Raw genomic sequence first — 140,062 nt, forward strand, 5'->3', positions numbered from 1 at the left:
CTACAAATTTTTTCAAGACTACAGGAGGACCTGAGCCCTAGGACCCTGCCTCGGGAATACCTGGCCTGATGACTCCTGGCTGTCCCCAGTCCACCTGGTCGTGCCACTGCTCCAGTTTCAACTGTTCTGCCTGCGGCTATGGAAACCTGACCTGTTCACTGGACATGCTAGCTTGTCCTGGACCTGTTGTTTTGGACTCTCTCTCTATTTGCTGCACTTGCTGTTTCGACCTCTGAATGCTTGGCTATGAAAACCCAACTGACATTTACCCTGAGGTACTGTTGCACCCTCTACAACCACTGTGATTACATTTGAACATCTTGAAGAACAATCTGACCTTAATGGCCATGTACTCTTATAATCTCCACCTGGCACAGCCAGAACAGGACTGGCCACCCCTCAGAGCCTGGTTCCTCACTAGGTTTCTCCCTTTCAAGGAGTTTTTCCTAACCACCGTGCTTCTGCCTTGCTTGCTGTTTGGGGTTTTAGGCTGGTTTGAGTGACATCTGCTGATGTAAAATGGACTTTATAAATACATTTGATTTGACTCATGCCATGTGTAACATATACCCCGGGAGTCAGAAAGCAGGTCAGAAAGCAGGTGAAGAAGGTGAGTTTAATACTGGACAGATACAAAACAACAAACATGGGGACGTGTACTGAACGTGAGAGAAGCAATAACACCTAAGGACTGATGACAACAGAGGGCTAAATAAAGGGGGAGTAATCAGGGTGGTGATGAAGTCCAGGTGTGTCTAATAATGGGGCGCAGGTGTGCTTAATGATGCTAGAAGTGTGTAATGATGGGTTGCCAGGACCAGTGGTTAGTAAACCGGCCACATCGAGTGACGGAGCGGTGGAGTCTCTTTGTGTTTCATGTGTACTATGACAGCTAAAAGCTGAATTACATTAGCACATACATTAATAAGATGAGATACAAGAAATTGAGCAAAATCAAAACATTTGAGAGTTGAGGCAAAAATGGAGGTAGAACGGTCTGAGCGGTGGAGGGAGAAACATCTTGACTACAGAGGCTAGAGCAATACTGCCCTACAAAGGCAAAGAGAAGTAAGTCTACACAAACAGTAAATCTGAGAAAAATAGCTTTAAAGTTTTTTTTGCTTTTCAGACAAATATTTTGAAGGTATATGAGTGATTATGCAATAATGTTTACTCTTATGAAGTCATTTTTATGCATATCAACCATGACCACTGATCCAATCTATGACCCCTAAAATGTTCACCTTTATTTATTTTTATTTTATCTCACCTTTATTTAACCAGGTAGGCTAGTTGAGAACAAGTTCTCATTTACAACTGCGACCTGGCCAAGATAAAGCATAGCAGTGTGAACAGACAACACAGAGTTACACATGGAGTAAACAATAACACAATAGAAAAAAAAGAGAGTCTATATACATTGTGTGCAAAAGGCATGAGGAGGTAGGGGAATAATTACAATTATGCAGATTAACACTGGACTGATAAATGATCAGATGGTCAAGTACAGGTAGAGATATTGGTGTGCAAAAGAGCAGAAAAGTAAATAAATATAAACAGTATGGGGATGAGGTAGGTAAATTGGGTGGACTATTTACCGATGGATCGGTTAGCTGCTCAGATAGCAGATGTTTGAAGTTGGTAAGCGAGATAAAAGTCTCCAACTTCAGCGATTTTTGCAATTCGTTCCAGTCGCAGGCAGCAGAGAACTGGAACGAAAGGAGGCCAAATGAGGTGTTGGCTTTAGGGATGATCAGTGAGATACACCTGCTGGAGCGCGTGCTACGGGTGGGTGTTGCCATCTTGACCAGTGAACTGAGATAAGGTGGAGCTTTACCTAGCATGGACTTGTAGATGACCTTAAACAACTATATGGCAATGCAAAAGCAAAGTGGACTGTTTAAAATCTAAATGTGTTTATCCAAATGTATTGTTGTTTTTCTGTTTGATGAAAACAGTTAGAACTCTCAAACTACACTCCAACTGTTTTTAAAGCTGCAATATGTAACTTTTTCAGCGACCCGACCAAATTCACATAGACATGTATGTTACAGATCTGTCATTCTCGTTGAACACAAGTCTAGGAAACAGTAGATCTGTTCTATGTCCACTATTTTCTAATTTTTGCGTATTTTACCTTTGCTGTTGTACACCAGCTTCAAACAGCTGAAAATATATATTTTTTCGTTAATTGAACAGATATTTCACAACGCTTTAGATGGTACAATGATTCTATACACTATACTTGCTTGTTTTGTCACATAAACTGAAATTAGGCAAACTATTCGAATTTAAGCAACCAGGAAATGGCGGAGCGAATTCTGCATAATGCATCTTTTAATGTTTTTGTGGTTATGTTTTCATGTTTTGAATGTTGTATCGTAATGTAACATTTGACTTTGTATAAATATCATTATAACCCTGTCATTTGTTATCTATCTTACCATTATCCGTGGTTCAATGCAATTTCAACTGTAATTTTTCCTGTGGGATTGTGCAGTGTTTATTTCTGTGATAACTGGATCACTTTCTCATGGTGTGTGAGGGTGTGTTTCATGATCAGGATGGCCTGAACTCAGAGCCTGATAGAATACAAAGGAAAACCTCAGTAACTGCAGTGGAACAAAGCCAAATGTGTAGTTACTGTTTGCAAATGTAATTAAGAATAGCCTATAAAGCAATAGCCTCATGGTGTTTTAAGTCATGTATACATACAGCCCCACATGTGTACACAATAAACTCAATACTCAAGTGAAAATACAATACATTTTATGACAAACACCAAAGTAATCAGAATAAAGCCCTTATTGTGCCCAATGGTCATAATGTTGCAGCAATGAAAGGAAATGGTCAACTCCCAGATTATAGATTACTGGTCATGAGAAATGTGTTAATGTTTCACTTTGGATATACAACTGGAGACAACAAGCACAGTCCGATGATGGCCGCAGACCATGACAGACCGTCCACCTCCAAATAAATCCCGCTCCAGAGTATAGGCCTCGGTGTAACGCACATTTTTTCGACGATAAACGCAAATTCGACCATCACCCCTGGTGAGACAAAACCACGACTTGTCAGTGAAGAGCACTTTTTGCTAGTACTGTGAGATGCATGCCAGCAAAGCCACTACACAACACAACAATACACGAATTGCACTATAACGGTGACAAACGGTGCCCACAAACTGTTAGGGCCTACATAAAGCTGTCCCAACAGCAGTCCCAACATATTACCACTGCTACAGCTGCCTATCAGGAGAGCCTTGTCTGGCAGGGAAACAGTTCATTCAGTCTCATTTACTGACTTTAAAAAACAGCTGCTATTGCTGACTTGCATAAACAAATGTGGTTTGTAATGACGATTGAGATGCACAAACTATGGCATAAGGGGACGACAGGTGAATATGAGGCCATCCCTAATTTTGATCAAGCCATTAATGAGCGAGCTCGGACGTACGTAGTCAATATAACAATTTGTTTAGCACTTTTGAAATGGACAGTGACAGAATTCAGAACATGGGCAGTTCTTAGTGTTCTCCCTGTACACCATGTCAGAACCGCTTCTTTGTCTGGGTAACCATTGGTTACCTGTTCAGGAGTCTTATGGCTTGGGGGTAAAAACTATTGAGAAGCCTTTCTGTCCTAGACTTGGCACTCCGGTACCGCTTGCCATGCAGTAGTATAGAGAACAGTCTATGACTGGGGTGGCTGGGGTCTTTGACAATTTTTAGGGCCTTCCTCTGACACCGTCTGGTGTAGAGGTCCTGGATGGCAGGCAACTTTGCCCTAGTGATGTACTGGGCTGTACGCACTACGGAGAGCGTGATCACACAGTCGTCCGGAAAAACTGATGCTCTCATGCACGCCTCAGTGTTGCTTGCCTCGAAGCGAGAATAGAAGTGATTTGTCTCGTCTTGTAGGCTTGTGTCACTGGGAAGCTCGCGGCTGTGCTTCCCTTTGTAGTCTGTAATAGTTTGCAAGCCCTGCCACATCCGACGAGTGTCGGAGCCGGTGTAGTATGATTTGTTTGTCTGGAAGCAAGACGTCGGTGTCCATGACGTGACTGGTTTTACTTTTGTAGTCCGTGATTGTTTGTAGACCCTGCCGCATACGTCTCATGTTTGAGCCGTTGAATTGCAACTCCACTTTGTCTCTATACTCACATTTTGCCTATTTGATTGCCTTGCAGAGGGAGTAACTACACTGTTTGTATTCGGCTATATTCCCAATCGCCTTTCCATGGTTAAATGCTGTGGTTTGAGCTTTCAGTTTTGTGTAAAAGCCACCATTCATCCACGGTTTCTGGTTAGGGTAGGTTTTAATAGTCACAGTGGGTACAACCACTCCTATACACTTCCTTATAAACTCACTCACCGAGTCAGCGTATACGTCAATATTATTCTCTGAGGCTACCGGGAACATATCCCAGTCCGCGTGATTAAAACAATCTTGAAGCGTGGATTCCGATTGGTCAGACCAGCGTTGAATATTACGTAGTACGGGTCCATTCTGTTTGAGTTTCTGCCTATAGGAAGGGAGGAGCAAAATGGAGTCGTTGTTAGATTTGCCGAAAGGAGGGCGGGGGAGAGCCTTGTCTGCTTCGCGGAAGTTAGATTAACAGTGATCCAGCGTCTTACCAGCACGTGTGCTACAGACAATATGCTGATAAAATGTAGGTAGCCTTGTTCTCAAATGAGCTTTGTTAAAGTCCCCAGCTACAATAAATGCAGCCTGAGGATATATGGTTTCTAGTTTGCATAAAGTCCAGTGAAGTTCCTTGAGGGCCGTCGTGGTATCTGGTAGAGGGGGGATTTACACGGCTGTGACAATAACGGAACATAATTCTCTTGGGAGATAATATGGTCAGCATTTGATTGTGAGGAATTCTAGGTCAGGTGAACAAAAGGACTTGAATTCCTGTATGTTGTTACAATTACACCATGAGTCGTTAATCATGAAACATACACCACCGCTCTTCTTCTTCCCGGAGAGATGTTTATTCCTGTCGGCGCATTGCGCCAAGAATCCAGATGGCTTTATCAACTCCGACAGCATATCCCCAAAGAGCCATGTTTCCGTGAAACAGAGTATGTTACAATCCCTGATGTCTCTCTGGAAAGCAACCCTTGCCCTTATTTCGTCAACCTGGTTATCTAGGGACCGGACATTAGCGAGTAATATACTCAGAAGAGGTGGGTGGTGTTTGCGACTCTGAAGTCTCACCAGAAGACAGCTGTCTTCCTCTTCTCCAGCGGCATTGTTTTGTGTCAGCCTCTGGGATCAATTCAGATGCCCTGGGTGGAGCGGACAAAGGATCCGCTTCGGGAAAGTCCTATTCCTGGTCGTAGACCTGGTATGTTGACGTCGCTCTGATATCCAATAGTTCTTCCCGGCTATATGTAATAACACTTAAGATTTTCTGGGCTAACAATGTAAGAAATAATACATTAAAAAAACAAAATACTGCACAGTTTCATAAGGACTAGAAGCGAGGCAGCCCTCTCTATCGGCACCATCTTAATTGATGTAAATATTGTAGATCACTAATGTTTGCTGCATCGTACAGGCCACCATTTTTTTTTTCTTCAATCACATGTCATTTAGGGGCCTACATTCCACTGCCATCATCTTCACCTTACATAGTAGCCCTGGAGAAAATCTTTGGACAACAGTCATCCAAGTTCATGATTGTCCTACTTTTCACTCGTTGTGATGACCATGATGGTGAAACAATACAATACTGCCGACAATTACAAAATGTGTAAATCATGGAAAGGTGATAGTCAGTTATGGTTCGGCCAATAGTGTAAGGCCAATAGTATTCATAACCAACCATAAAATGTCTATTTAAATATTCCCACGCTTTACTTCAGAAAATCAAGAAAGGTGAAGTTGTAACCTGATTTCTCTTCCCTTTCACCAGGAATGTTTTCCTGATTCATTTTCCTCTGAATCTCTCTATCTACCTCTTCCTATTTCCTCATTGTATGTTTCTCCTCCATTTCCAGCGACTACGTCATCAATCTTCTCGATCAGCTCAACACCTTGACTTTTATTCTTCTCTCTGTTGTTGAATGCATGGAATCTGTCACCACAGCGTTGAATCAGTTCACAAATCATCAGATGACTGCTGAGTACATTGTCTTGTATTGTTTCACCATCATGGTCATCACAACGAGTGAACAGCAGTACGGACATGAACTTGGAGGACTGTTGTCCAAAGATTTTCTTCAGGGCTACTATGTAAGGTGAAGATGAAGGTAGATGTCACCTGTACTCACTCTCCAGCCTCGAGGTCAGCTCGTTATGGCGCACACCTGTCACCGTTGTTAAGCCCATCAGCGCATTATGACACTCACCTGGACTCCATCACCTCCTTGATTACCTGCTCTATATATGTCACTCCCTTCGGTTCCTTCCCCAGGTGTCATTGTTTCTGTTCCAGTGTCATGTCTGTGCGTTGTTTGGGTTTCATGTATTATTTTGTGTTTATTTACACTCCCTCCCTGAACTTGCTTCCCAACTCTCTGCTCACATCGTTACAGAATGACACCTCACCAAAGGAAAGTATCAGCAAGTGTTTTTTTGTTTTGGAGGAATGTCGGGTCCTGGTGTCAGAACCAGAGCTACCTGGGAGGCCTCAGCCGGTTTGTCGGATTCCCATGCCTCGGCAGGATTGATGGGTTTCCATACTTCAGTTGGTTCGACAGGCTGCCATCGATAGACTCCCGTATGCTCTTTCTCCGGCGCTCTCGGTCGCCATGCTCCCTCGCCTCAGCTGGATCAACAGGTTCCCCCCCCCCTTAGCAGAGGTGACCGGTCTGCTCCTGTCTCCCAGGATCGTCATCTTGGTCGGCGTCATGCGACTGGAGCCGTGCGTCGGGGAGGGGGTACTGTCACGTGTGTTCCCTCTCCGGCGTCTAGGTCACCAGGCTGCTCGTTATGGTGCACACCTGTCACCATTGTTACACGCATCAGCACATTATGACACTCACCTGGACTCCATCACCTCCCTGATTACCTGCCCTATATGTGAATGACCTTTGGTTCCTTCCCCAGGTGTCATTGTTTCTGTTCCAGTGTCATGTCTGCAATGTTTGTTTCCTGTGTATGTATTATGTTGTGTTTATTTATTAAGACACTCACTCCCTGAACTAGCTTCCCAACTCTTTGCGCACATTGTTACAGTAAGCCCCTAAATGGCATGTGATTGAATAAAAATAAAAATCATGGCCTGCACGATGCAGAAAACTTTAGTGATCTACAATATTTACATAAATTACCTTGTCTATAGAAATGTATACAGTCAAAAGTTTGGACACTCATTCAAGGGTTTTTCTTTATTTGTATTATTTTATTGTAGAATAATAGTGAAGATATCAAAAGACGAAATAACACATATGGAATCATGTAGTAACCAAAAAGTGGTAAACAAATCAAAATATATTTAAAAGTAGCCACCCTTTGCTTTGATAACAGCTTTGCACACTCTTGGCATTCTCTCAACCAGCTTCATGAGGAATGCTTTTCCAACGATCTTGAAGGAGTTCCCACATATAATGAGCAATCGTTGGCTGCTTTTCCTTCACTCTGCGGTCCAACTCACCCCAAACCATCTCGATTGGGTTGAGGTTGGGTGATTGTGGAGGCCAGGTCATCTGATGCAGCACCATCACTCTCCTTCTTGGTCAAATGGCCCTTACAAATCCTGGAGGTGTGTTTGGGTCATTGTCTTGTTGAAAAACAAATGATAGTCCCACTAAGCGCAAACTAGATGGGATGGCGTATCGCTGCAGAATGCTGTAGTAGCCATGCTGGTTCTGTGTGCCTTGAATTCTAAATATTCTAAATATTGTCAACAGCAAAGCTCCCCCACAACATCACACCTCCTCCTCCATGCTTCACGGTGGGAACCACACAGGCGGAGATCATCCGTTCACGTACTCTGCGTCTCACAAAGACACGGAGGTTGGAATCAAAAATGTCAAATTAGACTCGTCAGATCAAAGGACATGTTTCCACCGGTTTACTGTTCATTGGTCCTGTTTCTTGGCCCAAACAAGTCTCTTCTTATTATTGATGTCCTTTAGTAGTGGTTTGTTTGCAGCAATTCCACCATGAAGGGCTGATTCACGCAGTTTGAACAGTTGATGTTGAGATGTGTTGTAAAGGCTTTCCTCCTCTTCGTCTGAAGAGGAGAGGCGAGAAGGATCGGAGGACCAATATGTGGCGTGGTAAGTGTCCATGGTTCTTTTAATAAGAAATACTTAACATGAACACAACTGAATACAAAAACAATAAACGTGAAAACTAACAAAAACCAAAACAGTACCGTGTGGTGAAAAACACAGACACGGAAACAAACACCCACAAACACACAGTGAAACCCAGGCTACCTAAGTATGATTCTCAATCAGAGATAACTGATGACACCTGCCTCTGATTGAGAACCATACTAGGCCGAAACATAGAAATCCCCAAATCATAGAAAAACAAACAGACTGCCCACCCCAACTCACGCCCTGACCATACTAAATAACAACAAAACAAAGGAAATAAAGGTCAGAACGTGACATGTGTCTGTTACTTGAACTCTGTGAAGCAGTTATTTGGGCTGCAATCTGAGGCTGGTAACTCTAATGAGCTTATTCTCTGCAACAGAAGTAACTCTGGGTCTTCCTCTCCTGAGGTGGTCCTCATGAGAGCCAGTTTCATCATAGTGGTTGATGTTTTTTTGCGACTGCACTTGAAGAAACTTTCAATGTTCTTGACATTTTCCAGTTTGACTGACCTTCATGTCTTAAATTAATGATGGGCTGTCATTTCTCTTTGCTTATTTGAACTATTCTTGCCATAATATGGACTCTGTCTTTTTCCAAATAGGGCTGTCTTCTGTATACAACCCTTACCTTGTCACAACACAACTGATTGTCTCAAACGCAATAAGAAGGAAAGAAATTCCACAAATAACATTTTAACAAGGCACGCCTGTTAATTGAAATGCATTCCAGGTGACTACCTCATGAAGCTAGTTGAGAGAATGCCAAGAGTGTGCAAAGCTGTCATCAAGGCAAAGGGTGGCTACTTTGAAGAATCTCAATTATAAAATATATTTTGATTTGTTTAACACTTTTTTGGTCACTACATGATTCCGTATGTGTTACTTCATAGTTTTGATGTAGTCATTATTATTCTGCAATGTAGAAAATAGTAAAGGTAGTGATTTCAAACAACAGAAGGGGATGTCGAGACAGTAAGACATGGCCCTTTTGATTTCCTACATCCTCAGGGGTAGCAGCTTGGGGGGTGTCCGATGTAAATTTATAGACCGGGGTGGCGGGACCTTTAGCATATGCGCTGATTAGAAATAACATTGTTTAACCCTAGGGGGCTGTCTCGCCATATTGTATTATTTCTGGGGTGTTTGACTTCTTAGCCCCCACATCCTCTGGGGGGTGATGAGATAAATTTGAATTTGAAAGACATGTGTGTTAATGAATCGAAAGTGCCCATTTTAAGAGACGCCATCACACTTTTTGGTGGGTGGTAGGCAGATATCTGTACATACCGTGTATGATAGTGCAAACCTTGGTTTCAAACGACCCCTGCAGAGAGAGAGAGAAGGCCTTGAGTGCAGATGCCTGGGCATTGTTGAACACACACCCCCTACCCTTTTTGTTTTTGAAACACACACACACACACGCACGCACATGGCTTTTCCGTAAAAAGACCGGGGTGAGAGAGAAAACGAGAGCTTACAATTTTAAAACCATTTAATTTAATTCAAAATATTAAGTACATACAGTTTAAAGCATGTCATAATGAATTACACCTTTTTACTATTCCTTTCTTACAGATAAAGGTTCTGGTTAGCCCTGACCATTATCCGTATCCAATTCACCATCGCCATGCCGGGCTCTCATGCACACTCCATCAAAGCTCCGTAAGTTTTTACTCCATGGGTAGATAATCCATCGGGCATGTAGGTCCTGGGTATGTCTTAAGGATAGACGTGGCCAGCGCCGTAATTGTTCACGATTTTGGAAAAGACTGTCCAGCTTATTCATCAGGGTTATGAATATGGGATAAGCACTCCATTTAAAGCTAAACAATGACATAAAAAAGTTGACATCCATGCATGCCTTGGAAGATACATGAGAACTGACAGACTTTGTCGCATCTCCACTATATCTGTCATGTTACTGTGGTCTTTTTAAAAGTCAATAAACGTGTGTAGATTGTACACTTTTGTTTTCCAGTAGATTTGTTTAAGCCCACCAAGAAACACCTGATTTATCCCACAGCATTAATTAATAAGATGTGTAAAAAATGAATCTGTTTAAGTCATAAGTAAAGGCCTTTCATAAAGAGGCTGTCATGATTGACTTTGGCACATATTTAACACGTATTGCTTGTTACAGAAGACTACTGTTGTACATTGAATATCCATTCATCCCTGTTACACCTTTATGTTTTGGCTCTCTATGTCTGTACATAGTGTGAAATGTGGTTTCACTACAGTTATTACACCCTAAACCTGAATCTGAAATTACCTTTAGGATCTTTCTTACCCTCTATTACTTTGGGCTTCTAATCTCCCTCTTTCAAAATACCCCTGGTGCACATGCACCGAACATCCAGAGGCTGGAGCCACCTGGAAGCTCAGTGCATGTACATATAAAGATAACTAAATAGGAAACTCCACATTGTGTTAGGACAAGAAACATTATTTAGATGGTTGTTTTATTGTTGCTGAAAGCTTGAAATGTACATAATGCGAAGGGACCTTGTTTCTAACACCCAATGCAGAGACATACACCCACACACACACCCACACACCCACACACACACACACACACACACACACACACACACACACACACACACACACACACATACACACACTCCCCCTCCCAGACATTCCTGCATCATAGACAACAACCCTAAGGGCAATAAAATAGGGGGTGTGGGGCTGTTCTCTTTCAAATGTTCAAACACAGACCCCCCCCCCCCAGTTCAATCAGGTACCTACCCATCAATCATCATGACAACTTCAAAGGCCTAGATGCAATATATGCATAAATTAGCACACCCTCTAACGCGTGAGAACAGGAACAGGATGCCCATATATGGGCATAAGCAAGTGATCAGTTCCCGCCAGGATGTCCTGACCGGATGCCCAAATATGGGCATGCACACGTCATCCTGACGTAGGGTCATAAATCATACGTTTGACGTGTGCCGTCTACTTTATTCTCTCTCCCAGTACATCACTGGGGCCAAGCTTCCTGCTATCCAGGACCTCTATACCAGGCATGGTCAGAGGAAGGCCCTAAAAATGGTCAAAGACTCCAGCCACCTTAGTCATAGACTGTTCTCTCTGCTACCACACGGCAAGTGGTACCGGAGCACCAAGTCTAGGTCCAAGAGGCTTCTAAACAGCTTCTACTTCCAAGCCATAAGACTCCTGAACATCTAATCAAATGGCTACACAGACTATTTGCATTGTCCCTGCCCCCTTTTTACACCACTGCTGTTGTTATAATCTATGCATAGTCATTTTAATAACTCCGCCTACATGTACATAATACCTCAACTAACCGGTGTCCCCCGAACATTGACTCTGTACCGGTACCCCCTGTATATAGTCTTGCTATTGTTATTTTACTGCTGCTCTTTAATTACATATTACTTTTATATCTTATTCTTATTCATATTTCTTTAACTATATTATTGGTTAGGGGCTCGTAAGTAAGCATTTCACTGTAAGGTACACCTTAGTGCAGGAAAGAAGAAGGGTAAAACTAACCTGTCTCACGACGGTCTAAACCAACCCGCGTTCCCTATTAGTTGTATTCGGCGTATGTAACTAATAACATTTGATTTGATTTGGAATAGGGACTGTATGTGTTTGGTTTTGGATGTTCTTATAGATCTCAGATACTGGTAAATAGAGCAGGCATATCCTTAGGCTAGTTGTTATTCACTAGTTGATGTGACCTCTGAATCACTGTCAGAGACATGCAAGGCCAATTGCAACCACTGTTGGCCACCATTTTATCTGCAAGTAATCTCTAGTTAAACCATAAATAAAATCACCTGCACAGCTGATCTCAATTGCTTCCAAAATGTCCTGCTTCCTAAAAGCCGAGGTACGTATGAGGTTGGTGTTAACTTAGTCCTTCTTCGTCCAAAAATGTTTCCAAGACCTGTATAATATTCGGTAGAAACAAAACCTGGAAATTGAACAGACTATTAAGGTTATTACATTTTTGACAATCAATCGGTACAATTGAAATAAAGTAATTTCTCCTCTTATGTACCAGTACATCCTTTTAGGGATAGGGGGCAGCATTTTCACTTTGGATGAATTGCGTGCCCATAGTGAACCTACCCTGCCCCAAATGCTAATATATGTATATTATTATTACTATTGGATAGTAAACACTCTGAAGTTTCTAAAACTGTTTGAATTATGTCTGTGAGTATAACAGAACTCATAGGGCAGGCAAATTTCCAAACAGGAAGTGGAAATTCTGGGGCTGGTTGATTTTCAACTCATCGCCTATTCACATCCCAATAAGATATGGATCTGTTCGCACTTCCTACACCTTCCACTAGATGTCAACAGTCAGTAGAACGTGGAATGAAGCCTCTAGTGTGATGTGGGGCCGGATGGGAGGGGAATGAGTCAGTGGTCTGGCAGAATGCCAGTTCCTGGTTATGCGCAGTACTCATTATATTGTGTTGTGCCTTGTGTTCCATTACTCTGTAGACAAAAACGAATGCTCCGGTTGGAACGTTATTGGATATATATGATAATAACATCCTGAAGATTGATTCTCTACTTAGTTTGACCAGTTTATTCGACCTGGAATATAACTTTTTGAAGTTTTCGTCCGAGTTTGCCTGGACCAGCGCCAGTTTTTGGACATGTGAACTAAACGTGCTAGCAAAAGTAGCTAATTGGACACTAGTAATGGACATTATGGAGCAAAACAACGATTTATTGCGGAACTATGACTCCTTGCTGTCACGTTCTGACCATCGTTTGTGTGTGTTTTCCTTGTTTTAGTGTTGGTCAGGACGTGAACTGGGTGGGCATTCTATGTTGGATGTCTTGTTTGTCTATTTCTATGTCTGGCCTGATATGGTTCTCAATCAGAGGCAGGTGTTAGTCATTGTCTCTGATTGGGAACCATATTTAGGTAGCCTGGGTTTCACTGTGTGTTTGTGGGTGATTGTCCTTAGTGTTAGTTTGCACCAGTTTAGGCTGTTTCGGTTTTCATTACGTTTATTATTTTGCACTGTTTGTATTTAGATTCGTGTTGCTATAGTCACAATAAACATGGATCGTAATCTACACGCCGCATTTTGGTCCGACTCTCCTTCTCATAAAGAAAACCGTTACAGAATCACCCACCACAAAAGGACCAAGCAGCGTGTCAACAGGCAGGAGCAGCGCGAGGAGACGCGCAATAAGGATTTCTGGACATGGGAGGAAATCCTCGACGGGAGAGGACCCTGGGCTAAACCAGGGGAGTGTAGCCGCACTAAGGTGCAGCGGGAGAAGAAACAACAGGAACAGCCCAAGGAGGAGTACAGTATGGAGTATACTACTTGGGAGGAGATCGACAGGTGGGCGGCCGACCCAGGGAGAGTGCCGGAGCCCGCCTGGGATTCGCTGGAGCAGTGCAAGGAAGGTTACCGTAGAATGGAGGCGGTGAAAGCAGAGAGGCGCTGGTATGAGAAGGCAGCACGGCGACGCGGATGGAAGCCTGAGAGGCAGCCCCAAAAATTTCTTGGGGGGGGGCTAACAGGGAGTATGGCTATGCCAGGTAGGAGACCTGGGCAGACTCCCTGTGCTTACCGGGGGGCTAGAGAGACCGGACAGGCACCGTGTTATGCAGTGGTGCGCACGGTGTCTCCAGTGCAGGTGCATAGCCCGGTGCGGTATATTCCAGCTCCGCGTGTCTGCCGGGCTAGATTGAGCGTCGAGCCTAATGCCATGAAGCCGGCTCTACGCAGCTGGTCCCCAGTGCGTCTCCTTGGGCCGGTTTACATGGCACCAGCCTTGCGCTCGGTGTCTCCGGTTCGCCTGCATAGTCCACACTGGCAGGGCGACCGTGAGCATTCAACCAGGTAAGGTTGGGCAGGCTCGGTGCTCAAGAGCTCCAGTGCGCCTGCACGGTCCGGTTTTTCCAGTACCACCTCCACACCCCAGCCCTCCGGTAGCAGCTCCCTGCACCAGGCTTCCTGTGCGTGTCCTCGGCCCAGTACCACCAGTGCCAGCACCACGCATCAGGCCTACAGTGCGCCTCGCCTGTCCAGCGCTGCCAGAGCCTCCCTCCTCTTCAGCGCTGTCGGAGTCTCCCGCCTGTTTAGCGCTGTCAGAGCTTTCCGCCTCTACAGCGCTGCCGGAGTCTCCCGCCTGTTCGGAACTGCCAGTTTGCAAGGAGCTGCCAGTTTGCAAGGAGCTGCCAGTTTGCAAGGAGCTGCCAGTCTGTATGGAGCTGCCAGTCTGTATGGAGCTGCCAGTCTGTATGGAGCTGCCAGTCTGCATGGAGCTGCCAGTCTGCAAGGAGCTGCCAGTCTGCAAGGAGCTGCCAGTCTGCAAGGAGCCGCCAGAGCTGCCTTTCTGCAGGATGCCGCCAAAGCTGCCAGTCTGCAAGGAGCCGCCAGAGCTGCCAGTCTGCAAGGAGCCGCCAGAGCTGCCAGTCTGCAAGGAGCCGCCAGAGCTGCCAGTTAGCATGGAGCAGCCAGAGCCGCCAGTCAGCATGGAGCAGCCAGGGCCGCCAGTCAGCATGGAGCAGCCAGGGCCGCCAGTCAGCATGGAGCAGCCAGGGCCGCCAGTCAGCATGGAGCAGTCAGTCAGCATGGAGCAGCCGGAGCAGCCAGTCAGCATGGAGCAGCCAGAGCAGCCAGTCAGCATGGAGCAGCCAGAGCTGCCAGTCAGCATGGAGCAGCCAGTCAGCATGGAGCAGCCAGAGCTGCCAGTCAGCATGGAGCAGCCAGTCAGCACGGAGCAGCCAGAGCTGTCAGTCGACCAGACTCTTCCAGATCTGCCAGTCGACCAGACTCTTCCAGATCTGCCAGTCGACCAGACTCTTCCAGATCTGCCAGTCGTCCAGACTCTTCCAGATCTGCCAGTCGACCAGACTCTTCCAGATCTGCCAGTCGACCAGACTCTTCCAGATCTGCCAGTCGACCAGACTCTTCCAGATCTGCCAGTCGACCAGACTCTTCCAGATCTGCCAGTCGACCAGACTCTCCCAGATCCGCCAGTCGACCAGACTCTCCCAGATCCGCCAGTCGACCAGACTCTCCCAGATCCGCCAGTCGACCAGACTCTTCCGGATCCGCCAGTCGACCAGACTCTTCCGGATCCGCCAGTCGACCAGACTCTTCCGGATCCGCCAGTCGACCAGACTCTTCCGGATCCGCCAGCCGACCAGACTCTTCCGGAACCGCCAGCCGACCAGACTCTTCCGGAACCGCCAGCCGACCAGACTCTTCCGGAACCGCCAGCCAGCCAGGATCTGCCGGATCCAACCACCTGCCTGAGCTTCCTCTCAGTGCTGAGCTTCCTCTCAGTGCTGAGCTTCCTCTCAGTGCTGAGCTACCCATCAGTCCCGAGCTACCTCTGTCCCGAGCTGCCCCTCTGTCCCGAGCGGTCTTTAAGGAGGGTAACCTATCTAGGGACGCTAAGGAGGTGGACTAAAACTGTTATGGAGTGGGGTCCACGTCCAGCGCCAGAGCCGCCACCGCGGACAGATGCCCACCCACACCCTCCCCCATAGGTTTAAGTTGTGCGTCCGGAGTCCGAACCTTGGAGGGGGGGTACTGTCACGTTCTGACCATCGTTTGTGTGTGTTTTCCTTGTTTTAGTGTTGGTCAGGACGTGAACTGGGTGGGCATTCTATGTTGGATGTCTTGTTTGTCTATTTCTATGTCTGGCCTGATATGGTTCTCAATCAGAGGCAGGTGTTAGTCATTGTCTCTGATTGGGAACCATATTTAGGTAGCCTGGGTTTCACTGTGTGTTTGTGGGTGATTGTCCTTAGTGTTAGTTTGCACCAGTTTAGGCTGTTTCGGTTTTCATTACGTTTATTATTTTGCACTGTTTGTATTTAGATTCGTGTTGCTATAGTCACAATAAACATGGATCGTAATCTACACGCCGCATATTGGTCCGACTCTCCTTCTCATAAAGAAAACCGTTACACTTGCATTGCATTTGGATGAATGATCATCAAAGGTAAGGGAATATTTATGATGTAATTTCGTATTTCTGTTGACTCCAACATGGTGAAAAAATATATTTATGTCTGAGCACCGTCTCAGATTATTGCATGGTATGCTTTTTTCATAATGTAAAAAAAAAATCTGACACAGTGGTTGCATTAAGAACCAGTGTATCTTTAATTATATGTAAAACATGTATCTTTCGTCAAAGTTTATGATAAGTATTTCTGTTATATGACGTGGCTCTCTGTAATTACTCAGGATATTTTGGAGGCATTTCTGAACATGGCGCCAATGTAAACCGAGATTTGTGGATATAAATATGCATATTATCGAATAAAACATACATGTATTTTGTAACATGATGTCATATGAGTGTCATCTGATGAAGATTATCAAAGGTTAGTGATAAATTGTATCTCTAATTCTGCTTTTGTGACTATCTTTGGCTGGGGAAAATGTCTGTGTGTTTTTTTCTAACATAAATATATGTTGGGTTTTCGCTGTGAAAATCGGACATGATGGGTAGATTAACAAGATGTTTATCTTTCATTTGTTGTATTGGACTTGTTAATGTGTGAAAGTTAAATATTTCAAAAAAATATTTTTGAATTTCCTGAGCTGCCTTTTCAGCGGAATGTTGGGGGGGAGGTTTCGCTAGCGTGTCCCAGACAGGTTAACATTTATTTAGACAAACATTGACAGTTGAAGGACCTAACTGAAGTGACTTTCAATGTGGCATCATCATAGGATGCCACATTTCCAAGTCAATTTGTCAAATTTCTGTCATGCTAGAGCTGCCCCGGTTAACTGTAAGTGCTGTTATTGTGAAGTGACAACGTCTAGGAGCAACAACGGCTCAGCCGCGAAGTGGTAAGCCACACAAGCTCACAGAAAAGGACCACAGAGTGCTGAAGAGTGTAGTGCGTAAAAAACGTCTGTCTTCGGTTGTACTAAACCTGCTCCTGCAGTACAAGGTTAACTAGCCCTGCTATTGCAGTAGAAGGTATACTAGCCCTGCTCCTGCAGTACAAGGTTAACTAGCCCTGCACCTGTAGTAGAAGGTGTACTAGCCCTGCTCCTGCAGTAGAAAGTGTACTTGCCCTGCTCCTGTAGAAGAAGGTGTACTAGCCCTGCTCCTGTAGTAGAAAGTGTACTAGACCTGCTTCTGCAGTACAAGGTTAACTAGCCCTCCTCCTGTAGTAGAAGGTGCACTAGCCCTGCTCCTGCAGTAGAAAGTGTACTTGCCCTGCTCCTGTAGAAGAAGGTGTACTAGTCCTGCTCCTGAACTAAGGTGTACTAGCCCTGTAGAAAGGGTCATAGCCCTGCTCCTGCAGTGGAAGGTATACTAGCCCTGCTCCTGCAGTAGAAGGTGTACTAGTCCTGTAAAAGGTGAACTAGCCCTGCTCCTACAGTAGAAGGTGTTCTAGCCCTGCTCTTGCAGTGGAAGATATACTAGCCTTGCTCCTGCAGTAGGTGTACTAGCCCTGTAGAAGGTGTACTAGCCCTGCTCCTGTAGTAGAAGGTATACTAACCCTACTCCGGCAGTAGGTGTACTAAACCTGTAGAATATGTATTAGCCCTGCTCCTGTAGTAGATGTACTAGCCCTGCTCCTGTAGAAGAAGGTATACTAGCCCTGCTCCTGTAGTAGAAAGTGTACTAGCCCTGCTCCTGTAGTAGAAGGTGTACTAGCCCTGCTCCTGTAGTAGAAGGTGTACTAGCCCTGCTCCTGTAGTAGAAGGTGTACTAGCCCTGCTCCTGCAGTAGAAAGTGTACTTGCCCTGCTCCTGTAGAAGAAGGTGTACTAGTCCTGCTCCTACACTAAGGTGTACTAGCCCTGCTCCCGTAGAAGAAGGTGTACTAGTCCTGCTCCTGCACTAAGGTGTACTAGCCCTGTAGAAAGGGTCCTAGCCCTGCTCCTGCACTGGAAGGTATACTAGACCTGCTCCTGCAGTAGAAGGTGTAATAGACCTGCTCCTGCAGTAGAAGGTGTAATAGACCTGCTCCTGCAGTAGAAGGTGTAATAGACCTGCTCCTGTAGAAGAAGGTATACTAGCCCTGCTCCTGTAGAAGAAGGTATACTAGCCCTGCTCCTGCAGTAGAAGGTATACTAGACCTGCTCCTGCAGTAGAAGGTATACTAGTCCTGCTCCTGAACTAAGGTGTACTAGCCCTGCTCCTGCAGTAGAAAGTGTACTTGCCCTGCTCCTGTAGAAGAAGGTGTACTAGTCCTGCTCCTGCAGTAGAAAGTGTACTTGCCCTGCTCCTGTAGAAGAAGGTGTACTAGTCCTGCTCCTGAACTAAGGTGTACTAGCCCTGTAGAAAGGGTCCTAGCCCTGCTCCTGCAGTGGAAGGTATACTAGCCCTGCTCCTGCAGTAGAAGGTATACTAGTCCTGCTCCTGCAGTAGAAGGTGTAATAGACCTGCTCCTGCAGTAGAAGGTATACTAGCCCTGCTCCTGCAGTAGAAGGTATACTAGCCCTGCTCCTGCAGTAGAAGGTGTAATAGACCTGCTCCTGCAGTAGGTGTAATAGACCTGCTCCTGCAGTAGAAGGTATACTAGCCCTGCTCCTGCAGTAGAAGGTGTAATAGACCTGCTCCTGCAGTAGAAGGTGTACTAGCCCTGCTCCTGCAGTAGAAGGTGTAATAGACCTGCTCCTGCAGTAGAAGGTGTACTAGTCCTGTAGAAAGGGTCCTAGCCCTGCTCCTGCAGTAGAAGGTATACTAGCCCTGCTCCTGCAGTGGAAGGTGTAATAGACCTGCTCCTGCAGTAGAAGGTGTAATAGACCTGCTCCTGCAGTAGAAGGTGTAATAGACCTGCTCCTGCAGTAGAAGGTATACTAGCCCTGCTCCTGCAGTAGAAGGTATACTAGCCCTGCTCCTGCAGTAGAAGGTATACTAGCCCTGCTCCTGCAGTAGAAGGTGTAATAGACCTGCTCCTGCAGTAGAAGGTGTAATAGACCTGCTCCTGCAGTAGAAGGTATACTAGCCCTGCTCCTGCAGTAGAAGGTGTACTAGCCCTGCTCCCGTAGAAGAAGGTATACTAGTCCTGCTCCTGAACTAAGGTGTACTAGCCCTGTAGAAAGGGTCCTAGCCCTGCTCCTGCAGTGGAAGGTTTACTAGCCCTGCTCCTGCAGTAGAAGGTATACTAGCCCTGCTCCTGCAGTAGAAGGTGTAATAGACCTGCTCCTGCAGTAGAAGGTATACTAGCCCTGCTCCTGCAGTAGAAGGTATACTAGCCCTGCTCCTGCAGTAGAAGGTGTAATAGACCTGCTCCTGCAGTAGAAGGTATACTAATCATGCTCCTGCAGTAGAAGGTGTACTAGCCCTGTAGATGGTGTACAAACCCTGCTCCTGCAGTAGAAGGTGTACTAGCCCTGTAGATGGTGTACAAACCCTGCTCCTGCAGTAGAAGTTTTACTAGTCCTGCTCCTGCAGTAGAAGGTTTACTAGCCCTGTAGATGGTGTACAAACCCTGCTCCTGCAGTAGAAGGTGTACTAGCCCTGTAGATGGTGTACAAACCCTGCTCCTGCAGTAGAAGTTTTACTAGTCCTGCTCCTGCAGTAGAAGGTTTACTAGCCCTGTAGATGGTGTACAAACCCTGCTCCTGCAGTAGAAGGTGTACTAGCCCTGTAGATGGTGTACAAACCCTGCTCCTGCAGTAGAAGTTTTACTAGTCCTGCTCCTGCAGTAGAAGGTTTACTAGCCCTGTAGAATGTGTACAAGCCCTGCTCCTGCAATAGAAGGTGTACTAGCCCGCTCCTGCAGCAGATGTTGTACTAGCCCTGTAGAAGGTGTACTAGCCCTGCTCCTGCAGTAGAAGGAATACTAGTCCTGCTCCTGAAGTAGGTGCACTAGCCTTGTAAAAGGTGTACTAGCCCTGCTCCTTTAGTAGAATGTATACTAGCCCTGCTCCTTTAGTAGAATGTATACTAGCCCTGCTCCTTTAGTAGAATGTATACTAGCCCTGCTCCTGCTCTAGAATGTGTACTAGCCCTTCTCTTGCACTAGAATGTTTACTAGCCCTGCATTGTTCTCCTAGACTTGGCACTTCCTATACCACATGCTGTGTGGTAGCAGAGAGAACAGTCTATGACTAGGGTGGCTGGAGTCTTTGACAGTAGAAGCTTTATTAGCCCTGCTCCTGTAGTACCTGTACCAGCCCTGTTCCTACAGTAAAAGGTGTACTCAAATAAAATCTAATCAATGTTTATTTGTCACGTGCGCCGAATACAACAGACCTTACAGTGAAATGCTTACTTACAGGCTATAACCAATAGTGCAAAAAAGGTGTTAGGTCAACAATAGGTAAATAAAGAAATAAAACAACAGTAAAAAGACACTGAAAAATAACAGTAGCGAGGGTATATACAGTAGAGGCTATATACAGTAGAGAGGCTATATACAGTAGAGAGGCTATATACAGTAGAGGCTATATACAGTATAGAGGCTATATACAGTAGTGAGGCTATATACAGTAGCGAGGCTACATACAGGCACCGGTTAGTCAGGCTGATTGAGGTAGTATGTACATGTAGATATGGTTAAAGTGACTATGCATATATGATATTCAGAGAGTAGCAGTAGCGTAAAAGAGGGTTTGGCGGGTGGTGGGTGGCGGGTGGCGGGACACAATGAAGATATCCCGGTTAGCCAATGTGCGGGGCACTGTTTGGCCGGGCCAATTGAGGTAGTATGTCCATGAATGTAATGTTAAAGTGACTATGCATATATGAAAAACAGAGAGTAGCAGCAGCGTAAAAGAGGGGGGTTGGGGGGGGCACAGAATGCAAAAAGTCCGGGTAGCCATTTGATTACATGTTCTGGAGTCTTATGGCTTGGGGGTAAAAACTGTTGAGATGCATTTTTCTCCTAGACTTGGTGCTTCCGGTACCACTTGCTGTGTGGTGGTAGAGAGAACAGTCTATGACTAGGGTGGCTGGAGTCTTTGACTATTTTTAGGGCCTTCCTCTGACATTGCCTGGTATACAGGTCCTGGATGGCAGGAAGCTTGGTCCCAGTGATGTACTGGCCCGTACGCACTATCCTCTGTAGTGATTTGCGTTCTGAGGCCGAGCAGTTGAGGGGCTCCTGTGTTGAGGATCAGCGTGGCGGATGTGTTGTTACCTACCTGTTAAGAGATTTTATCAAAGTTTAACATGAATGATTAAATAATTATACTCAGAAACTTAACCATTAGGGATTAGAGGTTATGTAGCATGAACAAGGAGTAATGAAACATAATAAACACGATTCCAACTATAGGTTGGAGAGGAAGGCATGTGTGTGTGTCTAAAGTAATCAAAGAGAATCCTTAACTTATGTTTGAACCGCCCCGGCTATAACTCTGTGCCGATCAAATAAGACAGCGAGAGCCTCTCCAGGTTTTTCGTATCTGGAACTGTCTGCTAAGTGGTAATAAACTATGGTGAGACTTCAGGAGTTAATCCAGATATATTGTGTGTCATGTATGTGCGCTAGTAAGTTGGAATGAACTTTGGAACCTGCTTTGTCCTGGTCGAGAGGAGGAGATACATTTTATAACCTATGACGTCATATGTGATATATAAGCTGTTGTACATGGTTCTATGGGCAGCGCGCTCCGAGAAGAAACACTATTGGCTAATTTTGATAGACTGGTCTCTGTCTATTTCATGCAAATAAGGATCTTACAAATTCTTAGAAACAGACAGAAGGATTTTAATTGAATTGGTTAATGAACACATATAGGAATTGTTAAATTCCTTTGACAATTTGGTCCTTCGAGCGGATTTCCAAAAATCTCTCCCTGTAGTCCAAAAACCATGCACGGGCGGGTCATTGACCCGTAAATTAAAGACCTGGCCCCTGAATTGGGGTTCAAAGATATATATAATATCTAAGGCCGACAGATACGGTGACGGAATCTCACGAACATTGCTTTTCCCAGTCTACAAGACGACGGTAAATGGTCTTTATTCTCGAATTTGGGGGGAATGTTTTAAGATATCTTTGATTTGGTGTTCTAAAAATGTTTAGAATTGATCAATAATAGGAGCTTCATTATTCCAAACAGATAAACAGGGTTTTGTATGACCAATATACACAGTTGTAACAGGTCCGCGATGACCTGAGGTAAGGTGCGCTACCATAAATAAAACTAAACTTAATAACAGATGCATGTTCGCCCGAGATTAAGCCGGGATACTAAATGAGTGTTGTTAGGTAGGACGGAGGTAATGGAAAAAGGAACTAACAAGATAATTTAACCTACTCAACACTTGGATAGTGTCCAAAAAGGAGGAGAGGGAAGCCTAAAGTAGTGAAGGGAGATACGAGATATTGGTGTACTTTACAAATCCTCAGACACAACCTGAAATAAGAGGTTAACTAGGGATTTACGACCCCTGGGTAATGGTTTATAGTTCTATAGGTAAGACCTAATATCCGATCGACCATCAACGCTATAGATAAAGTTTCCAGAAAGGAGAAAACACAAATAGAAATCTATACACATAGATTGTAAACATTAAAGAGACACACACATAGTCAGGCAGGCAGGAGAACAACCATAATGACTAGGTAATGGTAAACAGCACATACATAGATCATAGAAATATATACACCTAGATTGTGAGAACATACTGTAGAATATAACTATAGTAATTGGATAGCGGTAGAAAAGAACACACACATAGAAGGTAAAAATCACATATACATAGAAGAAGATGAGACAGAAAAAGGATTGAGCGGCTGTAAAAGGTAAAGGGGAACACCAGGACAGGGGGCAGCGGTGGTTTTACAGTGGGCTGTAGATAGAGAGAGAGAGTAAGGAGAATCCTCGCTGGGGAAATGCTTGAACCTTTGAATTGAGCTATTTTTGGGGAATTGTCTCGGTGCATCCCTATGGTCAATACGGATGCATAGGAACACAGAGGTTTCAAAATAAGTGTCACTTCCTGATTGGATTTTTCTCAGGCTTTCGCCTGCAATATCAGTTCTGTTATACTCACAGACAATATTTTTACAGTTTTGGAAACTTTTGAGTTTTTTCTATCCTAAGCTGTCAATTATATTCATATTCTAGCATCTGGTCCTGAGAAATAGGCCGTTTACTTTGCGAACGTTATTTTTCCAAAAATAAAAATAGTGCCCCCTAGCTTCAAGAAGTTAAATTGAGAGAGTAATTAATTCAAAATAATAGCGAAGTGAATTTTGATGCAAGATGGTGTCTGTTGCCTAAATGATCTGCTTGAATAACGTATTGGGAATGGAGTCGTATTTAACAATGCTGAATCATAGAAGAGACAGTTACCTAAATCTAATGAATTCCAAATAACAACGAAGAGACAATTACGGTAGAGTTGCGCCCATCAAAATTCTTATAAATTTAGCGAAGTACATTGTACGTTTAAATTTTGGAGTAGGGAAAGTTTGATTTTACTTTTACAATAGAATTAAAGCAAAACTCAATCCAAATAGGGGATATATCTTTGCCTAGAGGTTGAATTGTTTTGTGATAACGTAAAACTGCTTCATTACGTTGAATACAATAATGTTACTCAAATTGATTTGACCGTTGTTCAGGTACACTCTTTTCTGTACTTCTGGCAGTACAGTTTGATTGAGAGATGTTGATTGATGTTGTAAGTTCTATTCAAGATCCAACATTTGGGATAAATTGGGTTTGGTTTATCGAACCCGCACTACTGCTTCTGCAGTTAACCAACAATGATATGCAATTCGTTGAAAGTTGCTGCGGCCTGGGCACGGGCCGAGCGCCTGTTGCTGACATCACTCACAATGCACTTTTGCAGCCAGGCAATGAGGTTGTGACTGAGGGTGACAGAGAAAATGGTTTGTGTCATTTAGAGGGAAAATGCGTGCGTTATAGCTTTGAGTCACTTTTCAAAAGTTGCTAAAAGTTCCAAATACATTTTTAAAAGTAGCTGAATATCGTCAGGGTAGTCTGAAAAGATGCTAAAGCTAGCAACAAAATTGCTAAGTGGCCATCACTGATTGGGGGCGTTCACTGAGCTATATTTGGCTATAAGAGATGTAGGTCTGAATAGTATCGTAAACGTTTTTTAATAGTTTCCGGTTATTGATTTTGGTTTGATTGTTCAGATAACACCAGTAAATTTAAACAGGAGGTTAAGGTATACTAACATTATAATCTGTTTCCATTATGGGGAACAATGAAAGGTCCGCAAAGTGGATTGCAGGCTGAGTTTATTTTATGTTAAAGGGACAGTGTATGTTTATCACAGTTGTGTGTGTCTAAGGGCAGGGTATTCCTATCAAGCATTTTGGGGAGACTATTTGGAGAAAGACTGAATGAGTTACAAGAAACATTGAGGAAATTTAAAACAAATGATTTGAGTGAGTACAATAGTATTATCATAATTATTAGGTTTTGTTTGTAGTAAATGTTTGGGTTTAAGGGGATTTCCATGTTTCCCAGAGACAATATATCTTAAAGGGGTACACTCACATATGGAATATTAGGAGTTCCATTTTCTGAGTTCTAATGAAAACATGTGAATTCTTTAGATAAAGGGTTCTTTATTATGTCGAATATAGTATGGAACATGACTGTAAAAGGGTGGTATAACCTTTGACCTCTATCATGGCTTTCCCTTGGGGTCTGATCAACCCCTGCTTTTAAGGTTAACCCATGTTATTGTTAGATACAATACAGTGGACCCCTGAAGGAGAGCGCTCATTAGTACAGAAAGGATATGAGATGGTTAGCATTCGTTTTGGCTTTATTTGACCATTAGAAGATTTGTATTTAAATAGTATTAAAGTTGACAGGGATATATGACATCTGTGGTGATTCAGGATTATTGATAGGATTGAGATAGGTTGATTAAGGTTATGTAAGGACTTTAGAGATTGCCACCATAGACATGTTTTTTCTAAAATCCATGATTTAGATAAAGCCAAACAGTGAGACACTTAGTTAGTATTTGGAAACAACACATGGTTGTTACTGACTGTTATGAGAAAAAAAATCTACAGACAGATAGGGGAAAAGGCAGACAGAGGAGCCCTCCCCGCACTGCTGAAACCTTGAAGGTTTAAGAGCAGAGAGGAGAAGGGGAGCCAGGAAATGAGCAAGATAGGGTTTAAATAGATAAACATATATATATTTAAGAACATATAAAGCAGCATAGATAACTTTTAAAGTAGATGAGACACTTGACAGATAATTGATACAGGATATACATGAATGGACACCCAAGGGAGAATTGGACATGTGGAGAATGAAAGGGGTGCTCCTACATGATAATGTCAGAACATAAGGATAATTTACTAATCTTACCTAAGTCATTATTTAGAGTAGGCAAGGTTGTTACCTGGGCAGAGCCAGGTATCAAAGGGGGGATGGGTAAGTTGTGGTCTAGGATAGGATGTGGCCTATTGGATAATAAACTAATACAATAAAAAAAAATCTAGCTAACAAGTAGGCATAGAAGTTAAAGATATAATCAGATAGAACAAATGAGAAACTGTTTGTTAACCAAACCTGTATGTCCAAGATTTTATGCACTACAGGTGAATTACAGGAGAAGGTGATTCACTCAATCCAGACCCTGAGGAGAATAGACGGGAAGCAGCCACGGTGGGAGGGGCCACACCAAGTACTCCTGGTGACAGCCTTCGAAGTGAGGATAGCTGAAAGAGCTACCTGGGTGCATATCACAAATTGTAGGAGGGAAAGACACACTGACACTGTCAAACAATCACAGAGGTAGGAGCAGAACCGTAACCAACAGGGTTCGGGGGTTAACTCTCTGAAGATTCCCTTATACCCGACCTTTCCCCGCTGTGAGCGTTCATAGAAGTGAAAGTGTGACTTAGCCTCTGGCTGATGATATGTTCTCTGGGAGAGGGTGGGGCTTCACAGGTGTGCTGGCCATCCTGAGCTGTCTGATCGTGGGAGCCATATTCCTGATACACCATGAACCCCAAGAATGCCAAAGAGGGTAACTTGACTCATATGCTAGACGAGGGGAATTATGATATTACCATAGCATCTCAAAAGGTCACTAGAACTGAATAGTAAGGAAGGGAGAGTGAGATTGGGAAGGATGTCTCAGTGGAGTTCTATGTAGATCAAATGGGGTCTCTGACTCCTTGGCAGTCTAGGACTATGAGCCATTTTGGAAGATATCTGTGCAAGTCCCTGTGTAGTTCATGGAAACAGGTTATAGCTCACACCGAGAGAGAGAGCAACATAAATCCACTTACCCAGTATGGAAGAAGATGGAGTGTAGTGAAAGTAAGGGTTTCAGTTCATAAACTAATGCCATTCCGGGTAGAAGAAGTTAGAGCAGATGATAGCTCTATAGTCAGCCAGAGTACAAGCAGATACCCTGACAAAGCAGATACTGACCGTGGAGTTGTCCAGAGTCAAGGGCCGGTGTGGATAGTTCAGATGAAAGATCTTAAGGAAGTGATTGAGGTGGAAACGGGTTATGGGGATTCTAACCTATGGTTAGAATGGATTCAGTATAAAGCTAGATCAGTAGCGAAAGAAGAATGTTATGCCTGCGCCACAGAAAAACCTCAGTTGAGAACCATTCCCTTTCCATTTGATGGAATTGATTTACCCAGGGGAATGGCCTGTATGGTAAAGCTGATCATGAAGGCAGGGAAACCAGACAATGGCAGTTGCATTATCTGTATCCCCATGTGCTCATCACATTCAGATTTCCCCCTTTCACAGTTACAGGAGGACAATATTATTGTATGGCTCGCTACACCACACACGGATGGGACGTAGGGGAAGTAAGGACATGCAATAGGACAGAGAATGTTACAACTGACAAGACAGTGAAGGACTCAACAGGCAGATGAAAAGGCCTGGAGTGGATGTCTGATGATTTGTGTGGGAGTGTGAGACTGTGACCTAACCTGCCCACCAATTGGACTGGTAGTTGTGCACTAGTGCAGCTAGGCATGCTCTTTACCCTTACCCAGAGCCAGGTAGAAGAGAGAGAAGGAGTGCTCATTCAGGATCTTTTTTGATAATAGAGTTTACATTGATAGCATTGGTGTTCCACGGGGGGGTGCCAGACGAGTTCAAAACAAGAAATCAGATCCTGGCAGGATAAGAGTCAAGTATTTTCTCAATACGAATGTGGACTGGATCAATTATATTTATTATAATCTACAGCGCTTCATCAATTATATCAGAGATGCAATAAAAGGATTAGCAGAGCAGACTAAAGCGACCAGCCTGATGGCTTTAGCAGAATAGAATAGCCTTGGACATGTTAATGGATGAAAAGGGTGGGCGGTGTATGAGATTCAGAGCAGAATGTTGTCATTTCATCCCCGATGACACAGCTCCAGACAGATCAGTGACCAAGGCCCTGGCAGAGAACTCTGTGGTTGATAATGCTCTAATGAATGTTTGATAGTGTGTTTGAGAAATTAATAAACGTCATGATCACTGTGTTTTGGGCAACCTTCACATGTGTGACTGTGTTAGTTTTGTATGGATGTTGTGAGAAAAGTTCTCATTTCTAGGACTCTGGAGAAATCGATGACACAACAGATGGTGAAATACGGACTGATTCCAAGCTCTGACCGTGGAATGATGAATACATGGCTCCAGACCTAGTAGATGAATCTGGATCCTTCACATATGAGGAGCCTATGTTAGATGTCTATTTTTGATGTTTAGGGAATTTAGGTTGTTTCTTGTTTTGATGTTTGGACTGTTTCTCTGATGAAGATTGTAATGAAAATCCTGATGAGAAGAGTTATGATTCTGATGAAAGCCGTCCACCATCAGCACCATCCTGTATACTAAATGCCCTAAGTTCTCTCCTGGCCCCTTACACCAAATCTGAATTTGTCCTGTTAGGTGACCTAAACTGGGACATGCTTAAACCACCAAGTCCTAAAGCAACGGGATTCCCTAAATCTTTCTCAGATTATTACCAATCCCACAAGGTATACTTCCAAACACCCAGAAAAGGCTACTCTCCTTGATGTTATCCTCACAAATAATCCTGAGAAGTATGAGTCTGGTGTTTTCTGTAATGACCTTAGTGATCACTGTTTTACAGCCTGGGTTCGTAATGGCTGCTCAGTGAAACAACCTGTCCTGATTTGTCATAGACACTTGCTAAAAAACTGTAATGAGCAAGCCTTCCTTCATGACCTGGCCTCTGTAAATTGGTATAGAATCAGCTTGATCCCCTCTGTCGAAGATGCTTGGACCTTCTTTTTTAAATAATTTTTGCAGTATTGCTAACAAACACACCCCCATTACAGGAAATGAGAATTAATCTGGCTGTGATCTGGCAGAGTTACTCCACCTCAAGAATTGCATTTGGCGAAAGGCTTGGCACACGCATACTCAGGCTGACTGGCTCTCATTCAGGCAAATGAGAAATAAGTGCACTCAGGCTATCCAGAAGGCCAAAGTTAGTTACTTTAAGGAGCAGTTCTCTCTCTGTGGGTCTAATGCCAAGAAGTTCTGGAAAAGGTTAAAGACCTGGAGAATAAACCCTCCTCCTCACAGCTGCCCATGTCCCTTAATGTTGATGATGTGGTTGTTACTGACAAGAAGCACATGGCTGAGGTCTTTAATCACCACTTCATTAAGTCAGGATTCCTATTTGACTCAGCCATGCCTCCTTGCCCATCCAACATCTCCCATCGCCCTCTCTTTTTTCCTCTGCCCAGCTACAAATTTCTCCCTCCGGGCAGTCACTGAGTCTGAGGTGTCAAAGAAGCTCCTTAAAGTTGACCCCAATAAACCATCTGGGTCAGATGGTTTAGACCCTTTCTTCTTTAAGGTTGCTCCCCCTATCATCGCCAAGCCTATTTCTGACCTTTTTAACCTCTCTCCTCTCTGGGGAGGTTCCCTTTGCTTTGAAGGCAGCCACGATGCAATCTTTATTTAAAGGGAGTTCAAGCTGACACTAACTGTTATAGGCCAATTTCTATTTTGCCCTGTTTATCAAAAGTGTTAGAGAAACTTGTCAATAATCAACTGACTGGCTTTCTTGATGTCTATAGTATTCTCTCTGGTATGCAATCTGGTTTTCGCTCAGGTTATGGATGTGTCACTGCAACTTTAAAGGTCCTAAATGATGTCACCATTGCCCTTGATTCTACGCAATGTTGTGCTGCTATTTTTATTGACTTAGCCAAAGCTTTTGATACGGTAGACCATTACATTCTTGTGGGCTGGCTAAGGAGTATTGGTGTCTTTGGCCTGGTTTGCTAACTACGTCTCTCAAAGAGTGCAGTGTATAAAGTCAAAACATCTGTTGTCCCAGTGCCTGTCACCAAGGGAGTACCCCAAGGCTCAATCCTAGGCCCCATGCTCTTCTCAATTTACTTCAACAACATAGCTCAGGCAGTAGGAAGCTCTCTCATCCATTTATATGCAGTTGATACAGTCTTATACTCAGCTGGCCCCTCCCCAGGTTTTGTGCTAAATGCTCTTCAACAACGCTTTCTTAGTGTCCAACAAGCTTTCTCTACCCTTAACCTTGTTCTGAACACCTCCAAAACAATAGTCGTGTGGTTTGGTAAGAAGAATCCTCCTCTCCCCACCGGTGTGATTACTACCTCTGAGAGTTTAGAGCTTGAGGTAGTCACCGGATAGAAGTACTTGGGAGTATGGCTAGACGGTTACACTGTCCTCCTCTTAGCACATATAAAAGCTGCAGGCTTAGGTTAAATCTAGACTTGGTTTCCTCTATCGTAATCGCTCCTCTTTTACCCCAGCTGCCAAACTAACCCTGATTCAGATGACCATCCTACCCATGCTAGATTATGGAAACGTAATTTATAGATCGGCAGGTCAGGGTGCTCTCGAGCGGTTAGATGTTCTTTGCCATTTTGCCATCAGATTTGCCACCAATGCTTCTTATAGGACACATCACTGCACTCTATACTCCTCTGTAAACTGGTCATCTTTGTATCCCTGTCGCAAGACCCACTGGTTGATGCTTATTGATAAAACCCTCTTAGGCCGCACTCCCCCCTGTCTGAGAAACCTACTGCAGCCCTCATCCTCCACATACAACACCCGTTCTGCCAGTCACATACTGTTTAAGGTCCCCAAAGCATCCATAGGTCGCTCCTCTTTTCAGTTTGCTGCAGCTAGAGACTGGTACGAGCTGCAAAAAACACTCAAACTGGACAGTTTTATCTCCATCTCTTCATGCAAAGACTCAATCATGGACACTCTTACTGACAGTTGTGGGTGCTTCACGTGATGTATTGTTGTCTCTACTTTCCTGCCCTTTATGCTGTTGTCTGTGCCCAATAATGTTTGTACCATGTTTTGTGCTGCTACCATGATGTGCTGCTGCCATGTTGTGTTGCTGCCATGTTATGTGGTTGTCTTAGGTCTCTCTTTATGTAGTTCTATCGTGTTGTGTGTTTTGTTCTATATTTTATTATTTATGTATTTTTAATCCCATGCCCCCGTTCCTGCAGGAGGCCTTTTGCCTTTTGGTAGGCCGTCATTATAAATAAGAATTGGTCTTAACTAACCTGCACAGTTAAATAAAGGTTAAATTAAATAAAAAGTGGAGAGAGGTTAAAGAAGGATTTGTAAGCCTCGATACAATTGAGACATGGATTGTGTATGTGTGCAACTCAGTGGGTGAATGACCAAGACAAAATATTGAAGTGCCTTTGAACAGGGTATGGTGGTAGACGCCAGGAGAACCGGTTTGTGTCGAGAACTGCAACGCTGCTGGGTTTTTCATGCTCAACAGTTCCCTGTGTGCATCCAGAATGGTCCACCACCCAAAGGACATCCAGCCAACTTGACACAACTGCGGAAAGCATGTAGGTCTAGGGTTGTCAACATCACACCCCAGCCTTCCTTGTTCCTCTAAAGGTCATCACCCTCTCTCAACCCCAGCCCCCATTTATCTTCTCTGCCTCAGTGGCCAGCTGCCTGTCTCTGGCTCTCTGCCTTACACAACGTCATCCAGCCCTGACCTGCTGCACCGCATTGATGCTCCTATTTACAGTGCACTTACTAGATTTCTCCCACCCTGTGCCACCACTGTCAATCGACAATAATAGTAATAGCCTAATACGGACACCTGGTGGAGCTATAATGTCAGAATTCATCGTCATCATCATTACGAGGGGATTCAAAAATAAAATATAAATTGTATGAAGGATGTAATAATGACAATTTCCATTTACATTACATATAAACATGCACACTTGTCCTACTACATATGGGCTTTGCATGAGCTATTCTTACACTTTTTCATCAACTTTTAAATGAATTGTCTAATAAATATAATGTAGCGGTAGTATGAACACGCCCATTAAAATACAGAACAAAGGCATAGCAGTAGGTAGTCGTTTGAGATGTAATAAGTGATTAGGAAAGCCCTATCTGAGTTTTATTTAGAAAAACAAGAAAACCCGGAAACTGATGGAAACAACTTCCGTTTCTCACTGCCTGAATGGTATGTGGAGAGAACGGCAACTCTAGACCGGGAAGTGGGGCATCTAAATCAAATCTAGCTAGCTAACTTTTTTCAAGTATACCTTAGCTTCCTGTTGACTATTGTATGAGGCCGAGATGCAAAGTCAGGATCCATGCGAAAATTGTAAGTTAACGATAGAAATTGTTAACAAATTTGATAACGTAGCTAACGTTAGCTAGGTTTGGTGTGCGTTCGATGTTCAACATGGCGTATGCCGTATCTTGCCCTATGATCCCGCCCTGCCTGAAATGTAGTCCAGGCTTGCTGAAATGGTGGCACTGGCAAGTCCACGTATCTGCAATATCGATATGTCTAGACCGTTTCGAAATCGTCCATGACTTTATTTCACGCTATATCGTCAAATCAGCAGTTGCTTCATCCATTGTTGTACTTATTAATGATATGTACCCATTGTTTCTTGAAAAATACAACTTGTATGCCTCATTAGCTAAGTTCTACTGTCGTACACGATGATGTATATAAACCATTGGTCGTACCCCACTATAACCCACAATATAAGCTTGTTTTATTACAATGTTTGTCAACAATGTAATTGTAAACAAACACCACATAGCCTCAAAACATGACTAAAACTATAATTTTGATATCATGGATAGCTATTTCTATTTGAGTGGTTACATTTCTCCAGCCCCGTCCCTTAACTTTCTACCTTAACATGGGTGGAGAGTCGGGACTCCGCTTTGTCATGGTTTCTACTGCTGGTGGCGGCGTTAAATATCCCTTTAACATAACATAACATGTATTTTTACTAACGTTAATCTAAAGTGTATTCACTTTTTAGCTAGAGCTTGCTAACAAGCTAACTAGCTTGCTAACTAACCTATGAATGCACGCGCCTTGTCAAAATTGCGTGCGCCTAGTCAGGGTAACCATGTGTCGGCTAACAACTTATTTTCCGATTTTTAGGTCCCCCTCTTCTTCTTCCCTCTCTGCGTCTTTTCATTCCACCACTGCGGCTTGTCTCTGCAGCCATGTGGCAAGTGGTTCAACGAGGAGATGTTCAAGATTATGGGATGCTGGAGGAGTTTGTCACCATGGTTACAGAGATTGTGCCAGAGCTTTTGAGTTGCAGTCAGAGGGCCCAACTCATTCTGGGGCTTAGAGCAAGGGTAAGAGATTGGGTGCAGAATGGGGAAAATAAACATGCAACAAGATGATGATGGTAGTTAGCCCAAACATACACCTAGAACTCCTACATAGACCTAGACCTCCTATGTAGACCTAGACCTCCTACATAGACCTAGAACTCCTACATAGACCTAGACCTCCTACATAGCCCTAGACCTCCTACATAGACCTACATAGACCTAGAACTCCTACATAGACCTAGAATTCCTACATAGACCTAGTATTCCTACATAGACCTAGAACTCCTACATAGACCTAGTATTCCTACATAGATCTAGAACTCCTACATAGACCTAGAACTCCTACATAGATCTAGAACTCCTAGCTATCTATTTGAGGTCTGAGCAGAACTTCTTCCATGAACAGTATGAATTTATATGCCTATCTATAATCAGAAGGCAGTTATTTTGCATCCTTTAGATCACTGAGCAGTCTACAAGAGCATGTTTCCTCCACCTTTAGATGCAGGTATTTACAGTTATCATAGTAAACACCACAACGCACACCCTGGGGCTACCCTAGCCTTTAGCTCTGACAAAACAGTGTAGACAGTTGACTCTGGCCTTAGACAACGGAATGGTAATGGCAATTGACTGAGATGAAGACCCTGAAGCTGATTATCTCAATTGAATACTGACATTGGGCCTTATCTAGGCTATCTTTAATTTTCTCAAAATGTGTCCCAATGAGAACAGAGCAGTGCCTAAGAAGTTGACCTTTGACCGACTACTGACTGGCCATTTGTCATTTCAGCTGGTTCTGGAGTTGTGTCGCACTGAGCAGACATTAGACCTCATGAATATTCAAAAACACCTGGACAGGATCCGATCCCTCACATCCACTGAGGAAGCAGAGGTGAGTATCTTTCAAAGAGGGATTGGAGGTGAAGAATTACATGCCTATGTCAGTGGGCACACTCACTGATGGGTAAATCCATTTTAATTCAATCACTTTTTGACAGAACTCCTTTTCATTTGAATAAAACCTTCCATACATATTTGTCCATTGTAGAAGTGCTCAGAAAGGGACTTTTTGGACCTGAATGCCAAAACATTCAAGAGATAAAGGTGCTTAAAGTTGACCTATTTTACATACTCGACCATACCATCATGTCTTCATCACTAAAAAAGATAACCAGTTGAGATTGATATAATTGAAAAACTTGCAAACAGGTTATTACTATTTTATAGTTTCTTTAAAAAAATGTTTTTTTAATAATCATTGGCATTTTTTAACCATAAATGTAAATGATCTCAAAACACTTAAACTCAGATTCTTTTCATATTCGCATATGTTGTAGGTCAGACCCTATCTTACATCAACTGAAGTGTTTGTGTTAAACCCGCAATTGGTTGAGACATAACGTACTCTTAAATACAGGGTGCCATGTTGTGGCTGATAAATCAAATGTAATCAAATTGAAATATCTACTTTCAAATGGTACCACAAAAATTGTTGGAGGTCCACACATCAGAGAATGTTGACTGGAATGGAATATCTGTTGTTTTAAATGATGCTATCAATCCTCCATAGGAAACCTATTGCAATCATAGAAATATGGAAAATAGACATGACCATTTTAAGTTGACATTTGACGGTGGGTGGACCGGCGGTCATCTTTGTGGTAGAAAATTAGAAGTAAACATTTCCATTCAATTAAAATAATGGTGTACCAGCTAACTACATTCTATTTCTATGATTGAAATGACACACACAAGAGCATGTTGTGTCTCAACCGATGGCGGGCTTAACACAAAAACCTCAGATGATGTCGTGACGGCAGGTAGCCTAGTGGTTAGAGGGTTGGGCCAGTAACTGAAAGGTTGCTAGACCGAATACCCGAGCTGACAAGGTAAAAATCTGTCGTTCTGCCCCTGAACAAGCAACCTAAGCCGTCATTGTAAATAAGAATTTGTTCTCAACTGACTTGCCATGTTAAATAAAAAATGTAAAGGTTTAAGCTACAACATAATTTATTTATATATATATATATATATATATATATATATATATATATATATATATATATATATATATATATATATATATAACAATGTTTTATTTATTAATATATATATTAATATATATATTAATTTTAAAAAATGTAAATACATTTTTTTTTTTATTGACAACCCTTCTTGTAAGCTTTTAAATTATATCAAACTCAACCGTTTATCTTTTCCAGTGATGAAGACATGGATGGGGTATGCAAAATGGGTCAACTTTAAGCACCTTTACCTCCTGAATGTTTTGGCATTCAGGTACAAAAAGTAACTTTCTGACCACTTCTTCCATTGGTTAATATGTATGGAATTGTTTTATTTAAATCAAAACAGATGCTGTCAAAAAGTAATTGAATTCAAAAGGATTTAACCTGATGGCTGACTGGCTGGAGAGTCATTTTTAGGACCAATGAAAAATGATCTATAATGTGCTAACTCCACCCACCCGTGTCACCAGGCGATACCAAACCAATAGGCCCAACCAGACAGTATTGTGTGATTGAGTTGTCAGCTTCAATGATGTAGTAGTTGTGCATGTTTTGTTGCAGTCAAGTGATGCATTTTTCATTGGTCCTCCATGCAGGTGGAATTATCTGAATCAAAGTTTGTGGAGCTGGTTAAATCTCTGCTGAAAGACCCAAGTGAAAGGGAGAACTTCTACCAGGTTTGTTTCTCCATTTACAGTTGAAGTCGGAAGTTTACAAACACTTACATTGGAGTCATTAAAACACATTTTTCAACCACTCCACACATTTCTAGTTAAGAAAATATAGTTTTGGCAAGTCGGTTAGGACATCTACTTTGTGCACGACACAACTAATATTTCCAACAATTGCTTACATAAAGATTATTTCACTCAGAATTCACTGTATCACAATTCCAGTGGGTCAGAAGTTACACTAAATTGACTGTGCCTTTAAACAACTTGGAAAATTCCAGAAAATTGTATCATGGCTTTAGAAGCTTCTGATAGGCTAATTGACATAATTTGAGTCAATTGGAGGTGTACCTTAGGCCTTGAAATACATCCAATCTTCAAACTCAGTGCATCTTTGCTTGACATAGTGGTAAAATCTAAATAAATCAGCCAAGACCTCAGGTTCATCCTTGGGAGCAATTTCCAAACGCCTGAAGGTACCACGTTCATCTGTACAAACAATAGTATGCAAGTATAAACACCATGGGACCATGCAGCTGTCATATCGCTCAGGAAGGAGATGCATTCTGTCTCCTAGTGATGAATGTACTTTGGTGTGAAAAGTGCAAATCAATCCCAGAACAACAGCAAAAGACCTTGTGAAGATGCTGGAGGAAACAGGTACAAAAGTATCTATATCTACAGTAAATCGAGTCTTATATCTACATAACCTGAAAGGCCGCTCAGCAAGGAAGTAGCCACTGCTCCAAAACCGCCAAATAAAAGCCAGACTACGGTTTGCAACTGCAAATTTGCGACCAAGTTAAAGCTTGGTCGCAAATGGGTCTTCCAAATGGACAATGACCCCAAGCATACTTTCAAAGTTGTTGCAAAATGGCTTAAGGACAACAAAGTCAAGATATTGGAGTAGCCATCACAAAGCCTTGACCTCAATCCCATAGAAAATGTGTGGACAGAACTGAAAAAGCATGCGCGAGAAAGGAGGCCTACAAACCTGACTCCGTTACACCAGCTCTGTCAGGAGCAATGGGCCAAAATTCACCCAACTTATTGTGGGAAGCTTGTGGAAGGCTACCCAAAATGTTTGACCCAGGTTCAACTATTTAAAGGCAATGCTACCAGATACTAATTGAGTGTATGTCAACTTCTGACCCACTGGGAATTGGATGAAATATATAAAAGCTTAAATAAATAATTCTCTCTACTATTATTCTGACTTTTCACATTCTTCAAATAAAGTGGTGATCCTAACTGACCTAAGACAGGGATTTTTTTACTAGGATTAAATGTCAGGAATTGTGAAAAACTGAGTTTAAATGTATTTGGCTACCGTGTATGTAAACTTCCGACTTCAATTGTAGTCTTCGCTCCATTTAGTCTTCACTACAGTTAGAACGTAGCCTGGTAGCAGATCTGCTTGTGATTTTACCTACTCCATTGTCAATGTTTGGCCTCACAATTCCATAAGGAGTTGGCAAGAAAGCAGAAACAGACTGGCACCCAGGCTAGTTAGAACTCTGAGGGGCTGAGTTTTTATATTCTAAATGTTACATCCATGTACAGGACTGCATCTCCAATAAATGAAAGTACAATATTTATATGTTCGAGTCCTTCTCATTCATACATGCTGTATCTCCACCTCCAGGTGTTTGGTTTAGTTATGATTTCTTTGTAGATCAAACAAAAGGCTAAAACTTTCTGCTTTAGGATGTTGATGTGGCTGTATGATGATCTAAGACCAAAGGTAATATCAGTACACATTTTAGCCTAATTATTGACATTAATTATTACATTAATTTATTCTCTCCTAGAACGTGTTCCCTGTGGAATTTGGGCCCAAGTATGACACTGCAATACAGATGCTGATGTTAGAATTCCTTTCCAGACTTGAGAAGTTACTTCCCATACCAGACCTTGAACAGGTAATAAGAATGAATAACACCTTTATCTATTTAGCTTGGGGAATTAGAAGTCAAGAATACCAATCAACAATCAATCATATTTTCATGTTTAAAAAACTGTGTTGGACATGAGCATGTAGTTGTTAATTCTTTTAAACCATGCTCCTCTCTCTCAAGACTGCCACCTTGTTAAGTGCTGTCCCCTCTGCCCTGGAGAAATGTGTACAGTTTGTACCTGACCCCATACAATTGAGGACCCTGCTCCAGTACCACAGAAAACTTGGACATTTGGACTCCATCCGTAAGTATCATACAGATTTATAGAGGATCCATGGCTTGGATTGGTTCTGCAAAAATGTCAAATGATGAGTGTCAGGTAGAGTAATTATGTATAGAAAATATATTATTGGTTATGTTTGTCTGGTAACAGTTTATATTTGAGGCATTGATATAATTATCATATATGCTGTTCAATTTAACCTTCATTTTTTCATTGTCTCCCTCTTTTGCATAAAAAGGAACTCCATCATCCTTTGGTGACTTCATCCTCTCCTCTCTGTCTCTTCCTCCATACGTGCGAGTGGTGACTGCCCCACATGTAGACTCAGATACACAATCAGAAAGCATGAATTTGGAGGGAATGAAAGCAAGAGAGTTGTTGGAGAATCGGACAAAGGAAATCGATGTACTAGTCCCAGCAGATGAAGTTAGAAGATACATAATTACTGAGCCAGATTACGGTATGGACATGGAGTCTGCCGTTGGGGAAAATGACAATCAAGCTGTCACTGGCTTGAATTTACTCAGACCATCACAATTAAAACGAAGCAAAAGGCTGCAGATTAAGAACATGTTTCCAAAACGACGGAAACCTCGAAAGACCGATTCTTCCGGGCGTGCAAACAAACAGCCATCATCCTCCAAGGGTCGGCCTTCCCCAAAGAAGTCATGCAAAAAAGGCCCATTCAGTAAGACATGTGAAGTGTGTGGGAAGACATTCACTCGAGTCACAGCCATGAAAAGGCATCAGCTAACCCACACTGGAGATCTCAAGTTTAAGTGCCTCATGTGTGAAAAAAGCTTCAGGGATGGTCATAATCTGAAGAGACACCAGAGGCGAGTTTGTGAAAAGGAGATAAACATGTTGGATGAAGATGAAAATGAGGAAGAGATCCCACAACCCTCAACTAGCAAATCTCAGATCCCATCACTCCTCAAGACTCCCTGTCCACCAGGGCCATCTCATCAAGGAACTCTGGACACTATCACAGCCACTAACACATGCTCTGTGTGTGGGCGGTATTTTGCTCGTACTTCCAGCTTGGTAAGGCACATGAGCTCCCACTCAAAAGAGCGTCCATTTGGGTGTGTCAATTGTGATAAGAGATTCAAGTATTCGTACGATTTGAAAAAACACCAGAGAGAATTGTGTCAGAAAATGACCCAGGGAGATTTGTGTCAGGATGTTGGTCAGAACATGGCACAACAAAAGAGTGGCCTGGAACCAGAGAAGGTCTTTCTTGCCACTGCAGAGAATCGAACCCAGGTAGATTCCAAAACCTGTTATGTCTGTGGTAAGATTTTGACTTGTACCTCACAGATGGAAAGGCACTTGAAATCTCACTCAAAGGCACGTCCCTTTAATTGTGCTATTTGTGAGAGAAGTTTTAAGTACAAAGATACCTTGAAGAAACATCAGGAAATCCTTGGCCACGAGGGCATCCTAGAAGACTTGGGTCAAAGTGTGGACCAGCAAGAAGTGGAAGTTAACACAGAGAGTTGCATCAGCCCTCTCACTACCAAGGAAAACGACACTGAGCCCCTTATCACGGCTGCTACTTCAGTGCCGACTCTCAAAGAACCCAAACCATGCACTGTGTGTGGGAAGATTTTTAACCGTGCTTCAGTTATGGCTATTCATATGAGATCCCATTCAGATGAGCGTCCTTATCAATGTGGCAATTGTGAACAGCGCTTCAAGTACATGCACAATCTGAATCAACACCAGAGATATATCTGTAAGGTGAACCGAGAAGAGTCCTCTCAGATGGTAGACCAGCACCAAGAGGAGGAGTCTTGTGAACTGGTGGCTGTTAAGGCTGATACCCCAGAGACATCTACCAGTCGACTACAACTGGTTCACTGGTGTAAAAAATGTGGAAAGTGTTTCGATGACATCTGTAATTTGAAGCAACACCAGGAAAGTTCATGCAAAGAGGAAAAAATAAAGGTGGTCTTCCAATGTGAAAAAAGAAAGGTGGTCTTCAAATGTGATGATTGTGGGAAGGACTTCAAAGGTTCATCATCCCTAAGGACACACAAGCGAATTCACAACCCATTCTATTGCTCTGATTGTGGAAGGGTCCTCCCAAACTCCATTGCCTTTGACAGACACAAGCTGATGCAGCACAAGGAAATCCAGTGTACCATGTGTGAGAAGACCTTTACCCTGTTGGGGCGTCTGAGAGATCACTATCTGCATCAACATAAATTCACAGGACCATACCCCTGCTCTCAATGTGAGAAAACTTTTACCCAGTTAAGATACCTTGTTGAACATGAGAGGGTTCATTCAGGAGAGTACCCTTACCAGTGCTCTGTTTGTCAAGCAAAGTTCAATAAAGCAAATTCTCTAACAATACACAGTAGGAAGCACACAGGAGAAAAGCCGTTCCTGTGCTGGCAATGTGGAAAGAGTTACAAGGATCGTGGAAACCTGTCAATGCATATGGGGACCCACTCAGAGGAGAGACCATTTTCTTGTTCGCAGTGTGACATGACTTATCGGACAAAGATTCAGCTGAATACACACATTGAACAAGTTCATGAGGGGGTGAGATACACCTGTGCAGTCTGTGGAAAGCAGTTTTTGAAAGCTGTGTCATTGATAAGACATGAACTCACTCACACAGGAGAAAGACCATGGCCATGCTCCTATTGCACAAAAACCTTCATCACTGCCAATGAAAGGAGATTGCATGAAAGATACCATACTGGTGAGAGACCATACAAATGCCAAGACTGTGGAAAGTCCTTCGTACAGTTATGTTTTCTGAAAGCACACCAACGACTTCACACAGGAGAGAAGCCATTTGCATGCAGTGTTTGTGACAAACGTTTCAGATTAAATTACCATAGGCAAAGACACGAGCAAACCCATACAGGAAAACAGAAGCCACATGTTTGTGCGGAATGTGGGTTAGCTTTTGCTCAAAGAAAGCGCCTGACTGAACACCAATGCACTCACTCCTTGAATTAATTATTATATTTTTTTTAAGTCTAATGTTCCTTTGCATTGTTATTCATTTTAAGACAGTACAGTGGGGAAAGTAGTGAGGGAGACAAATTAGGGGCACAGACAGAAAGAAGGGCAGAGAAGGGTCTTTTGAACCCTCGTCACCAAGTACCACTCTGTTAGACTCAGGCATTTGAGTTCTTGTTGTGTACTAAAAATAAAAACACAGGTTTACACCTCAGGTTTGAATTAATATTCTATTTTTCAGCTTTGTTTCATAATTCTGTGGATAATTTCCATTGCTAATTTGTAGTATGTATAGTAAAGGAGAACGTGTAAACTGTTATTCTCAAATAACCACAACATTGCATTTTGTGATCATGGCAATAATAAAGGAGGACATGAAAATATCCATGTGTGTTTTCACATTTGTAACTTTGGAAAAGATACACTTCACAGAGAAGTCAACCAATGCTTGCAAAAATATCTGTTTTATCAGGATCCTTCAGGATCATTACAGGTTAAACAGGAACAAAATGATTCATTACGTTTGATTTTACTACAAGGTAGGCTAATCCATGGAAAGGTCCTTTGCATGAAGGGTATTCGGCAAAGGCTATTGACATTTTTATTTGACAGTTTCATGATATTTACCCGGTGGATTTTCTTAATTGTAATAATTATCAAAGGTTATGGCTAACCAATAGTAAGAGTTCCAATATGGCAAACCAAGTCAGTAACTGAATTTGCTGGCAAATATGTCTTTCTAATAATGTACAACTTCACGGGGATTTGTTATTCAGAAATTTGTGGGCGGTAAACGCAACCGGAAATTGAACGGACTAAATTCACTGTCACACTGCTACTGAAGATAACGTTTAAAACTTGCAAGCCTTTAAACATAGGAAATCATAGCTCTCACACTTAGCAACATTTTATGTTTTTTGGGTGAATATGGTATGAGGACGAGATGGACGAGAATCCTGACGAAAATGGTATTGTGGATTTTGTTAACTAGGCTTGGTGTGCTTGATGTTCAACATGGCGTATCCTTGCTAGATTTGCATTTGTTGTTCTTTTAGCATGTTAGGAATGTGAGGACTAGAATTTCAGAATCATCCACTGTTATGTTTTGTAAGGGATAGCCTGTTTAATAATAATTGATTTGATATATGTAGTTATTCAGCACGCGTTGCATTGTAGGAGGACATAGAGACCTAACGTTACCTTGACAAGAATGCATTGTTTTTACCCCAAATAAATCATCTGTATTTTTAAACATATTCGAAACTAATCGGGTGCGCGTTGTTGGCTTGTGCATGTAGTTCGAACGTTTGGGGCATCACCATAAGTTTCATTGTTATTTGAAATCTGCTACATTTTTAGTAAATATTTTAAATATGTATTTGAAGCAGCACTGTTTTATGTTAAATTCAACTTTGAATCTGTTCAGAATTCAATCAGGGTTGCGGCTCATATTAATTTCTTTAGCCCCGCACTGTATGTAGATGCCGAGATTGGGCTCCTTGGGACGTCCTTACCCTTACTTTTTATTACGTTTCAATTTAAATGGGGTGACGTCAGAGTTGGACGTCCAAAGGGTCCCTTTCATACTGAACAAAACTTTTAACGCAACATGTAACGTTATAGTGTTGGTTTCATGAGCTGAAATAAAGGATCCCAGAAATGTCCCTTATGCACAAAAAGCTTACTTCTCAAAAATGTTGTGCACATATTTGTTTGCATACCTGTTAATGAGCATTTCTTCTTTGCCAAGATAATCTGTCCCCATTACAGGTGAGGCATATCAAGAAGCTGATTAAACAGCATGATCATTACACAGGTGCCCCTTGTGCTGGGGACAATAAAAGGCCACTCCAAAATGTTCAGTTTTGTCACACAACACAATGCCACAGGTGTCTCAAGTTGAGAGGGAGCGTGCAATTGACATGCGGACTCCAGGAATGTCCACCAGAGCTGTTGCCAGACAATTGAATGTTCATATCTCTACCATAAGCCGCCGCCAAAGACATCTGATGATGGCGCCGGAGGGGATGGCTGCTGTCTTATCAGGTCTTAACCAATCATGCAAAAACATTTTTTTCGCATTCTTTATAACTTGTTTTGTACATAATATTGCTGCTACTGTCTCTTATGACCGAAAAGAGCTTCTGGACATCAGAACTGCGATTACTCACCTCAGATTAGATAGAGTTTTTTAAAATGAGTCAGATAAGAGGGATATACTACAGACACCAGACCCAGATCCCCGCCATTCTCTGGAAACAGAGATTTTTGCGGAAAAATATCAGGGTGCATTGTGAGGATCAGGCGACAAGTGGCTAATTTGCCTTTACCTTCTGTCCTGCTAGCTAACGTTCAATTGCTGGAAAATAAATGAGAAGAACTGAAAGCGCGTATATCCTACCAACGGGACATTAAAAACGAATATCTTATGTTTCACTGAGTCGTGGCTGAATGACGACATTAAGAACATACAGCTGGTGGGTAATGCACTCTATCGGCAGGTTAGAACAGCAGCCTCTGGTAAGACACGGGGCGGGGGCCAATGCATATATGTAAACAGCTGATGCATGATATCTGACCTGCTCACCTGAGGTAGAGTATCTCATGATAAGCTGTAGACCACACTATCTACCTAGAGAGTTTTCATCTGTATTTTTTGTAGCTGTCTACGTACCACCATAGACGCTGGCACTAACAGCACACTCAATGAGCTGTATACCGCCATAAGCAAAAAGGAAAATGCTCATCCAGATGCGGCGCTCCTATTGGCCGGGGGCTTTAATGCAGGGAAAGAAATGAGGTAAAACTGATTTGTTTCCCATCAGCACGTTAAATGTGCAACCGGGGGGGGGGGGTTGGGGATCTAGACCACCTTTACTTCACACACAGAGATTCGTACAAACCTCTCCCTCGCCCTACATTTGACAAATCTGACCATAATTCTATTCTCCTGATTCCTGATTACAAGCAAAAATTAAAGCAGGAAGCACCAGTGACTTGGTCTATAAAACAGTGGCCAGGTGAAGCAGATGCCAAGCTACAGGACTGTTTTGCTAACACAGACTGGAATATGTTCTGGTATTCTTCCGATGACATTGAGGAGTACACCACATCCATCACTGGCTTTATCAATAAGTGAATCGAGGACGTCGTACCCACAGTGATTGCACGTACATACCCCAACCAGAAGCCATGGATTACAGGCAACATACGGCACTGAGCTAAAGGGTAGATCTGCCTCTTTCAAGGAGCGAGACTCTAACCCGGAAGCTTATGAGAAATCCCGCTATGCCCTCCGAACCATCAAACAGGCAAAGCTTCAATACAGGACTAAGATCAAATCGTACTACACCAGCTCCGACGCTCGTCGGATGTGTCAGGGCTTGCCAACTATTACAGACTACAAAGGGAAGCGCAGCCGAGAGCAGCCAGATGAGCTAAATAACTTCTATGCTCGCTTCGAGGCAAGTAACACTGAATCATGCATGAGCGCATCAGCTGTTCTGGATGACTGTGTGATCACGCTCTCCGCAGCCGATGTAATACCTTTAAACAGGTAAACATTCACAAGGCCACAGGGCCAGACGGATTATCAGGACGTGTACTCCAAGCATGCGCTGACCAACTGGCAAGTGTCTTCACTGACATTTTTCAACCTCTCCCTGACTGAGTCTGTAATACCAACATGTTTCAAGCAGTCCCTGTGCCCAAGATCACTAAGGTAAACTGCCTAAATGACTACCGACCTGTAGCACTCATGTCTGTAGCCATGAAATGCTTTGAAAGGCTGGTCATGGCTCAATTCAAAACCATAATCCAAGAAATCCTAGACCCACTCCAATTTGCATACCGCACCAATAGATCCACAGATGATGCAATCTCTATTGCACGCCAGCTGCCCGTTCACACCTAGACAAAAGGAACACCTATGTGAGAGTGCTATTCATTGACTACAGCTCAGCGTTCAACACCATAGTGCCTTCCAAGGTCATCACTAAACTAGGGACCCTGGGACTAAACACCTCCCTCTGCAACTGGATCCTGGACTTCCTTACGGGCTGCCCCCAAGTGGTATGGGTAGGTAACAACACATCCGCCACGCTGATCCTCAACACGGGGGCCCCTCAGGGGTGCATGCTCAGTCCCCTCCTGTACTCCCTGTTCACTCATGACTGCACGGCTAGGCACGACTCCAACGCCGTCATTATGATTGCTGATGACACAATAGTGGTAGGCCTGATTACCGACAAAGATCAGACAGCCTATGGAGAGGAGGTCAGAGACCTGACCGTATGGCGCAAGGACAACAACCTCTCCCTCAACATGATCAAGACAAAAGAGATGATTGTGGACTACAGGAAAAGGAGGACCAAGCACGCCTCCATTCTCAGCGACAGGGTTGTAGTGGAGCAGGTTAGGCGCTTCAAGTTTCTTGGCATCCACGTCACCAACACACTAACATGGTCCAAGCACATCAAGACAGTCGTGAAGAGGGCACGACAAAACCTATTCCCCCTCAGGAGACTGAAAAGATTTGGCATGGGTCCTCACATCCTCAATGTTTTACAGCGGCACCACCGAGAGCATCTTGATGGGTTGAATCACTGCCTGATATGGCAACTATTCGGCCTCCAACCGCAAGGCACTACAGAGGGTAGTGCGTACGGCCCAGTACATCACCGTGGGCAAAGCTTCCTGCCATCTAGGACCTCTATACGAGGCGTTGTCAGAGGAAGGCCCTAAAAATTGTCAGACTCCAGCCACCCTAGTCATAAACTTTTTTTCTCTGCTACTGCACGGCTTCTTCATCTGCGGGATCATCTGAGACCAGCCACCCAGACAGCTGATGAAACAGAAGTTTTTATGTCTGTAATAAAGCCCTTTTGTGGAGAGAAACTAATTCTGATTGGCTGGAAATTGCTTCCAATTGGGTGGGCCTATGCCCACCCATGGCTGCGACCCTGCCCAGTCATGTGAAATCCATAAATTAGAACCTAATGAATTTATTTAAATCGACTAATTTTCTTAAATGAATTATAACTCAGTGAAATCGTTGAAATTGTATGTTTTTATATTTTTGTTTAGTATAGCATTTAGACCTCCCCTTCTAACTATACCTAGGATCTATGAATGTATACATCTGGTCAAGGTGACTGTACAGTGCAATGGGATAACTTCTTAGCTAGCAAGACATCTGGGTGGCTTTATTTACAAATTATTTTCCTATTTTTTTTTAGGTCCCCCTCTTCTTCTTCCCTCTCTGCGTCTCTTCATTCCACCACTGCGGCTTGTCTCTGCAGCCATGTGGCAAGTGGTTCAGCGAGGAGACGTTCAAGATTATGGGATGCTGGAGGAGTTTGTCACCACGTTGACCGACATTGTGCCAGAGCTTTTGAGTTGCAGTCAGAGGGCCCAACTCATTCTGGGGCTTCGAGCAAGGGTAAGAGATTGGGTTCAGAATGGGGAAAATAAACATGCAACACAATCATTGAGGTTAGTCTCCGACAACAATATTGTTGACTCTAGCATAAACCACCCAGCTGTTAAACATTGGCTGAGATGAAGACCCTGACACTGGTTTCTCAAATACTGCCATTGGCCCTTAGCTAGGCTAGCTATCATGTCCCAATGAGAACAGAGCAATGCCTACGAAGCGCGTGGTTGACCTTTGCTCTACTCCTGACTGGTCATCTGTAATTTTAGATGGTTCTGGAGTTGTGTCGCACTGAGCAGACAGCAGACCAAGACATTCAGCAACACCTGGACAGGATCCGAAGCCTCATATCCACTGGGGAAGCAGAGGTGAGTATCTTTCTGGGAGGGAGCAGAGGCCTATGTCACTCTAAATGTTGTGTCATTGAGTTGTTAAATGTGATTATTTAATTGTTGTGTGTGTTTTGTTGCAGTCAAGTGATGCAGAGGTGGAATTATCTGAATCAAACTTTGTAGAGCTGGTTGAATCTCTGCTGAAAGACCCAAGTGAAAGGGAGAACTTTTACCAGGTTTGTTTTGCTCTTATATGGTGGGAAAGTATAAAAGCTTTGCTGGTCTAGGTTTTAGTGGCCTAGTTTTATATTGTTTCAAACCAATATAAATATAGGTATTATTGGCATTTTAGGTTCATTTATTCTCTCCTAGGACGTGTTCCCTGTGGAATTTGGGCCCAAGTATGACACTGCAATACAGATGCTGATGTTAGAATTCCTTTCCAGACTTGAGAAGTTACTTCCCATACCAGACCTTGAACAGGTAATAAGAATGAATAACACCTTTATCTAATTAGCTTGGGGAATTAGATGTCAAGAATACCAATCAGTAATATTTTTCACTTTTAAACAAAGAAACTCAGTGTGACATGAGTTTGTCGTGGGTTAATGATTTTAAACCATGCTCCTCTCTCTCAAGACTGCCTCCTTGTTAAGTGCTGTCCCCTCTGCCCTGGAGAAATGTGTACAGTTTGTACCTGACCCCATACAATTGAGGACCCTGCTCCAGTACCACAGAAAACTTGGACATTTGGACTCCATCCGTAAGTATCATACAGTGTTCTAGATTGGTTGTGCCAAAATTGCAATTATAAATGGGGTAGTTTGGGCCTTGGATGCTGATTGGTTGATACCGAATTTCAGCCATGTGTATATCAAACAATTTGCCACAGGTATGATGTATAAATACTTGTTTACTGCTCTAATTACGTTGGTAACCAGTTTATATTAGCAATAAGGCACCTTTTTTGGGGTGTATGGCCAATATACTACTGCTAAGGGCTGTATACAGGCACTCCACATTGCGTCGTGCTTAGCGACAGCCCTTAGCCGTGGTATATTGGCCATATACCACACCCCCTCTGCCTTATGCTTAAATGTACCACACGCCCTCGGCCTTATTACTTGAATGATGTGTCAAGTAGAACAAATGTGACTTTTATCGGTAAAAGTTTATATTTGAGGCGTTTACATAATTTGCATGTATGATGTTAGTCAACTACTGTTGCAAAAAAAGTGAATTCACAGTGGAACTTTTTTTGTCATTGTCTCCCTCTTTTGCATCAAAAGGAACTCCATCGTCCTTTGGTGACTTCATCCTCTCCTCTCTGTCTCTTCCTCCATACGTGCGAGTGGTGACTGCCCCAGATGTAGACTCAGATACACAATCAGAAGGCATGAATTTGGAGGGAATGAAAGCAAGAGAGTTGTTGGAGAATCGGACAAAGGAAATCGATGTACTAGTCCCAGCAGATGAAGTTAGAAGATTCATAATTACTGAGCCAGATTACGGTATGGACATGGAGTCTGCCGTTGGGGAAAATGACAATCAAGCTGTCACTGGCTTGAATTTACTCAGACCATCACAATTAAAACGAAGCAAAAGGCTGCAGATTAAGGAAATGTGTTCAAAAGGTAGAAAACCTAAAAAAACTGGGCTTGCAAACAGACAGCCATCATCCTCCAAGGTGTGTCCTTCCCCAAAGAATTCATGCAGAAGAGGCCCATTCAATAAGGCATGTGAAGTGTGTGGAAAGACATTCACTCGGGTTGCAGCCATGAAAAGGCATCAGCTAACCCACACTGAAAATCTCAAGTTTAAGTGCCACCAATGTGAAAAATTATTCTCGGATGGTCAAAGTCTGAAGAGACACCAGAAGCGAGTTTGTGAAAAGGAGCTAAACATGTTGCATGAAGATAAAAATGAGGAAGAGATCCCACAACCCTCAACTAGCAAACCTCAGATCCCATCACTCCTCAAGACTCCCTGTCCACCAGGGCCATCTCATCAAGGAACTCTGGACACTATCACAGCCACTAACACATGCTCTGTGTGTGGGAGGTTTTTTACTCGTACATCAAGCTTGGTGAGGCACATGAGCTCCCACTCAAAAGAGCGTCCATTTAGGTGTGACAATTGTGGTAAGAGATTCAAGTATTCATACGATTTTAGAAAACATCAGGGAGAATTGTGTCAGAAAGTGACCCAGGGAGATTTGTGTCAGGATGTTGGTCAGAACATGGCACAACAAAAGAGTGGCCTGCAACCAGAGAAGGTTTTTCTTGCCACTGCAGAGAATCGCACCCAGGTAGATTCCAAAACCTGTTGTGTGTGTGGTAAGATTTTGACTTGTACCTCACAGATGGAAAGGCACTTGAAATCTCACTCAAAGGCACGTCCCTTTCATTGTGCTATTTGTGAGAGAAGCTTTAAGTACAAAGACTCTTTGAAGAAACATCAGGAAATCCTTGGACACGAGGGCATCCTAGAAGACTTTGATCTGAGTGTGGACCATCAAGTGAAAGTTAACACAGAGAGTTGCATCAGCCCTCTCACTACCAAGGAAAACGACACTGAGCTCCTTATCAAGGCTTTTACTCCAGCGCCAACTGCCAAAGAACACCCATGCACTGTGTGTGGGAAGATTTTGGACTGTGCTTCTCATTTAGCTACTCATATGAGATCCCATTCCGAAGAGCGTCCTTACCAATGTGTCAACTGTGAGCAGCGTTTTAAGTACAAGCAAAGTTTGAATCAACACCAGAGATATATCTGTAAGGTGAACCGAGAAGAGTCCTCTCAGATGGTAGACCAGCACCAAGAGGAGGAGTCTTGTGAACTGGTGGCTGTTAAGGCTGATACCCCAGAGACATCTACCAGTCGACTACAACTGGTTCACTGGTGTAAAAAATGTGGAAAGTGTTTCGATGACATCTGTAATTTGAAGCAACACCAGGAAAGTTCATGCAAAGAGGAAAAAAGAAAGGTGGTCTTCCAATGTGAAAAAAGAAAGGTGGTCTTCAAATGTGATGATTGTGGGAAGGACTTCAAAGGTTCATCATCCCTAAGGACACATAAGCGAATTCACAACCCATTCTATTGCTCTGATTGTGGAAGGGTCCTCCCAAACTCCATTGCCTTTGACAGACACAAGCTGATGCAGCACAAGGAAATCCAGTGTACCATGTGTGAGAAGACCTTTACCCTGTTGGGGCGTCTGAGAGAACACTATCTGCATCAACATAAATTCACAGGCCCATACCCCTGCTCTCAATGTGAGAAAACCTTCACTCAGTTATCGTACCTTGTCATCCATGAGAGGGTTCATTCAGGAGAGTACCTGTACCAGTGCTCTGTTTGTCAAGCAAAGTTTAATTCAGCAAATTCTCTAACAATACACAGTAGGAAGCACACAGGAGAAAAGCCGTTCCTGTGCTGGCAATGTGGAAAGAGCTTCAAGGCTGCTGGAGAACTGTCGGTGCATATGGGGACCCACTCAGAGGAGAGACCATTTTCCTGTTCGCAGTGTGACATGTCCTACAGAACAAAACTTCAGCTGAATTCACACATTGAACAAGTTCATGAGGGGGTGAGATACCCTTGTACTATCTGTGGAAAGCAGTTTTACAAAGCAGTGTCATTAAAAAGACACGAACTCACTCACACAGGAGAAAGACCATTTCCATGCTCCTATTGCACAAAAACCTTCATCACTGCCAATGAAAAAAGGCTGCATGAAAGATACCATACTGGTGAGAGACCATACAAATGTCAAGACTGTGGAAAGTCTTTCATTCAGTCAGGTTATCTGAAATCTCACCGACGTCTTCACACAGGAGAGAAGCCATTTGCATGTAGCTTTTGTGATAAAAGTTTCAGATTGTCTTATCATAGGTTAAAACACGAGCGAACCCATACAAGAAAAAATAAGCCACATGTGTGTGGAGAATGTGGGTTAGCTTTCGCTCAAAAAAAGCGCCTGACTGAACACCTATGCACTCACCCTGGGAATTAAAATAGACGTTTTTTTTTTCGGAACTCTGATGTTCCTTTTTATTTTTTCTTAATTTTAAGACGGTACAGCAGGGAAAGTAGTGAGGTAGAAGGAAAGTAGGGGCACAGACAGAAGGGCAGAGAAGGAGTTTGAACCCTCGTCACCAGGTATATGTGGACCGGAGTCAAAAGCATTACCACTCTGGCATTTGAGTTCTTGTTGTGTACTGTAATATAAATATATATATATATATATATATATTAAAAAACACTGGTTTAACACCTTTTGCTTGTAATAGATTTTTTGTTTGTTGTTCATTTAATCTTTTATTCATAATTCCCTATATAATTTCAATAGATAAATTGTAATGTAAACTGTTATTCTCAAATAACTACAACATTGCATTTTCTGACAATAGTAATAATAAAGGAGGACTTGAAAATATCTGATTTAAAAACGTGTGTATTCACATTCATATCTTGCACAGATTCACTTCATACATTTCTGCAAGCGTTGGTTGAATTTTGTATCAGTCATATTTGTATCATTCAGGTCAGCATCGCTGGTCCTCAAATGTCCCAGTGACACTGGAACAAACGTATTAATGACTTGATTTAACTGGAAGGCTAATCCATAGAAAGGTCCTTTGGGAGGAAGGGTATTTTTTCGGGCATATTGGCTATTTTATATTTTTATCCAAAAGCTTCATGGAGAAATAATTCATCCAAGTTTGGAATATTTGTGACCTGTTAGCCTTACTCAGGCCTTCTTTAAACCACTAAAACGGTCTCCGCATGGCAATTATTTTGGGCACGTGAGTCAGCAACATGACAGCATACACGAACAGCACAAATTACATACTCATAACCAAATGCAACACCATGGATGTTCCGAGTGGATCACGTTTGTTAAATCAGTGACCAACCTTTCAAACTTGCATTGTGGGGATAAACATGTTCCGTGGACTGCATGAACTTTACAACAACATGTGATCAAAAGTCACGAAGTTTTGACTGCAGTCGACTTCCAATTTTCTGCAGTTGCTCCTCACCAGCTCCTCATCGCCTGCGTTGTGGGAGGCACTGATTTCCTTAAAAAATGTACTATCAGTTTTTTTTCCAACCAGTACGTACCATGGTTTTTGGTTTTTGTACTAGTAGCATGTTGTAAAACAAAAGCATGGTAGTTGTTTACAGTGAATTATGATGGTCTGTGCCCCACCGTTTTCCGGGTAATATGACCAAAATCGAAGTAATTTATGATACTCGCATAATGCAACATTTACTACTATAGTAGCTCTGAAATGGCTAAGCGTAAACCTAGTACCCTCTTAAACCCCTTTAGCTCATAGTGAAAAACCACAACACACATGGTCTAGTAGTGTACCCTCTTAAACCTTGGGAGCTGGATAGAGTATGGTGAGAAGAATGACAGGAGTCGGAAACCGTAAACTAACTTATCTCTTCAATACATTTTTCAGTTTGCTCTCATTCAACTGAATTGGCTACTCTTATACTATTCTAAATAGCCAACATACTAAAAAAACATGTTTTTAAAAGGTATTAATTATCATATTATTTAATAGATTCTCACCATATCCCTAAAACAGCCATTTACAATGTTTGATTTTGTTACTCTGCAAGAACGTTCGTTGATCCTGTCGCCATGACTACGACAGGCTAGCTGGACTGGAGCGAACTTTAGCCGATTTCTATGTTAACGGGATTTTATAAATGTATTAAACTATCAAAACATAAAATAACAGTTATATCACTACAATCCGTTTAACTTGTGGTTTCCTATCCTATGGTTTACAACTTGCTCACCGTGATGATAACGTTAAAAATATTTCGTTTATCTGGTGCCTCATCAGTTTTAACTAGTCAATCTAGCGCGAGAGCCTCTGTGGGAGAGCGCGTGAAGCAACCAGTAGAGCGAGCGGCTCCCTCTGCGGGCTGAAACAAGCACAACGCCCCTTGACTATAAATACTAAATTATTACAAAATGCCAAAGATCAGGCTACCATATATCTCACTTTCTCCCACATTTCAGGTTGGCAACACAGGGAACCCAAACATGAGCAAAATACGGTACTATTAATACATAAAGTATTACAGCTTTTTCCACAGCAACTACTTTCCTTTTTCTTTGATGTTTCAGAAAACTAGGACCAACAAGTAGCCTGTCTCTGACTTCATAAGAAACGTGCCCATACTGGTATATCAATTTAAAGGCCAACCAACCTCTTTTCACATTGGGGGGTTTATTTATTTAATGCATTATATAGCCATTATACCATGGTAACGCACACTTAATAAAGATAGTACCATATATCATTTTTTGGTACCATTCATCATAATTGTGCATTACCATGGTAGAATGTATAATGCGGTTTAACACCAGGGTATTTCCATGAGCCACATCTATACCATGGTATAAATGAGGCAATACCATGGTAATGTTTAGGTACAATAGCAGTACCATGGTAGTAACATCATACTTCAAGGCTAAAACCATGGTACATTTCCATAATTCAGACAATATCATGGTGTAAGTGAAAGTACCATAGTAGTACCATGATATGAATGAAAGTACCATAGTACTAGCACGGATCATTTTTGTAAGGGAATTGTCAACCGATCATTAGAGTGTTTTTGTTTGACGAATGCGAACGGAACCAAAGACCATCAGGTAGCATTTTAGCCGCGTGGATATAATTATAATTATTTTACATTTTTTATTGCAACAATAATGGCAATATTACACATCAATACTGGGACATTCCTGTGTATACAATAAAATGTTCAAAAATTCAACACCAAGACATCTTTAGATGTGACAAGGCATTAAGCGACATGTTAATGAGTTCTAATATATTTTCCAACTTTTTAAGTTTAACAGGTTTGAGGAATATTTGGCCAAGAGAATAATAATGTTAATAAAATAGTTATCGGAATTACAAAGATAAGCATAATGCCATTTAACATCATCAAAGGCAAACATATACAGTGGATATGTACAAATTAATGTGATATTTGAGGCTCTCTCCTCAAAAAAAAAATGTAATCCTTTATTTAACTAGGCAAGTCAGTTAAGAAAAAATGTGTATTTACAATGAGGGCCTACAACTTGATAGCACAATGTACACACATATTTTCAGTGTGTGATATGGGGGTTGGAGACATGTTTATTTCGACATCACAAATAATTACTTTTATAAACAATGACAACACTGCCATGTTGCATGGAGCCTTGCTGATAGAAAACCACATCAATGTCAGACTTTAAACTGTAGCAGATTCACCTCCCCTGACTTCACTCCTCGAATTTTCGTCTGCAGACGGTTGCTTCAGCCTTACCACTCATACAAGCCCACATAACACTGCTTTTAAGGGCAGCAAGCACATCCCAGGGGGCATCAGTTCCAATGAAGTGTAGAAAATATGGGAATGGTCATTGATTATGGTGTGGGCTTTTTTCCAGTTTGCTGTTTGTGGAAGGAGCATGACAGGGGTAAATCCATCTAGTAAGTTACACATGAGGAGATGGAGAAAGAGGGCAATCTTGATTTCAATGCACATCATGTGATCCACATAGTTTATGGTGTACTGTACATGGTTTCAAAGTCATCTTTTTAGGCTGTGTTTTATTGTTGCACATTGTTGACCCTCACATTTAGGGACACATTATTGAGCCATGCCAGACTCTGGGATTTACACACTTGCAGGTGAGTTTCTAAATATGTTTTATGATTATACAAGGGGATTGCTAACTATTGTAAGAATTATTTTTAGTTGGCACACCAAGTCAATAACCGAACTTCCTGACAAAGATGACTTTCTTTAAAAAATCTATTCCGAATTTTAACTCAATTCACGAGGACTTTTATTCTGGGGGGTGCAAACGCAACCGGAAATTGAACGGACTACGTTCAGTGTCACACTCAATGCTACCGACGGTTAGGTTTTAAAACTGTTGTAAGCCTTTTAACTTTGGAAACCATCTTTATAACAAACACTTAGCTAATTTTCAAGCTTCGTGCGTGAATACTTTTGTATGAGGACGAGATGCAATGTCAAAATCCCAGCGAAAATGGTATTGCGGATTTGTTTTCACTAGACTTGGTGTGCTTGATGTTCAACATGGCGTATCCTCGCTAAATTTCCGTATGTTTCGATCTTTTAAGTATGCTAGAAGCGGGAGGACTAGTACTTCTGAATCATCTACTGTTATGTTTTTTAAGGGATAGCCTATTTAGATGTACAATTACCTTGGCAAGCATGTTATGTTTTTTTCCCTTTAACCAAATGAGTTGCTAGATAGGGACCTCAATATTTGGAACTAATCTGGTGCGCTTGATTAGTTCATATGAATGCAGTTTCCACGTTTGGGGCAATTCCATTGGTTTGATTTTGTCTTACAAGTTAAATCAGGAACCTTGAGGAAATATTTTAAATGTTTTTTTAACCATCTCTAACTTTCAATATCAGTTCAGTATTATTTCAATCATTATTGCGGCTCATATCCTTATTTTTAGGTCCCCCTCTTCTTCTTCCCTCTCTGCGTCTCTTCATTCCACCACTGCGGCTTGTCTCTGCAGCCATGTGGCAAGTGGTTCAGCGAGGAGACGTTCAAGATTATGGGATGCTGGAGGAGTTTGTCACCACGGTGACAGAGATTGTGCCAGAGCTTTTGAGTTGCAGTCAGAGGGCCCAACTCATTCTGGGGCTTCGAGCAAGGGTAAGAGATTGGGTTCAGAATGGGGGAAAAGAAACATGCAACAAGATCATGCGAGGTTACTCTCTGACAACAATATTGTTGACTCTAGCCTAAAACAGCCAGCTGTTAAACATTGATTGAGATAAAGACCCTGACACTGGTTTCTCAAATACTGCCATTGGCCTTTAGCTAGGCTATCTATCATTATCTTCAAATGAGAACAGAGCTATGCCTTCAAAGTGTGTGGTTGACCTTTGCTCTACTCCTGACTGGTCATCTGTAATTTTAGATGGTTCTGGAGTTGTGTCGCACTGAGCAGACAGCAGACCAAGACATTCAGCAACACCTGGCCAGGATCCGAAGCCTCATATCCACTGGGGAAGCAGAGGTGAGTATCTTTCTGGGAGGGAGCAGAGGCCTATGTCACTCTAAATGTTGTGTCATTGAGTTGTTAAATGTGATTATTTAACTGTTGTGCATGTTTTGTTGCAGTCAGGTGATGCTGAGGTGGAATTATCAAAGTTTGTGGAGCTGGTTGAATCTCTGCTGAAAGACCCCAGTGAAAGGGAGAACTTCTACCAGGTTTGTTCTGCTCTTATATGGTAGGGAAGTGACCACCTCTTTCTGCTTGACTTCCCTATCCAGTCCCATGATTATTTTGGATAATAAAATAACTCCAGGCTACATTTTAACACATGAAACCAAATAGAAAGTATGTAGAAATAATAATGGACCAATATAATTTCAGATAACTGCCCTTATCTTGACTAACAAAAGCTGTGTGGCCCTCGGAATTTTGAAACCCCGATGTGGCCCTTGAGCCAAAAAGTTTGCTGGTCTAGGTTACAAAAGGCAAATACTAGGCTAATTATTACATAAATTTATTCTCTCCTAGAACGTGTTCCCTGTGGAATTTGGGACCAAGTATGACACTGCAATACAGATGCTGATGTTAGAATTCCTTTCCAGACTTGAGAAGTTACTTCCCATACCAGACCTTGAACAGGTAATAAGAATGAATAACACCTTTATCTAATCAGCTTGGGGAAATAGAAGTAAAGAATACCAAGTAATAATCAATAATATTTTCATGTTTAATAAACTGTGTGTTGGACATGAGTATGCAGTTGTTAACGCTTTGAAACCATGCTCCTCTCTCTCAAGACTGCCTCCTTGTTAAATGCTGTCCCCTCTGCCCTGGAGAAATGTGCAGAGTTTGTACCTGACCCCATACAATTGAGGACCCTGCTCCAGTACCACAGAAAACGTGGACATTTGGATTCCATCGGTGAGTATCGTACAGACTCAGAGGATCCATAGCAGGTAGCCTAGAGCGTTGGGCCAGTAACCGAGAGGTTAAGACGCTCTCTCCATCAGGGCTAACACAGAAAAGACCTCTGGACACCAAAACATGCTCTTTGTGTAGGAGGTTTTTCACTCGTACTTCAGACATGGCAAGGCACATGAGATCCCACTCAAAAGAGCATCCATTTTGTTGCTTGGATTGGCTGTGCCAAAATTGCAAATATTTGAAGTATAAGCTAGTTGTACATGATGCAAATATGAATTGTGTAAAATGTCATTTTGTTTTTGTGTTTTTTTGCACAAGTGCTTGATGAATAGTGTCTTGTAAGTCATGGGTTGGGCACCAAATGGAATATGTAACTGAAATTAAATAAATAAATAACAATTATATAAGATTGTGGAAATGTAGTTGACATGTATGACGTTGGTCAAACACTGTTGCAGAAAATACATTAATTCAGTTTAACCTGTCTTTTGTCTCCCCCTTGCACAAAAAGAAACTCCATCGTCCTTTGGTGACTACATCCTCTCCTCTCTGTCTCTCCCTCCACATGTACGTGTGGTGACTGCCACAGAAGTAGATTCACAATCAGAATGTTTGGCTACAGTGGAAGGAAAAGGGTTGGTGGAGGGTACAATAGAGAAAAATGGAGGACTACTTGCACCAGATGAAGATCAAAGAGACGCATTTACTGGGAAGGAGCTGGCTATGAATAGGAAGCCTGTAAGTGTGGAATCGGACAATCAAGCTGTCACCGGAATTCATGTTCAAACCTCAAAACAAAGCAAGAGGCTGCAGATCAAGAAAATACGGTCAAAAGTACAAAAACCATGTAAAACGGATTCTTCCGAGCGGGCAATCCAACAGCCATCCTCCTCCAAGGTGCACACCTCCCTGAGGAAGTCATGCAAAAGAGGCCCGTTCAGGAAGACATGCCCCGACTGTGGGAGGACTTTTGCTCAAGCCACGTCCTTTAGAAGGCACCAGAGAAGCCACACTCAAGATCATGATCATAGGTTTAAGTGCCTCAAATGTGCAATAGGCTTCAAGGATCTTTATGATCTGAAGAGACACCAGCAAGGAGTTTGTGAAAAGAACCTCTCAACTTTGGTTGATTGGGAAAATAAAGAAGAGATCCCACAACCCTCAACTAGCAAATCTCCGAACACATCACCCCTTAAGACGCTCTCTCCATCAGGGCTGACACAGAAAAGACCTCTGGACACCAAAACATGCTCTTTGTGTAGGAGGTTTTTCACTCGTACTTCAGACATGGCAAGGCACATGAGATCCCACTCAAAAGAGCATCCATTTTGGTGTGTAAATTGTGATAAGAGATTCAAGTATTCATATGATTTGAAGAGGCACCAGAGAGATTTGTGTAAGAAAGTGAACCAGGAAGATTTAGGTCAGGTTGGTCAAAACTTGTCACAACAGAAGGGGAAACCACAGCCAGAGATAGATGAATCCCAATCAATGGGTAGCACTGGGTCTCTTGGCACTGATGAAAACCCGCAACCATCTCACAAAGGGCTGTCCGACTCAAAAACCTGTTGTGTCTGTGGTAGGATTTTGACTCGTACCTCAGACATGGAAAGGCACTTGAAATCTCACTCAAAGGAGCGTCCCTTTCATTGTGCTATTTGTGAGAGAAGTTTTAAGTACAAAGATACCTTGAAGAAACATCAGGAAATCCTTGGCCACGAGGGCATCCTAGAAGACTTGGGTCAGAGTGTGGACCAGCAACAAGCGGAAGTTAAAACCGAAGGTTGCAGCAGTCCTCTCACTACCAAGGAAAACGACACTGGGACCCTCATCACAGCTGCTACTTCAGTGCCGACTCTCAAAGAACCCAAACCATGCACTGTGTGTGGGAAGATTTTTAACCGCGCTTCAGGAATGGCTATTCATATGAGATCCCATTCAGATGAGCGTCCTTATCAATGTGGCAATTGTGAGCAGCGCTTCAAGTACATGCATGGTTTAAAGAAACACCAGAGGGATATCTGTCTGAAGGTGAACCAAGAAGAAGCATCTAAGTTGGTGGACCAGCAACAAGAGGATGCTACTCCAGAGGAGGCTGGTGAACTGCTAGCCACTGATGACACAAGGGCAGAATGCAAGGAGGAAGAAAGAAAGGTGGTATTCAAATGTGATGAATGCGACAAGGAATTCAAAGGCTCATCCTCCCTAAGAACACACAAACGAATTCACAATCCATTCTATTGCTCTGATTGTGGAAGGATATACCCAAACTCCATTGCCTTTGACAGACACAAGCTGATGCACAAGGAAATCCAGTGTACCATGTGTGAGAAGACCTTTACCCTGTTGGGGCGTCTGAGAGAACACTATCTGCATCAACATAAATTCACAGGACCATACCCCTGCTCTCAATGTGAGAAAACCTTCACTCAGTTATCGTACCTTGTCATCCATGAGAGGGTTCACTCGGGAGAGTACCTGTACCAGTGTTCTGTTTGTCCAGAAAAATTCAGAACAGCCAATTCTCTAACAATACACAGTAGGAAGCACACAGGAGAAAAGCCGTTCCTGTGCTGGCAGTGTGGAAAGAGCTACAGGGCCGCTTCTGAACTGTCGGTGCATATGGGGACTCACTCAGAGGAGAAACCCTTTTCTTGTTCGCAGTGTGACATGACTTATCGGACAAAGATTCAGCTGAATACACACATTGAGCAAGTTCACGAGGGGGTGAGATTTACCTGTACAGTCTGTGGAAAGCAGTTTTACAAAGCAGTGTCATTAAAAAGACACGAACTCACTCACACAGGAGAAAGACCATTTCCATGCTCCTATTGCGAAAAAACCTTCATCACAGCAAATGAAAGGAGGTTGCATGAAAGATACCATACTGGTGAGAGACCATACAAATGTCAAGACTGTGGAAAGTCCTTCATCCAGTCAGGTTACCTGAAATCACACCAACGACTTCACACAGGAGAGAAGCCATTTTCATGCAGCGTTTGTGACAAACGTTTCAGATTTTCTCATCATATGAAAAGGCACCAGAAAACCCATACAGAGAAGCATGTATGTGGGGAATGTGGGGAATCTTTCACCCAAATTCGATGCCTCAAGGCTCACCAACTCACTCACTCCCTCAATGAAAATTGAGTTACTGTTGTACATTTGCATATCAGTTGTTGAATGTTTTTTTTTATTTTTCTTTTGGATAGATTTAATAACTAGGTCCGTCAGATTAGTTAAGTGGATATTTTGAATAGATCATCTAAAATGTTGTGTAGAGTCGGCTGCAAGTATTGATTGTAAGTCATTTGTAAAGAGAATCTAAATGACCAATGGGCAACTGAATTTACTTGATGGACAAATCCACCCAAAAACATATATTTTGGTATTTGTTTCATTAGTCCATTGTTGACGTACAGTGCATTTGAAAAGTATTTAGACCCCTTGACATTTTGTTACATTACAGCTTTATTTAAAAAAAATGTTTTTCCCCCTCTAATCTAAACACAATACCCCATAATGACAAAGCAAAAAACAGTTTTTTAGAAATGTTTGCAAATATATATATATATAAAAAAAAAAAATGATATCATATTTACATAATTATTCAGACCCTGTACTCAGTACTTTGTTGAAGCACCTTTAGCAGTGATTACAGCCTCGAGTCTTCTTGGGTATGACGCTACAAGCTTGACACACCTGTATTTGGGGAGTTTCTCCCGTTCTTCTCTGCAGATCCTCTCAAGCTCTGTCAGGTTGGATGTGGAGAGTCGCTCCACAGCTATTTTCAGGATACTCCAAAAATGATGTATCTGGTTCAAGTCTGGGTTCTGGCTGGACCACTCAAGGACTTTCAGAAACTTATCCCGAACCCACTCCTGCATTGTCTTGGCTGTGTGCTTAGGGTCGTTGTCCTGTTGGAAGGCGAACCTTTCCCAGTCTGTGGTCCTGAGCAGGTTTTCATCAAGGATCTCTCTGTACTTTGCTCTAAACATATTTTCCTTGATCCTGACTAGTCTCCCAGTCCCTGCTGCTGAAAAACATCCCAACAGCATGATGCTGCCACCATGCTTCACTGTAGGGATGGTGCTAGGTTTTTTCCAGGCGTGACGCTTGGGATTCAGGCCAAAGAGTTCAATCTTGGTTTCATCAGACCAGAAAATCTTGTTTCTCATGGTTTGAGAGTCCTTTAGATCGCCTGCGTCCAGCACGGACCCGCTCAATGGCGAGCTGCGATCTGGATGTGGTCTTGGCACTCATCCAATTCTGCCTTTCAAACCGCTGGAGTCTGCCTACCTGAAACACCTCTCTATGAAGGTGGCTTCTTGGTAGCGATTACTACCATGAAGAGGGTGGGTGAGCTCCATGCTCTTTCAGTAAGTTCTGAGTGCTACTGGATGGACCCAGGGGGGAGGAGTACATCTCTCCGCCCCAACCCTTTATTCCTCCCGAAGGTTCTATCAGACAGGCATGTGAACATAACTTTTATCCTGTCTGCTTACGACCCCCCGGCAGTGGCGGGGGATTCTGGGCCTCCCTCCGGCATGTTGTGCCCTGTGAGGGCACTGGCTGCCTATGTGGAGGGGACACGGTCAGTTAGAACAACAGACCAGCTCTTTGTCTGCTTTGTCCTCATGCACGTTTTGCTAAGTACTATCAGGTAAATGTGGCACCTCCCTCTGCGGTTGGTTCAGCGGTCCTGGCCTCCCCTTCCACATTGACGGCCCCTGCGTCTCGGTCCCGCACTGGGATTTTGCCGCAGGCTGGTCAGGTATACCAATATATTGGAGGGATCCAATATAGTCAAATATAACGAAAGTTATGCATGTAACCACGGTTATGTGAGCTATTTGGATCACTCCAATCCTCTACGGTGCTAGAGTCGCCTCAAAAATGATGTAGAGAACGCATGTCACAGCCATGGGTTCGATTATTTATATATATATATATATATATATATATATATATAAGAGCGGACCCCAGCCGTGACACAGGTGTACACAGGAGTAAATCTGTTAATCCTCACCTCGGATGTATCCCTCCGCCGTGGAGTGATACCAATATATTGGAGTGATCCAAATAGCTCACATAACCGTGGTTACATATGTAACCTTCGGTATTGTGTAGGTTGTAACATAAAATGTGGAAAAAGTCAAGGGCTCTGAATACTTTCCGAATGCACTTTAAAAGTTACATATCTTAAAATCTTGATTCCTGACAAGCGAAACATCATCAATGGACTAATTACATTTTTTTTTAAAGATCGTTTTTGGGTGTAATTTTCCTTTAAGCTACTTATCATAGTGGGTATATCCAGTCCAATACTTCAAGTATTGTTTTTTCTGTGATAGCTGAACTTTTCATTAAGAATGCACTCTTTATTTGTATGGTTACATTTCTTTTATTAACCTTTATTTTAATATTGTATGAAACGTGCTGTTTTTGTCATTTGAATTAAAAAAAAAAAAAAGGGCAACATCAGAGGAGTTTATTGCATTATATCAGCATCTGTGAGATGATTCACTGATTACTAGAGACGATATAGCCAGAGATTTGTATAACTAAAACAAGATAGACCACAGCCTGTAGTTTCCAATGGGAACAGATTAGTTTTCGTAGGAAGAACATGCAAGGAGGTGGGCAGAGCCAAGCACGAGAGAGCGAGATCCTATTGGCCCGTTCTAGCAAATATCTGCATATATCCGTTAGGGAACGCCCACTCTGAAATGCACGTGTGGAATTACTCAATTCGACTTTTCACTCCTAAATAACGCGCTTAAAAAAAACGTTGACAAAATTTAGACCACTCTATTCATAACATATTTTAGTTTTGGGAACAGAAAACTGTATTGAGATCAAATGTTTCATTAATGAGAAAATGTTCAGAATGTAGGCCAAAATCCATCTCGTTCCATCTTCTCCCATTGCCCGTCAGTGGGCTTCCGAGTGGAAAGGCCAAGCGGATGCTTCATATTTATACATCCAGTACCTGTCTCATTGTTCAATCTGTGATATACCGTTTCCCATGATCGTAACTTTTATTCTGAAGGCGAATATAGACCGGAACTAATGTTTTTTTAAGCGACTTCCTGCAAAATGAGAAAAAAATAAAATAACTTCCAGGTAAACAGATATTTCAGCCAAATGAATCAATGATTGCTTGAGTTTAGTTTAGGACGTCCCTGTGACTGATAATAATGGATTATAGGAATTTAACGGAGCCGGTGGTGAATACGGGTAAGTTTATAGTTGTCGCAGGGAACTGATTCCAGCTAGCAAGCCAACTTTCCAATTGTAGCCCTGTAGCTAGCTACTTATGGTGTAACTGTATGGATTCAATGCATATTTCCATTTGTGATCGCTTTTATGCGATCCGCATTCTATTGCAATCTATTTAAAATGCAATGCGTAGTTAGCTATAGCAAGTAGTATCAATGTTTTCCTCTTTCTAGTCATAGCCTAGCAATGTGTGCTCTTGTTTAGCCCAGTCAGTGCAGCTGCTTACTGCCTGCGATATGTTCATTCATAGGGTTATCTTTTCCTCTACCTGCCCTGCGCCTGTTCATCCCACCGCTGCGGCTGTTTTCTGCAGCAATGTGGCAAGTGGCCCAACGAGGGGATATAATGGGCTACGGGAAGCTGGAAGAGTTTGTGACATTTGTTACAGAGACCGTTCCAGAGCTGCTCAGTTTCAGACAGAGAACCCAGCTCATGTTGGGCTTACGAGCAAAGGTGAGAGACCGAGGTGATGATTATTTGCAGTAACTTTGACTCTGTCGTAGCGCCCACACGCACACATTTTTCACTGTCCAAAAGGACCAGGAATGAAAACCACAAAATCTATATATCCAGATTTGTCCTGTGACTTGAAAAGAACATGGTTAATTTAGTAATGAGTTGCAAGGAATTCTATTTTATTCATGAAACAACAGGTAATGGAAAATTTGAAGAGAAAGGTTAGGCCAAGTTGTTCACCCAACAGTGTTCTTGTAGGATTAATCTGTTTTTTTTCCTCCAGTTGGTTTTGGAGTTGTGCCGCACGGAGCAGACAGCAGGACTTCAGAGCCATCTGGACAGGATCCACGCTGCAAGATCACATCCGGGGGATCCAGACGTGAGTCTTAAGATATTCCTCAATCCTCTGTAATGATGTTCTCTCACTCGATCTTGTCAGAATTACAGTACATTTATTCAAGAGGTTATTTCCCCAGTTTTGTTGTGCAGAAGCGGAAGCCTCTAAATCAAATTTCCTTGCACTGGTACAAACTCTTATCCAAGACCCAGTTGAGAGGGAACATTTCTTCCAGGTCAGTATATGGTTTTTTAAACACCAAAGTTTGAACATTTGTATGGTCTGTCAACATTGGTATAACAAAACAGATGAAACCAGTAGTATCTAGGCTACATTTTCTATGTTTTTTTGTGATAATAAACCTACCGCTTCATGTTCTTAGGCTACATTTAATATTTGAAAGAAAAATTCTATGTGAAAAGTAGCCAGCCAAATAATTGACCCCCCCCTGTCTTTTTCATCTCTCCCATTAGGAAGTGTTTCCTGTAGACTATGGACCCAAGTATGACTCTGCCCTGCAAGGATTAATGTGGGAGTTTCTCTCCAGGCTGGAGCAGCTCCTTCCAGTACCAGACCTCAAACAGGTACTCAGGCAGAACCTCGTCATTAGACCACTCCTCAGACCTCCGTTATCAAGCATGAGCTTGTGAATAAAGTTGTCTTGTTTGAATGTTTGCATAAAGAATGTCTGCATCTTTCTTTCATGTCATAATGCCCACGATGAATTAACATGCTGACACATCTCATGTGGAGCACTGCAGCACTCTTCACAAAACATTGCATTGGTTACTCAGTTTATGTATTAGACATGATGAGACATCTTGGAGCATTTTATTTAAGATAATGGGCATTTAGAATATTTTATTGAAGAACAACTGGACCGATTTTGATTGATTGCATATTATATGAATGTGTGCTCCCCATCTCGTAGACAGTGTCTTGGCTCAATGCTGGCCCCTCTGTCTTGGAAGAGTGTGTCAACTCTCTATCTCAGCCTCTGCAGTTGAAGACTCTACTGCAACATCATAGAGAACTAGGATATTTGGACACCAATGGTAAACCACTTTAAAAAAAAAAAACATCCAGAATTAGTAAAGGAGGTATGCAAATTGTTACATTTGAATGATTCAAGGAAATGCTTTTAGGATTGTAACATTCCCCCTTTATTCATATCCCAGCAGTTTATTAAAATAAATAACATCTCACTGTAATTGTCTCCTTTTACCTCTCAATCAGCAACTTCTTCCTCCTCTGCTGGCGACTGCATCTTCTCCTCTCTGTCTCTCACACCGGTAGTGGTGGCGGCCACTAGAAAGACAGAAACAGAGATCCAATCAGAGTTGATGGATGGTTGTATGGACCCAGCCTTATATGGTGAAGAGATGGAAACAGAGTCTGTAGTAGTGACTGAGTATGCAGAAGTGGAGCTGGGGACCTGTACATACACCAGAGAGGAAAGGGAGTTTAGTATAGAGAAGACTGAGTCACAGAACCAAAGAGACAGTCAGGCTGACTTGAATGGGGAAGAGCGGGAGATGGTAGCCAATGCAAGCGAGGAAGAACGTCAAGAGGGAGAAGTGGAGGTTATTTGTGAGGAAGTGGGGCATCCTAACGGAGACGCTGAGCTTGTTTCAGAGAAAACCAGTGCCATGAACATAGAGGAAGCCGTTTTCTGCGCAGAGGTGGGGGATGTGTGTGTGGATCTGGAGTCAATGAATAGAGAGGTGGAAATGATTTATGAGGAGGTGGAGCATGTTGAACATCCAGAGTTAGTTGGGCCTATATGTGCAGAGAATACAATTGACAGACCGTCCAACCACAATGAGAACCCACATGAAGAAAATGATTTCACAGAGGAGGGGCTTGAGAAGGACGAGCAGGAGAGAAATGAAGCTGGTTATGTCCCCCAAACTGTCACGGATCAAGGAAGTTCCCAATGTACGCCACAAGAAGTAATGAACCAGCCAGAACTGGTCCCATCCTGTCTGCACCAAAAACCCACATTAGGGTTCCAGAGACTGGACGTCAGTGTCCTGCCTCTCCAAATGTCCTCCCCCTCTCAACCACTGAGAAGAAACACAAGACTCCAGATGAAGACAGTGGGATCAAGAGGTCCCAATGGAGGGCAGCTCAAGGCATTGGAGGAGGCTAATGGGACCTGGGGTGTCCCTTTATTCCGGTCTCCAGACCCAAGGTAAGAATGAGGGGTGGGAGGGGACTTAGGGTTTTAAAGCAATTTCACCATTTACTTTAAAAGGATTGCAATGGAAATGTGTCATTGACTTCATTGTGTTATCCCTGTCACGTTTGAAAAATGTTTGTACTTTCTATGGCTTTGTTAAACTGTCAAATAAAATCAATCAAGGGCAGTGTCAATTGTGCTTTATCGCTATCTTTAGGGAAGACTCTGAAGACCTCAGCGCCACTTCTGACAGCTCCACAATGAATGGAAATAAAGGTTTGCAATGTTATATCAACACAAGGTTTCTATGGTACTATAGGTACACTTGGATATCGTTAGAATTCTCTGAATGTTTCATCATTTTAATTGAATAGATTTGGCAATGTTGAATATGATCCAGATGCCTGGTTTAGAATAAGTTGGATTATAATTTGATAACTTTCTAAATATACAGTATGCTCCTTTCTCTGTTCCCCTGCAGGTGGGACGGTGGAGGCTCCCTCTCTGGTCTTCGCCTGCTCTCAGTGCTCTTTTAACCATGCCGACGAGGTGAACCTCCGGCAACACCTTAAAGCGCTTCACCCAGAGGAGTACAGAAGGATGCTTGCTGCTGGAGAAAATGAAACAGAAACCCCTCCAGGGTCTTCCAGCAGCACCCCTCTGAACCCATGTCTCTCAGACATTCCCCACACACTGGGGAAGTCTGGCAGGCATACATCACACTCCAAAACATGCTCTGTGTGTGGAAAGACCTTCTCTCGAGCGACAGATATGAGGAGACACCAGAGATCCCACACTGGGGAGCGGCCTTACAGGTGCATCCAATGTGGGAAGACTTTCCAGTACTCCTTCGACTTGAAAAGACACCAGCGAAAGGGCCTAGGGTCAAGGCCGTTCCAGTGCTGCGCGTGTGGAGAGGGCTTCGATCGGGAGGAAGATCTAAAGACACACTGCAGTGTGGCTCATTTAGCAGAGTCGCCAGTCTCTGATGACTTTGCGATCAAGTTAAACCTCCCAGCAGGCCTTGAGAGTGAGCAGTGTCCCAGCGAAGAGGGTGAACACAAATGTCCAGAATGTGACATGTCTTTCAGTCAGATATCTCAAATGAAGCGACACCAGTTGATTCACTCCGGTGGTGACCCGCTGCAGTGCAACCAGTGTTTGAAGAAATGCCAAAACTCTGATGCCCTCACAAAACACATGCAAATGCACAATGGCGCGCGACCATTCCAGTGTTCAATATGCAAAATTAACTTCACGCAGCTAGTTTGTCTTAGGCAACACTATTTGAATGCTCATAAGGAAGAGGGTTCATTTCTGTGTTCCCATTGTCCTAAAAATTTCTCAAGGCTATCGAACTTGATCAAACACCAGAGAACTCATACAGGTGAGCGGCCTTACCAGTGCTCTCATTGTCCAAAGAGATTCACACAACTACAGATCTTGACTAGACATGAGAGAATTCACACAGGAGAGAGACCATTTCTTTGCCCTGACTGTGGAAAAAGATTTCTGTCCTCTGGTGAATTGTCAAAACACCTTCAATGTCACTCAGAGGAGAGACCCTTCCCTTGTCTCGAGTGTGGAAAGACTTTCAAGGCCAATCGGTTTTTAAAGAAACACTTACAGACTCATACAGGGGAGCGTCCTTTCCCCTGCTCACAGTGTGGGAAGAGATTTTCCAAGTCGACTGATCTGACCAGGCATAATCGCATGCATACAGGGGAGAGGCCACATATGTGCTCTCAGTGCGGTAAAAGTTTCTTAACTTACTCCGAAGTGGTGAAACATCAGCGTTACCACACTGGAGAACGACCATTCAAATGTGAGCAGTGTGGGAAGAGTTTTACCCAGTCCTGCTATCTTACAGTACATAAGCGCATACACACAGGAGAGAAGCCCTACTCCTGCAGCGTGTGTGGAAATCGCTATAACAGCACCACTCCACTGAAGAGACACATGCTCAGCCACACGGGAGAGAAGCCATACGTGTGTACTGAATGTGGGAAGGCTTACAACAGATTGCATCTTCTGCGTACACACGAGCGAACTCATGCAGCAGTTGAGGCTGTTTGTTGAGGATATTGGTGTGTCATTGCTATTAATATGTTTTTTGGAATGTAAAGTAAGACAGGCCATTTGTATTAGAGGTCTGTAACAACAAGAGTTGAGCCTCATACTGTGAATTGTTAATTCTGTCACAGCTTGGAACTTGATTGTATATTTGAGATGTGCTTTTTGCTGCCAGGAATCATACATCAAAGGGTATATTATTTTATTTAGATTACTCACCTTGTTTTGACATTAAAAAAGAGAGAAGTATTGCACACCTTCCTTTGCAGAATGAAGAGGACAGTTGCTACCGGTACACAGGCTGGTTGATGAGAGGCGAGTGCCAGGCCTCTACTCTTATGTTCAACAATGAGGGAAAATATTTATTCTCAAATGTAGGCTCGAGTGTTGTCTTTATGGCTGATATACATAATATTAATCAATCTGCTATCTCGGGTCAATAGACGATACAGTAATTCCTTTTCCAAGGGACACATTTTGGCTCATCAGCACCCCCAGAGGCAAAACTCCTCTATCTTTAACGGAGTATTCATTAGGCAATAAAGGTAATAAAAGTAACGTTGCTTTTTTTGTCTTGCGGTAGGCTACAATATTTTTCCAAAGGAAATCAACTAAAATCTAACAGAGCCATGTTAGTAGTAATGTAGGCCGGCAGCTTGGAGAGCTTATTCTTTTCTAGGACTTCTATTTTGGAAAAGGTACAGGCGGAACGAAAATTGAGTCCAGTCTTGGGTACCGGAAGTTTTGGGGAAGTAGATCAATGTTACTTCGCTCGTTGGGGAGCAGTCAAATCATTTTGTTTTCAAATTATTCTGCGCTTTTACATACGTATATTTATAGCCATGGATGCATGTGGACTATCTAAAGACGTCAATGGTGTGTAATAAAATAACTTCTAGCTAACGTTACCATGCTAGCTAATATCTGCAGAACTAATATCAAAAGCCTCATGTAAAAAGTGGCAAAGTCTGCTATCAGTTGATCCCCGGCTAAAATCGGTTATGACTGCATTGTTAAGCCAAGTGTGCTTGTAATCCTATCTAACTAGCTATCAATTTAAAGTAAAGACTATTTGAATAGTAAAGTTATTGCTTAATGCAAATTAATCCTGACAAAGGCTCATGTCTGATGCTTCTATTCTATGGAGCCCCATCCTGTAACGACGAGATGAGAAATTATTGTCCGCATCATTAGCTGACAGACATAATGATATATTACTACTGTATATATTTTGAACAGTGTTTTGACTTCTGATTGAATGTTTGTCAATTTGTACACCTACATTTCAGATCCAGTTCTCAGTCTTTCTTCTCTGCACCTCCTGGTTCCACCCTTGCGGCTCCTGTCTGCTGCCATGTGGCAGGTGGCTCAGCAAAGAGATGTGAGGCACTATGAGAAGTTGGAGGAGTTTGTGACTCTGGTGACAGAGGCCATTCCAGAGCTGCTGAGCCACAGACATAGAGCTCAGCTCATTCTAGGTCTGAGAGCACGGGTGAGAGACGAGTCAGGGGGCATAGGGTTATTCAGTTGGCTGGAGAGCCCTGAAAAGCACAAATGAAATATATTGAACAGAAGAGAGAGAATTTCCTATGATGATGAGTAGAGAATTGGGTCTGTTCTATACATTATGTAACTGTCTGCAATCCTATGAATGGGTACTCCCCACCTGAGTTGATTGAGAGATGACAATGACATGGTTTCTCCAGCTACAGGTTTGTACCACAGTTAATACTTGTTTCTACTGTGTGATTCAGTTGGTTCTGGAGCTGTGCCGAGGCCCTGCCGACCCTCAAACCATCCAACCTTACCTGGACAGCATGCCCACTGCTACTCCGGGATGCACAGGAGTAAGTGGGCTATAGTCCTTTTAGAACAGAACTTGGTTGTTTTCCAAGTGGATTTGAGTGCACACAGCCACTATGTGATGAGATGATTGTATCTGTTTACTGTCTTGTAGTACAGAGACGCAGAGGTGGAAGCATCTGAATCAAATTTTGTGGTGCTTGTCCAATCACTGCTGAAGGACCCAATTGAGAGGGAGTGTTTCTTTCAGGTAATTTTACACTCGGCGCTGTGAGCCTCTTGCAGGACCGCGCTGCTTACGCCAAGGTTTTACTGAAAACAATGGGAGTGTCACGCCCGGGAAAAGTTACTCGTCCAGGCCTTCAAGAAAAAAAGTACTTGAAGTTACAATCCATCGCCTTGCCTCCATTTAAATAATGTTCCCCCAACAGGAGGTGTTCCCGGAACAATATGGCCGACATTATGACACAGCGGTACAGACGTTAACATGGGAGTTCCTCTCCAGACTGGAACAACTGTTTCCAGTACCAGACCTCAAGCAGGTATTGAGCATTGTGGCATTTATAGCTTCTGGCAATTGAGCCTTTCTGATATTGGATGATGCATAAATCTAGCACAGGTTAGGAATAGTACATTTTGGGAAGACAAACACAATTCTTTAGGCTACGGTGATTGAATATAAAATGCATTTCTAAAAGACATTCCCTTTCAGACCGCGACATGGCTCAGCTCTGCCCCTTCAGTCCTGGAGGAGTGTATGCAGTCTACCCCAGAGAATCTGAACCTCATTCTCCAGCACCATAACAGTTTTGGACATTTAAAAGAACCTTGTAAGTCTCCTGTAATGATTACCAAATCATGATGCAACGTTTTGTAGCACAGTACTGTTTAAAACTCACAGGTCTTTTTATGACACAGTTCTTGTCTTCTCTCGTTCAGCTGCTCTCTCCTCCTCCATGGGCGACAGCATCCTCTCCTCTCTGTCCACCCCTAAAATGGTGGTCACCACTGAGCCGACCACTTTTGTCATCCGGTCAGAGTCGTCACATAACTCGGCAGACGTGCTGGGCCCCATGTCTTTAGAGGACACTGATGCGGTAGTAGTAACAGTTTACACTGAAGTGGAGGTTGGAACAGAGGTGGAAGAAGAGATTGTAGAGACGATGAACGAGGAATACGTACCGTCAAACGCCTCTCCACTGCGGGAGGAGGTGGTTGAACTTAAAGCTGAGGATATGAATCTGGAGATGACAGTCGTTGAAGAATATGGCTACGTGGGGGAGGAGATGAGTGCAGCCGAGGAAGAGATGGACACAGTGAGTGTTCCGGTGGAGCAAGCAGATGAAGCCGTTAATATCAGTGAAGACATTGGAACTGGGACAGAGACTGTAGCAGTCAAAAAAGATGTCCAAGATGAGGTGGTGGCAGATCAGGACGGCCAATCGGAGACTGTGATTGTATGTGGGAACCAGGAAGGGAAGGACACGTCCCATGTGGTCAACTTTCAAACCCAACAACCTGCGACGTCAAATGTGAGGCGGTCTACACGGCTGCAGTCGAAGACGCCAAGAACTTGGAGGAGGAAAAAGAACACTGAGAACAAGTATGAGTGATGATTAGAGAATAGGAGTACTGTCATTTAAAAAGGAATCTGCCATTTTGTCATCAAATTAGTGATATTTTTGTTTTCGTTTTTAATCACAGGAACAACGGTGAGGCCTCAAGCATGGTTTATGTCATCTCACCCAGGGGAAGAGAAGCCGGTAATAATGATCTCTCCAACTATTCATGAAAGTGACTATTCTGACAGTCATCAGGGAAATGGTTATATACAGTGAAGTCAGAAATTTACACACACTTAGGTTGTTAGTCATTAAAACTCATTTTTCAACCACTCCACAAATTTCCTGTTAGCAAACTATAGTTTTGGCAAGCCGGTTAGGACATCTACTTCGTGCATGACACAAGTAATTTTGCCAACAATTGTTTACAGACAGATTATTTCACTTATAATTCAGTGTATCACAATTCCAGTGGGTCAGAAGTTTACATACACTAAGTTGACTGTGCCTTTAAACAGTTTGGAAAATTCCAGAAAATGATGTCACAGCTTTTGAAGCTGGAGGTGTACCTGTGGATGTATTTCAAGGCCTATCTTCAAACGCAGTGTCTCTTTGCTTGACATCATGGGAAAATCCAAAGAAATCAGCCCAGCCAAAAATTGTAGACCTCCACAAGTCTGGTTCATCCTTGGGAGCAATTTCCAAATGCCTGAAGGTACCACGTTCGTCTGTACATACAATAGTACGCAAGTATAAACACTATGGGACCACGCAGCCGTCATACCGCTCAGGAAGGAGACGCGTTCTGTCTCCTAGAGATGAACGTACTTTGGTGTGAAAAGTGGAAATCAATCCCAGAACAACAGCAAAGGATCTTGTGAAGATGCTGGAGGAAACGGGTACAAAAGTATCTATATCCACAGTAAAACAAGTCCTATAACAACAACCTGAAAGGCCGCTCAGCAAGGCAGAAGCCACTGCTCCAAAACCGCCATGGTTTGAAACTGCACATGGGGACAAAGATCGTACTTTTTGGAGAAACGTCCTCTGATCTGATGACACAAAAATAGAACTGTTTGGCCATAATGACCATCGTTATGTTTGGAGGAAAAAGGGAGAGGCTGCAAGCTTAAGAACACCATCCCAACTGTGAAACACAGTGGTGGCAGCATCATGTTGTGGGGGTGCTTTGCTGCAGGAGGAACTGGTACACTTGACAAAATAGATGGCATCATGAAGTAGGACAATTGTGTGGTTATATTGAAGCAACATCTCAAGACATCAGTCAGGAAGTTAAAGCTTGGTTGCAAATGGGTCTTCTAAATGGACAATGACTCCAAGCATACTTCCAAAGTTGTGGCAAAATGGCTTAAGGACAACAAAGTCAAGGTATTGGAGTGGCCATCACAAAGCCCTGACCTCAATCCTATGGAAAATGTGTGGGCAGAACTGAAAAAGCTTGTGCGAGCAAGGAGGCCTACAAACCTGACTCAGTTACACCAGCTCTGTCAGGAGGAATGGTCCAAAATTCACCCAACTTATTGTGGGAAGCTTGTGGAAGGCTGGCTACCCAAAATGTTTGATCCAACTTAAACAATTTTAAAGGCAATGCCTTATGTAAACTTCTGACCCACTGGGACTGTCATTCTCTACTATTATTCTGACATTTCACATTTCTTAAAATAAAGTGGTGATCCTAACTGACCTAAGACAGGGAATTTTTACTAGGATTAAATGTCAGGAATTGTGAAACCTGAGTTTTAATGTATTTGGCTAAGGTGTATGTAAACTTCTGACTTCAACTGTACATATTCACAGTAGCAACAACTGAGGGACCAAAATGTGGAAAAAATATGAATGTTTGGAAGATGTTTGTATGTCTTTCATTGTGTGGTCTCAATATATTTTTCAATGAGCATGCCCTTTATTTAATTCCCAAGCCATGCAAATAAAACACGCCTTGTCTGACTTCTGTCTCCCAGGTGGATCTGACGAGGTGACCCCCTTTACCTGCCCGAAGTGTGCCTACCACAGTGTGGAGGAAAAGAGCCTTCACCTCCACATGCAAAGCATTCACACAGAGGAGTACAACAAGCCCAATGTGTCTGGGAAAAACAGAGCAGAGGTTTCACCATGTCCTGACAACACTGGCCAGATATTCACATCAATCAAACCTCTCCTTTCTTCAAAAACTTTAATAACCGAGAACTCTGAGAATCAAACCGGTAATGCTGGGATTCCCACGAAAGCAAAAGGCTACCATAAGTCCCACACATGCGCCACGTGCGGTAGGCTCTTCACTCGCTCCTCCGATGTGAGGAGACACCAGCTCACCCACACGGGTGAGAGACCTTTCCACTGCTCTCAATGCGACAGGACCTTCCAGCATTCGTGGGACCTGACCAAGCATGAGAAGAAACATGGTGGGACATCCATCTCTTTCCCCTGCCAGCAGTGCGGGAGCTCCTTTGCCAACCTCCGCTCTCTGACAGCCCACCACAGAAGTTCCCACCTGGGCGAGAGCGACCTGCCCCACCTCTGCTCCATCTGTGGCAAGAGCTTCCCCTCCTCCTCTGAGTTGCTGGAGCACAGGAAGAGCCACGGGACCAGCCTCCAGTACATCTGCCAGCAGTGTGGAGAAAGCTTCCACTCCCTGCTGGCTCGCTCCCAACACCGGCAGACCCACCTGGTCAAGCGGCAGTTCAAGTGCCCGCACTGCGACAAGAGCTATACGCGCAAAGCTGATGTGAAGAGGCACATGTTCTCCCACAGCGGCGAGCGACCGCACCAGTGCAACCAGTGTGGGAGATGCTTTTCCTTCCTCTTCCTGCTCAAGAAACACCAAATAGTTCACACGGGCGAGAGGCCTTTCCAGTGCTCCTACTGTCCCAAGAGGTTCACATTGATATCCATCCTGAGCAGACATGAGAGAATGCACACCGGGGAGAGACCCTTCCTCTGCTCTCAGTGTGGGAAGAGCTTTCTGTCCCAGGGGGAGCTGTCCAAGCACCACCGCTCCCACACTGATGAGAGACCGTACGCTTGCAATCAGTGTGACAAGAGGTTTAAGAGCAAAAAATCCCAACAGGAACATATCATCTCCCACACCGGCGTGCGCCCTTACCCTTGCTCTTACTGTGGGAAAGGATTCACCAAACCATACGCTTTGACCAGGCACCATCTCATACACACAGGGGAAAGACCATTCCCCTGCGTCCACTGTGGGAAGACATTTCTCACCCCCGCAGAGGTACAACTACACATCCGCATTCACACCGGGGAACGCCCTTACCCCTGCCCTGATTGTCAGCTGAAGTTTAGGAGTTCGTCAGACTTGGCACGACACAAACGCTTTCATACAGGGGTGCAGACATTTGTCTGTAACCAGTGTATGAAAAACTTTCCCACCTCGTCCAAACTGAAGAAACACATGGAGAACCACTCGGGGTCAGAGGCAGGCCAGAGCTCAGACTTTGGAGAAAATTCCAACCAAGCGTGAAGTAAGGGCAGCAGCACAATTGGCAAAAATGGCAGACACAATTCAAGTAAATTTACCTTCACATCTATTATATTCTACAATGTCTCTGTCAAGGAAGGTCTTTCAACACCATTAGATCTCTAAAATAAGTTATCTTGTCAGTCTGGCTCATGGCCATTGAAATATAGCTGTCAATTATTATTTTGTCTGATCAAAGGGAGTTGCAACTCAATCATGTCCTTGACTTATTTTATTTTATTGTAAAACTAAAATAAGTGCTATGATCATCCAATTAGTCAATCAGTAGCTGGTCTATTAGAAGAGCTGGTAAATTAAAATGTTTGTCAAAAACTTTTGAAGAATGTCAAAGATGAGTAAAATGTTCTGTTACGGTAATGAACCAGCCTTAGGTGGATGCCAACTTGTCTCCTTGTCTTTACAGTTCCCAGCACAATACATTTTGTTCCACTTTGTAGCCCTCTGTCTCTCTGACACACATACCAGTAATTAAAATGAAATCAATTGGGCGGGGGGTACAGGTTAGGCCCATGTCGTGAAAACTTTGGGTAGCTTTGTGCAGAAGATCTGTTGGATGCCGGTTAAATCATTCCTAGGTGAACTATCCGATGCATTTCCGATGACAGGTCCTTTGTGACGCGCAGTAATTCCAGGATCACTTCCGGATTGCTTGTCGTTCGTGGCTACAAGCATGTTATTAACTGGTTTACTATTAGTAAAACATTCGTAGGCAAAGCAAACGTAGTGTTCACAACATTATTTGCTACAATCTGTAGCGTTCAGGAAGGAACCGATGCATTAAATCCCGTCGTCTAACGGGATCCTCCATCTAACTTTTGTAACAACAGTCAGCATTTGGCCCACGCGACAAAATGGACTCGGAATTTTCGGCAGCGGACAATGCAGGTAGGCTGTATCTAATAAATGACCATGCAAATATGCCAGCCGCTGCATATACTATTTGCTACTTGAGTTATTTTGGGGTATGTTCGGCAAGACACCATGTTCACAGCCTGTTTGCAGTCAAAAATGAAATCCACAGGACACAAGCAGTACTCACGTATTTCTACAACAATTATGAACATTTGCTCCACTGAATATGCCCCAGTACCCATAATTAAGATGCATAAGCTACATTCAATTACACAAGACTGTTGTGAAACGTTATTTAACCATTTCAGATAATGCACTAGCTATGTTGCAGATTGATTTTAAAATTGTTTACAATGTTCTTTTGAAATACTCTTTCCAAGCCAATGAAGGTACAACACATGACAAAGTTTGTGGACACCTGCTCCTCGAAAATTGAAAAGTCATGGGCATTAATATGGGGTTGGTCGCCCTTTTGCTGCTATAACAACAGCCTCCACTAGACATCCTGTGAAGGCTTTCCACTAGATGTTGGAAAATTGCTGCGGGGACTGGCTTCCATTCGGCCACATGAGCATTAGTGAGGTTGGGCACTGATGTTGGGCGATTAGGCCTGGCTCACAGTCGGCGTTCCAATTCATCCCAGAGGTGTTCGTTGAGGTCAGGGCTCAGGGCAGGCTAGTCAAGTTCTTTACAGACCGATCTCGACAAACCATTTCTCTATGGATCTCGCTATGTGCACGGGGGCATTGTCATGCTGAAACAGGAAAGGTCCTTCCCCAAATTTTTGCCACAAAGTTGAAAGGACAGAATCGTCTAGAATGTCATTGTATGCTGTAGTGTTAAGATGTCCCTTCACTGGAACTAAGGGGTCTAGCATGGAAAAACAACCCCAGATCATTATTCCTCCTCCACCAAACTTTATAGTTGGCACTATGCATTCGTACAGGTAGTGTTCTCCTGGACTCCGCCAAACCCAGATTCGTCGTTGGACTACCAGATGGTGACGCGTGATTCATCATTCCAGAGAACGCTCCAGAGTCCAATGGCGGCAAGCGTTACACCACTCCAGCTGAAGCTTGGCATTGCACCTTAGGCTTGTGTGTGGCTGCTCGGCCATGGAAACCCATTTCACGAAGCTCCCGACAAACAGCTCTTGTGCTGACATTGCTTCCAGAGGCAGTTTGGAACTCTATTGAGTGTTGCAACCGAGGACCGACAAATTGTATGAGCTACGCGCTTCAGCACTCAACGGTCTCGTTCTGTGAGCTTGTGTGGCCTACCACTTTGCAGCTGAGCTGTTGTTGCTCCTAGAGTTTCCACTTCACATTAACAACACTTACAGTTGACTGGGGCAGCTCTAGCAGGGCAGAAATTTGACGAACTGACTTGTTGGAATGTTGCCATCCTATGACGGTGCCACGTTGAAAGTCACTGAGCTCTTCAGTAAGGCTATTCTACTGAAAATGTTTGTCTATGAAGATTGCATGGCTTTGTGCTAGATTTTATACATCAGTCAGCAACTGGTTTAGCTGAAATACCCAAATCCACTAATTTGAAGGGGTGTCCACATACTTTTGTATATACAGTGTATGCGTTTGACGTTCTGATTGCACCCTTATTATTCATTTTCCCATGCTGTTTTAGGTCTCCCTCTCCTCTCCCTCTGCCTCTTGGTTCCACCCATTCAGCTTATGTCCGCGTCCATATGGCAGGTGGTGCAACAGCGAGATGCCATGAATTATGCAATGCTGGCAGAGTTTGTCTCCCTGGTGACAGAGATGGTCCCTGAGTTGCTGATCTATAGGCACAGGGCCCAACTTATTTTGGGATTGCGAGCAAGGGTGAGTGTTACAACCCTAATGAGTGAGTGTAGAGGCATAGATAGAGCCCTTATGTATAACTTTGAGAATCCGAGAGTGGAAGATGTAGTTTCGTGTAGACACACTCGTTTCAAAACAGTCCTTTTAGAGTCCGAGAGTGGAAGATGTAGTTTCGTGTAGACACACTCATTTCAAAACAGTCCTTTTAGAGTCCGAGAGTGGAAGATGTAGTTTCGTGTAGGCACACTCATTTCAAAACAGTCCTTTTAGAGTCCGAGAGTGGAAGATGTAGTTTCGTGTAGGCACACTCATTTCAAAACAGTCCTTTTAGAATCCGAGAGTGGAAGATGTAGTTTCGTGTAGGCACACTCATTTCAAAACAGTCCTTTTAGAATCCGAGAGTGGAAGATGTAGTTTCGTGTAGGCACAATCATTTCAAAACAGTCCTTTTACAAGTCAGAATGTTGAATAAACTTCATTTAGACAAACTACCTGTTGTCTGCTGATTTCTATCCTTATGTCGGAGGTCATCGGTGAGAAAATATCCACAGGGAGGTGTTATTAGCCCGACTTTCAGTTCTCCGTATACGTTTTCAATACTGATGCATGGGACGTAAACACGTGCACAATATCTAAACAATGGCCAAGCGTGACCAAACGATGACAACTTTTCATTTGTAGTATATCACATGCGCTTCCAGCTGATTGCGAAGTGGACATGCTTCGGTCGACAACGTTTGGTTACGTTCGGCTATTGTTTGCATATTGTGCATCATGTGCAATGCGTCAGGAGATAGACAATACAAACCGTGGAAATATTATCTTTATTTTCTACTGCCAAAAGGACAACAGCACGGACAACCGGTAAATTGAGTGTAAATGTCATTTTATTCAACATTCTGGCTTGTAGAGACTACTGCATATTTTTTAGGGTGACTTTTTCAGACTGAAAAGCCATGGGGTGACCATGGTAACAGTCTGACCTACTATAACTATATAACTAATGAATAACGGTGCATGGGGTATGTGTTATTGCAGCACATTCTGGAGTTGTGTCGCAGTGAGCATCCTGTAGAACCTCAGGTCATCTTAACCCAGCTGTACATGATTCAACCACTTACCCACTTCAGTAATGATGTAAGTTGATCGTCAATGAATACCTTCTTCCTGGAGGAGTAGACTGGAGTGAAATGCACTGCTATAGATACACTGTATGTTGGACAAATGTGTCCTTGTTTGATGTATCCTACAGGTAAGTGACACAGAGGTGGAGTCGTCAGAGACTCATTTTCTGGAGCTGGTCCAGACCCTGCTTAAAGACCCTGATGAGAGAGAGCATTTTTTCACAGTGAGACTTCACAGAACACATGTCCTCTTGCATTGGATTTACAGGTCAATGAAGTAAAGTGTTTTGCATTGCATTTACCTGTATATTAAACAATGTGGAGGGGTTTTCTTCCTCATCTGTGTCCCTCAGGAGATATTCCCAGTGGAGTATGGACCACAATATGACATCGAGCTGCAGACTCTACTGTGGGAGTTCCTGTCCAGATTGGTTCAACTGTTACCGACCCCTGACCTCGCACAGGTGAGGGAAAGAATACCTTCTATTCACACCTACTGTTTAATAATCATTGTGCTGTACCAGATTAATTAAACTGTGCAAGGAACCATGTGAAGTGGAATATTCAGTAGATATCTATTATTTGATCTATCCCCCAGACAATGGCATGGCTCGGTACTGCCCCCTCAGTCTTGGATGATTGTGCCCATGTTATATCTCATCCAGCAGATCTGAAGAGTCTTCTCCAGCACCATAAACGTCTTGGACATTTGGAGCAACATGGTGGGTGACACGTAGCAAATGTATCCGTGCAGTTTTAAAACTGAACATGGCATTCATCCAAATGGATTGACTTTAATTGTAGCATCCTCTCTTTGAACAGTACCCCCCTGCGCCATGGGCGACTGCATCCTGTCCTCTCTCTCCATCCCGCCACACAGTAGAACCATGATCAGCACTGAGCAGACTACCTGTGACAACCAGTCAGATCCCTTGGAGGAGTTTGTGGATGACTTCGATGTGGAAATTGTAACTCTGACTGATTATGAAGAGGTTGAATTAGGTTTGAGTCAGGAGGAGGTGGAGGATGGGAACGATGACGAAGGACAGACCATGGAGGACAAGGAAGAAGAGCCTAAAGAAACGCCCGCTGAAGAAGTGGAGGAAGAGGAGAAAGTGATGGAGGACCATGAAGAGGGGGACTTGGAGAGCAACTCACATCTAGAAGAAGCTGAGAATGACCCAGCATCCTCCCATCACCAAACATCCTCTGGGCCCCACATCTGCTCTGTCTGTGAGAAGAGCTTCAAGTTTGCCTCTGCACTAATAGCTCATCAGGTCATCCATACAGGAGAGCGCCCGTATGTGTGCCATCTGTGTGGACGGTGTTTCTCCTTCAGGCAGTCTCTGGACAGGCACAAACAGACACATAAGGATGGGCGCGTTTACGACTGTTTAATCTGTGGGGAGACCTTTCAGTCCTTGTCAGCCCGCACAGAGCACAAGAAGAGCCATATGGAGCAAGGCGCTTACCAGTGCTCACAGTGCCACAGGAAGTTCAACTGGGCGTCGGCCATGGTGAGACACCTGAAGGCTCACACAGAGGGCACTGAGGTCAAAACGCAGGAACTTACAAAAAGCCTGAAGTCTGAGAAAGAGGATATAGGGATTAAAGAGATTGTAGGAGAGGTGGCTATCGAACCCCCTGAAACAGACCCGGTGTTGGAGGATGGAGGGAAATCCTGTCACAATCCACAGGAAGGAGCGGGTCAGTCCACTTCATCTGAGCCTGCAGTGTTGGTGCCTGGACTTCTGGACAAGGTTGTAACACTTGTCACGGTCCGTACCAGTGGTAGGAAAACAAAACCGACCTTGAAGGTGCAGATGGTGAACCTGCAGAAGCTCAAGGGAAAGGTTGCCACCCCAAAGAGGACGGATGGAAGCTTGAGGAACCCCCAGGGTTTCACACCATTGCATTTTAAGAGGTAAAGTAGATCGACGCAGACATTTTAAGGTTAAATAACAAGTTTGGTATTTTAAGTGAACTCAACTGTCATCTCATGGCTTTAATGGTCTAGGCGGGCAATTCCACGGTGACAGAGTGACACTGAGACTCCGATGTTTTTACTTTAAAATGTATGCCAAACAAAACATTTAGTTTATTAACAGACAGCACAAACTGTCATTCTGTTACCAAACTACTGTTTTTCAAGTAAATGTATCCTTGTACAATTCTCTGTGGAAATTGTTCAATGTTGTCCTTGTGCATAGTTGTATGGTTTGTTTAACTTCGCAATCATTGGTGTTTGTTTGACATACATTTTAAAGTGAAAAATCTGAGTCTGTGTCACTCTGTTACCTTGGAATTGCCCTCTACCTGTTTATCTTCAACAGTGAGGAACACTCCTATGGCTCACCAGTGGTCTCAACAAAGGAAGGAGATACAGGTGCTTGTATTACCTTATTAGTTTTGCATAAGTGTGTAATTGTTTGGTCTGTTGAGTGGTTACCTACATACATTGCTTAAACAATTGTTTGTATCCTGCCCTTATTGAATCCATCAGGTTTTCACTTATACTTTGTTGGTCCTTCAGGGTGGTGTCCATTCATCAACTCAGACGAGGCGTCCGTCCAGCAGCACATTGAGACGAACCACTCGGGGGAAGCGCAGGAAGACGCTCCGTCTGCTCCGCACCAAACAGGCCAAGCGGGACACTATGATTGCCCAGACTGTAACAGCAGCTACAAGTTTCAGTCCTTACTGAAATACCATCGGCGCGTCCACACCGGCGAGCGCCCATACGTGTGCCCTCAGTGCGGACGCCGCTTCTCCTTCAAGCAGTCACTGGAGAGGCACGGACAGACACACAAGGATGGGCGCAAGCATGACTGTCTGATCTGTGGGCAGAACTTCAAGTCCTTGTCAGCGTACACAGAGCACAAGAAGAACCACATGGAGAACGGTGTGTATCGGTGTTCGGAATGCGACCGGCGGTTCTCCTGGAAGTCTGCGCTGGTCAGACACCTCCGGACTCACACGGAGAACGCCACCGAGGCTGAGCTCTCTTACAAATGCCCAAGGTGTGACTTGGGATTCAGCAGTAGTACGTACCTTAACAGGCACCTGCTCACACACCAAGAGGAGAGGTTGCATGTCTGCAGCTGTGGCAAGAACTTTGCCTACAAGGCTGCTCTGACCGCACACCAGCGCACCCACCTGAAAGAGAGGCCACACCAGTGCAAGCAGTGTGGAAAGGGTTTCCTCTACAAGGGAGGGCTGGTAAGTCACATGAAGATCCACTCTGAAGAAATGCCTTTCATGTGCTCATTCTGTGGGAAGAGCTTCAAGAGAGAGAGGAACATGAAGAAACACGAACGCTGCCACACCAGGGAGAACGTGTTCAGCTGCTCGCAGTGCGACAAGACCTTTGTGTACAAGGCCACACTGACCAGGCACGAGCTAACCCACTCGGGGGAGAGACCGTTCCTGTGCTCCGATTGTGGCAAAGGGTTTTTCTCCCATGCGGAGCTTCTAAAGCATGAGCGCTTCCACACGGGCCACAAGCCGTTCCAGTGCTCCCACTGCGGGAAGCAGTTCACCCAGTCCTGCTACCTGACCATTCACCTGCGCTACCACACAGGGGTACGGCCTTACTCCTGCACCCATTGTGACAAGAGCTTTCTCAGCGCCAACCGTCTGAAGAGACACCTGAGAACCCACACAGGAGAGAAACCCTACCTGTGTTCAGAGTGTGGCAAAGGATTCAAACAGTCATATCACCTCAAGATGCACCAGCAGACTCATGCCACCAAGATTTACTGAGGCATGATTGTGTCTCTGTCCAGATTTCAGTCAAATGATTTGGTAGAATGCCATGGTGAGTTAGCTGTCGACTGCAGACAACCAGCAGTGTTAAAATATAAATACGGAATAATAATATAAATTCAAAATGCAACAAATTCAAAGATTTTACTGAGTTACAGTTCATATAAGGAAATCATTCAATTGAAATAAATTCATTAGGCCCTAATCTATGGATTTCACATGACTGGGCAGGGGTGCAGCCATGGGTGGGCCTGGGAGGGCTTAGGACCACCCACTGGGGAGCCAGAACCAGCCAGTCAGAATGAGTTTATCCTCTCAAAAGGGCTTTATTACAGACAGAAATACTCCTCCATTTCATCAGCTGTCTGGGTGGCTGGTCTCAAATGATCCCGCAGGTGAAGAAGCTGGATGTGGAGGTCCTGGGCTGGCGTGGTCTGCGGTTGTGAGACCGCCAACAACTCTGCCAACAGCTCTGGTGGGCATTCCTGCAGTCAGCATACCAATTGCACGTTCCCTCAAAACTTGACGCATCATCTGTGGCATTGTGTTGTGACAAAACTGCACATTTTAAAGTGGCCTTTTATGGTCCCCAGCACAAGGTGCACCTGTGATCTCCCATCAGATCCTTGGGCTCCCGAGTGGCACAGCGGTCTAAGGCATTGCATATCAGTGCTAGAGGCGTCACTACAGACCCTGATTCGATCCCAGGCTGTATCACAACCCGGCCGTGATCGGGAGTCCCATAAGGTGGAGGACAATTGGGCCAGCGTCTTCTGGGTTAAGGGAGTTTGGCTATCATTGTAAAATAAGAATTTGGTCCTAACTGACTTGCCTAGTTAAATAATGATCATGCTGTTTAATCAGCTTCTTGATATGTCACACCTGTCAGGTGGATGTACTATTTTGGCAAGGTAGAAATGCTCCCTAACACAGACAAACATTTTTGTGCATGAAAATTGAGAGAAATAAGCTTTTTGTGAGTATGAAACATACCTGGGATTTTTTATTTCAGCACATGATTACACATTTATATTTTTGTTCAGTATATTAGTGGTAATTCCTAATCTATAGATTCATGAAATGCATTTGAATTCTTTCTAGCTTTCCTCAGCTGAACTACTGTCATTGTTACTCATCAAGGCACATACAGCTCTTCTGTGAGCTGAATCACTCGTGACACAACTTTGGCCTGGATTTAATCTGTAGAGCCCTGGCTGCAATTAATCCCGGAAAAAATGTTGTTTTTGGTTGTTTATCACAATGTAGAAGTACTAAAAGATTTGTGCCTCGTGTCCGTCTGCTAAAATGCATTTTATATGTATAGTACATTGTATTTTCATAGAGTTGTAGCTCAAATGAGTAATGAAGAGACTTCAATGAACAATACAAAAATTGTTACTGTCTTTTGTAATGAAAACCTCAACTTAACCTAATAGAAAGGAAACTCAAGCATACTTAAAACTAAACTTTATTAGATGCATGGGTATATTTACCATCTATAAACTCAAGCTATGGTTTGGGATTTTTTTTAATACAAAACAGGCATGTCTTAGAAACTTTGCTCCGGACATTGGCAGTAAGGGGTGAGATACCACTGACATTGGTCTCATATCAGCTCTAGAGGTTGAACCATTTGACAATCTTAATACTGGCCATCAATCTGGGTCTGAATGTTTGCATGCTAATAAATCTGTACCATGATTTAATTTATCAATATTCACTCAATGGTAATGACTTCATTACCATTATATATAATATTAATTAACAAAATAGGACTCACATTCCCTTCAAAGGAGCAATGTTTCAATGACAGACTAGCAGTTATTGAGCACCAACATCAGTTTCACATGTTTAAAGAACACTGCCTCAGAGGACTTGCAGGGATTATGCCGTATGTTACCAGATGTCACTTAGGAGTGCATTGTGTGGGTGGGAAAGTAAAGCAGTGTTGAATAGTCACTTCAAATGGGTGACAGGACAATTGTGACTACGGTAGTTTATACAATTTAAGATTTGAGGGTTACGTAAACTCTTGAGAATCCCAGTTTCAGTAGAAACGTGTTTCCAGGTTCTGATGTTTCACTCATGTTGAGTGTGCACACCGGCATACAGATTAGTTTCAGTAGTTGGGAATGCCATGACTTCATCTGAGGTCCGCCACCTAGGTCACATTTAACATGAGAAAACAATGCATGGCCACACTGCCAAAACTATTGAACTGGGAAACAATTGATCCAGCACTTTGGCCAGACTGATCTACACAACCATGTGCAGAGTGATGGGGCAGTGGTCACTGCCCATAGCTTGGTTGCGGATCTTGCTATCACAAAGGCCTGGCAGTAGAGCAGAGGACAGCACAAAGTAGTCCAGACGCCAGCCTACGTTCTTAGAGCGAGAGTTCATCATGTAGGTCCAGAAGGTGTACGCATTGGCCTGCTCGGGGTACAGCTCGCGGAAGCTGTCGGTGAAGCCTGCAGCCAGCAGCTGATTGAAGCCCTCGCGCTCCTCTGCTGTGAAGCCTGCGTTTTTTTTATTGCCTTTGGAGTTCTTCAGGTCGATCTCCTCGTGGGCCACGTTCAGATCGCCACACAGCACCAGGGGCTTGCGCTTGTCCAGGTCGCTCAGGTAGGCCTTGAACTCCACGTCCCAGGTCTTGCGATAGTCCAGGCGCACCAGGCCTCGGCCAGAGTTGGGCACGTAGGCGGTGACCAGGAAGAAGGTGGGGAACTCAGCAGTGATAACACGGCCCTCCTTATCATGCTCCTCTTTACCTGCAGACAGATTAGGGATAGGCAGGTTAACTAGGACACCTGGAGAGAACAGTCAATGGGTAAAGATAAGACACTCACAGCCAACTAGAGTAACCAGGATCAGCCATTCACTCACCTATGCCATAGGTAACTTTGAGGGGCTCAGTCTTGCACAGCATAGCTACCCCGCTATAGCCCTCCTTCTCATCAGAGCCAGCCCAGTACTTGTGGGGGAACTCAGGCATGGAGGTGATTTCATCAGGAAGGGACTTCTCAGCGCACTTCGTCTCCTGCAGGCACAGCACATCTGGGGCCTCGTCACGCACCCACTGGGCAAGAGGGGGAAAATAACCAGTCAGCTCCTTCACATTGCACTGCCATTTATCAGTGTTTAAAAGGTGCAGCCACTGTGCAGATTAATGAACCAGACAATAGTATTTAACAGAAGTTCATACGCACTCAACGTTTAAATCTCATGCATTGCATAACTAGTGTGTGGACTTATTTCACGTGTAGTTAACAATTCTATGCACTATAGCTCAACTAACCGGTGCCTCTGCACATTGACTCTGTACCAGTACCCCTGTATATAGTCTCGCTATTGTTGTTTACTGCTGCTCTTTAACTACTTGTTATTTTTATTTATTAACCCTAGCCTTTATACTTTTAAAACAGCATTGTTGGTAAGGGGCTTGTTTTATAGCTCAATGCCAAGTCGTATTGCAGCTTTGGACTCTGTGGTTCCCAAACTCACATCAAGGCCCTTCTTCTTGACCCAAGCTCTGAGCCCATCCACATTCCAGGAGGTGATCTTCATATTAGCAGCACGACCATCTTTGCTGTTCATCTTATCAGGAGGGTCACTGTACAGAATGGGAGCCTCTGGTTCCTTGACCTTCTTTCCTTTCTTGGCAGCGGGAGCTGTAAGGTGACAGAGAAAACAGGAGGGGTAATGAGACTGGTGTAACAGTATTTTTGTTTGTATTCTGTTCTGCTTCAGACATAATGCAAGTTAAGTGTAAGATACGCAAAAAACAGGACACATCAATTGTCTCACCTGTGCCGTTGTCATGGTCACCATCTCCAGCCTCCTGCTCATTTTTCTTCGCTCTTTTCGACATACTTTCACTCGTTCTTATCCCACACACGCCCCGAAGACACACAACACGCACACACGAGTACACACGCGTCGCCGCTGGGAAAAGAAAAACAGATGATCTAGTCATTAGCTTAATTTATAGCAGCCACTTTAGCAAATACAATAGCGACGCTTAGCTCATCAGCTACTGCCACAATAGCTACTAGTTTGTACGCCAGATATGTGATAAAGATGTTTACAGTATCACATATCCATTTAACAATTCTGTAACTACTGCAAAAACAGGCAAATATTTGATAATAAGCTAGTTAGCTAGGACATATACATAACTTTATGTGCGGCCTATGGCTCAATCCATGTCGAATGAAGATCGAGTCTGAATAAATGGGCAATGTGCACGAGCAATCTGGCAGAAAATGAATGCAACTAATACTGCTACTACTACTTCTTTGCAAATTAAGAATTGAACTAGAGAGAACCCAAAGTATTCTTACTTTGCGTTTTCACAACAAAGGATTCAAACGTGTCACAGTCACACAGTCACTCCTCCAAAACAAAGCAGTGGGGTTTGAGGAACATGGTCACACACACACGCATGTGGTGTAGGCTGCCCTATATTATGCCTGATGTGATTTTCCCCTGAATCCGTGAACGCACCAGGTATCCGCTTTTTATGCATGTTATGTATTTGTTTACGTCAAACATTAAATGTCTACAATTAGCTTCCAATTGTTTTGGTTAATACAATACATTGAAAGATACAATTCTGTAAGGAAATCATCAAACGACCTCTTGTTATGGGTCCTCACTGCCTAGAGTACTGTCTGAAACCCGAAATACTCAGCAACCGGAAGGTTCGTATTCAACCTTTTGCTTTCTCATCTGAAATTATAATGTTTTTCATTTAAAACACGTGAAATTGGCTCTTAATGTGCCTTCGTTTTTGGCATTTGAACTGAATAATTGATTGTAGATCTAGATCGCCACCTGGTGTGCAACCCGAGTGTTTAGCTAACTAATCATGCTTCTAATAGTTTTAACCAAACATGACACTGTTTTTGGTATCTATATTCTAGTGCTTATGTTCTACTTTTCCTATTGCTTTTGAAGAATAAATAAAATAACACTTGTACTTTTTAGTCGTTGACATTGCACTGTTTATTCTTGTATGAACTGATGTATGCAACTGTTTCTGGTATTTGTAGCAATGTCCTCGCACTCTGAACATATTTTTTTCAGATGCACACAAGACCAATAAAACTATGACATTCTTTCAATGTGCTCAAGTTTTTATTTTATAAAAAAAAAAAATGTTATTCATTATAATTCTCCATCTCCCTCAAACTCTCTAGCTGTCATGACTGTAGTGATTGGATTTGAGGGTAGTGCCAACAAGATTGGTGTGGGCATTGTGAGGGATGGGGAAGTACTCTCAAACCCCAGACGCACCTACATTACACCCCCTGGTCAAGGCAAGTTGGTTGAATTCAAAGTAGACTCAAATGACAACTGAAGGCTTGCGTTTGTCCTAATGCTCATGTGTGTAGTTGCAGTAACAGACTAACTCTCCATCACAGGGTTCCTGCCTAGTGAGACAGCCAGACATCACCGCAGTGTCATCCTAACAGTTCTGAAGGAGGCGCTGGAGGAGGCAGGGCTGAAGCCTGCTGACGTTGATTGCGTGGCATACACAAAGGGTCAGGAACTCCTATGTCACTGATTCCTATAAAGCTGAAATGGCCTTTCCTGACCTGTAGTACCATTCAGTTTTCACCAACATTATATTATTTACCCCAGGACCAGGGATGGGTGCCCCCTTGGTGACAGTGGCTCTGGTGGCGCGCACAGTGGCCCAGCTGTGGGGGAAGCCTCTCCTGGGTGTCAACCACTGTATTGGCCACATTGAGATGGGCCGCCTCATCACTCAAGCCAATAACCCCACTGTGCTCTATGTCAGTGGGGGTAACACACAGGTCAGTCACCCATACATATATACTAAGACAGACTTGGGATGTCCCGCACAACTTGAGAGTTCTTAGGGTTTCCCCTTAGTTAGCACTCATACCTGTCTCAACTGAGGTTTCTGGGTTTAGTTGTGCTCTAATGCAATGTTTCCTCATGAAGGTGATTGCATACTCTGAGCGGCGCTACAGGATATTTGGTGAGACCATCGACATTGCAGTGGGCAACTGCCTGGACAGGTTTGCCAGGGTGATAAAGGTGAGTTCTGCATGGCTCTTCAGGGGACTAAACTGAAACAAACCTGACTAAGTAATGCTCCTATAAAGGCTACATGCTGAAACATGTACACTTCCATCGTCTTACAAGAGTTGCTGAATATCATTTTCAATTTGCTCCTCTTTTCATGCATCTTGTTTTTAAAGCGAGATAGCAACATCCTTTTTTCTCCTCTTTAAGATTTATTGTGGACTCTGACTATACCTTGTATAAATTGTTTTACCATTCTCATGAATCAAAATGGTTTGTACTCAGATTTCCAATGATCCCAGCCCTGGGTACAACATTGAGCAGATGGCCAAGAAGTGAGTACATGTGTTTTCTTTGGAATTGCAGTAGATGTTTTCATATGTATATATTTACACTATTGATTTCGTGTTTGTTTTGTCAGAGGTACACAGTATGTGGAGCTTCCATACACGGTGAAGGGGATGGACGTGTCATTCTCTGGGATTCTATCCTATATCGAGGTAAGATGCAGAGCCTTTAAGTGGGAATTAAGTTCTGCATTGAGTTGCATTGCATTGGGTTGCATAGCATTGTCGGGGAGAGACAGGGTTTTTGTGATTTGTTAGATGGACTGTGGTTATAATAAGGGGGGGGCATGTTTGATGTGCTCATATTTGTCCCTTTTCTTTCAGGAAGCAGCTGGGAAGATGTTGAAATGTAATCAGTGTACAGCAGAAGACCTGTGCTTCTCCCTACAGGTCAGAACAAAAGCAATAAACTGCCCCAGTGCATTGTTGTCAGCCTGTTTCCTGCATCGGCACGGCAACACCCTTCCCTTTCAGAATGATGGCAGCTACATGGTGGCATCACTCACAGTCTGAGAGGTGTCACAGCACACCACTGTGTAATGATCCTTCACTACTTGTGTGTCCTGTAGGAGACCCTGTTTTCCATGCTGGTGGAGATCACAGAGAGGGCCATGGCTCACTGCAGCTCCCAGGAAGTGCTCATCGTTGGAGGCGTTGGCTGTAAGTCAATTGTACTTCATTGTGGGGGTTGTGGGCTTTCCAATGTAATTCATTAAAACAGATAAGATGTAATATCATGTAAATCTGTCTGATCTCATTATGGACAGGCACAACTCAAACACAACCCTTCAGGAATGCTGATGACGGTTTTGCTCTGTAGGTAATCTGCGTCTGCAGGAGATGATGGGAGTCATGTGCAAGGAGAGGGGTGCAAAGCTCTTTGCTACAGATGAGAGGTAAGGTTCTACATACTATGTTTTCATACAAGGGATCTGACAAGTGTATCTAAGACATTCCATGCTTACCTTTATTATTTATGAACTAATACAAGTAAACAGGTTTATGTTGATGCTAATTTCACAATGTACTTTAACTTTGTGCATCCTGTTATTAAAATGTGATATTCTGTTTCGTTGTGTCACAGCTTTTGTATTGATAATGGAGCAATGATTGCACAGGCTGGCTGGGAGATGTTCCGATCCGGTCAGACAACTGAGCTGTCAGACTCATGGATCACTCAAAGGTAATTCCACTATACCTGCAACTCAAACGATTCCCTTTCATTATATTCTATTGTACAGTACAGTGATTCCCTTTGATCATATTCTATTGTACAGTACAATGATTCCCTTTCATTCTATTGTACAGTGATTACTTTTACAAACAAATTTTAGCTAAAATGTTACAGGAAGTTCTTGTCTATTTTACGAAAGTGTATTGAGATGTTAACTGGATATTTTTTGACAACAGGTCTACCATATTGTGCTGTCATCCAGTGACAAGAGAAACATTGTTGTTGGCAGGTACAGAACAGATGAAGTGGAGGTGACCTGGAGAGATTGACAGCTCACTACCCAACAGGCTGCAACTTGCACCCACCCACCTTCCCTTTACCTGGATTGTATGTGTTGTGTCATGATGGAGGGAAAGAATGTAGAAATATTCTATGCCTCACTTCTATTGTTCTGAACTCCTCAACACAACAGTTGTTAGCCACACTCATTAGTATTTTAGGCCTAGATTAAATCCGGACTGCAGAAAATCTGCGCCATTGAAATGTAAAGGCAATGTTCCCGTATTTGGAGAAAACACCTTTATCTTTTGATATTTTTGTCTTTCTCTAGCGCTGGATTCAATCTGTATCGCAGGAGATCCGCATTAAAATAAGTCATGTCTGATTGAGCCAACATATGCAGCGTTTACCGTGAATGAAGTCTCCGCGAACGCGGGAACTATGCCTTTAAATTTCAATATAATGCAGATCTTCCGCGATACGGATTTAATCCAGCCCCTAGTCCACAATATAGCCACGTTTATACCTGGTGTTAACGTGTCCTGATCGTGTCAACATTCTGATTGCGCCCATATTTTTTGACAAGTGTACAAGTATATATTTTTTGACAAGTACCTACGGAGATAGTCAGTGATGCGTTGTAATGTAGCTAGATTTCTTACAACTGTAAACATCTGAATTATCAAACCATTTAAATCATTCCTTCTAAAATCATTGACAGGTGGCAATATTGGCTTAACATTAAATACAAATTTGCTTTACACTGAAAGCTGAAATGTACCTTTTTCGAGGATGGGGATCAGCAAGATTAGAATCTGTGATCTTATGGTCCCTGGCCCAGTGCATTGCACCAGCAGAGGTGAGGGCACTATGCCTTTCCCCCACATATTTAAAGCTGTTCAGGCAGAAAGGTAGGTCAATTTGGAACTCAAGACCCAAAATATTTCCCCTCCCCCTCCTGTAACTCCACCCACTGAGCATTTATCCAATCAAGTCATCCAAGGATCACAATCAATTATTTTGGGGCTTTATTCAGTCCGTATCGCAGTAGTTCAGCGCCATAGAAATTGAAAGGCAACGTTCTTGCATTAGCAGCACTGCATTCACAGTAAAACACTGCATGTCGGCTAAACTGGAAACGACCTTTACATTTCAATCGTGCTGAACTTCAGCGACAAGGATAGTCAAGCCCTCAGTTTACTTTAAAAAAAGGTAAATACATTTTAAACTTGTCCGTATTAACAAAGCAAATAATGCTGTTGGTTATGTATCATATGTAAAAATGATAAAACAATGAAGTATGAGCATCACCAGTAAGACCATGGGGCAGGTCAAGTTCATTCAATTTTATTATGCAATTCTGTTCACTTATCCTCCAGTGTATTTTTTATATATTTCAAATCATAAAACTGAGCTAGTGTAATCATGAGTAATCATATGGATTCATGAGTAACATTCACCCAATCAGGGTACAAAATAAAACAGCATTAGGATCAGACAGGGGAAGGGTGCGTTCTTATTGTGCTGTCTGCACCCCTGTAAACTGGAGACATGATTACACATCTGTCCCGTGTAAAATACGGTCAAATTAAGCAGGTATAACACATTTTCAAATTTGTGAAAATAAACAAACACCTGGTAGGGTAGGCGTACCAAGGATTGGTCACAACAGATTAGAAAGTGCTTGACGGATCCCTTACAACAGAGGACAAAACAGAAAATGTCTGATAAAACTGCAGTTCCTCACAATAAAATGACAGCTCTTAAGATTGTTAAAAAAAGACCAGCTCAACACGACATTAAAACGAATCATTTTGAGCCGATAGGAACTCCAGGTCCAATTCATTAAGGCAGGCCTTTGAAGGCGTTAGAAAAGTCCCTAGTTGTGGATCTCATCAAGGAGTTAGTCCAAAGTGTCTCAGTGTGGCTTTGTGTAAAGACATCGACCTGAGTGCGTGTGGGGGTGTGTGTGGGGGTGTGTGTTGTGGCAGACAGGTCTATGCGTCACTAGGCTGGCTGGTCCAGGGAGTTCTTATACCAAACTACCTTATTGGGATCTGAAACAGAAAATAAGACAGCATTTAGTGACAGGCAGCATTGTCAAACCTCTCATACAATCTAGCCCTTGGGGGCTGCAGCAAGGACTTCTGAAAAGGGAAACACACTAGATTTAAAAAAAAAAATAAAAAAAAATCTCAAGTTGTATCCTTCTTTAAAACCATTAGGGTGCATGATACAAATGTTTTTGCAGACAAGATACAGCAAGTTTAAATGATGTCACTAGTAGGATCTCCCCCAGAACCAATACAATTGGCCTACTGGTCATGCTGAATAACCACAAACAATTTTCACTAGCCTAGTGAAAATTGTGTTCAGTAGCGCTTTCAACACCATCCACTTATTGAGAAGCTGGTAAACTGTAGTCAGGTGAGATTTAACCCTGCCATCTCTTCATCTAGAAAGGTTAACAAGGGAGCCCTGTAAGGTTGCGTACAATTGCCAAGCCTCTGGCCCAGCCTTCTTTAAATATGCGGACGACACTCCGCTGGTGGGATTCCTTAAAATCATATCAAGCCTCACCTGAAGGTCTCGACAGAGAAACATCAAAATTCATCCAGTGATGCCAAGACAACTTCCTTAAAAAATAAACATTAAGAAAAATGGAGATGGCAATTGATTTAAAAAATATGACCCCCCCCCCCCCCCCCCGAAGAGCAACTGGGAATCAGTTGGAATTGAGACAATGTGAAATTCAATGACTGTGCCCTCGCAAAGACAGAGATTGTTCTTCACTGCACTTATTCTTCTACGCGTTTAAACCAAAGATTTTTATAACTAAACCAAGAGACCACAGCCCGTTGTTTCAAATTGGAACAAATGAGTCAATAGTCCAAGTGGATCCTTCACATTTATATATCAGTCTCATCGTTCCATCTGTATTTAAACCGTCTTGTATTATTGGGTGTTTTTACATTTTATGGTGGGATAATAAAATATATCAACGTTTAACAAATCGAACCATTAAAGAGACCATTTCATTTAAGTAACGTTTGTCCGTTTTTTCCCCAACCTCGAAAGTAATGTCAAGATGAAACCATGTCCCACGACAGTGGTTGTGTGTATCCAGCTATACGCCACAACTCCAAATGAATGGAAAAGATGAGCACCGTTTCATTTCCTGGTTTTATTGGGTGACCGCATTTTCTATTAATTTGGGGTGGAGGCATATAGCTAAACTGAATTTACACCACTGATGTTGTAGGATGTGATTTTCTCTTGACATTAGACTACTTTAGAGGTCTGAAAACATCTTAAAATCCTTTAAAATTATGAGCCCTGCTTCAGAGATTCTAATGCCCAGCGTGGAGAATGGAGAATCCGGTCCAAATTCTAATAATGGACCTTCCTGATGAACATCTCACCTTCTTTCTGTTTGTTGCAGGTGACATTCCATTCTAAAAATGAACAAGGTATAGTTAGGATTCATAATATGATCCATACAACTTCATGACAGATGCCACAGAAAAATAACATTTATAATACATTAATGTATTATTGAGGTCTTAACCACATCAGCCCTTACCTATTGTGTGATAGTGCAGAGCCTCCTTTAGATGGTGACAGGTGAGAAGCAGCTTCCCATTGATCTTTGCTTCCTCTTCTCTGTACTGGTCAATGGAGATTGAGGTAGTGACAGGAACTGGGATTTCACCACTGGCCTGGACTGTGTGATGCCTCTCTTGTGTTGGGTTTGCGGTTTCACCTCCAAATGTGAGCTGAGGTGCTGCTATGGGGGCAGGAGAGGGAACTGAACCCTCTGTGGCTTGGAGGACCTCACTGATGAAACTAAGTCCCCACTGGTTCTGCAGCAGGACACCGATGGCTGGGCGGCCCTCCTCCTCCAGCACTCCACCCACTGACCCTGACTTCACTTTCGAGGCATAGCTGATGGTTGGCTGCAGCTTGGCAGGGCTGTCCTGCACTGGAAAAGCAGGTGGGTGCTTGAGTAGAGACAGGCTGTCCTCCACCCACCTCTCCTTCTGGCTCTGCTTCGGGGGCCTATCTGCTACACGCCCTGCCCCCCTGGGCCCCTCTCTGCGAGGGCCACGGCCTTTGTGCTGGCCTCTACGATCTCTGTCTCTACGGTAAGTGAAGGCATGTACATGGGCGGGTCCGTTCAGGTTGCCCTCGAGGGCCTGGGGTGAAGCTTGGCAGGGCTGCTGGTCAACCCCAGTTGGGCAGCCTCCACCTCCTCCACCACAGTTGCCAGACCCAGGTGATAGGCGGCGGTTGCCAATGTGAGCCTCTGGGTTGGTGGAGGACACAAGGCCAGCAGGATCACACAGGGTGTCAGACTCGCACACTGTGTTGGCCTCCCATGTACCTAAAGTTAGATATAAGGCAAAGGAAGATCGTTAGAATCCCCTAATAATTTAAGAAATATATTTTTTTAAATGGAACAGTTTAAACTACACATTTATGTTCTGGTTTATTGGTGAAATTATGAACTAGCTAACTATCAGAGTACCCATCTTAACTTGTTAGGTTTTGTTGGGGCTTTAGGTTAAATGGCTAGCTAACGTTAGCTAGCCACATAGCTACGCAGAGCTAGAATGCACGCCACGTTTGGCCTAGCTAGCTACCGATTAAGCTGAATCCAGAAAAAAAAATCCAGTGGCAAATTTTATAATGACACTTAAATGACTTTACAACCATGTTATGCAAGTTGTATGTCATATGAGCAAAAAGCTACGTAACTAACGTTATAACCTTATCGAACTGCCTTGCCAACCAACCACTTGCTAACTAGCTAGCTAGTCTGCTAAGAAACAGAAAAGCAACGTGTATGGAACGTTAACAGTAGCCAACGTCAGCTAACCTGAAACGTAATTTATTTAAAATAGTAACTTATAACTAAGCAGGAGGTACTATAATACGGCCATACCGTTAGTCTTCAAGTATGCATTAGAACAATAAACCATTTCCTGGCTAGCTAGCTAGCATTACGTTAGATAAGTTTCATAACACCCCGGCTCCAACACACCGTACCGGGAGTGTTCATTTCAGAACGTTTTACTAACGTTGGCAAACTAGAAAGTCACAAAGTAATGTGCTAATAGCTACCGGTACCCAAAACTCACCTGTTTTGATATGCATATCTTTTTGATGAAATGTATTTCTTCCGGAATTAAACCGTTACTGAAAGTTTGTTTACAGCGGTTGTCTTGATTGTGGCCACACGGAAACTGTCGGAGGTGGAAATGACCGTCACCGTTCAACTTTGCCGGATATTGAAGCGCGAATAGAGGGATATTAATCAAATAGTTTTCCCGCCCACAAACCCTTTGCAGAAAGGGAAAAATAACATACTTTGTCTTAGTAATTAATAATATTAATAGATTTCATTCTGTCTGAATCATGTGCCTGGATTTACCAATAACTTCTATAATCGAATTTCTGATATCTGAAATAATATTTATTTAACACACATCAATGTATTTCTTTCCTTTAGCTCTTTTCCCTTTTCAGAGGCCTCTCACCTCTCTGCCTATCCATCCTACTCTCAACATGTTTCTCAGGCACCTCTTTCTCCCTGCTCCTCCAGTCACAGCTGCTCTCTGATGGATGAGAGCCATTCCAGTTGCTGTGCTTTTGCCTAGAAAAAAGCAGCAACTGGTTTCCTCTCTGTCTAGCTCTTCTACTCCTACCAACTCCACCCCTCTCTGTCTCTCCATTCCATTGCTCCCTGCCATTTCCTCCCTGGTCTCGCCATGTCTGGCCCACTCTGTCCTTCTCCTCTCTGTCTTTCGCCTTGTGGACTCTTTTCTCCTTTCTCCAGAAGCGTGCAACATCACCCAACACACCCAGACTTCTGTGTTTCTGTGCCTGGCACCCAGGGAAGTTGACTTGTCTTCCACCCTCAAGCATTTCACCCTTTGAATTGATCTCCTCTTGAAGTCCTTCAGTTCTCTTGTATGGAAGGCTATGTTGTTGCTTTCCTTTGCCCTTCAATGGAGTCTGGGAGTCTGTCATAGGCCTAGCATTGCCTTGTATCTCCAGAACCATGATGGACATTTCATCACCGGAGGTACAGATTTTTGTAACCTCTACCTCCACTTCCTTTCTTTTACCAATCTCTCTCATTTTCACATACCCATCACTGTTTCGTATCTCCTCACTGTCTCTGGCCTTCTGATGCTCTAACTTTCTTCCTGTAGGACCTTCCTCTCCATCTATGACCTCTGAAAGTATAACAAAAAAAATCAGTTCACTCATAATTCACAAACAGGACAAACATTTATATCAACATCAGTTATGTTGGCCGGTGACTTTAATGCAGAGAAACTTAAATCAATTTTACCGAATTTCTATCAGCATGTTAAATGTGCAACCAGAGTGAAAACAATTCTAGATCACCTTTACACCACACACAGAGACGTGTACAAAGCTCTCCCTCGCCCGCCATTTGGCAAATCTGACCAGAACTCTATCCTCCTGATTCCTGCTTACAAGCAAAAATTAAAGCAGGAAGCACCAGTGACTCTGTCTATAAAACAGTGGTCAGATGAAGCAGATGCTAAACTACAGGACTGTTTTGCTGGCAGAGACTGGAATATGTTCCGTGATTCTTCCAATGGCATTGAGGAGTACACCACATCAGTTACTGGCTTTATCAAGAAGTGCATCGAGGACGTCGTCCCCACAGTACATACCCCAACCAGAAACCATGGATTACAGGCAACATTCGCACCGAGCTAAAGGGCAGAGCTGCCGCTTTCAAGGAGCGGGACTCTAACCCAGAAGCTTATAAGAAATCCCGCTATGACCTCCGATGAACCATCAAACAGCCTAAGCGTCAATACAGGACTAAGATCTAATCATACTACACCGGCTCCGACGCTTGTTGGTTGTGGCAGGGCTTGCAAACAATTACAGACGACAAAGGGAAGCACAACCGAGAGCTGCCCAGTGACACGAGCCTACCAGACGAGCTAAATAACTTCTATGCTCGCTTCGAGTCAAGTAACACTGACTGTGTGGTCACGCTCTCCGCAACCAATGTGAGTAAGACCTTTAAACAGGTCAACATTCACAAGGCCGCAGGGCCAGATGGATTATCAGGACGTGTACTCCGAGCATGCGCTAACCAACTGGCAAGTGTCTTCACTGATATTTTTAACCTGTCCCTGACTGAGTCTGTAATACCAACATGTTTCAAGCAGACCACCCTAGTCCCTGTGCCCAAGAACACGAAGGTAACCTACCTAAATGACTACTGACCCACGTCTGTAGTCATGAAATGCTTTGAAAGGCTGGTCATGGCTCACATCAACACCATTATCCCAGAAACGGAAGACCCACTCCAATTTGCATACCGCACCAACAGATCCACAGATGATGCAATCTCTATTGCATTCCACACTGCCCTTTCCCACATGGACAAAAGGAACACCTATGTGAGAATGCTATTCATTGACTACAGCTCAGCATTCAACACCATAGTGTCCTCATCACTCATCACTAAGCTATGGACCCTGGGACTAGACACCTGCAACTGGATCCTAGACTTCCTGATGGGCCGCTCCCAGGTGGTAAGGGTAGGTAACAACACATCCGCCACGCTGATCCTCAATACGGGGGCCCCTCAGGGGTGCGTGCTCAGTCCCCTCCTGTACTCCCTGTTCACTCATGACTGCACGGCCAGGCACAACTCCAACACCATCATTAACCATCATTGCTGATGACAATGTCATCACCTGATCACAACAATGTCATCACCTGATCACAACAGTGTCATCACCTGATCACAACAGTGTCATCACCTGATCACCGAAAATTATGAGACAGGTCAGAGACCTGACCGTGTGGTGCAAGGACAACAACTTCTCCCTCAACGTGATCAAGACAAAGGAGATGATTGTGGACTACAGGAAAAGGAGGACTGAGCACGGCCCCATTCTCAGCGACAGGGTTGTAGTGGAGCAGGTTGAGAGCTTCAAGTCCCTTGGTGTCCACATCACCAACAAACTAACATGGTCCAAGCACATCAAGACAGTCGTGAAGAGGACACATCACCAACAAACTAACATGGTTCAAGCACATCAAGACAGTCGTGAAGAGGGCACGACAAAACCTATTCCCCCCCAGGAGACTGAAAATATTTGGCATGGGTCCTCAGATCCTCAAAAGGTTTTACAGCTGCACCATCGAGAGCATCCTGACGGGTTGCATCACTGCCTGGTATGGCAACTGCTCGGCCTCCGACCGCAAGGCACTACAGAGGGTAGTGCGTATGGACCAGTACATCACCGGGGCCAAGCTTCCTGCCATCCAGGACCTCTATATCAGGCGGTGTCCGAGGAAGGCCCTAAAAATTGCCACCCTAGTCATAGACTGTTCTCTCTGCTACCGCACGGCAAGCGGTACCAGAGCGACATGTCTAGGTCCAAGAGGCTTCTAAACAGCTTTTACCCCAAGCTATAAGACTCCTGAACAGCTAATCAAAATGGCTACCCAGATTACCCCTCCTCTCCCGCTCTCGCTCCCTCCTCCTTGCCCTCTTTCTCTCTGCCCTTCGATCTTTGGCACTGTTAAAGTTCCTCATGTCTTTCTTCTTCATCTCATCTTTAATTCTCTCGTTTTCTCTCATTAATTTATTGATCCCCTCTCTCAATGACCTCCAAAAAGCCTTGTCCTTCTTAACTTCATTGAGAGCCCTTGAGAGAGAGGAGAGGACCAGCTGATTTCCCACTCTCTCCTCATTTAGCTGGTGGAATCCATCGTACATAACTAAGTCTCTCATGTACGGCTTGGGAAGGATTTCTTCAGTGTCTGCCTCTACTGCTCTGGCTATCCTCCACTGTCCATTATGCTCTAAAGAGCGAGAGGGAAAATGTAAATCCAATCAATACATACCTGTAATCTAGATTTACACCAAGAATCACAATAATTAAAATGTTGGATTCAATTTAATCTATTTAATCTACCTTGTAGTAACATGGAAACATAGGCTACCCTTTCCTGTGGTCAAAATATGTCTAGAAATATAATCAACTACATAATTATCACAATACTCACCAATCAGAGAGTTCCTGTCACACTGTGAGGAGCACTTCTCCCATTCCTTTTCTCCATTCTTCTTCTCTCCCTCCATCCTATTGGTCACACTCTCCCCTCTCGTCAGAATGTAGTGTGGCACAGAAACCCATGCAGACTTTATGTCCCAGCTGTATTTGAATTTGTATTCCATCATGTTGTGGTCTTGAGCATAGCGACGGCAGTCATCAGTCTCATAAGAGGGTGACCAAGTATGTCCACTGAGTTGGACTTGACCTTTGGGCCTCATGACTGACTCGCACAGATGATGGCTATGACTGGTGTGAGACAAAGGGTCAACCATGTCATCCTCACGGTCTGACTCCAAAAACTGGTCATCATGACAGGTGATGACACTGCCTAAGTGCATTCTAGATATAAATATTACAATCTCATGTGATCCTACAGGGTCTGTAGTGAACACAGTTCTGTCATCAGGGGCTGAGATAATGTTATCTTCCAGGATTTCATTGACGAGAGGTTGAATGGACTCTGACACCAAAGTGGGGTTAATTAGATTTTCAGTGGTCTGAGACTTCACTACAGGCTGGTCAATAGGGTTATCTTTGCCTTGGTCCAACATATTGGAAAACAACAGAGCCTTATTGAAAGAGTCAATAGTGACTATTGATCCAAGAGCAGTGGCAACAAGGGACAAAGACTGGTCAGACGAGCTCACAGAATCTCTGCGAAAGTCTACTGCAGGTCGGTCATCATGGTCTTTAATGTTGAGGGAGATTTCCTTGTCAGAGTTCAAAGAGTCCTCAAACGGTACAGTATAGTGCTTCTCTGTGGTCACACAGTCTGCACAGGACCTCGTTAGCAGCTGGTCAGTGCTTTGCAAGTCATCCTCTGCCCTCTGCTGCCCTCTGGAGTCAACAGCTGAGTCCACCACTGGCAGGTCGTCAGTGATCAGTGACACTTCACTGGAGTCAGACAGAGTCAGGTCAGAGTCATTGCCAGGATTCACTAAGGTCTCCATCAGTACCAGGGCAGTGTGCCACCCAGGGTCCAGCCCTTCTACCAATGCCAGGTCACAGTCTGGAGTCAGAGAACCCACCACAGCATGGTCAGCAACATATCCATTACCTTCAGTGCCCAGAAGCACTTCACTGGACAGTGCCTCAGGTTGGTTAGCATAGACCACTGTGGCCTTAGTAACCACTGAGTGGATTTCAGTGTTCATAGATGCCTTGATGGTGTCAACTTGGTCAGCATGAGGTTCAGCAATCAGGGAGTCTTCACAGGATCCTGATTTCAAGCTGTCATCACTGTCTTTGGGCAGCTGAATGGACTCCAAGGTTGATTGGGCTTTAGGTGTCTTCGACATATCAATGCATTTCAGCTCCATTATTCTTAGGCTTGAAAACTCCCCATGGCGTCCATCTGTCAGAACTGTGTGCACAGCTTCCCTAATGGCTTTCTCTGCCAGCTGTAAGGAAAAATGTATGGTTCAGTATTGACTGTGTTTTCTACACATTAACATCACCTGAATAGTTGTCAAAGAATTACATTTTTTTTTAAATAACATGCTGCATTGTCAGCAACTAACGTCAGCTAAGTTACGTAGCTAGATAAATTAGCAACGCAGTTGTAGTGGAAAATGTATTTCATAAAAAAAAATAGCAAACTCATAACTCAAGATAATTTACCTAATTAACCTAATTTTGTCAAAATCAATCACAGCGTCCCTCAAACAAACGACGAAACGCTAGAGTTTAACGATATCAAGCAAACATCGGGAGCTAGCAAGCTACTATTTATTTTAGCAAGCAACAAGTTGATGATTGTTTGTGTTCAAGTATTCGAAGCGTTAGTAGAAGACTTTAGCTAGCTACGTCAGATGCCAAATGTCCAAATCAAAACATTTTGACTACAGCGCGTTTAAGTTTTCAGCACTAGGCGCTGTCCACTGGCTCATATGTACTAGGCCATACCAGGCTCCATACTAGGCCATACCAGGTTTCATGTGCAACAGTGTTGCAATTGCGACTTTGATGTTATTTCCCTGTATGTGTGTGTGTGCATACATATTGTAGCCTATTTGCTTCGCATACATGGCTTTAATGTGTGTGTGTGGGGGGGAGGGACTTTAAATACCTGTACCTGTTGATTATATACAGGGAAATATTACACATTGTGTCAGCTGAACAAGACCTTTCAAGTGTTAGCATCTTGACATGTATTTCATGGGTACAGACTCAAACCACATATGAAAACTGCATTATTGATTGTATGGCTAGTGAGCCCTGAGTTTGGTTCCAATGCACAGCTTACTCCCCACCATTGGTCCAAAGGAAAGGAATATGCAACTCCTGAATATTGAAAATCCAAAACCCATATTGAGAAACTCAGGCATGTAACTCCTACACTTTTTTTTTTTAAAGGTTCATATTTTTTATTAGGCTATCTGAGCTTTCATACAGTGTTGCTTGCTATAATCAATGCTATTATTCTAGAGTAGAACACCATCTGGTGACCTGAATGTATTCTTGGAGTCTTGTTAAACGTTCTTTTGTTGTTGGAAAATATCATATAATTATATCTGCACTGCCATTTCACATTCAGTACTTGACTCTATAACTGACATTCATCTTTTAAACACGGCGTTCTGTGTTAAATCCCTTCATAAGGCTTTCATTAAAAATTAAAAACAGTGGTACATTTGACTTTATTTCATGTTTTTGTTGCCATAGAAACAAACTGCTGACTCACCTTTTAACAACATATTTGTTTAATTAATGCTTTTATGAATTGGCTTCACATGTTTGTTTTCTGCATCACCTCCATAAAAAGGGGGCATCCAGTCTACTGGGTGCAGCTTGGCAGAAGTCCATGCCTGGCTAAATCCGCAACTGACCGTAGAATGGTTTCAATCACTAGAGACGTGATCTCCTCCCCTGGATTCTGCTGCCTTTCGGAGAGTCTCTGAACTCCTTCTGTTGATTGTCTTGGCTTCCTGACTTGTGAGGACCCTGAGTCAGTGGATCTGGGACTGTCTGAGCTCCCCTTTGAGACAGGTGTGGGAACAGTGGATGTTGGCAAGGCATTTTGGGGGGGTGCTGGTTGACTCGGCCCAGAGGAGAGATTGCTCAGTGGTCTCTGAAAGAGAGGAACTCCTCCAACTGTGAACTGACTGAAATCATTACTTGTGGCGTTCGCTGCACATTCTGCTACTTCACGTATGACCTTTACCATTTCCATGGTGAGCCCCAGTTCTTCTAAGAATGAACTGTGTGTGGGGTCCGTCCTGCAACTCTCCATAACACTATCCAACATGGTGATAATTACAGTCCCCGTCAGTCGGATAATTATCAGTTCACAGTCTTCCTCAGTGCAGTCCTGCCATCTTTTTTCCATTTTCCGATTGTCTCCATTTGAAGCTACAGGCAAGAGATTTACTGGGATCACCGCATCAGACAACACCCCCGCCCCATACAAATACTTGTTCAGGATGCTTGAGACCCCTCCGCACACTTTTTGGAGAAGGCCCTCTACAGTCTTCCCCAAGATGTTATGTAGGCCTATACCGGAAACATCTTCCTGAGAGAAAGCAGTGGTTGACTGGGCAATGTAGTCCTACAAGTAAATGCAAGATGTATGTTTAAGATGATGCAGGTTAATTAATACAAAGTCAAGGCAAATGTTTATACAGTGAAACCACATACATAGAGCAAAGGTATCGTTCACAATTGATGGCTCACCACAATTTTTCCTGCGTAACGGCGTATCGAGTCATGTGTCGTCTCATTGTTCCTGCAGATATTTGACCATATATGTATTAGCCAGCTATGTGTTGGCTGACTAAACTCCCTTCCATGGTGAAGGACATTTCTGATGAACAGGCTTTGTGGAGAACAGTCTTTGTGGAATTCAGCTCTGACAACATCGATTCGCCGAAGGTCAATTCTTCAAAAAATGTAAATAATGAAATGCTTACCTTGTACCGATGTTTGTCCTCTGTAGTTGCATGCCTTTATTTGATGAAATCCATACCTTTTCAATAAATGTTAATCAAATACAACCACTGACTGTTTGCTCATTGCTGTTGCTCTAAGATGGCAACTCAGTGAAAATGAGCATGTGCCAAATGAATCTTAAGGAAACAGCAGGTGGTTGTATTTGATTAAGGTTTATTGAAAAAGTATGGATTTCAGAAAACAAAGAAAGGCACGCAACTACTGAGGACAAACATAGGTACAAGGTAAGCATTTCATAATATATATACATATTTTTACAAGTATTGACTTTTGGCGAATCAATGTAGTCCTAGCTGAATTCCACAAAGACAGACTTGTCTCTGCTTCACTCTGTTGGAGTTCATTAGAAACTTCCTTTACCATAGCTGGGGTTTCATGTGACATGAATGATACTATTAGATAATTCATTAGATTATTTTCTGTGGGGAACATTTTTTATATAGGCCTAAATATAGAATTACATATGATAATTAAATAGGATCTATGTGGGCCTCAATTTTCTAATGTAAATTCACCTGGCGTTCTCGATGGTTACAGGGGTTGACCTCTTCTTCTAGTTCCATGTTAAAATAAAAAAATACACACACACTCAATTTAAACACCGTTTGAAACACGACTTCTACAGTAATTTATCCGGTAATAAATGATTGTTTTGTAGCCTTTAAAAATATAGTCTATCAATCGACATACCTTTCTTCCTCTCTTCGGCATTGTTGCAGTTGCTTAGATTCAAAACAAATGGAACACAGATAACCAGGCAAATGTCGCGTCATAACAGGTGGTTTCATTGTATTCCTGGGCTGCACGTTTCGTCATGAAGATATTGTTTTGAACATTCCTTTGATTCGACTGATGCCCAGCTGAGCATTCTATTTAATGTGTTCTTGGTGTTGATGAAGATATTGTATGAAGTGCATTACCATGGCTTGGAAACACAATGACATTTTAAAAAGGAGGAAAATAATTAGTAGGACAAGCTTTTGTCATCATTGTAATGTCGCCAGATTTACTTTATATGCAGTATAACTTAAGCTAGCTAGCTACGACTGGGCATCGACATTTTAGTTAGCTTAACGTTAGCATTGCTAGCTTTTTCTGTCGAACTTTGCTAGCTCAGGATGCCAACACTGCCATTTCTCAAGTAAACTTGACATCGTAATGATGCCAATTTAGTTTTCTACAAAGGTTGTCTACTTTAGCAATGTCATTAGCCCCAGTTCAGAAAGACTGAGCATCAGTTGGACATCAATATGATGCGGCATCTGTGCAACCCATGAATAGCTAGCGACATTATGTTTTGACAGAATCATAAAAGAGAAAGGGATTTTGTAGAACCTTGTTTTGTTAAGTCAGTTGTAAAGTTTACAGGCGAGATGTTAATCGTCACCTGAATTTTGTCGCCAGACACGACTCGATCTCCACCAGTAGGTGTCAGTAGCTCGTTAGACTCCAGGGGTGTGTTCAGTTAGGTTTAACGTTTACGCTGCGTGACGGTTGTAGTGAACGACACGATAACCCCCCCCCCCGCCGATAATAAATGGTATACTTTATTTAAGAAAAGTTCAGTTGTAATAAAATACTTCATAATGAACCATAGTATTTAATCAGATTAAAAGACGGATGACCTAAGCATGCTAAATAAAATGTTTAAATACATGTCCATCCTTGATATGGTTTATGCTATTAACAGAAAAAGCCTTAGTATATCAGAAAGCATATTTGTGTAGTGTTAGAATTTAATTTTGTCAACTCAACCTCAAATTATAATTACCTAACCAAACCTTACCATTGTGCCCAATGATAATTTAAATCATTGGTTGCTTATTTCAACATTTCTCACGTGACTGTTGCTTTAACCTTAAAGGGGTATCTTTCCACTTCTAATTATTTCACACCAATCTTGCTTGGTGCAGTACTTCATAACGAAACAGAAAAGCCATCTGATCAGGGAGGGCGCACCATATTGTTTTTCAGTTGACTAGTTTATGGGCAGTGGGCTGATCGAACAGGTCTACTGTTGGAAAATGTGTGTGTACAACATTTGTGTTGAAATGTTAACAGGGAAATTCAAGAGATGAGCCAAGAAAAATTCCACACCAAGTGTTAAAATAAAATGTTTAATGTGAATTAAAGGCATAATTGTATTTTTTAATAGAGCATGTTGTAAGGCTGAGTTGTAGTAAAATGCATATATTTTGTGTCCTCATACTATTCAGTAATGCAGTCCATAAACATGATTTGGAAAATAAATTAATATACATGACAATATTTTCGAAGGTTCTTGCCATGATTACACACCTTTCCCTATGTGAGTGCGCAGGTGCCTTTTGAGACGTGTTGAGGTGGAGAAGCACTTTTTACACAACATACAGGAGTATGGGCGCTCTCCTGTGTGTGTCCGCAGATGCATGGTCAGGTCTGACGAACACCTAAACCTCCGTTCACAGACCGAGCACGGGTATGGCCGCTCCCCTGTGTGTATTCGCCTGTGGAGGAGCAGCTCCCCAGAGGTAAGGAAGGTCTTGCCACACTGAGCGCACTGATGCGGTCTCTCCCCTGTGTGCATCAGGTTGTGTCTTATGAGGGAAGTAGACTTGGCAAACTCCTTCCCACAGTGTGCGCAGGAGAACGGTCGCTCCCCTGTGTGGGTATTCATGTGTTCACTCTGTGCACGCTTGGTTTTGAAGCTCTTGGGACACTGAGAGCAAGAGAACGGTCTGAAGTCGCTGTGGCTGCGTTGGTGTCTTACCAGCTCCCCATGTGTTAAGAAGGTCTTCTGACAGACGGTGCAGAGGTATGGCCTCTCCCCTGTATGAATCCTCTCGTGTCTCGTCAGGCCCGCAAGCTGAGTAAAGCTTTTCTCGCAGAAGGAGCACTGGAAAGGCCTCTGCCCGTTGTGAATCAGTTGGTGTCTGTTCAGTATCTGTAACTGGGTGAAACTCTTGCCGCACTCCGGGCACGGGTACGGCCGCTCCTTGGTGTGGATTTGCCGGTGCTTGTTCAGCAGCCACACGTGAGTGAAGCCCTTGCCGCACTCTGCGCAGGGGAAGGGTCTCTCTCCGGTGTGCTTCATCTGATGTCTCCTCAGGTCAGACGGGCGGCCGTAGATCTTCTCGCACTGGGAACACTTGTAATGGCGATTCACCACGTGGGTTTGCCTATGCTTCAGCCGCTCTAGTACGGTGTCAAAGCTAGCCCCACATTTCTGACACTTGTACTGACCACTCCCTTTGTCGTTTGGCTCCTCCTGTTGCTCTGTGGACTGTAGTGGGGGATCAGCACTCTGGCCACAAGGCGTTCTGGTGAAGTGCAGGGACAGTAGGCCCAGTTGGGTGAACCCCTTGCCACACTGAGGGCAGATATATGGGCGTTCCCCGGTGTGAATCCGCTGATGCCTCGTCAGATCCCAGGAGTTTTTGAAACCCTTGTCACACTCCTTGCAGGTGTACGGACGCTCCCCTGTGTGAATGCGCTGGTGCCTGGTCACGTCTGACGAGCGAGTGAAAGTCTTTCCACACTCGTGGCATGTGTGAGCACCGGGTTCGGAGCTTGCGTGGATGGGGAAAGGCTTGGGGAATTCAGGACGGGGGAACTTTTTCCTGGGAAGCGCTGGGTTCTCTTCAGTTTTCTGGAGCTTGCTGTACTCCTCTGGGTGATTTCGCTCAATGTGCTGGAGCAGGTAGGATTCCTGCATGTGAAAGAATGGGCACTGGGAACAGGCAAAGACCTGGGAAGACATCTCAACGGTGTGACCTGAAGGAATACAATGGGAAAAGGAGACTAATAATGTGACAGAGGCAGCACAAGCATTAGGTGGTTGTTTTTACAGGACATACCACAGTCTCCACATTTCATTATATGTAGTAACAGAGAAAGACATTCAATATTTCCTCCTTACTCTGAGTGCCCAAGTTCTCAAGACATGTGTGGTGTTGCAGCAGGGATTTCAGGTCCTCAGGTTGAGAGAGGGCCTGCAAACACTCCTCCAGGACAGAGGGAGCAGAACTGAGCCATGACACTGTCTATAGGAGCAGAGATGCAAACAAGTGAGTGACAATATGCTGGAAAGTTTACGTTTTTTTTCACACCGGGGAACGTTTTAAAATGCTAGGCCCATTTCAAGAACACCAGAGAAGCCGGTGGCTAGCACCTCAGCTAACAGCGTGGCCCCAGAGTGGCTATAAGGCAGAGGTTATGTGCAGAAAGTGACAGTACAGCTTGGATATCTTCTCCTAATAAGATACAGAAGATATTACCCACCTATAACTTAACCAGTCTAAATGTTGCCATCATGGTCAGCACTGCAGGATTTTCCCAATACAATAACAGAAGGGGACTTGAACCCAGCTGAAGATGACCTAGTGAGGTGTTACTTTGTGCTACCTGTCCAAGGTCTGGTACTGGCAATATCTTCTCCAGTTTAGAAAGGAATTCCCACACAAGTAGTTGCATATCTGTGTCATAGCTGGCGCCGTACTCCGTCGGAAACACCTCCTGGAATCAAGATAGATGGGGATATAATTGGTGTAGGGTGAAGTTGACCCTAGATGCTAATCTTGGGTCAGTTCTGCATTTACCCCACTAATGGTCAAGGTTAGATTGGGGGCGGGGAAACTGGTCCTACATCTGTACCTATGGAAAACATCCCTCCGGGGCAATATAATTCCAAGGACTGTAAATAGTCTTTGGTAACTAAACAGAACCAGGAAGCTAGAGAGAGAGAGACATTAACATATGATGGAGGCAGACTGACCTGGAAGAAGTGTTCTCTCTCCGCTGGGTCTTTCAGCAAAGTCTGGATGAGCTCCAGGAAGATGGCCTCTTCTGCATCCACCTCAGCATCTCCACTCTGTGAAATAGAACTTATCAGTGATAAGGGAACAGTAAACCACCGTCACCCACCACTGAAAATAAGAGGGAGCAACACTGCAGTCCTTGATGGCCTTGACATATAGGAACAAGCACTGGAAATTAGCGCAAGCTAACTGGTGCAAAGGATCTGACGGTTGCTTATTCATTATGTCAATGTTTTAATTCTATCTTATCCTAGGCAAATACGTGATTTAAATAAGCACATTTCAAATGATAGGAATGGCAAAGGCGGTTCCATAAAGACCAGGGGCCATATACATCAAGCATCTCAAAGTAAGCCGATTTAGGATCAGTTAAGCATTTTATATCACAATGAAAAGTGTTACAAGGACAGGGGGGACCTGATCCTAGATCAGCACTCCTCCTCCGAGAAGTTTGATACATATGGCCCCAGGCCAAATTGAAGTTGTCCTCCACAGAGTATCATTACTTACCCCTGTGTGTCCAAGGGGGCGAATTCTGTCCAGGTGGGGTTGGATGATCTGGATATCAGCTGTATGATCAGCGGAACACAACTCTAGTATCACCTGAAAGGAATAACAGTATTCAAGAAAGTAGACAACAGCACCCAACAAATGATGACCACTGACAGAACCTGAGCAATCAGGACAATAGACAGAACCCAACTGATCAGGACCATGGACAACCCCCATGCAATCAGGAAAATGGACAGAACCTAACTAATCAGCAGCTACATAAACCGCAAGATAAAGAAAGACCGTTTTAATCAGAGATGGCTCTAAAGACACTGTCCAAACTACTGCTGTTAGGGGTTCCAGTTTACAAAAACAACATCCTTAACTGTATTCGCCACTAACCCTTGTTCGCAGCCGCAGAAGAAGCTTGGCCCTCTGTTTCTCATTCAACAGGTCTGGAACTGTCGCTGTCACAAGGCCGACGAACTCCTCTAGTTTCTCATAATCCATGACATCTCTTCGTTGCGCTACTTGCCACATGGCTGCAGAGAGCAGCCTCAGAGGTGGTATCAACAGGCGCAAAGAGGATAACGGGAGGAAGATATCTACGGGCAAAAATTGGTCATTGAGTTTGGTGAGAGAGACGAGACAATCTTGGGACAATAATTATTGGTAGTGCGGGTTAGGAGGCATAACGTTACATTGCCGCATAACATGAGTAGACGCTAGCAAATAAAGATGTAGCTAAAATGTGAATCAGTGGCCCAATTTTATATATTCGATCCATCTTCTAGCAGCTAGTCTACCCCAATGGCTGGTCCACCCTAGACAGCCTGTATCTTTGCTATAACTAACAGTAGCCGCAAGTTGCTAGCCAACGTTAGCTGGGTACTTATTTTAAACGAACCTGCATTCTCCACTGGTTTTGTCGTGACACAGATTTCCATCATTATGGATAATTGAGTTGTGACTTATATAACTTTAATTAACTAGTTTGGTTTATATTAAACCCAGAAAGACATTTGGGAGTATAATAGTTTAGCTTATCCACTATCTGGCAAGCTAGCGTCCTTCCTCTTCTTTTTTATCTTCCGGGAAAGTTTTCTTCCTCTCTGGTCCATCAATGGGAAAAGGTGCTTATACTGCCACCTACCGACCATACATTGGCACGACTCTGGTGTAAACTTCCAGCTGTCTTTATTTACTGTGCTACTACAAAAACACAGATACAAAAACAAACAATATATTTGTATAAAACATGTGCATAGGGGAATCATATGTACTAATAATTTTGACATCTCAGAATGTGACAGAAAAAAAACATGTTTATTTAGGGATTTACATAGGTTTATCTCATAGTGTACATCACTTTTATTCCAGACAACATGGAATTACAGATCTCTGGTTTATGCAGATGTAGTTTCAGTAGGATCTTTGTTCAAGAGACCGGGAATACATCTCTTTCCCCTTATTGCTGTAACCTTGTTCCAATCATCATGTTTAGGTGGCTCAATCAAGTCGCCTTCTCTCAATTGTCTCATATCCAAATCAGACATACACATTTTAGAGAGAGCACACTTTAATCCACTAGCTACATCATGTTAACCTGCAGTTCTTGTGACATTGCAGTCATTTAGCAGCCACTTTTATCCAGAGTGAGGTGTTGTCTTGAAGTTGAGTTTCACATTTTAAATAGTCAGACTGCCACAAATCATTGTCTTGATTTCAACAACAGGCATATTCAAATGTTATGGTCTCACAATTTTGCTATTTTCTGAACATACTGAAAAATACTGGTAAATATTCCATATAATACCAAAATGTGGGCAGTTAAAAACAAAACATAGGCCTAACAAAGGAAGACATCCAATATAATTTGAACACCAATCTGGTCGAGGGGTGTAAACCTTGTACCTCAGTGGTGTAAACACTCCTTTTTAAAGATCGATCATTTCAGCCAACAGGGGGTCATGATTAAAGGGGGCAGCACTTCAAGTGTAGAATCCCAAGTCACTCCTGCAAGGGATACAATTCAACAATTTATTAATAACCTTGAATACACATGTACAAAAAGTGGTATTTGTATATATATTTTTTAATATGATAAATTAGCTAACTTACTAAAATACACAGGGTGTGCCCAAACACAACTAATTTAACTGGCAATCTCACTTCCTTAGCCACCATAGCTAGAAAGTCTAATTTGTAGCTAGCTATCTGGGGTTTTGCAGTTGTACTCAAACTTACCATTTTAGCTAGGGAACTATGAAATACATAACGAGGAAAAATGCGATGTCAAATATCACAAACAGCCAAAAGTCAAACCAGTATGAGTGTTTTGGTAAAGATACCAAAGCGCCTTTCGTGTCCAAACTCTCTTCCGAGCCCATTTTCAGGAAGTGTGTGCACGAAAAGCACCGTCCAGTGCTATCTTAGCCCTGTCTATTTCTTACTCTTTGCCTCCACCTAGTGGCTTCTTCTTCGAGATTTAACGGCAGTTGGCATCCAATTTGTTGCTTTACCGCCACCTACTAGACTGGAGTACAACTCCCTTATACTTTGCTTGAAAAATAAAAATGTACTAAATAAATACCCTACCATCTAACATTACACTCACACATAAAACAAATTATTAAATTAACACCACCCTACTCCACTAATTACATGTATTTATTCCTACCTCATGCCAGCACCCTGAAAGGATGTGACATCACCACTTAACACATCCTGTAACTCTTCTGATGTCAAGTCTCACACACCCAAATACCTCTCTGCAGCTGCCACCACAATGTCAATTTTATGCAACTTCCGTTCCATCCCTGCAGTACAGTTGATAACCATTTCTATAAATGCTAAAAATTCAATCTTACTGAAACTTATATCACTTTGTGGCCTATCCCTCTGTACTGGTAGATCTCTACTACTCTCACCACTCCTCCCTCTGTACTGGTAGATCTCTACAACTCTCACCACTCCTCCCTCTGTACTGGTAGATCTCTACAACTCTCACCACTCCTCCCTCTGTACTGGTAGATCTCTACTACTCTCACCACTCCTCCCTCTGTACTGGTATATATCTCTACTACTCTCACCACTCCTCCCTCTGTACTGGTATATCTCTACAACTCTCACCACTCCTCCCTCTGTACTGGTAGATCTCTACAACTCTCACCACTCCTCCCTCTGTACTGGTAGATCTCTACAACTCTCACCACTCCTCCCTCTGTACTGGTAGATCTCTACAACTCTCACCACTCCTCCCTCTGTACTGGTAGATCTCTACAACTCTCACCACTCCTCCCTCTGTACTGGTAGATCTCTACAACTCTCACCACTCCTCCCTCTGTACTGGTAGATCTCTACTACTCTCACCACTCCTCCCTCTGTACTGGTATATCTCTACTACTCTCACCACTCCTCCCTCTGTACTGGTAGATCTCTACAACTCTCACCACTCCTCCCTCTGTACTGGTAGATCTCTACTACTCTCACCACTCCTCCCTCTGTACTGGTAGATCTCTACAACTCTCACCACTCCTCCCTCTGTACTGGTAGATCTCTACAACTCTCACCACTCCTCCCTCTGTACTGGTAGATCTCTACAACTCTCACCACTCCTCCCTCTGTACTGGTAGATCTCTACAACTCACCACTCCTCCCTCTGTACTGGTATATCTCTACAACTCTCACCACTCCTCCCTCTGTACTGGTATATCTCTACAACTCTCACCACTCCTCCCTCTGTATTGGTATATCTCTACAACTCTCACCACTCCTCCCTCTGTACTGGTATATCTCTACAACTCTCACCACTCCTCCCACTGTACTGGTAGATCTCTACAACTCTCACCACTCCTCCCTCTGTACTGGTAGATCTCTACTACTCTCACCACTCCTCCCTCTGTACTGGTAGATCTCTACAACTCTCACCACTCCTCCCACTGTACTGGTAGATCTCTACAACTCTCACCACTCCTCCTCCTTAATCCATCTTCCTCTACTTTCCTCACTAACTCAGCATATGAAAACTTCTGTACTACTCTAACCCTGGAAACCTCAACCTGTCATTTCTGATCCCCAGCTCCATGGGCACCCCTACAATTAACACATTCCACTACTTTCCCCACTACTACACAGTCCTTTGTCTCATGCCCTTCTGGACACTTCTCACACCTTGGACCTCCCCTCCTACACACTGCTGTCTCCTGCCCTTCTGGACACTTCTCACACCTTGGACCTCCCCTCCTATACACTGCTGTCTCCTGCCCTTCTGGACACTTCTCACACCTTGGACCTCCCCTCCTACACACTGCTGTCTCCTGCCCTTCTGGACACTTCTCACACCTTGGACCTCCCCTCCTACACACTGCTGTCTCCTGCCCTTCTGGACACTTCTCACACCTTGGACCTCCCCTCCTACACACTGCTGCCACATGTCCATCAGCTTGACACCGGTAACATTGTAATGTATTTGGCACATACACTCGTACAGGATAACTTATATATCCTAACTTCACTTTTCAGGCAAAGACTCAACTTCAGAACTCAAAAGAACAGACATTGACTCTTCTGTTTCCCCACTCGCCACCCTGTCTGCATCGCATCAAACGACGAGCATCACATACACCGGGAATCTTTCCCCTCAGCTGGTCAACTTTTATATTTACTGCTACCCCAGTTATCACTCCTTTCATTGGTGACCTTTTCTTGAGAGCGAAACAATTAACTTTTCTTGCCCCCATTTGTTTTACTCCGAGCGCCTTCTCCCTCTGACCAACAGAAACACAAACAATTATCACTAGACCCCTTCTAGTTACCCTCACCGATTCCACATTACCCAACTATTTTTTTCTCCCACTGTGAAACCACAAATGGATCAGCCAAAAGGCAAGAGTCCAATTTTTCCATAAACTTTACTCCTACTGTCACAGACTCATCTTTCTCCTGATCCTCGGTGCATACCTCGGTCCCCGATAACTTCACCACACCTACCACCTCCGATACTTCACCCTCATTCACTTCCATTTCTCCTCCTGTCTTCAGCTCCCTCTGCTTACACATTCTATCATTCTTTAACAAATCATCTCCCTTTTCCCCACAATTTTTATCCGACTAAAGCTCACCCTCTTCTTCCCTCTCTCTCTTAGACCTCCTCTCCCTCTCTTTTTCCCTCCATTCCTTCTACGTTTTACAAATATACGTCTCCTTATGATAATACTGCACTACTCCTGACAACCATCTTGTTCTTGTTTCCTCTAGGGACTCCATTTCCACCGAGGCGTCCGTCCTCTTCCCCCTCCACCTAGTGGAGCTTATAGTAGTTGCTTCTTCTTCTTCTTCTTCTATGATATCATGGCGGTCCGCAAACAAACGTTTAAAGTGCATGCCGCCACCTACTGTGCTGGAATGTACGATCAATCATGATCTGCCCAAGTCTGTACTACCATGAAAATAAAATTCAAAACCTAAAATTCTACCACACCCTCCCCAACCCCATTAAACTTTATATCATGCTGAATCACTCCACCCTTAGGACTGTTCAGCATGTCAACAACCATTTCAACAGTCTATTACCCCCAATATCTCTTTTGCCATCTCCACAATAACCTTCAACCTGGCATTTCTGCTTTCCACAACCCGAGTCGTATTGATAACCTTACCAATAAAAACTTTGAAGTCAACTTTATTCATTATCAACGTGGCCTTTGACACCACACATTCATGAGCACAAGATTTCTGAACAAGCTTCCAAACCATCATGACTCCTCCTCCTTTCTCTGTAACTGACATCCACCTAATGCTGCACTGTGTTCTCCCCCACAGTTACAGTACTTAACCTTCACATTGTTTTCACCGTAATCATGTGCCCCTCCACACTTGGCACATCTTTTCTTTCCTTTACACTGAGCAGCTACATGTCCCATTATCTGGCATTTAAAACACTGCTGTGCATATGGGACAAATTCTCTGACATTGAAACTAAGGAATCCTGTCTGTACTTTTCCCAGCAAGACATCATTGATAATCTTTCACTTCTTTGACCCTCTTTCCTACTGAACAACCTTTTGGCCTCAATCACTCTGCCTGCCTTCACATTGTCTTTAATTGTCATCTGTGGACATAGATATTGGGACCCCAGTGATGACTCCCATCAATCTAGCATAAACACCAGGGACATGGCTTTTAATCTTCTTTCCATTAAGCTTTTCCATTTCCAGTATCTTCACTTGCTGAGCCTGACTACCACACAATATTTACAATCTACCATTTCCAATGAGTCAAGCTAATTTCACTTCACCTTCCTCTTTCTCTACAGCGTTAGCTCGTCAGATAGGGTGTAAGTGAGGCCCTGTGGTCTCATCAAACACCATCACAATTTCCACTCCAACACTTCATTCCTCTTGGTTCCTACCTTGGCCCTCTTTATGCTTCCCTTACTAGACAATCCACTACTTTCTGTATCATGATCTCTCTTCTTCCTATGTCTTTCCACTACTGCCCATTCTGGTCCTTGACCCTCATCCTCCCGCTCCATAGCATCAGAACTGACACCCATATTGTCCTCATTTCAGCATAGCTGTTGTTTCACCAACCTTTTCTCAATTTCCCTCATTTCGTCTGCAATACTCGCCGCCATTTCCGACCTCCAACCCTCACTCACACTCCCATTCTTGCCCAATCCTTCCAACCCTCACTCACACTCCCATTCTTCCCCAATCCTTCCAACCCTCACTCACACTCCCATTCTACCCCAATCCTTCCAACCCTCACTCCAATGAATCGTTAGATTTCCCCATGTAACTACTGGCAGTTATAACTCAAGGGTCTTTTCTCAATTGCATTCTCCTCGTGTCCTCTCTCATCGCCCCCTTCTCAAAACCCAATGGAAGAAAGGGTCAGAGGGGCGGGACCTCTGGCTTTGTCATCCAATGGGTTTTGAGGAGGCGGCAAGGAGAGAGGACGCAAGAAGGATACAATTGAGAATCTCCCATTATCAATGTTACCGCTTACTATTATAGCAGTTCATAATATAAATGTATTGTATTATTGTATTGCTTATACCTGATATTGTATTATAATTACTAATTATTCCTCTTCTGTACTTTCAGAAACTAAGTTTAAATTGTTTTGTTTTAAGGGCCTCCCGGGTGGCGCAGTGGTTAAGGGCGCTGTACTGCAGCGCCAGCTGTGCCATCAGAGTCCTGGGTTCGCGCCCAGGCTCTGTCGTAACCGGCCACGACCGGGAGGTCCGTGGGGCGACGCACAATTGACCTAGCGTCGCCCGGGTTAGGGAGGGCTTGGTCGGTAGGGGTGTCCTTGTCTCATCGCGCACCAGCGACTCCAGTGGCGGGCTGGGCGCAGTGTACGCTAGCCAAGGTGGCCAGGTGCACGGTGTTTCCTCCGGCGCTTCCGGGTTGGATGTGCGCTGTGTTAAAGAAGCAGCGGCTTGGTATCGGCGGCGGCTTGTGTATCGGAGGACGCATGACTTTCAACCTTCGTCTCTCCCGAGCCCGTACGGGAGTTGTAGGAGTTGTAGCGATGAGACAAGATAGTACCATGAAATTGGGAGAAAAAAAAAAAGACGTTTTTTTTGTTTTTTTATCAATTAAAGCACATTTGAAGGAACCCGTTAATAACAATTGGCCATTTAACCTAACTGGAAGTGGAGTTGCTGACATCTTTCTTAGTGAACGTTGACGCCAGCTTTTGTTGGACGAGGAACATAATGTACACTCCTTTAAAAGTTAGCTTTTTAGAATTTCAAATATGGTGTATTTGATCAAGAGCACTTGTGGTCAGAGTTCTGGAGTGGCTCACAGGGTTGGCCATTACTCATCCAGTAGCTCACTGACATGGATAGGTAAGCCAAAGCTGAATGATAGACAAACACTTGTGGTCAGAGTTCTGGAGTGGCTCACAGGGTTGGCCATTACTCATCCAGTAGCTCACTGACACGGATAGGTAAGCCAAAGCTGAATGATAGACAAACACTTGTTGGCAAAGCTCTGGAGTGGCACAGTAATCGGTTATAGTGGCATAATCTATTGGGCACAATAATGTTACCCAGCCAGCACCTTCCATCCCCAACATGATTCTCTATGAGGGAAAGGTTCATGTTAAGTTTAGACATAGTGGTAGAACCAAGTGGAAACCCTGTCCCCAGCTGTACTGTATGTCCAGATACAGGTGCTGGTTCTGGCAGGAACAACGTTCCATCCCCAACATGATTCTCTATGAGGGAAAGGTTCATGTTAAGTTTAGACATAGTGGTAGAACCAAGTGGACACCCTGTCCCCAGCTGTACTGTATGTCCAGATTCAGGTGCTGGTTCTGGCAGGAACAACGTTCCATCCCCAACATGATTCTCTATGAGGGAAAGGTTCATGTTAAGTTTAGACATAGTGGTAGAACCAAGTGGAAACCCTGTCCCCAGCTCTACTGTATGTCCAGATACAGGTGCTGGTTCTGGCAGGAACAACGTTCCATCCCCAACATGATTCTCTATGAGGGAAAGGTTCATGTTAAGTTTAGACATAGTGGTAGAACCAAGTGGAAACCCTGTCCCCAGCTCTACTGTATGTCCAGATGCTGGTTCTGGCAGGAACAACGTTTAATCCCAAACATGATTCTCTATGAGGGAAAGGTTCATGTTAAGTTTAGACATAGTGGTAGAACCAAGTGGAAACCCTGTCCCCAGCTCTAGTGTATGTCCAGATACAGGTGCTGGTTCTGGCAGGAACAACGTTTAATCCCAAACAAATGTATGTTTAAATAAAACTGCACACTAGCAAACAGCGACCGTAAATAAAGGTAAGAGCAGTTGTGTGTGTTAACATTTGTTTGGGATATCTCCAAGTCTGTACCAGAGGAAAGATATGGAGGAGAACAAATGATCAGAGACATGAGATAGAACAGGACGCATTGTTTGCTCATGTGACACCAAATACCATTTATTAGGGCTTTACAAAGACTACAAAATCCCTCCAGATGATTTAAATCGCTGTCTCTGTCTATTTACACGATATGTTACATACAAATGTACAAAATATAAAACATGTAAGGACAAATGTTTCAACAAAAAAAGAAACTCTTCTCTCAAAGCAGTAAATGTTTTCAACTGAGATGTCATTGAGATTGTATGGTGTCACCATGACATAATGGTACACTGTTTGTGTTGTGAAAACATCTGGTTAACTAGGCAACTGATTGTGTCCTAGGGGAGCAGGGAGGAGTGACTAGATGTCTGCTGTGTTGGAGGGGAGCTATGTCTTACCGTGTGTGTGTGTGTGTGTGTGTGTGTGTGTGTGTGTGTCAGGCTCTAAGTTTAGATGCAGGCAGGCTGATGGGGTAGACCAACAATGATGTGTGCAAAAACAAAATAAAACATACGTTTGTCACAGCCAAGTGATGACAACAAGAGCTTGTCCTGAGGTTGTGACAACATTTTCTGCAGAAAATGGATTCTGATAGATTTAGTTGACCAGTAGCACCTGTTATTTGGAATTGTAAATAGCACAACAGCAGGAAAATAGTACCTCCAGAATGGGATGACAAAAAAAAAAAAAAAGATTATACTAAAACCGAATACAAGACTGAATGAAAGTATATTCAGAAATGTTACAGTGTAATGCTTTGTGAAGTGAATTTTCGCCTGTTGAATAGGGGGATGAGTCACCAAATGCTAGTTCCAGAGAATACACAAAAGGGAAATCTGTGACAATGACCAGATTTGCTTTTCTTGATAAATTGAATGGTTTGCTCCTCAAGTCAGTGATTTAGTGAACATTAATATGCAGCGTTTTAAAATAATAATATCATACTGTACATCGCATGCCTCCTGCATAGGCAAGACAGCCAATCACCACAAGACATACACCTGTTTCTGACAGCTTGTTGGTTTTTTGCATTTCTATTTTGTATTTTTGTTGCAACGTACAATAATTCTCAGCGAGTTAAAGCGTAATATAACATCAACAGGGAAGAATGCATCTCTGATTCACTGTGCAATACTTTATTATTTACACCCCCACTTTAGCTGTGCAAAACCAACCCACTCATTAATGGAGGAAGGACAATCAAAATCCAAAATGGCTTCTGTCCCTTCCACACGCTGTTATGTAAAAGTAAAAGTCTCCTTCAAAATGTTCCCCCCTAGAAAGCTTAAAACATGCTCCTTAGGCTAGAAAATCAAAAGGGTCGGGTTGTGCTCATGACATTTCAAGTGAACCCAGCTCAACTGGGTAAAAGCAACAACTAAAAAAATGCCCACCCCTTTGAACTTTTATACAATTGGTCAGTTCCACTTGCAAATACAGTATAACAGCCATTTTGCTTGTACAATATTACTGTCAGAAACAAAAGTGGATGGTTTTGGGCAACATACTTTGACAGGATCTGTGAGATATTTTGGCCTAAAAGTAGTTATAAAACTCTCCTTCACTGTACTGAAATTAAAGCACCCACTGAGACGATACGGGACCACTTCATTTGAATGGTTGTGTGTCAGGAAGTGTGTGTTCCTGTCAATCTCCTATCCACTCGGGATGGTCAGCAGGGAGCCAAAGGCTGAAGTAATACACCCGTCTCAGAGCTTTGCATTGAGAAAGCACCAATATCAGGCTTGTACTGTTCTTGACCTGGCCCTTGGATTGAAGGAGCCACCCCTCCCTTCAGCACCCATCTGTTGGCATAGTGCTGTCCATCTTTTAAGGAAAGGGTGAACAACAGGTCTGCTAGTGTGAAAAGCCTAAAAGGACTCTGTGGATGTGGACGAACACGTCACAGTGCCCTTGGCAGTATATCAAACGGTAACACGGGCACTTGTCCATTGTTTCACAGTAGCAGTAGGTTGGACGACACACAGTGCTCTTTTTGTGCTTGTTGGCGAGGGGTGTACGGAGGGTCTTGGCGTTGCCTGTAAACTAGGGACAGGTTTAAGCACGGGACCAGCACCATGTGGCTCGTCTGAGGTCAGGGTTTGACGGGAGGGATACGTGCCTTTTTTTGTTCAGCACCTTAGTAAACAAAACCAGAATTTGGCCCTTGTAAACATCCGTAGTTAATACAACAACTGTGAATCAACATAATTCAAACTATAATGTCAATTCCAGTTGTACGGTGTAGAACCACAGACATAATTGTCTCTCACTGTGTACGTGCAGCCTGCATTTTGGGATGCCACATCCAGTGGAGAAATGGAGGACTGTGTCTCAACCACCATACACAAAAATCTACTCCATTTTGTCAGAGGGCTTACTCCCCCCGACCCCGCTAACAGACATCTCCTGACTACACACATCTCTCTGTGTTATGTGTGGGGTGCCTGGAAGTGTTCGAGCCGCCACGTCTCGCTGACGCCACGCTGAAAAGCGCTCCGCTCCGTCACTCCATCTGAGGTCTCCTCTCCGAGCTCTCGTCTAGAGCGCCGACTCCAGCGACGAGTCCAGCTGGTCGTCATGGTGACTGGCGCTGTCGCTGTCGCAGCTCTGCGCGCTGGAGTAGTTGGCCGCCTCCTGCAGCCTCATTAGCATGTTCATCTGGAAAACACATAAAACAAACAACCAATAAAAAGACTGGTGAACAAAAAGAGAGCCAACACCACATTGCTATTCAGAGTCCACTATCACAACTACAAGGTCTTAGACTGGGTATTATCATTAAGGTGACAGTGCAGTGATCCTTTATCAGAGATAGACACCAGGGGGCCCGAGTGTCAGCTGCTTTGTCCACTTGCATCGTGCTTAATTGCACACAAGTGCACACACCTGGTTCCTCATGTCTACATCAGACGTGGTTTTAAAAGAAAGATGAAAAACCAGCCGATCCTCAAGGCCCTGAGGAACGCAGTGGCCCATTCCTACCATATATGGAAAGCACCTGGCACAGCGGTCTTCATTTTCCCTGTAATGGTCCTGGTGGGCCTATAGGGAGGCGAGCGGCCAGGGCTGGAAAGCTCTGTGCAGGCCTCCTCTGATGATTACACAGTAATGTGTTGAGGATTAAGTGGCCAACAGAGAAAGCCCATTCGTATTCAACTCCCCAGGAATCGCCTGCCACACGGTTTATCACGCACAAAGTGGAATTAAAGTGTAGTCATCCGAATAACGAGCTGCTGACATTTCAGAGCTTAATGGGTTGTGTGTGTGTGTGTGTGTGTGTGTGTATAGGGGGGTGGTTGTGTGTTTAAATCCCCCTTTGTCTTTTCTTCTTTCAAAAGACAAGGTCATCTGCTGTCACGTTTGTTATTGGTATCCTTGGAAACTAGCTTTACTCACTGATGTCTTTTTTTATAGTTTATTATTTCTTATTATTATGTCCACCAACATGGTCTCCTTCATGTTACTTCCTGTAGCTTAAGTAAACGTAAAACTCTCTTAGCAAACTCTTTTCATATGACTCTATTTTACATATCACTGTACAAATAAAACGGCCATTCAAATCAGCATTAGAATCGGCTATCAGTTAGAACATGCCTGTGATTTCAGTCTTCATCATGTTTAAAAAAAAAATATTTGACCTTTATTTAACTAGGCAAGTCAGTTGAGAACAATGACGGCCTAGGAACAGTGGGTTAACTGTCATGTTCAGGGGCAGAACGACAGATTTTCACCTTATCAGCTCTGGGATTCGTTCTAGCAACCTTTTGGTTATTGGCCCAACTCTCTAACCACTAGGCTACCTGCCTCCCGGAATCATTGTGTTGTTCTGGCTCTCTAACCACTAGGCTACCTGCCTCCCTGAATCATTGTGTTGTGCTGGCTCTCTAACCACTAGGCTACCTGCCTCCCTGAATCATTGTGTTGTGCTGGCTCTCTAACCACTAGGCTACCTGCCTCCCTGAATCATTGTGTTGTGCTGGCTCTCTAACCAATAGGCTACCTGCCTCCCTGAATCATTGTGTTGTGCTGGCTCTCTAACCAATATGTCTATATTTTCTGGACCACTGAAGTGGTGCTCAGTCCTAGAACTCTAAAACTGAAGTAAAACTGAAGTGCTGGAAGAAGGGTTCAGGGTGGAAACTTAATTCAATAATGTTCAATAATGTTTAACGATGCTCCGAAACATATTTGAAGGAAATTAAATAATTGGACAGGAAAAGGTGCAACACTCGCTCACCATTAAAGACACATAGTTTTATTAGACAAGCTTAAAAGACTGACGTTTCGACAGTCAATGGTCTTCTTCAGAAATGAGAAATCCCCGTACTGGACCTTCTTTCAGCATTTCAGGGCTTTGTTTTAATTTGTCCTTACCAGTGGGTCTCCTTCCGTGTCACTCTGTGACACTTGTTTGGAGGAGGCGCCCTCTTTGGAGGAGCTGTAGCCATCATAGCCCACGTCCTCTGGCCGTAACTGGAGCAGGGCCTGGCTGTCATGCTGCAAGGAGGCAGATCTCCAGGGGTAGGTGTCCTTCACCCACTTGGACGGGTCCTCCCACGCCGCCCTCTTGCCGTACAGCTGTAATGGTGGCCACAAAAAGAGAAATGAGTTAAGCGAAAGGAGAAATCCTAGATGCTGATGACAGGGGCAACTTCACCCTACACCGGTACCCCTCTACTTTGTGTCCTTTGACCTCCGTCTGTACCCACCTGGAGCCCTTCTCTGACGGCTTCCAGCAGGTAAGGCACCAGGGAGTAGTTCCATAGGTCAGTGAACCACACCCGCGAGCCATCTGCATCCATGGGGCAGGACAGGAAGAGCCTGGGACCTGAAGGCAGAACACAACACATTCCGTGTGTTTTGTGGGATCAGAGACAATTCATGCTTGATTGGAAAATGCGGTCGGAGGCGCAGTACGGATGGTGTGACGCAGAGGCTAAATTGAGCTCTGTACCGCATCACCGTGCGCCTCTCAAATGTTGTAATAATCCGGAGGGCTCTGTATAGCTCCGCATTGACATGATTGGTCGACGGTACATGGGGACGGCAGGTCCTGCATAAATACAAACTTACTTCCTAGACAACAGCTCTGTGCTGCTCAGCGAAGAGCAAGAAGTATGAATGCCCTGACTTCTGCAGAGGCCATATCAAATCAAATCAAATTTATTTATATAGCCCTTCGTACATCAGCTGATATCTCAAAGTGCTGTACAGAAACCCAGCCTAAAACCCCAAACAGCAAGCAATGCAGGTGTAGAAGCACGTAAATGCTGTAAATGCTGCTCGGCCAATGCAGACGTCTGATTGACCATGTAGCAGCTTTCAGTTTGAGCAAGGCATTACCTCACATAGCCAAAGCCACAAAACCAAAATACACTTATTAGGTGTCATGTGTGCAATGTTCAAAATATCATTAGAAATATGTGAACTCAAAGTGTGTGTGTGTGTGTGTGTGTGTGGGGCATTGTCTAACCGATGGTGACGTCTGAGGAGCTGTGGGCCTCCAGGAAGCCGTTGAGGTGCTGCCACGTCTTGGGAATCCAGTCGATGACCTTGATGAGGTCATTGCTGCGCATGTTCCTGTTGATCTCCGTCTCGATCAGCTTCCTGCGCAGAAACCGGCCCAGGAAACCCTTGACCGGCTCTGTGTGGTTGGCACACAGCACCCACCTGGAGACAGGGGAAGAGGATGATGAGACAACATGTATGACATCACACTATGGAGCAGCTGTGATGGAATTGGAGGCTACATGATTCCGGTAGACCTGAAATGATTGGATGTGGTGGTTATTCCAATCAGCCTATGGAGAGAAAAGATAAAGCATCAAGTTTCTTATACCTAGATCCAATTCTTTCAGATCAGTGACTAGAGAATGGCACTAGAGGTCGATTTGGAATTCAGCATTAGAGAAATTCCATGCAAGTTTGGCCCAAAGATAAGGGCTGTTTGGTATATATTTGAAATCTGTATCCCAAATAAATCCCCATTGGTGATGACTGCTCTGTTGTCAGTTGTCATAATAAAGATGACTGCTCTGTTGTCAGTTGTCATAATAAAGATGACTGCTCTGTTGTCAGTTGTCATAATAAAGATGACTGCTCTGTTGTCAGTCGTCATAATAAAGATGACTGCTCTGTTGTCAGTTGTCATAATAAAGATGACTGCTCTGTTGTCAGTCGTCATAATAAAGATGACTGCTCTGTTGTCAGTTGTCGTAATAAAGATGACTGCTCTGTTGTCAGTCGTCGTAATAAAGATGACTGCTCTGTTGTCAGTCGTCGTAATAAAGATGACTGCTCTGTTGTCAGTCGTCATCATAAAGATGACTGCTCTGTTGTCAGTCGTCATAATAAAGATGACTGCTTGTTCTGAGGCTTGCACTCTGGTTTGATCATTCCATATTGTAAATCCGACTCATAGTCAGGAAGGCCAGTATCAGCGTGGAGGTTGAGCCACATTTGGCCTCATGGCATTTTATGAAATGCTGGGCTGTTTCCTGTACCTTCCATGGTGACAGTGTGATGAAAATGTTAATCAATGAATGTCAGTGTGATTTTGCATGCACCCAATGACAAATATATCTGTCGCCACATTAGTCACGTAATTATCTTCTCAAATATGTCACGTAAAAAACTACCAGGTGTGTAAGGCCTAAAATGATATCAGGTCAAATTAGCAAAGCTAATTAGCCAAGTTTAAGATGCACTATGCATAAAATCACTCCGCCATTGCCTGTTTAGGGGGGGGGGGGGGGGGGGGGGGGGGGTTGATGTGCCTATTGATTCTTATTGAATGTGACCTGCCTTGTTCATCTGGCCCTGTCAGAGACTAAAATGTGAGTTTGTTTTGCTCTGTTTTTTAGATGTTTTATTTTGTTCACGCTTACATAAAATGATTAGATATTTTTAAAGCATTGTAAACTTTATTTTTGGTCCAGTGGATGGTTGGGTGATTTCTCCCCCCCGTATCCCTTGTCTGTTTACAGGAACAATGGTGAGGTGTGTGCCCTTTAACCTTGGTAGCCTGGTGTGTTTAACTTGTCCAAAGTACGGGTATCTTTAAAGCTATTCTTCTTTTTCTTTTTTTTTCTAGTTGAGTATATTATTTATATTGTTTTGTGTTGTCTTGTGTGTAAAACTGAATAAACAGAGTTTTAAAAAAAATGAAAAATGACCCAAAATCATGTTAGTTAACGAATCTGCTTGAATATGTTGTCTGTACAGGAAAAACAATATGTTAAAAGCAAAGAGCAAATGAAGCTTTTGAATCCTGGTTTGAGTGTTGGTGAAGGTACACATACCTGAAATTGTGGTGAAGCTCAAGGTTGGGAGAGGAAGACACTCCCTGGTTCATGGTTCCAATCACATAAGGGCTGCAGACAAGACAGAACTATCATACTGAGGACAGTGCAGTGACGTACCAGGGCCAGGCAATAAGGATATGTACCTTTCCTTTCACAACAGTGATTGTGATCATCAGGGAACAGTAGGTCAACTATCTTGAATAGAATACGAATTGCATTATCTTGTAATGAGTAAAGTTAGAAATGGTTGTTGGTATAGAATCCCAGTGTTCACATTAACTCTAACTGTTGCATTTGAGTTAAACACAATAATCATCATCATCACCATCATCATCCCTACCACCACCATCATCACCACCCCATCACCACCATCATCATCCCTACCACCACCATCATCACCACCCCATCATCATCATCATCACCATCATCATCCCTACCACCACCATCATCACCACCCCATCACCACCATCATCATCCCTACCACCACCATCATCACCACCCCATCATCATCATCATCACCATCATCATCCCTACCACCACCATCACCACCCCATCATCATCACCATCATCATCCCTACCACCACCATCATCATCACCACCCCATCATCATCATCATCACCACCACGACCATCTTGTAATGAGTAAAGCTAGAAATGGTTATTGGTATAGAAACCCAGTGTTCACATTAACTGTTGCATTTGAGTTAAACACAATCATCATCATCCCCACCACCACCCCCATCATCATCATCACCACCATCATCATCATCACCCCCATCATCATCATCATCACCCCCATCATCACCACCACCATCCTATAGCGGCTAGACTTCCTTCCTGTGCCGGTGGAGCTATACTCACCATTTGTGGTACTTGTAGTTGAGGAACCCGTTGAAGATGTCGCTGAGTGAGCCGATGTGGTGGAGGTTGTCCAGTATGACCACGGTGGGCAGCTCCGTCTCGCTCTCCTCAGTGTTGCACTGCTCTGCCAGGCTGGATAGGTACTGACGCAGGTCCTGCACAGAAACAACACACAGTGAGCTGAAAGATGTGGCCATTATTCAGAAAGTGAGTGTAACTTTGTCTTTGAAATAGGACCACTGTCCTTGATACAGTACAATGCCAAACGAGGCGATTTATAGACAAATATCCCGACTCCTTAGCGACTAGTTCCTTAATACTATTGGGCTGAGCGTTTTCTTACCTTGCTGGATTTCTGGTCCACGTTGAAGCTAGCCAAGTTGCTCTCCGTGACCTTTCGACCAGACTTGGTGACAATGAACTCTGCCAGCTTGCTGGCCAGGAAGGACTTCCCGGTGCCGCTGGGGCCAGAGAGGATGATGCGGCGATGCTCCATGAGCAGGTTGAGGTATCTCTGGACGATGGGCTTGGGGATGAGGGTGTCAAATACCAGGCTGTCTATGCTGTTCTCCTTCACACCTGCAGGAGTAGAGACGTGATTGTCTGATGATACTAGGTGCTAATCATACAGGATATTATCATGTTAACGGTATATAACAGTACCTCTCACAACCTGTGTTAGACTGAATACAATTCATGCCATTCTAATGGGAATGGAATGAATTGAGTTCATTCACTCAGGTAATAGCCCATAAAATATCATAATTAAATGCAGTGTGATGGCTAATAAATTATGTTAACATAAAATAAATCATGAGAAATGGGAAGAGTTGATTATTGTTTATGGTGCAACTCTTTGGGACATCATGTGGCGTATGTGTCAAGCGTCTCAGAGTCGATTTAGGATCAGCAGAGTAACTATAATTCAGCTTCAATGACTGCAGTGTAACTATAATTCAGGTTCAATGACTGCAGAGTAACTATAATTCAGCTTCAATGACTGCAGAGTAACTATAATTCAGCTTTAATGACTGCAGAGTAACTATAATTCAGCTTTAATGACTGCAGAGTAACTATAATTCAGCTTCAATAACTGCAGAGTAACTATAATTCAGCTTCAATGACTGCAGAGTAACTATAATTCAGCTTTAATGACTGCAGAGTAACTATAATTCAGCTTTAATGACTGCAGAGTAACTATAATTCAGCTTCAATGACTGCAGAGTAACTATAATTCAGCTTCAATAACTGCAGAGTAACTATAATTCAGCTTTAATGACTGCAGAGTAACTATAATTCAGCTTCAATGACTGCAGAGTAACTATAATTCAGCTTCAATGACTGCAGAGTAACTATAATTCAGCTTTAATGACTGCAGAGTAACTATAATTCAGCTTCAATGACTGCAGAGTAACTATAATTCAGCTTTAATGACTGCAGAGTAACTATAATTCAGCTTCAATGACTGCAGAGTAACTATAATTCAGCTTCAATGACTGCAGAGTAACTATAATTCAGCTTCAATGACTGCAGAGTAACTATAATTCAGCTTTAATGACTGCAGAGTAACTATAATTCAGCTTCAATGACTGCAGAGTAACTATAATTCAGCTTTAATGACTGCAGAGTAACTATAATTCAGCTTCAATAACTGCAGAGTAACTATAATTCAGCTTCAATGACTGCAGAGTAACTATAATTCAGCTTTAATGACTGCAGAGTAACTATAATTCAGCTTCAATGACTGCAGAGTAACTATAATTCAGCTTTAATGACTGCAGAGTAACTATAATTCAGCTTCAATAACTGCAGAGTAACTATAATTCAGCTTTAATGACTGCAGAGTAACTATAATTCAGCTTCAATGACTGCAGAGTAACTATAATTCAGCTTCAATGACTGCAGAGTAACTATAATTCAGCTTCAATGACTGCAGAGTAACTATAATTCAGCTTTAATGACTGCAGAGTAACTATAATTCAGCTTTAATGACTGCAGAGTAACTATAATTCAGCTTCAATGACTGCAGAGTAACTATAATTCAGCTTTAATGACTGCAGAGTAACTATAATTCAGCTTTAATGACTGCCGAGTAACTATAATTCAGCTTCAATGACTGCAGAGTAACTATAATTCAGCTTTAATGACTGCCGAGTAACTATAATTCAGCTTTAATGACTGCAGAGTAACTATAATTGACTGTTGATAGGAGCTTGGACACTACTCCTCCAGTGAAAACACAACTGTAATGCAGAGTGCTGACACAGGATTCAATGGCACCTAGTTCAGGCCTGGCCCACTACATTTTCCTGCTGATGGCCACTGTTGTGACTATGGGAGAGAAGCGGCCATTACGACCACGTAGCAGCCAGGATGCGAGTGAAATAAAGGAAGTGTTGTCTACTTTTTTTTAGCTCTGGTGAATAAAAATGGAAGCCGATGTTAGTCCATTTAATTAAAACACCTCCTTTGCCCCTTCAGGAGCAGTACATTGACTGAAGTGTCCGAAGTGCTTTGCAAAGTGCATGAGAGTATTGTCATGTCAGGATTAAGAAGCTTTTTGGACATTCTATTTAAACCTTCTGGGGTTCCATTTTGTCATGTTTGGAAATGTGTCATCCTATAGGTGTAGGTGGGTTGTTCCTGCTCAGGCCTCATGGTCAACACTCAAGGCCCTTCCTCTATATCTGTGCTATTTTTGATTTAATAAACTTTATTATCCCACCAGAGGGGAATGTGTTTGGTCATGTCCTTAAAAGGATGTAGGACGTACAGTAATACATAAAACACACAACAATAGAAACAGTGAAATGCACCATGCCGTTAGTCTGGGCCATCCTAGTACCTTTGAGGTTGACGCTGATGACGTTGTTGTCCCCCACCAGGTAGCCACAGGGCAGCATTTCAGGCAGTTCAGAGGCATGGGCCCGCACCACATCCCCCATCCTATAGCTGACTATACTGTCTGAGTTCAGACCCAGACTGGTCAGTGGGTCCACCCGGAACACGTACTCCTGGAGGGGAAATGGACAAATTGAATTCTATGATAAAGACACATTCTATCTAATATCTCAGTGTTTATCCATACGTTTCCACAGCAAAGAAATAGTCTGTCAATCATACAGATGAAGAACCATATATCATGAGCTTTTTCTGACACAAAAAATGTAGTGCTTCATATTTGGTTTTTGGTCTGTCGGGTTCAGTCAGTGACTGATCATATGGTGAGCAGGGGGAAGGAGGTTTTACCTTGAACAATCGTCTGATTACTCCATCTAGCACATCCCACTTGGTCTTTCCGCTCACGCCGATGGAACCAATGAGGTGCTCCTGGCTTTGCATACCCTGAGTGTACGATAGGGAATTAGAAAATGTAGCATGTCACAGACATGAATGAAAATAAGTGACAAAATTGTTGTATCGAACAGTGACTTGGACTGAAATAGGTGCCAGTGTTTATTTTGGTTGCCGGTACTGTTTATATTAAGGTGCAGGAGCTCCTAAATGCTTTTGATATAATATTTTACAAGAGGAACAGAAAAACTAAGGTACTGGTACTCGGCTCCGGTGAGCTCCTGCCCAAGTCAAGCGCTGGTACCAAAGCATCTGATTATACGACAGCATACGATTCTCACATTGTTATTCTAGGCACCATATCTCATTAGCTTCCTTGGTCTTATTGGAGCCACTGTTGATTCTAGGCACCATATCTCATTAGCTACCTTGGTCTTATTGGAGCCACTGTTGATTGTAGGCACCATATCTCATTAGCTTCCTTGGTCTTATTGGAGCCACTGTTGATTCTAGGCACCATATCTCATTAGCTTCCTTGGTCTTATTGGAGCCACTGTTGATTCTAGGCACCTATATCTCATTAGCTACCTTGGTCTTATTGGAGCCACTGTTGATTCTAGGCACCATATCTCATTAGCTTCCTTGGTCTTATTGGAGCCACTGTTGATTCTAGGCACCGTATCTCATTAGCTACCTTGGTCTTATTGGAGCCACTGTTGATTGTGACCACAATGCGGACACTGCGCCCCTCTTTGCGTAGATTGCCCTCATAACCATCGTCCAGGAGAATATCTGTGGGCACAAACACAACTATCTATCAAGGGAAGAAACAATCTTGGGGAAAAACATCTCTGTAATGAAAGCGTCTGAAAAATAGAGAAGTAAAAACAAGAGCCTAAATTTAATATAGAGCGGTCCTTCTGCCTGTTTGAAAGACACGGTTGTCAGGCTAAAAAAGTTACATTGCTAGGAGCTCGAGATATTAATTATAAACATTATATTTTCCTCTCTCTCTGCTTTATTTACATTGAACTGGGGAGCAAGGGGAACTACTTTGTATTCGGCTGGCTTGCTGGCACGCAGGCTCTGTGCAGGGGTGATAAGGGCCCTCTGCCACTCGTCTTCCAACGCGCTGCTGCTCCCAACTCACCCCCCTATCAATTAAACAGCCCCAAAGTCCCCTGAGAGTGTTCTATTTTAATTACAGCACAGACGAGGAGACCAAAGGAGGACCGAACAGCACTCCACTCATCGACGAGGACAAGGCCGGATTCGGAGAAGAGGAGCATACAAGGTTTAATTAGTCTCTTACTCACTCACACACACACACACACACACCTCTTCGAGGAGTTTTGTTCTGACGTCTGCTTGATTGATGCAGATGATATTTCAACTTGAGGAACTCTACTTGGACAAACGTGCTGTGGTGACTCACCTTCATCCAAAACAATTAGCACATAGTCTTCAAACTGGCTGAACAGCGTGTTGGGTACCAGTAAATATTGATCAACTCAGCGTGTTGGGTAACAGTAAAGATAGGACAAAGCAGCGTGTTGGGTAACAGTAAAGATAGGACAAAGCAGCGTGTTGGGTAACAGTAAAGATAGGACAAAGCAGCGTGTTGGGTAACAGTAAAGATCGATCAACTCAGCGTGTTGGGTAACAGTAAAGATAGGACAAAGCAGCGTGTTGGGTAACAGTAAAGATAGGACAAAGCAGCGTGTTGGGTAACAGTAAAGATCGATTAACGCAGCGTGTTGGGTAACAGTAAAGATAGATCAACGCAGAGTGTTGGGTAACAGTAAAGATAGATCAACGCAGCGTGTTGGGTAACAGTAAAGATAGATCAACGCAGCGTGTTGGGTAACAGTAAAGACTTTAATACAGTGAGTGTATCAAAGCTATTGGAGCCCCCATCCACAGAGAAGCAGTCTCAAACAATCCCCTGCGTGACACACTCCAGCTCAACTCCCTAAGAACAACTCCCTATCCTAAATGACTGGTCTCAAATGACAATGTAAACTGTTCTACTAAATCATCATCCAGGAGAATATAATGTAAACTGTTCCACTAAACCATCAGCCAGGAGAATATAATGTAAACTGTTCTACTAAATCATCATCCAGGAGAATATAATGTAAACTGTTCTACTAAATCATCATCCAGGAGAATATAATGTAAACTGTTCTACTAAATCATCATCCAGGAGAATATAATGTAAACTGTTCTACTAAATCATCATCCAGGAGAATATAATGTAAACTGTTCTACTAAATCATCATCCAGGAGAATATAATGTAAACTGTTCTACTAAATCATCATCCAGGAGAATATAATGTAAACTGTTCTACTAAATCATCATCCAGGAGAATATAATGTAAACTGTTCTACTAAATCATCATCCAGGAGAATATAATGTAAACTGTTCTACTAAATCATCAGCCAGGAGAATATAATGTAAACTGTTCTACTAAACCATCATCCAGGAGAATATAATGTAAACTGTTCTACTAAATCATCATCCAGGAGAATATAATGTAAACTGTTCTACTAAATCATCAGCCAGGAGAATATAATGTAAACTGTTCTACTAAATCATCATCCAGGAGAATATAATGTAAACTGTTCTACTAAATCATCATCCAGGAGAATATAATGTAAACTGTTCCACTAAACCATCAGCCAGGAGAATATAATGTAAACTGTTCTACTAAATCATCATCCAGGAGAATATAATGTAAACTGTTCTACTAAACCATCATCCAGGAGAATATAATGTAAACTGTTCTACTAAATCATCAGCCAGGAGAATATAATGTAAACTGTTCTACTGAGTTGTAGAGTCACGGGGCTGTGGTGAATCACCTGACATGATGGTGTCTGTCATGTTGTAGAGTCATGGGGCTGTGGTGAATCACCTGACATGATGGTGTCTGTCATGTAGAGTCAAGGGGCTGTGGTGGATCACCTGACATGATGGTGTCTGTCATGTTGTAGAGTCAAGGGGCTGTGGTGGATCACCTGACATGATGGTGTCTGTCATGTAGAGTCATGGGGCTGTGGTGGATCACCTGACATGATGGTGTCTGTCATGTAGAGTCATGGGGCTGTGGTGAATCACCTGACATGATGGTGTCTGTCATGTTGTAGAGTCATGGGGCTGTGGTGTATCACCTGACATGATGGTGTCTGTCATGTTGTAGAGTCATGGGGCTGTGGTGTATCACCTGACATGATGGTGTCTGTCATGTTGTAGAGTCACAGGGTTATGGTGGGTCACCATATGTTGAGGTTGATGTTGAGGTTGTTGACAGACAGGCTCAAAGCTGTGGCTCACCTGACATGATGGTGTCTGTGATATTGAGGTTGTTGAGGGACAGGCCCAGAGATTGGCGCGAGGAGGACGAGGATGTGCTGGAGGTCTCAGAGGGCGGCCGGCCCATCTTGGCTGGCGTGGCGGCTGGCGTGGTGCCTCCCGTCTTGAGCCGGTCATTTTCCGCTTTCAGCAGCTCGATCTCATTCTGCCCAATGACAGAGAATAAGCATCAGGAGGATACTCTAAATGACACGGTCGTTGTTTCCTGACAGATGCTTTTCTAAACCATAGAAACAGAATTACCAGAATGAACATTCCCATTCAAGTCAATGTTCTGTGATGGGTGGACCAGCAACCGTGTTGAGTGTCCTGTCTAGTAATTAATCTTTCTATGTTTATAACTCATCATGTAGGCCTATGCCACCTGTTGGGAGACAATGACGTCACCAGAAATGGACGCTTTTAGAGAGCAATCCAGAAACTGAGCCCAACCAGATGTAAAATAAAGTCATTCTACTGAGAGGTAAGCCGATTAGAAGAATATGGAAATGTCCTTGCATTCAGACTGCCCATAGTTATCATTGTGGATCAGTATTAGCGTCATTGTTAGCTGAGAGAGCCCCTTTAATCTCAACAGAGCTCTTTGTACTGGGCTTTTCACAAATCTAAATCCCAGATTAAAGGCCTGGGTAGATTATCTACACATCTGAGGAGAGAGCGCTGACTTCTCCAGTTGTTGCCATTTTGTCATGGGAGGTGGCATCAACGGCCAAGCCACTTTCCCTCCCGGTCTTTGTCACGAGATGCATTGTCATTGCTCTACCAGAAAGGTGATTGGGTGTATGGCACGGCCAGCCCCACTGACAGATAAACCTAATTAGTGATCTGAGTGGTTATATTGTAAGTTGACCACGGTGCCATCGCGGCTTGTTGGCTTCCCCCTGAACCCCCTGACCACCCCAGTCACTCCTGGCATGGCATCAAAGAGCCAGAACAATCCCCAAACACTGCATTAGCTCCCCAACTGCACACGGCCCACTGGCCCCTGGGAAACAGGTCTCTCTGGGTGCAACCCAATAATGTCTCCTCATTATTTTTTATTTTTTTTAAAGCATAAACAATATACATACAGATAAAACAACAGATAAGAAATGGACTGGATTAGTGTTAAACAAACAACAATATAAGGCTATATGTACAATTAGTGATTTGATATATAAATCAGTGCTAATTCACATTGGTGGGTCCCCCATGGTTTGGGTTGTGCATTCGTTTAGCAGGCTACCTGGTTCCTCACCTGCATACGGTTCATGGCCTCTCGGATCTGGTCCAGGTGGTGGGCGGAGCTAAGAGCCTCCAGGCGGATGTCTGTCAGCTTCAGTTCCTTCTCCCTCAGCTCGTTCTTCAGCTGCAGGATGATCTCCGCCTCCGCCTCCGTGCACTCACACAGCCTGAAAGGGGTCACACAGGGGTCACAGGGCTAGAAATACTACAAACAGGGATAGTTACACATACAGGCTAGAAATACTACAAACAGGAGTAGTTACACATTCAGGGCTAGAAATACTACAAACAGGAGTAGTTACACATACAGGCTAGAAATACTACAAACAGGGATAGTTACACATACAGGCTAGAAATACTACAAACAGGGATAGTTACACATACAGGCTAGAAATACTACAAACAGGGATAGTTACACATACAGGCTAGAAATACTACAAACAGGTATAGTTACACATACAGTACAGGCATGGGGAGCGTCCACCGAGGGAACCTCAACCCCCGAGGGAGAGAACTCGGCTGAACAGTCAAACCAAAGAGGATCCATTGGAGTCAGTAGGAAACCGTTATGGCAGACATACTTAGAAAACACACAAACACATAGGTGGTACGGGGTCACACAGGGATCAGGTGAGCATTGGGGATGAGTGAATCCTCCATCATAGAAATTGTCCATCTGGCATGCCAAGCAAAGACAAAGATGGTGTCTGTCTACAGTTCCAGTGTTGCTACTACTGCTACCATGTACGTCATTCACTACTATCAAACTCTGCAGGTCACAGCTGAGTTTACGATCTGAAATGGGGAAATTGACTTCAAAACCCACACCATGAGCATCACCCTCCGCGGCTAGGAAAGCCTGTCAGGGACCCTCCAAAGAAGTGAGGGCAAACCAACTAGCCAGCTGGCCCACACACAGCAGATGTGAATGAAACTAGCATGCTTCTGGCAAATGCATGGCCAGCCGAGGATATTAGCAAGATGGAGGAGCCTTCTGTACATGGCCAATTCACCAGCAGTATCAGTAAGCACGGAAATATAATATAATCTCCCATGACTGCTACAAGTGATTTTAATATTTGTGTACGCGGCTCACATTCTGGTGCATTATATTTTTGCGTTGTGGCATGATTGGGGCCCTTTGTGAGAGAAAGGTTACGTCCCAAAGAGCACCCTATTCCCTACATAGTGCACTACGTTTGACCAGAGCCCTATGGGTCCTAGAGTGTACAATATAGGGACTAACGTGCCATTTGGGAGCCACCCAAAGATAAAAGCAGGCTGAGTTAAGATGATGAAAGCACTTCACACCCCCAACAGCGTGCCAGCCACACACTGCCTGTTACCGAGATCTGTGCTTGTAGACCACATGACCGTTTAGCCTTCTCTTTGACATCCAAATGGGGAGGGGCTTGCTATCACAAACGCACTTGTTACTGGACAGATAGACATATGGAATGGAGAAACAAGGTGAACAAGAAGAGACTGGGTGAATTCAGAAGAAAAACAACATTTGTGCCGAGACGTGGACGCTGAAGTATGTGTTGTATGTAGATTGGGATGTAGCCTGTGTGTAATAATAATGATGAGGTGGGTGATTATATTTGTCCTGTTTCACACATGTACCAGTGTGTATTCATACATGTGTTAATGAGAAATGTGTTTTTTGCATATCCCAACTCCCCCCGAGACATCCTCGGGGGGTAGGGTCACATCCAGGGTCAGCCATTATCAACAGTGACCCTGGGGCAATTAGGGTTAAGTGCCTTGCACAAGGGACAATAGACAGATTCTTCACCTTGTCGGCTCGCGGATTTGAACTAGCGAACTTTCGATTACTGGCCCAACGCTCTTACCGCTAGGCTATCTGCCATGTGTGTATATTACAGTATACTCACTCTGTGGTAGAGGCTGAGGAGAGTAGTGTTGGGAAGCTGTCCTGTCTGTTAGCATGCTGTAGCTTTGGCGAGGACGGCAGCGATGAGTCCGTCATCTCTTCAATGTCGTCGTGGGGAGACTGAGGCTTGTTGCCCTTCTTCTTACTGAAGGCCTGCTTGAACGAGCTCCGCAACTGCAAGAGAAACACCAAAACGTCAACATCGCCCATCTCTCCAACTGAACGGTGATAATTTCCTGTCGGGTCAGTGCTGTTCTTAGGAAACAGTCACCATCAGAGAGAGGGAACGCAAGGCAACTCAACCAAGGGCAAGAGAGGGATCCAATCAAGGGCGACTGTATGGAGGAGGAATGAGGAATGCAGGGAGGAGCCAGACTGTATGGAGGAGGAATGAGGAATGCAGGGGAGGAGCCAGACTGGAGGAATGAGGAATGCAGGGAGGAGCCAGACTGTATGGAGGAGGAATGAGGAATGCAGGGGAGGAGCCAGACTTTTTAAGGTCCTGGAACTAGAAACAAACAGGCAGTCAAAATGGAGGAAGAGGAGAGGGGGGCTGTTTCCATGCCAAACAGTTGTAGAAGGGGAAAACATTGAAGAACTGAGGAGGAAAGGAGAGGAGGAAGAGGAGGAGGTCACCACAGCATACGGACAGTAGACGCCTCATTACAACTAACCTGTGCTGGGATGGAATCAGCCACCTGAGGATAGAACAATCACTACTGTTACCACAAGAACACGCCGCTCCACTGACCCACACATCATCACTACTGTATTACCGCTAGGGCCACCATTATCTTTAAAGGGGCAATCTGAGATTGGTACATCCATTTTTTTACTTTCAAATTAATGATATATATATATATATATATATATATATATATTGATTTTTGAAGAATATAGCTTAATGAGCTTTGTTCAACTGTCATACCCCAAAAGACCTCCCATGCCACTTTAAAACTCCATTTAACTGGCAACTAGTTCCTGAGGAACTAGTTTGCATTGTGGCACTCAGAGCTGAGCTGCCTCATATCTCTCCCTTGTTTGGAGGAGGAGTCCTAGCACAATCACATCATTTTCAGTGTGACTGCAGCCTTTCCCCCCCCATGTCAAAGAACATCTGGAGCCACAATGGAGCCGGCAGAAGGAGACATTTTGTTTCCTGTACAAGTTGAAGAATGGATCCAGGGAGGGGAAACTGCACTTGATGTTTGTGTGTGTGTGTGTGTGTGTGTGTGTGTGCGCCCATGTCCCGCTCCCTGCTGTTAGTGATGCCCTCTTCAGCCAGATCACAGGCACTTCATTAACCTCTGAGCCACACACTCCCAGTGTTTCAGGCCACAGTGGCACAGAGGCAGATTTTATATGCAAATTAATATGAATAGCTGCATAAATAAGCAGCAGATTTTTATTTATGAGCGTGGGTTGAGCTTTTCTCTGGCTCAGAGTCTGGGAAGGATTGGGAAAGAATTGAGCAGGTGTAAAGATGCTGGACATACTCCTTGACGAACATCTAGCCGTTCATCATGGTCTGTTTCCCAGAAGAGATAGTATGGAGGTCAGATTGTATACTCCTCAAGTGGGGTTGTCTTCTGTACTGAATCTTATTATAAGAATGTATGAGTAATTATTGAATGTAATGAAGAATTATTCAGAGGAGAGGGTCCTCGCAAAATAGTAGTCATTACCCAGCAGGAAACTGTATTACCGGCAGAAAAACACAGGGTAGAGGGAGGATTTACAAAAACGGGGATTTTGAATGAATGCGTTTCTCAAATAGGGTGTGTAATATTTTCTCCATGGGAGGCAGAAGTGTAACTGCACACAGAAGGAGAGGGGAAAGAAGCGTAATATTACAAGGAGAGATGGACTGTACGCTTAATCAAGTGGTACACTGACTGGGGGACTTCAGGCAACAAAGTGGGACAGCACTGATTCATTCTTAAATAAGTATCTGTCCTTTTCGGGTATATGGACCACATTAGGCACTATTTGAAATAGTGAATTAAGCCTTTATTTGGTATTATTAACAGATTTTATTAGGCTTTTATTTAGTGTTTTCTTCTTTACACATGAATGAGTACTGGAAACACTGAATGAAGGACTAACGACTGGCTGATACTATAGAATAAAGGTCCTATTTATCTACTTATATACACACAATTATACACTTAGGAAATGAGTGCCCATTGTGTGATCCTTGTACAAAAGTGTTACCCTTCTTTATCTCAAAGTCATTCACTCTGTCATAGACATGCGAGGATGGGGGGTTTCATATTCACCTTGTTGCCTCTCTCTTTTCCCTGGCAGAGGGTTAGGGTTAGGGAGAGCGTGAGAAAAGGGAGTGGAATTACAAGTCACAGTTATGACAATGTATGACTTCTCAGTAGAAAGGAGTGTGAGACTGGCATGGTTTAGATGGTTCAGAGGTTAGAGTGAAGTGCACTGCATGGAGACGTCTATACGAGCCAAGAAACCCTCCTCCTCTCGTGGGATTTCTTCACTCACTAACTTACCCAGCTCTTCTTCTTCTTCTTCTTGTCCTCTAGGTCTTTGGCGCTGCCCAGGGACGAGTGACTGGCTGCACTGTTGATGCTGGACATGCTCTCCGACGAGTGTTGCCGCCTAATCCGCAGGTCTGGAAGCACAAGACAACACGCTTTTTTAGTACCTACCCAGTCTAACCCCCAAGCGCCAGGTGTTTGAGATCAACTTTCAAAGAGGGTGAACTTTCTAGAGTGGTGTATGGCTGCTCTGAACATTCTAGAGTGGTGTATGGCTGCTCGGAACATTCTAGAGGGGTGTATGGCTGCTCTGAACATTCTAGAGGGGTGTATGGCTGCTCTGGACATTCTAGAGTGGTGTATGGCTGCTCTGAACATTCTAGAGTGGTGTATGGCTGCTCTGAACTTTCTAGAGTGGTGCATGTCTGCTCTGAACATTCTAGAGTGGTGTATGTCTGCTCTGAACATTCTAGAGTGGTGTATGTCTGCTCTGAACATTCTAGAGTGGTGTATGTCTGCTCGGAACATTCTAGAGTGGTGTATGGCTGCTCTCATGAGTAAAGAGGGACAGAGTTTGAAATGTGTGGGTCGATCAAGAGGAAGAGGTGCGGTTCTTGCCCACACTAAAGCGCATATGGAGGGTTCTCCTCTGGCGGCGCTACCTTTGTGTAGGTGGTCGGGGCCGTTGAGGGCCACTTGGATGGCTGTCTGGGCGTCTGTGTTCTGGGCTTTCAGCGCCTCGATGGTCTCTCTCAGCTCAGCCAGCTCCGACTCCTGAGGGAAGAGAAGCAGCGCCACAGATCAACCTCCACAGCACCACCACACCACAGACAATACCAACCTCCACAGCACCACCACACCACAGACCATACCAACCTCCACAGCACCACCACACCACAGACCATACCAACCTCCACACCACAGACCATACCAACCTCCACACCACAGACCATACCAACCTCCACACCACAGACCATACCAACCTCCACACCACAGACCATACCAACCTCCACAGCACCACCACACCACAGACAAAACCAACCTCCACAGCACCACCACACCACAGACAATACCAACCTGCACAGCACCACCACACCACAGACAATACCAACCTGCACAGCACCACCACACCACAGACAATACCAAACTTCACAGCACCACCACACCACAGACCATACCAACCTCCACACCACAGACCATACCAACCTCCACACCACAGACCATACCAACCTCCACACCACAGACCATACCAACCTCCACACCACAGACCATACCAACCTCCACACCACAGACCATACCAACCTCCACACCACAGACCATACCAACCTCCACACCACAGACCATACCAACCTCCACAGCACCACCACACCACAGACAAAACCAACCTCCACAGCACCACCACACCACAGACAATACCAACCTGCACAGCACCACCACACCACAGACAATACCAAACTTCACAGCACCACACCACAGACCATACCAATCTTCACAGCACCACCACACCACAGACCATACCAATCTTCACAGCACCACCACACCACAGACAATACCAACCTCCACAGCACAGACCATACCAACCTCCACAGCACCACCACACCACAGACAAAACCAACCTGCACAGCACCACCACACCACAGACAATACCAAACTTCACAGCACCACCACACCACAGACCATACCAACCTCCACAGCACCACAGACCACAGACCATGCCAATCTTCACAGCACCACCACACCACAGACAATACCAAACTTCACAGCACCACCACACCACAGACCATACCAATCTTCACAGCACCACCACACCACAGACAATACCAAACTTCACAGCACCACCACACCACAGACCATACCAACCTCCACAGCACCACCACACCAATCTCCACAGCACCACCACACCACAGACCATACCAACCTCCACAGCACCACCACACCATACTCATCTCCACAGCACCATCACACCACAGACCATACCAATCTCCACAGCACCACCACACCACAGACCATACCAACCTCCACCACACCACAGACAATACCAACCTCCACCACACCACAGACAATACCAACCTCCACACCACAGACCATACCAACCTCCACAGCACCACCACACCACAGACAATACCAACCTCCACACCACAGACCATACCAACCTCCACAGCACCACCACACCATACTAATCTCCACAGCACCACCACACCACAGACCATACCAATCTCCACAGCACCACAGACCATACCAATCTCCACAGCACCACCACACCACA

General features: G+C 43.6%; 11 protein-coding genes and 3 long non-coding RNA genes across 49 annotated transcripts in view; 6 read left to right on the forward strand and 8 right to left on the reverse strand.

Annotated features, from left to right (window-relative positions):
* The first annotated feature begins 31,457 nt into the window (after positions 1-31,457).
* LOC149972949 (uncharacterized) lies at positions 31,458-41,080 on the forward strand. Its single transcript, XM_090213504.1, has 7 exons — positions 31,458-31,847; positions 32,652-32,854; positions 33,627-33,728; positions 35,460-35,540; positions 37,346-37,456; positions 37,613-37,736; positions 37,954-41,080. Exons 1-7 carry the CDS (start codon positions 31,820-31,822, stop codon positions 40,692-40,694), a joined length of 3,390 nt encoding a protein of 1,129 aa, XP_090069630.1. The 5' UTR covers positions 31,458-31,819; the 3' UTR covers positions 40,695-41,080.
* Positions 41,081-41,488: 408 nt separating this feature from the next.
* On the forward strand, positions 41,489-50,914 carry LOC110490630 (uncharacterized). The gene is made up of 7 exons (XM_090213505.1): positions 41,489-41,665; positions 45,935-46,137; positions 46,401-46,499; positions 46,604-46,699; positions 46,836-46,946; positions 47,103-47,226; positions 47,753-50,914. The coding sequence occupies exons 1-7, from the start codon at positions 41,641-41,643 to the stop codon at positions 50,476-50,478; spliced, it is 3,384 nt and encodes a 1,127-aa protein (XP_090069631.1). The 5' UTR covers positions 41,489-41,640; the 3' UTR covers positions 50,479-50,914.
* Positions 50,915-54,364: 3,450 nt separating this feature from the next.
* LOC149972950 (uncharacterized) lies at positions 54,365-68,355 on the forward strand. 6 transcript variants are annotated; one of them, XM_090213510.1, is made up of 15 exons: positions 54,366-54,552; positions 54,995-55,197; positions 55,466-55,564; positions 55,669-55,758; positions 56,072-56,182; positions 56,341-56,464; positions 56,603-56,605; positions 63,000-63,202; positions 63,489-63,584; positions 63,682-63,777; positions 64,016-64,126; positions 64,474-64,597; positions 64,779-65,736; positions 65,942-66,000; positions 66,206-68,355. In XM_090213510.1, the coding sequence occupies exons 1-15, from the start codon at positions 54,525-54,527 to the stop codon at positions 67,801-67,803; spliced, it is 3,903 nt and encodes a 1,300-aa protein (XP_090069636.1). In that variant the 5' UTR covers positions 54,366-54,524; the 3' UTR covers positions 67,804-68,355. The 6 variants fall into 6 exon arrangements, with proteins under 6 accessions (XP_090069632.1, XP_090069636.1, XP_090069634.1 ...); XM_090213509.1 differs by lacking the exons at positions 54,366-54,552; positions 54,995-55,197; positions 55,466-55,564; ... (2 more) ...; positions 56,341-56,464; positions 56,603-56,605 and adding an exon at positions 62,539-62,707 and having other exon boundaries at positions 63,063-63,202; XM_090213507.1 differs by lacking the exons at positions 54,366-54,552; positions 54,995-55,197; positions 55,466-55,564; ... (2 more) ...; positions 56,341-56,464; positions 56,603-56,605 and adding an exon at positions 62,543-62,707.
* LOC149972951 (uncharacterized) lies at positions 64,359-64,852 on the reverse strand. Its single transcript, XR_016490110.1, has 2 exons — positions 64,768-64,852; positions 64,359-64,605 (listed from the first exon to the last, which is right to left on the reverse strand). It is a non-coding gene; the product is annotated as an uncharacterized LOC149972951 (long non-coding RNA).
* Positions 68,356-68,487: 132 nt separating the features above from the next.
* Positions 68,488-75,061, forward strand: LOC110490642 (uncharacterized). Its single transcript, XM_036956968.2, has 9 exons — positions 68,488-68,673; positions 69,087-69,289; positions 69,552-69,644; positions 69,755-69,850; positions 70,032-70,142; positions 70,313-70,430; positions 70,540-71,203; positions 71,305-71,363; positions 73,145-75,061. Exons 1-9 carry the CDS (start codon positions 68,640-68,642, stop codon positions 74,659-74,661), a joined length of 2,895 nt encoding a protein of 964 aa, XP_036812863.2. The 5' UTR covers positions 68,488-68,639; the 3' UTR covers positions 74,662-75,061.
* A 107-nt stretch (positions 75,062-75,168) lies between these two features.
* LOC149972952 (uncharacterized) lies at positions 75,169-83,632 on the forward strand. Of its 2 annotated transcripts, XM_090213511.1 has the most exons (9): positions 75,169-75,564; positions 77,176-77,372; positions 78,390-78,488; positions 78,604-78,699; positions 78,829-78,939; positions 79,074-79,197; positions 79,298-80,399; positions 80,809-80,861; positions 81,009-83,632. In XM_090213511.1, exons 1-9 carry the CDS (start codon positions 75,531-75,533, stop codon positions 82,235-82,237), a joined length of 3,045 nt encoding a protein of 1,014 aa, XP_090069637.1. In that variant the 5' UTR covers positions 75,169-75,530; the 3' UTR covers positions 82,238-83,632. The 2 variants fall into 2 exon arrangements, with proteins under 2 accessions (XP_090069637.1, XP_090069638.1); XM_090213512.1 differs by lacking the exons at positions 75,169-75,564; positions 77,176-77,372; positions 78,390-78,488; positions 78,604-78,699 and having other exon boundaries at positions 78,921-78,939; positions 79,144-79,197.
* A 60-nt stretch (positions 83,633-83,692) lies between these two features.
* LOC110490651 (DNA repair nuclease APEX1) lies at positions 83,693-86,710 on the reverse strand. The gene is made up of 5 exons (XM_036945186.2): positions 86,584-86,710; positions 86,048-86,185; positions 85,745-85,911; positions 85,127-85,319; positions 83,693-85,011 (listed from the first exon to the last, which is right to left on the reverse strand). The coding sequence occupies exons 2-5, from the start codon at positions 86,109-86,111 to the stop codon at positions 84,497-84,499; spliced, it is 939 nt and encodes a 312-aa protein (XP_036801081.1). The 5' UTR covers positions 86,112-86,185; positions 86,584-86,710; the 3' UTR covers positions 83,693-84,496.
* LOC110490645 (tRNA N6-adenosine threonylcarbamoyltransferase) lies at positions 86,647-90,866 on the forward strand. 2 transcript variants are annotated; one of them, XM_090213514.1, is made up of 12 exons: positions 86,647-86,943; positions 87,442-87,561; positions 87,667-87,786; positions 87,887-88,062; positions 88,214-88,309; positions 88,583-88,632; positions 88,719-88,797; positions 88,969-89,034; positions 89,214-89,304; positions 89,465-89,540; positions 89,729-89,827; positions 90,055-90,866. In XM_090213514.1, the coding sequence occupies exons 2-12, from the start codon at positions 87,447-87,449 to the stop codon at positions 90,131-90,133; spliced, it is 1,047 nt and encodes a 348-aa protein (XP_090069640.1). In that variant the 5' UTR covers positions 86,647-86,943; positions 87,442-87,446; the 3' UTR covers positions 90,134-90,866. The 2 variants fall into 2 exon arrangements, with proteins under 2 accessions (XP_090069640.1, XP_036801080.2); XM_036945185.2 differs by having other exon boundaries at positions 90,108-90,866.
* A 562-nt stretch (positions 90,867-91,428) lies between these two features.
* LOC149972953 (uncharacterized) lies at positions 91,429-95,714 on the reverse strand. 2 transcript variants are annotated; one of them, XM_090213516.1, is made up of 4 exons: positions 95,239-95,714; positions 93,681-94,481; positions 93,520-93,552; positions 91,429-92,154 (listed from the first exon to the last, which is right to left on the reverse strand). In XM_090213516.1, exons 1-4 carry the CDS (start codon positions 95,252-95,254, stop codon positions 92,105-92,107), a joined length of 900 nt encoding a protein of 299 aa, XP_090069642.1. In that variant the 5' UTR covers positions 95,255-95,714; the 3' UTR covers positions 91,429-92,104. The 2 variants fall into 2 exon arrangements, with proteins under 2 accessions (XP_090069642.1, XP_090069641.1); XM_090213515.1 differs by lacking the exon at positions 95,239-95,714 and adding an exon at positions 95,043-95,155.
* Positions 95,715-98,705: 2,991 nt separating this feature from the next.
* Positions 98,706-101,018, reverse strand: LOC149972954 (uncharacterized). The gene is made up of 2 exons (XM_090213513.1): positions 100,855-101,018; positions 98,706-100,625 (listed from the first exon to the last, which is right to left on the reverse strand). The coding sequence occupies exon 2, from the start codon at positions 100,542-100,544 to the stop codon at positions 99,081-99,083; it is 1,464 nt and encodes a 487-aa protein (XP_090069639.1). The 5' UTR covers positions 100,545-100,625; positions 100,855-101,018; the 3' UTR covers positions 98,706-99,080.
* Positions 101,019-101,909: 891 nt separating this feature from the next.
* Positions 101,910-104,644, reverse strand: LOC110490660 (uncharacterized). The gene is made up of 5 exons (XR_016490109.1): positions 104,561-104,644; positions 103,864-103,895; positions 103,689-103,726; positions 102,898-102,949; positions 101,910-102,772 (listed from the first exon to the last, which is right to left on the reverse strand). It is a non-coding gene; the product is annotated as an uncharacterized LOC110490660 (long non-coding RNA).
* Positions 104,645-105,276: 632 nt separating this feature from the next.
* LOC110490637 (uncharacterized) lies at positions 105,277-109,596 on the reverse strand. The gene is made up of 7 exons (XM_021564103.3): positions 109,369-109,596; positions 108,864-109,066; positions 108,480-108,572; positions 107,927-108,022; positions 107,557-107,667; positions 107,072-107,195; positions 105,277-106,926 (listed from the first exon to the last, which is right to left on the reverse strand). The coding sequence occupies exons 1-7, from the start codon at positions 109,409-109,411 to the stop codon at positions 105,464-105,466; spliced, it is 2,133 nt and encodes a 710-aa protein (XP_021419778.1). The 5' UTR covers positions 109,412-109,596; the 3' UTR covers positions 105,277-105,463.
* A 172-nt stretch (positions 109,597-109,768) lies between these two features.
* Positions 109,769-110,930, reverse strand: LOC110490666 (uncharacterized). Its single transcript, XR_002468733.3, has 2 exons — positions 110,709-110,930; positions 109,769-110,477 (listed from the first exon to the last, which is right to left on the reverse strand). It is a non-coding gene; the product is annotated as an uncharacterized LOC110490666 (long non-coding RNA).
* Positions 110,931-117,386: 6,456 nt separating this feature from the next.
* LOC110500961 (neuron navigator 3) overlaps positions 117,387-140,062 on the reverse strand; it is a 390,216-nt gene continuing 367,540 nt past the window's right edge. For 5 of the 28 annotated variants that reach the window (XM_090213540.1, XM_090213541.1, XM_090213542.1 and 2 more), the window contains 18 exons: positions 138,459-138,570; positions 137,809-137,930; positions 137,575-137,595; positions 135,970-135,993; positions 135,297-135,469; positions 134,745-134,834; positions 133,400-133,565; positions 132,136-132,319; positions 129,493-129,590; positions 128,754-128,849; positions 128,350-128,518; positions 125,848-126,083; positions 125,505-125,659; positions 124,642-124,713; positions 122,814-123,010; positions 122,050-122,168; positions 121,715-121,918; positions 117,387-119,998 (listed from right to left, as the gene is read on the reverse strand). In XM_090213540.1, coding sequence (XP_090069666.1) covers positions 119,879-119,998; positions 121,715-121,918; positions 122,050-122,168; positions 122,814-123,010; positions 124,642-124,713; positions 125,505-125,659; positions 125,848-126,083; positions 128,350-128,518; positions 128,754-128,849; positions 129,493-129,590; positions 132,136-132,319; positions 133,400-133,565; positions 134,745-134,834; positions 135,297-135,469; positions 135,970-135,993; positions 137,575-137,595; positions 137,809-137,930; positions 138,459-138,570 — 2,358 coding nt within the window. In that variant the 3' untranslated portion in view covers positions 117,387-119,878. The remainder of the gene's footprint in view (positions 119,999-121,714; positions 121,919-122,049; positions 122,169-122,813; positions 123,011-124,641; positions 124,714-125,504; positions 125,660-125,847; positions 126,084-128,349; positions 128,519-128,753; positions 128,850-129,492; positions 129,591-132,135; positions 132,320-133,399; positions 133,566-134,744; positions 134,835-135,296; positions 135,470-135,969; positions 135,994-137,574; positions 137,596-137,808; positions 137,931-138,458; positions 138,571-140,062) is intronic. The other 23 variants (XM_090213539.1, XM_090213535.1, XM_090213533.1 and 20 more) reach the window with 11 other exon arrangements.

The sequence above is a fragment of the Oncorhynchus mykiss genome, chromosome 21, assembly GCF_057628025.1.
Source record: "Oncorhynchus mykiss isolate SJ-2025 chromosome 21, ASM5762802v1, whole genome shotgun sequence".
Lineage (NCBI taxonomy): Eukaryota > Metazoa > Chordata > Actinopteri > Salmoniformes > Salmonidae > Oncorhynchus > Oncorhynchus mykiss.

What these genes read in the sequence shown, in the direction of transcription:
- LOC110490642 (XM_036956968.2), top strand. Translation starts at nt 68,640, where the DNA reads ATGGATGCATGTGGACTATCTAAAGACGTCAATG. An exon ending in AGAGGGAGTGTTTCTTTCAG is followed by an intron (nt 69,851 to 70,031) that starts GTAATTTTACAC and finishes TTCCCCCAACAG; the next exon opens with GAGGTGTTCCCGGAACAATA. An exon ending in TGGACATTTAAAAGAACCTT is followed by an intron (nt 70,431 to 70,539) that starts GTAAGTCTCCTG and finishes TCTCTCGTTCAG; the next exon opens with CTGCTCTCTCCTCCTCCATG.
- LOC110490637 (XM_021564103.3), bottom strand. Translation starts at nt 109,411, where the DNA reads ATGATGGAAATCTGTGTCACGACAAAACCAGTGGAGAATGCAG. An exon ending in GCCCCCTTGGACACACAGGG is followed by an intron (nt 108,023 to 108,479) that starts GTAAGTAATGAT and finishes TCTATTTCACAG; the next exon opens with AGTGGAGATGCTGAGGTGGA. An exon ending in TGAGAACTTGGGCACTCAGA is followed by an intron (nt 106,927 to 107,071) that starts GTAAGGAGGAAA and finishes GTATTCCTTCAG; the next exon opens with GTCACACCGTTGAGATGTCT.
- LOC149972952 (XM_090213511.1), top strand. Translation starts at nt 75,531, where the DNA reads ATGGACTCGGAATTTTCGGCAGCGGACAATGCAG. An exon ending in TTTTGGGATTGCGAGCAAGG is followed by an intron (nt 77,373 to 78,389) that starts GTGAGTGTTACA and finishes GTGTTATTGCAG; the next exon opens with CACATTCTGGAGTTGTGTCG. An exon ending in ACACCATTGCATTTTAAGAG is followed by an intron (nt 80,400 to 80,808) that starts GTAAAGTAGATC and finishes TATCTTCAACAG; the next exon opens with TGAGGAACACTCCTATGGCT.
- LOC149972954 (XM_090213513.1), bottom strand. Translation starts at nt 100,544, where the DNA reads ATGGAGCTGAAATGCATTGATATGTCGAAGACACCTAAAGCCCAATCA.
- LOC149972950 (XM_090213510.1), top strand. Translation starts at nt 54,525, where the DNA reads ATGCAATGTCAAAATCCCAGCGAAAATG. An exon ending in CCATACCAGACCTTGAACAG is followed by an intron (nt 56,183 to 56,340) that starts GTAATAAGAATG and finishes CTCTCTCTCAAG; the next exon opens with ACTGCCTCCTTGTTAAATGC. An exon ending in CACAATGAATGGAAATAAAG is followed by an intron (nt 66,001 to 66,205) that starts GTTTGCAATGTT and finishes GTTCCCCTGCAG; the next exon opens with GTGGGACGGTGGAGGCTCCC.
- LOC149972949 (XM_090213504.1), top strand. Translation starts at nt 31,820, where the DNA reads ATGCAAAGTCAGGATCCATGCGAAAATT. An exon ending in TTCTGGGGCTTAGAGCAAGG is followed by an intron (nt 32,855 to 33,626) that starts GTAAGAGATTGG and finishes TTGTCATTTCAG; the next exon opens with CTGGTTCTGGAGTTGTGTCG. An exon ending in CCATACCAGACCTTGAACAG is followed by an intron (nt 37,457 to 37,612) that starts GTAATAAGAATG and finishes CTCTCTCTCAAG; the next exon opens with ACTGCCACCTTGTTAAGTGC.
- LOC110490630 (XM_090213505.1), top strand. Translation starts at nt 41,641, where the DNA reads ATGGACGAGAATCCTGACGAAAATG. An exon ending in CGAGAATCCTGACGAAAATG is followed by an intron (nt 41,666 to 45,934) that starts GTATTGTGGATT and finishes ATTTTTTTTTAG; the next exon opens with GTCCCCCTCTTCTTCTTCCC. An exon ending in TATCCACTGGGGAAGCAGAG is followed by an intron (nt 46,500 to 46,603) that starts GTGAGTATCTTT and finishes GTTTTGTTGCAG; the next exon opens with TCAAGTGATGCAGAGGTGGA.
- LOC149972953 (XM_090213515.1), bottom strand. Translation starts at nt 95,079, where the DNA reads ATGGTTTATTGTTCTAATGCATACTTGAAGACTAACG. An exon ending in TGCATACTTGAAGACTAACG is followed by an intron (nt 94,482 to 95,042) that starts GTATGGCCGTAT and finishes ATCTAACTTTAG; the next exon opens with GTACATGGGAGGCCAACACA. An exon ending in TCTGCACTATCACACAATAG is followed by an intron (nt 93,553 to 93,680) that starts GTAAGGGCTGAT and finishes GTTCATTTTTAG; the next exon opens with AATGGAATGTCACCTGCAAC.
- LOC110490651 (XM_036945186.2), bottom strand. Translation starts at nt 86,111, where the DNA reads ATGTCGAAAAGAGCGAAGAAAAATGAGCAGGAGGCTGGAGATGGTGAC. An exon ending in TCAAGAAGAAGGGCCTTGAT is followed by an intron (nt 85,320 to 85,744) that starts GTGAGTTTGGGA and finishes CCTCTTGCCCAG; the next exon opens with TGGGTGCGTGACGAGGCCCC. An exon ending in CAAAGTTACCTATGGCATAG is followed by an intron (nt 85,012 to 85,126) that starts GTGAGTGAATGG and finishes ATCTGTCTGCAG; the next exon opens with GTAAAGAGGAGCATGATAAG.
- LOC110490645 (XM_090213514.1), top strand. Translation starts at nt 87,447, where the DNA reads ATGACTGTAGTGATTGGATTTGAGGGTAGTGCCAACAAGATTGGTGTG. An exon ending in ATTGAGCAGATGGCCAAGAA is followed by an intron (nt 88,633 to 88,718) that starts GTGAGTACATGT and finishes TTGTTTTGTCAG; the next exon opens with AGGTACACAGTATGTGGAGC. An exon ending in ACCTGTGCTTCTCCCTACAG is followed by an intron (nt 89,035 to 89,213) that starts GTCAGAACAAAA and finishes TGTGTCCTGTAG; the next exon opens with GAGACCCTGTTTTCCATGCT.